This window comes from Athene noctua, chromosome 11 (genome assembly GCF_965140245.1).
Source record: "Athene noctua chromosome 11, bAthNoc1.hap1.1, whole genome shotgun sequence".
NCBI lineage: Eukaryota > Metazoa > Chordata > Aves > Strigiformes > Strigidae > Athene > Athene noctua.
Window position 1 is genome coordinate 1,646,096 of NC_134047.1, and position 135,713 is coordinate 1,781,808.

The 135,713-nt window shown below is 51.1% G+C and overlaps 9 protein-coding genes across 16 annotated transcripts; 7 read left to right on the forward strand and 2 right to left on the reverse strand.

Moving 5' to 3' along the window:
- Positions 1-6,371: 6,371 nt before the first annotated feature.
- On the reverse strand, positions 6,372-18,783 carry DNAAF6 (dynein axonemal assembly factor 6). 2 transcript variants are annotated; one of them, XM_074915299.1, is made up of 7 exons: positions 18,580-18,783; positions 18,000-18,111; positions 13,906-13,969; positions 12,341-12,446; positions 10,350-10,446; positions 9,478-9,563; positions 6,372-7,061 (listed from the first exon to the last, which is right to left on the reverse strand). In XM_074915299.1, the coding sequence occupies exons 2-7, from the start codon at positions 18,090-18,092 to the stop codon at positions 6,932-6,934; spliced, it is 576 nt and encodes a 191-aa protein (XP_074771400.1). In that variant the 5' UTR covers positions 18,093-18,111; positions 18,580-18,783; the 3' UTR covers positions 6,372-6,931. The 2 variants fall into 2 exon arrangements, with proteins under 2 accessions (XP_074771400.1, XP_074771399.1); XM_074915298.1 differs by having other exon boundaries at positions 18,477-18,783.
- A 175-nt stretch (positions 18,784-18,958) lies between these two features.
- Positions 18,959-29,663, forward strand: LOC141964717 (nuclear pore glycoprotein p62-like). The gene is made up of 12 exons (XM_074915403.1): positions 18,959-19,331; positions 19,864-20,255; positions 20,803-20,913; positions 22,211-22,339; positions 23,707-23,802; positions 24,834-24,945; positions 25,093-25,237; positions 25,604-25,653; positions 25,761-25,895; positions 26,516-26,627; positions 27,492-27,558; positions 29,443-29,663. Exons 1-12 carry the CDS (start codon positions 19,054-19,056, stop codon positions 29,532-29,534), a joined length of 1,719 nt encoding a protein of 572 aa, XP_074771504.1. The 5' UTR covers positions 18,959-19,053; the 3' UTR covers positions 29,535-29,663.
- A 9,307-nt stretch (positions 29,664-38,970) lies between these two features.
- On the forward strand, positions 38,971-49,540 carry LOC141964488 (nuclear pore glycoprotein p62-like). Of its 2 annotated transcripts, none has more exons than XM_074914954.1 (12): positions 38,971-39,329; positions 39,882-40,327; positions 40,824-40,934; positions 42,232-42,360; positions 43,728-43,823; positions 44,854-44,965; positions 45,113-45,257; positions 45,486-45,535; positions 45,643-45,777; positions 46,398-46,509; positions 47,375-47,441; positions 49,326-49,540. In XM_074914954.1, the coding sequence occupies exons 1-12, from the start codon at positions 39,052-39,054 to the stop codon at positions 49,415-49,417; spliced, it is 1,773 nt and encodes a 590-aa protein (XP_074771055.1). In that variant the 5' UTR covers positions 38,971-39,051; the 3' UTR covers positions 49,418-49,540. The 2 variants fall into 2 exon arrangements, with proteins under 2 accessions (XP_074771055.1, XP_074771056.1); XM_074914955.1 differs by having other exon boundaries at positions 38,974-39,329; positions 39,882-40,276.
- Positions 49,541-50,693: 1,153 nt separating this feature from the next.
- Positions 50,694-58,922, forward strand: RBM41 (RNA binding motif protein 41). Its single transcript, XM_074914957.1, has 7 exons — positions 50,694-50,758; positions 51,631-51,747; positions 52,299-52,491; positions 54,523-54,727; positions 56,082-56,458; positions 57,026-57,200; positions 58,481-58,922. The coding sequence occupies exons 1-7, from the start codon at positions 50,751-50,753 to the stop codon at positions 58,636-58,638; spliced, it is 1,233 nt and encodes a 410-aa protein (XP_074771058.1). The 5' UTR covers positions 50,694-50,750; the 3' UTR covers positions 58,639-58,922.
- Positions 58,923-95,569: 36,647 nt separating this feature from the next.
- CLDN2 (claudin 2) lies at positions 95,570-98,527 on the reverse strand. Of its 2 annotated transcripts, none has more exons than XM_074915342.1 (2): positions 98,058-98,527; positions 95,570-96,893 (listed from the first exon to the last, which is right to left on the reverse strand). In XM_074915342.1, the coding sequence occupies exon 2, from the start codon at positions 96,714-96,716 to the stop codon at positions 96,021-96,023; it is 696 nt and encodes a 231-aa protein (XP_074771443.1). In that variant the 5' UTR covers positions 96,717-96,893; positions 98,058-98,527; the 3' UTR covers positions 95,570-96,020. The 2 variants fall into 2 exon arrangements, with proteins under 2 accessions (XP_074771443.1, XP_074771444.1); XM_074915343.1 differs by having other exon boundaries at positions 95,570-96,915.
- Positions 98,528-99,575: 1,048 nt separating this feature from the next.
- On the forward strand, positions 99,576-101,126 carry RIPPLY1 (ripply transcriptional repressor 1). The gene is made up of 4 exons (XM_074915457.1): positions 99,576-99,667; positions 100,077-100,152; positions 100,688-100,758; positions 100,850-101,126. Exons 1-4 carry the CDS (start codon positions 99,576-99,578, stop codon positions 101,124-101,126), a joined length of 516 nt encoding a protein of 171 aa, XP_074771558.1.
- A 281-nt stretch (positions 101,127-101,407) lies between these two features.
- Positions 101,408-112,057, forward strand: PRRG3 (proline rich and Gla domain 3). Of its 3 annotated transcripts, none has more exons than XM_074915341.1 (4): positions 101,408-101,472; positions 104,423-104,464; positions 109,036-109,196; positions 109,721-112,057. In XM_074915341.1, exons 2-4 carry the CDS (start codon positions 104,458-104,460, stop codon positions 110,255-110,257), a joined length of 705 nt encoding a protein of 234 aa, XP_074771442.1. In that variant the 5' UTR covers positions 101,408-101,472; positions 104,423-104,457; the 3' UTR covers positions 110,258-112,057. The 3 variants fall into 3 exon arrangements, 1 of the variants encoding a protein (XP_074771442.1); XR_012634363.1 differs by lacking the exons at positions 109,036-109,196; positions 109,721-112,057 and adding exons at positions 105,095-105,272; positions 106,065-106,647 and having other exon boundaries at positions 101,413-101,472; XR_012634364.1 differs by lacking the exons at positions 109,036-109,196; positions 109,721-112,057 and adding exons at positions 105,095-105,272; positions 106,183-106,647 and having other exon boundaries at positions 101,413-101,472.
- Positions 112,058-112,535: 478 nt separating this feature from the next.
- Positions 112,536-122,973, forward strand: LOC141964669 (mitochondrial fission factor-like). 3 transcript variants are annotated; one of them, XM_074915340.1, is made up of 8 exons: positions 113,213-113,257; positions 113,458-113,525; positions 116,260-116,492; positions 117,053-117,219; positions 117,947-118,035; positions 119,006-119,149; positions 121,788-121,866; positions 122,734-122,973. In XM_074915340.1, the coding sequence occupies exons 3-8, from the start codon at positions 116,297-116,299 to the stop codon at positions 122,863-122,865; spliced, it is 807 nt and encodes a 268-aa protein (XP_074771441.1). In that variant the 5' UTR covers positions 113,213-113,257; positions 113,458-113,525; positions 116,260-116,296; the 3' UTR covers positions 122,866-122,973. The 3 variants fall into 3 exon arrangements, with proteins under 3 accessions (XP_074771439.1, XP_074771440.1, XP_074771441.1); XM_074915338.1 differs by lacking the exons at positions 113,213-113,257; positions 113,458-113,525 and adding an exon at positions 112,536-112,796; XM_074915339.1 differs by lacking the exons at positions 113,213-113,257; positions 113,458-113,525; positions 119,006-119,149 and adding an exon at positions 112,536-112,796.
- Positions 122,974-123,098: 125 nt separating this feature from the next.
- CNGA2 (cyclic nucleotide gated channel subunit alpha 2) lies at positions 123,099-135,175 on the forward strand. Its single transcript, XM_074915337.1, has 6 exons — positions 123,099-128,126; positions 128,282-128,389; positions 128,908-129,078; positions 131,452-131,559; positions 131,994-132,100; positions 132,789-135,175. Exons 1-6 carry the CDS (start codon positions 128,014-128,016, stop codon positions 134,210-134,212), a joined length of 2,031 nt encoding a protein of 676 aa, XP_074771438.1. The 5' UTR covers positions 123,099-128,013; the 3' UTR covers positions 134,213-135,175.
- The last annotated feature ends 538 nt before the right edge of the window (positions 135,176-135,713 follow it).

Below are 135,713 nucleotides of genomic sequence, written 5' to 3' on the forward strand. Positions count from 1 at the left end.
CCTGCTCTAAATAGCAAAAAGGATAGAGGCAAGAAGGCATATGTGTGTGGGCCTAAAAATAGATGCGACATCCACTGTTCCAGGCCAGGGCACAACGATATGTCACCCAGGCACTTCACACTCTAGCTCTGTTTACCCAGAAACAGGTGCAGCCAGGACAACGCAGAGTCAGGTTGTTGTAAGCGTTTGAGAGGGCTCGTGAACTGCAGCCACATTTCCCTCTCCTCCCACACCGATTCCCCTTTCATCCACTGTTGATAGAAGTAATCGCCATGCACCCCCTTGGGCTGACCCCAGAAGCAAGACAGGGTTCCCAGCTCAATAGATCTACATGACTTCAGCACTCTTGGAGGCCTCATAGCTATTTCAGACACAGTCCCTTTCCCACAGCTTCTTTTGGCACAGGATTTCCAGTGCTGGTGATGTTCTAACAAAGGTATCATCTGTCCAGAGCTCAGGGTGATCAACCATCTGCTCTGACCTTTCCCTTTGGCACAGTGGTTGTAAAGAAAAATTGGTAAGTTCTTTCTCCTCCCAGCTGTGCTTTTGCCCGATGCACATCACTCCCCCACTTTCACCATCTCACTCTGTCACCACACACACCATTTAGCTTGGTGCTCATTGCCTTACAACCCAGCTCCAGTCCTCTGTGACCCCCTACACCCCTGTATTCCCATATAGCTCTGCCTGCACCCTCCAGCCCCCTCCCCCCCCATACAAAGGCTCAGGGCCTTGCCCCGCTCTCCACCACACACATCAGCAACAGTCAACAACACCTTCACCCACATTAGTCATTGGCCTCCAAGCAGGCCCACAATACACCATCCCCAGGTCTGGCAGCAAGTTATCAAAGGCAAATGATGATGCAAGTTGTACTTGGGGCCAGGGTGGCATTTTCAGTGCTTTACTGTGACCTCCTGTAGCTCCTCTCAGCACCTCAGATTCCCCCCAAAGCTTGTTACAGTTCTAAGAGCTGCTGCTGGCCAAGAGCCATACACCCAGCTAAGTCACACTGACACTCCAGCCTTCACGCAGTGCCTGTAACCTAGAACAAAATCTGAAACATTTCTCACCTTGTGGGAGCTTCCCACATCCATCAATTGCCTCTTGAATGTCCCATACACTGCACAGATAGTCCCAAAGCCAAAACAAGTAACGCATCTTCCAGCTACATTACTGCTTTCTTGTACAGTGGTCATGCAACATTCCCTCCTCTCCAGAAACACTATGAACATAGCATATACCATCCCCACCAGCTCCCCTGCTTGCTTAGCTTCTCTCAGTGCTGCTCTGCAAGCATTTAACTCCTCCTGGGTGGCGCCCTCTGGCTCCCAGCTGGCTGGGACTGGCTCAGGTAAGACAAGGTAGAGCTGACTATCTCAGGTGAAGTCAACCTCTCATTCCCCTCTATACACTCACCAGCTTGCCACAGTGCCAGCCAAGGCTCTGTTCAGGGATATGGCTACAGGAATCTGAGTCCTCCAGAAAGAAAATGATTGGTCAGGAGGTCCCATCACCTGGGTCCCCAGCCAGAGAAAACCACGGGGGTGGTAGATGCTCATTACTTGGGCATATGTGACGGGTGGAACTCACCCAAAGCTCACAGCATCCTTAAGCTCAAGCACTGATGCTTACATCTGCTACAGTTCCTAGTCTGCTGCTGTCTGGCAAATGTCCGGCTTGTCCACATCATCTCCTTATGAGTTAACAAAATCAGCTGTGTCCATCTCTATCCCTGTCTTCTTCTTTTTTGTACAGCTTTCCAACGGGAAAAGAATTTTCCAGAAGAGATCTATGGCTCTTTTCTTCTCTACTGAACAGCTGCAGGAGAAAGGCTGCCAAACAGAATCATAGAATTGTTTAGGTAAATGCAACCTTGGCCGTTTTTGCTGGGTTGTGATACCACCAAGTTAAAATGGTGTGGATGAAAAAAATGTTGATCAGCATCAGAAGTCAGCTGCCAGGCTGCTGGGATACCCAAAGAAGGCTCACAATTAAAGAGAGATGGTCTCTAAGGATGGTCAGTGTACAGCATCTGTTGCCATGCTGGCAACTTCCTATGAGCTTCTCTTCAGAAACGAGTGTGTGAAGACAGAGAAAAGAGATGAAAGGGAGACCTTGAGATGAGTAAGTCCAAAGTGGTCGAAGAGTTCAATGGATTGAGAGAAATACTGCAGAACTAAAGGCATTCCTGTGTTGTCTGTATCACTGTTGCCCTGGACTGGATCTCAAAAACTTCTTTAGTACTCATCTGGGACACAGAGACACACATCAGGCAGCAGAAAGAGACATTTCAGGCCTTGGGAAAGGCTGAAATTTTGACTGATCCTGACTTTTTCTGAATTGGCTTATTTCTTCATAATCAGCCTGTTGCTACAGGGAGCTGTGGGACTGGCTACCTTTGAAGAATAGACTCCAGCAGGCTGTGCCCATGCCAAGAGGCCACTCCTCAGTTCTGTCAACGCACCTCACACAGCTCTGCCTCGACCTGCAGCAGCACCTGCTGCTTTTGCGCCGCTGTCCTTCGGTACAAGTGCCTTAACACAACCCAGGCCCTGCCTGGGGAGCTCCTCCTCGTGTCCCTTCCCCATGTACACAGCCCGGATTCAGCAAGGAGAGCGAAGTGCTTCACCCAGCACTGAGCTGAGCGAGGGGGGATGAATCACACGCTTCAACATTTTGCACATCCAGCAAGGGTCAGGTTATGTCAACTGCAACTTGTGCGGAGGCTCTGGTGAGAAATCTCCTAATGTGAGAATGACCAAGGGAAGTGAGATAAAGCACTTAGGAAAGGAAAGATCACAGTCCCCTGAAACAAGCACAGAACAAACAATCGTGAGGGAAAAGGAAAAACGGGAACTGAGTGTTCTGCATCTCAATCTGAAGGTAAAATCTATCTGAAGGAGAAGACAAACAGGGCAAAGAGACAAACTGTATCTTGTTCATGAAGATTATAGAAAAGAAATAACCCAAACCTCAGCAGAATCCAGTCACCTTCCCTGGAGCTAAGACCATAGGCACACAGCAGTGACTGACTGCCCATGGCAGCAGCGCTTGAAGAGGATCCCAGAGAATAAGGATGAATCCAGGCTGCAGGCGCTGCAAAGAGGGTAAAGGTCTGCCAACACCAGCGCCTTCAAAGGCTCCAGCCTGAGGAGGTGCACAAGCGATGGACATGTGGGAGTGCACTGAGCCTGCTGGATATACACAAGCACTGCCTGTGTGGCTTGGCACTGGGGCGGGCTCTTGCCCACATTTTGCTGTATATCTAGTAGCCCGTGCTGCCGCACACCCAGAGTAGATACTGCTGAAAGCGGTCACCTGCTACCCAAATGAGAAAATCTGGGAGGCCCTGAGGACAGAGGTTACTTCACGAGGGTTTCCTTTGCGTTCCTGTGTGCCAGTGCACAGCACAGCCTGCACGGGATGCTACACAGCTCTGTTTTGCCCGCAGGAGCACAGTCTCATGCACTAAGTGTCGGAGCCCAAGGTTAGATGAGAAAGCCAAAACCAATACCAGTCTTGTCTCCTTACTTACTCTGTAGGCTGTAGGGGAGACATCTTTCTGTACACATAGATACAGCTTAGTTATTTTAGGTAAACTTTATCTGGAGGGAAGCAGATACCAATAACGTGGTGTTTCACAAAATGAAAGTACATAGACATTTTGGGTACGAACTTTAACCTGAACAGCAGAAAAATGAAGTTGTATTTCTTTTAAAACAAATACAAGGGGTATATGATAGTACCTACAACAGACCTGAAGGAAATGGGAATGAGAGCAGCCCAGAAGCTAGACTGCAGATTTAAAGGAAAAATCAAAATTTAAGTTTTTGCTCTGTCTCAGGTGTTTATATGGAGCAACTCTGTTGGGTTTTCTCTTCCTCAGGCTGTAGAACGAGGAAAGTATCTTTGCCTCAGAAGGTCAGTATGTGGACAAAGGGGAATATGAAAGGAGGTGAAGCACCGAGCAAGCTGGGCTGCATACTTTAGCACAACGCCATAGTTCTGACAGAAAACAGGAACGAGTCAAAATGGGAACAGTGGCTCTGCTCCCACAACTGGAGGGCAGAATGCATGAACAAGGCAAGATGACAACCTGCAGTTTATTGGGATACTACTGTAAACAGCCTCTATCTCATTTCTACAGCTACAGAACCCTCTACTTAACTGCAATATGTTTAATCAAGATGTTTCTTAGGGAACCAAATAAAGCTTGATGATGCTTAATGGCTGAGGCTTAATGGCTGGGTTGTTTAACTGGGCTCATAATTTTGATTAATTAAGATGCCTGCAGGTGTTGGAGTGGTACTTAGGCAACAGCTTTGATATTCAGAGGCAAAGGGGGTTTTGTATCCCCTTCAAAAGGTTTTCTGCCAGTGCTAGTTCAGCAAAGCAAAACTGCCTTCAAGTCCTTGCAAAAAAGTTAACTCTCTTGTAACCAGCAGTACCCCCCAGATTTCCTGGAAGCTTGGCAGCCTGCATGTCTGTTTGACCAGTTTCCTCTTAAGGTGATCTATGGAAAAAAGCCCCAACATTTGCCTAGGGCAGTCTCTGTCTCTGCTAGAAGGTAACAATGTGAGAGGATCTCCAGGTAGTGATGGTGAATTCAAGGCAACAGACCTGATCAGAACAGCCAATTGTCTGTCACCGGACCAATGTTTCCGCTCTACTGAAAACAGCAGCAGAGCTTTGAGCAGTGGAAAACATGAAGCCTGGCTTCCTATGAGTTTGTCCCCTGTGTTCATAGACCTTAACACTGTGATTTCAGCTTCCCCCTGCCAGCATATCTCCCTTTCCCTATCCTGCTATGTCCCCAACTTGCCAGCTTCCCCTCACGGAGAGGTGTGGATGACCTACTGCAGCCTGGGGTGTGGGTGTACAGAGTGACTGGCCAGCAGGTGCAAGAAATCACACTACAACTTCCCTGTTAGGCAGCACTAATTTGTATTCCCTTTTTCTATTCAGCAGCCAACTTTCTTATAAAACATACTTACCTCAGATTTTTGTCTCTTGAATGCAGAACTAAAAAGTATTTGGGGAGAAAACAGGACACGGATACCTGTGTGGCATATGCTCATTTCCATAGGAAACTAAAACACCGGAGAGAGACTCAATGAGCAAAACTCATAGTTGTTATAATTATCAAACACTGACATTAAATTAAGCAGAACTTGATGATTTAAGGCTCAGTAAATCATCACTGCCAACTATAAAGGTAACATTACCTTGTGGATAGAGCACTGGAATAGGGCTCAAAAGAAGCTTTACCATAAATTTACTAAATGAATTTGGGCAAATGTTATCTTCACATTTGTATAAATACAGGTCAAACTTCCACTTTTCTTGTAATCTGTATAAGAAATGCAAAAATGAAGCAGCACATTGTCTAGGGACCACAAATACAACCTTTTTCCAAGAAACAGCCTTACTGTAACTTCTTGGCAAACGCAGGCAGTACAAACTGAGTCAGGAGGAATGATCTCAGACTTTTCATCCATCTGCATTGTTCCCCTCCACCACAGCTTTGTAGAGTAGGAGACATTCAAATGCAATTTATGGAAACTCAAGCACATACAAAATGGAGTAGCCCCTTAATGTTATCAACATATTCAACAGCTTGTGATGAATCATACATGAGGTTTCTGCTTTCCAGTGCAGAGGTTGGATAGTATTATTCTGACCCAAGTAATGGGTCCACTTTTAAGGGAAGTGGTTAAAATATCAACACACCAGCTTAATTTGTCCTAGTGTTATAATGCAGCATATTATAAACATACTGTGAATTCTGAAAATTCCTCACAAAACAAAAAAATATACCTGGAAACTCACTGTCAGTATCTTCAATCCAGCATGGAGAATTCGTCTTCTCATTACAGCCTAACACAAATTCAGTTGCGCGGGTACTGTCTGCAGCCTAGTGGGTCAATTATTTTCCTCTACTTCTACACCAGAAGAATGCAGGGCCCAAGCCATTTTGTTTTTAAAGTGCTTACAAGCTTTTGGCTAAGTGTACCTAATGTCCATGAACATGCAAGGCCCTGCTTGTGCTCCCCACTTTGATCATTGAGCAGATAACTTTGTTTCCTGCATGATTAATAATGTTAAATGAATAAATTTGCCCAGCAGCTAGTAAGAGGAACATCTTGGCTACCCATCTCTGTAGCTCTAGATTGGACAGGAAGGCCAAAGAAAACCTTTTGCTGCATTTCAGCCCTTTAAGTGATGCTTTGTTATGCAAAGTTCCTCTTAGCTCATCTTTAGAAAGTCTCTCAGGACAAAATATAGAGAAGAAAGAGTGAAAGGTAATTGGAACTGTTCATTAGAACACATTCTTTTAATAATCAAGAAAGATCAGAAAAACAGCTGGAGATACAGCAGGTGAATAGATGACACCACACATTGTCAGAAACTGTTCAAAAGAGCTGAGTTGTTCCACAATACAGCTATAGTTGGTTCCCTTATTCTGCCACAGATGTGGATCCCTGAAGAGCTTTGATCTTCTCATCAAGCAGTAGCTAAGAGAAGATTCTGAACTCACCCCAGTCCCAGCACTGAAGGCCAAGAAAGAATATTACCACTTGCAAGTCTTGCAACAGTAACTAAGCACCAGACTTGCTGGCCAGAACCTCATTGTGCTACTTATCAACCATGACCACAAAAAGACTTTCTCTGGCTTACAGAATTGTAAGCTCCTATTTTCTGATTCACAGAGCCTCTGTCAGACTGAAGGCAGCAGAACGTTAACCAGAGCAGCACAAGAGCTGGACCTATGGGGTGCTTTGTTCCTCCTGAGTGATCCCATTTCTCCAGGGACGTTCCCCCTGGACTGTTCAAGGGAAGCAATCTACTATTTCATGACCAGTTAGGTTCCAAGAAGACTTCAAACTAAGAGATTACTTTTTGCAAACTTCCTCTATTTCTCTATCCATCAGGCAAAATTTATGAAATCAAACATCCTTGATACTCTCAAGGTGACTTCCAAGGTCTCCTCTTCAGAGAGAAAACGAGCTTTACCATTCTTGCTGTCTACACGGTAAGGGAGGTGCAGCAGCAGCTTCCTGTAAGAGAGGACACAGTGAATTTCAGCATCTCAGACCGGGTGAGCAACTGAGATGGCATTGAAAGGGACTCTTGCAATTTGTCAATCAGTATGCCAAGGCACTGTCTTTCAGGGTATCTCGTTCTCACAGCAGGTTGGTGGCCTTCCTGTGATACCTGGTGCACAGCTACACAGGCCCTGAAATATTTCCAACACTATTCCCTTCCTTCGGCTGTGGCTATGACAACGGTTTCCAATGGTGGATTGTGGGCTCTCTCCACTGCTCTTGCTTTTGCACAGTGCTCCATTTTAAACGCAGAGGAAGGAGGAGCTGCATGGATAATGCTCTCCTGGTAATAAAAGTCTAACTAATGCCCAAAGCCTGAACATGCCTTGAGGAGTTGGTCTTCTCTATTAAAAAAAAACAAGAGGTGCAGCCTGATTAGAGATTCTGTCCAGTACAGTTTCAAAAAAAATATGTCTACACTGAAAAGCACAGTTTGGGTATGAGAATGGATTTACAGGTATGAAGTTGCTGGGATTTTAACCTACATTGAAGATTAATTCAGTGATCCCCTACCTGTGGCTCAGGCACATAATACACAAAGAAAGGCTGGATCTTGGACTCAGGAATGATTCCACAGTCCCTGGCTATGTTAGACATACCGTTTTTCCTGGAATGGCTAACAAGCCTTCCAGTTTATCTCCTCATGAGGATATCTCAGTCTGGACCATCTCACTGGTGACAGTTTAAACTTACTTGCTCAGGCAGAGTCTGGACTCTTTCCCCTCTTATCCCAGGCTTATATATTAACAATATAAATGATGGGACAGTCTCAGACCTCTACTCTATTCACAGTGCAAACAGAATCAAGGACACTTTAGAACCAAGAGATCTGTCCAGCCAAACTCTATAAAGCCCAACAAGACAACATGGTAGTATAGATGGGAGTTACTTTAAACTGGGGTTTAAGTCATGCTGATTCTTTTTCAGACCTTTACAGCTGTCTTGTAGAAGCCATGGCTGAAAGAGGTACAGTCAAAACACCTTTGCACCACACCTACCAAAGGCAGTCATCTGATATAATTTGAAGAAGCCATTAAAATCAGCTTGGCTTAGAATCCGCCCCAGGACTACAGAGTTGGAAACATTTCCTTTGAGCCCACCTACACATATGTGAGAATAGAGTGGTTTTCAGTATGTAGAACTTGAAATCTTGTTTGTTTCTTTCATACTGAGAAGACTAGCATTATATTTGTGAAAGAAGTACTGGCTCAGGCTGTACCCAAGCAACCATTAGATTTACAGCGAACTTTTTATTTGCTAGGCTTGTGACTAGAGACAGCTGGATCCTACAAAAATAATGGCAGTTCTGAGTCACCAAAAAGATAGAACTGCAAAAGAAAGAGGATGCTGAGGTTTTCCTACATCTGCAGTATTTCATTAAGCTACCTCTTTTACTACCTCTAGGTTCTGCAAGTCATTAGCTGAACAATTATTCCTCCTGATTTTCCAGTTTCAGAGCTAGCACTTCCATACACTCTTCCACTCCTGTTGCATCTTTGGGTTAAATACAAGCAGGGAGTAACTGACTCAGCCAGGTTTTGTCTGTGGGAAAGGTGGCTTTTTTATAGTTAGTCCACTAAGGACAGAATTTATCTGGCCTTAATCCATGGCCTGCACCTCGAATTTATTGGCAGGAAGCTATTCACATATGGATCTTCCCACATCTCATTCAATGAAGCAAGTCAGCCCAGAGAGGATTAAGCTTTCTTATGAAAATATTCTATTGTGAATAAGGACTTAAAGCAAAACAGACATGGGAATTATCTGGAAATCTCAGGCAAGGCAGTTGCCCACTGAGAGAAATATGGAGGAAGACTGAGAAGTCTGAGAGTACATCAGTCAGTTGATTACCTTTGTAGGTTTGAAATAGCCCTATAAAAAAAAAAAAAAGAACTCAAAGGAAATATTTTTAGGGAAACCTTGTAACATTTCCATCTCTGCATCCATGCCTGGATATGTCCACAATTTGGCTTTCAACTTCTGAAAATGTATCTGCACATTTTTGACCATCTTCAGTTATACACTTGTACAAATTAGTATTAAGAAAGTAAATTCCCAAGAAGTCCGTCAAGACTGTGGGCAGTTTTTTTGCCAGACAGTTTGGGCCCTTGAAGCCTTGCTGTTTAAGTAGCCAAAATCTGTCCTCAAGCTATTTTTGCTAGAACAGTATCACAGAATCAAAGCTGGCACACTCTCTATCTACGGATGGACTATGGTTGGTTTTGTCTATATCTATTTCTCATGTGCAATTAATAATCTGATATTCATCTTTAGCTTTGCTTTCCACACAGCATTCATTTGAAGGCTTGGTTAAATCTCTTTTCAAACACGGTATTAACTGTAGTTCCATCAATTATGCTTCACTTACTTTTTGGGAGTCCGAAGGTCAAGAACCTTGTCCTGGATATCTAATGTGATGTCTGAGTACTTTGCCCCTGGCAACTTGATTTTAATCTGAAATGATGGGCAGAGGTAAAGCTGTGATTAGATATGTAGCCCCACAAGCCATTAAAGATCTCATCTTCATGAAAATTTTGATGCCAGTGTCAAAGAGCAACATTCTGAGTAGGTAATTTGTATCACAGAAAATATGACAGTGATAATCATTGCTTTTAAGTAACTTAGTGACGTGTGTTGATATTCCATTTTCTTCAAAAGCCTGAGCTCATAGTGTACTTGACAGGTATTCTACATCCAGCAAAATCCCCTGGCTTTGTGTATTCCAAGGACAGCTTGCTTCTACTAGAAAAATTGCACAGCAGTTCTACCTGTCCTGAAGTTCAGAAAACAGGGAGGTCTTTGATCATACAGTAATGGGACAGGATCTGATACCTGTAACTTGAAAGACTGTCAGTATTGTAAACGTTCTGCTAACTCGCACACCTTGCATTAAATGCACGCAGATGAAAACCATCTCCTTCCCAGTCCCTCTCCCCTCCAAAATTGTGCCCAAGATGAAACTCCATCTTAGAAATGCTTTTTATTTCCCCCAAGTCTGTACATAGCATATGCATTTGCACAGATTGTCTTGAGTACTCTAGGTCCTTGAGGAGATATATGTGAGCTCCTCAGGTTAGCAAGTGTAAATACCATCTACAAATGCTTGAAGAACTACAAGAAAACCTTACAGGAGGCCAAAGGCAGCAATACAGCTTGGTGTTTACATTCTGTCCCTCAAGAAGGTAGCAAGATTAAAAAAGGGCAGAGAAAGCACAGGTGGGAAATACAGGTTCAGCTCACCACTATATCTTCACAGCAGGCTGTGGAGGGGTCTTTCCTGCTCATCCCAAAGAAGACGTCCTCTGTTCCCACACACTGTTTGAATAAAATCTGATACCTGAGAAAGAGAAGTCATTGCCTAATAATACTAGAGAAGGAGCAGGAGTCTAAAGGAGATGGTATTTCTCAGAGGACCATAAATATCCTCATCATGTTGTCCCTCCTCCTTTTCAGCCTCCCTTCAAGGCTTCAACCCCTCTGCACTGGGTTTCTGTTCAGAGCACTGAGTTGGCTGGGGGACAGGTGAAGGTCATTCACTCCACCTTCCAGGACACTCACTTTGCTGCCTCTACTTCACTAACCAGCCTTTGCAGGATCAGGAAATGCATCCTAAGTGAATATGATACTTGTCAACTAGTCAAACACCACAGACTCTTGGGAAATGGATTTGAAAAGGATGTGGTCACAATGACATATGTTCTGTTCTGCCATTCAACATACACTTGCACCCTGAGCATAACGCTCTTTTGTCAGACTGTAACTGGTTTGCATTTGGCCAACAGATTTTCTTCCCCTCCACATCTACAAAATGTCGAATCATGTGCTCTCTTGGCCTTGATACTTCATGAATGAGGAAATACAAACTAAATTTGTATTTAGAACATACATTACTCCTACTACACTGAGCAAAATAAGTGGAGTGAGTCACTTTTCTAAGATGTTGAAAGCGCATATGGAAAGTCTTTTTGACATCTCCAGTGTTCATGTGTGTGTATGTAATAATTCCTAAGTCAATGAGAAATCTGCCAAATAGCTCTGGATGCACCTCTCTAGCCATCTGTCTTCCTTTTGGGCCATTTTCCTTGATTCAATTTGCTGAACTGTTACAAAGATTTATACTCTCTTTTCATCTGTGCAACACAGGTTGTAATTGCTTGAGGCTAGAGGAGCACTGCATTTTACCCAGCATGGAGGGGAAGGGTCACAAGATAGCACAAGGAAAGCTTCTGCTGGGCCCACAATACAAAGAAAGTATGTTCTGTATCTCACAGGTGATGGTTTCAAGAATGAGTGTAAAACTACCTGTATGTGAGGCTATAGGGGAGTGTAAAATCATATTCAGAAATGCTGAGTCTTCATTCAGGTGGGTCCATTCAGGTGGGTCTCAGTCCCGTGTTTAGATCCAGAAATTGAACACGTAATGGCATGACTCATGTGCAGAGAAAAATGAGGATTCTGGACTACAAACTAGCATACAATGTGCAGCTTCCTAGGCTTCAGTCCATCTGCTCCAGCATGTAGCACTCCAGGATATGGCATCAGAACACAACGAGTAGAAATGCAAAGGCTGCTTTATGGATTGGCCCTGAAGGCTTTCTGACCTCTAAAAACCACAGCTAACATGCCTGATAGTGTCTGTTTCAAGAATGTTTTTGTTACTGTTTTTTATGAGCAAGGGAAAAGACCCTGGGTTTAGGCTGTAATGAGACAGGCTAAGATTGAATTACAAGATTTAGAAGTTCGAAACTGCCTGCATACAGCCTTCCTTCCTGTAGTACTGTTGTGTTTAAATAGCTTAATTCCTTGAAATGCAAATATAAGTTGGAGTACTCTATGAATTTATGAGTATGAAAAATGAATGTGTCTAAACTGCAGTTGGAAAAGACGTTTGCACACAAATGGCATTTCTGAAAGTTAGTAAATCATTTGGCTGGCCTACTTCCCCTCCAAATCCCACTTTATACGATCATCTGACACTGCAAGCAGTATCTGACAGTGCAAGAAATCTTATGATGGGAAAAACCAACCCAACGTTTCTGTCATGAGATCAGAAGGTTTCCAAGGGAGAGGTTAAAAACACGCCTCACGTGTTGCTTTAGACACAACACCAATCCCCTCCCTTTCTCCTTCTGTGACACAAGCTTTTCAGGTGGCTGTTTCACCCCAATGCCATAACTTCTCTGTCCATCAATGCTCTGTAAAGCCCACATGGGCAGTTTCAGCTCGCTTACTCTGGCTGTTCTCTAGTGTCCCAGGTATCATCAAATTCAGATCCTTCTGGGACCTCCTCTGTGTTCCAAATAGTTTTCCTGTTTTCAGATTTCACTTGGAAAGTACCTGTAAGTGATGAGAACAATCAACTGTCATACTTTGGAATGTCTCTGTTCCTTTAGGTTTGCTGAAAACTCACATTTTTCTAGGCTTTAGAAAAATCTTTGTATTAAAAGTATTCCGGTTGATGATTACAGTCTCCTTCATCTCAGTATCTTATGAATGAGAATTTGCAGAGGGAGGATGCTTTCCTTTCCCTTAAATCCCCTTGACCCAGCCTCTATGTCAAGAAAATCCTCCTGTCAGGCATGAAATATCTAGCACTTCAAAATGGGTAAAGTGTCAAAGGATGAAATATTAATCTTCCCCAAGCCCCCTGACAGGAGATTTTTAAGGGAGCACTCTGCTCATTTACGAAAGGACCTCCTCCTCACATAGAAATCCAGTTCTTCCCATTAATTACTGAGCACAGCCCAGATAGGGGACTGAAGACACACGGAAGTTCATGGGCAGAACACCATGGTTTACGCCTGTCCTACATGGAAAAATGTATTTTCTAGCAACTTGACAGTTTTTATAGTAGAATCTCTAGTCATTGTTAGAATTCCAAGCAAAAATATGTGTTCTGTTTGGCACAGTCTCTTTCTTGCTACACTCATGCTGGTCCTTGCTGATCTTTCCTACAGCTCATAACCAAGCTGCCCGATAACGTGTCAGCATTAGCTCCAGGGGGAGTTTTATGCTAAATTTGCCAGGACTAAGCTCACCTTCCTTTCTGTCCTGAGTACAGTCCAAGGTGCTGACACAAATTTAAGAACCCTGGAGACACGTGTTCTCACTGTCTGAGAGTCTGCTTTCTATATGATGCCAGAACACCTGGAGTCAGGTAAAGCAGATGATTGCCCTGGGGTTCCAGGCAAAGAATGGGGCGCAGGAAGGTGAGTAACTGAAACCTGTCTCGGTCTGTTTAGGGCAGCACTGAACAAAGCTTCTATTCCTCCCTCTGCGTGGTTTAAACAGGGTTGTGAAACTTTTGAGGGGAATATGGTATGACTGCCTTTCACAGCTTTGCTTTGTAGCTCTTCTTCCTCATTGGCATAGGCTCAGTTCCACACAGTTTACTCCATGAAGATCCTTTCAGGTGAGTACTTAGAAGCTCAGCTTCCCTGTTTACGCTAAGTGAGCATTAACAGTTCCATGAGAGTACTTCCATGGAGCTTTTTGCTGCTCAGCTATGAGTCCCCTCAGCCCGTGGCCAGGTTGTGCTCTGTACTGTTTATCGTCACCACTGGAGGCTGCTGTGCTCTGCAATTCCCCTTTCTGTTCCTCTGTATATTTTGGAGCCAAGCTCTCAGGAAAAGAAGCGCTTTACAATGTAATTGTAAAAATGTAATGCTATTTCTATCTCAAGAGGTCAGTGATCACTCTCTTATTGAAGCAAACCCCTTCAGTGGTAACTTAATACAGCTGTTACAGTCTGCTAACATGGGACTGAATGCTAAAACATACAAATACTTCTCCTTACCAGTGGTCTCTTTCTTTACTGGTCCAATACTACCAGGAGTCATGGCACTAATGGAACAGCATGGCTGCAAAAAAAAGGCAAACGGAACTTCAGTCAGTTTTCATACAGCTCAGCTCAGTAACTATGATAATGTCAACAAATACAAAATGTTACCTGAGGTCAAACAAATCCCTGCTAAAATCCAAAATATATTGTCCCACAATTTCATGACCGAATGACTGAACATTCTCTCTGCTTCACTCCCATCCAGCAGGAAGTGACCTTGGCGCACTGGGTTTAAGCAAGACTCCCAGAAGCACAGACAGATGTGCTTTTTGAGTATAAGTTTCCAAGGCATTTTGGCAAAATTTCCATGCTTTGCCTGCCATGAAAATATTGCAGGAAATCAAGGGTGCTATATGAAAACCCCACCATAGCATCTGGATTCCTTTTGACAGTAGAGGTCATATGAGGCAACGACATTTTCCTCTAATTATTATTCCATCTATTGATAATAGGCCAACGTGAGGCATTTCTCTATATATGAAGATTCCTTGGTTTAATAAAAGTGCCTCCCATGCACAGAACATTAAAATAAATCAAAATAAAGATTTCAATTTACCCAGATTGACTCAGACTTAATTGACATCCCTTATGGCAAGTTTCCATTCCTGTCTCTGAAGTGTCATTCATTTTATTAATAAGATGTAAACAAATTCTTTTAAAATCAGGGTGTTTACTGCAAAGTTGTACAGCAATAATGCTAGTTTTAAAAGGTGGGCATTAAATAGCTAAAGAGTAATTAGAGTGTGAAGGACAACTTCTACCACATACTGAAAGGAAATTTCAAGTTATGTATCCCGAATATCACTACCATTGCCATTACTAGTGCCCAACTAATGCTGGGTCAGCCAGTTGGCTTTGTTGAATGATTTGGATGAAAACTGAGGCATTTTCCATTTTTGTTATCCATGTCATAGCGTGATTTGTTCAAAATCCTAAGAGACATGGCAAAGTTTTGAGCCTTCACAGAGGCCTTCTACATTGTGACTGTTGCTACCCTCCTGGGATATTTCTCCCCAGAACACATGTATGCCTAAACAAAAGCAGCAGTTGCATATTGCAGGAACAATGTATGTTTTTCAAAAGCTGTGATTTTCATCTACTTTTGAGATGAACTGATCATAGAACCAAAGAATGGTTTGGGTTGGAAGGATCCATAAAGGTCATCTAGGTCCAACATCCTGCCACGGCCAACTTGGCCTTGAATGCTTCCAGAGAGGGGGCGGCCACACCTTCTCTGGGCAACCTGTGCCAGTGTCTCACCACTCTCACAGTAAAGAATGTCTTCTTATATCTAATCGAAATCTCCCCTCCTTCAATTTAAAACTATTACCCCTCATCCTATCCCTACCACCCTGATCACCCACTCCCCACCTTTCCTGTAGACCCTTTAAGTCCTGTGAGGCCGCTCTAAGCTCTCCCCGGAGCCTTCTCTTCTCCAGCTGAACCCCCCAACTCTCTCAGCCTGTCCTCACAGGGGGGTGCTCCAGCCCCCCCAGCATCTTTGTGGCCTCCTCTGGCCCCGCTTGAGCAGGTCCGTGTCCTTCTGCTGCTGGCGCCCCTGGAGCTGGACACAGCCCTGCAGGGGGGGTTTCAAGAGAGCGGAACAAAGGGGAGAATCCCCTCCCTGCACCTGTTGGCCACACTTCTCCTGATGCAGCCCAGGACACTGTTGGCTTTCTGGGCTGTGAGTGCACATTGCTGGCTCACAGTCAGTTTTCCATCCACTAATACCCCCAAGTCCCTCTCCCTGGGGCTGCTCTCAATCCACTCCTTGCCCAGCCTGTATCTGTGCTTGGGATTGGCCAGACCCATGGGCAGGACCTTGCCCTTGGCCTTGTTGAACTCCGTGAGGTTTGCACATCCCACCTCTCCGGCCTGTCCAGGTCCCCCTGGATGGCACATCCCTTCCCTCCAGCGTGTCACCGCACCACACAGCTCTGTGCTGTTGGTGCACTGGCTGAGGGTGCCTCGATCCCACTGTCCATGTCACCAACAAAGAGTTAAACAGCGCCGGTCCCAACACCCACCCCTGAGGATGCCACTCGTCACTGCTCTCCACTTGGACATGGAGCCGTTGACCCAGGTCTTTGAGTGAGACCATCCAGCCAGTTCCTTATCCACCGAGGGATCCATCCGTCAAATCACGTCTCTCCAGTTTAGAGACAAGGATGTCGTGTGGGACAGTGTCAGATGCTTCGCACAAGTCCAGGTAGATGACATCAGCTGCTCTCCCCTTATGCTGTAAGCCCATTGTAGAAATCCACCAAGTTCATCAGGCACGATTTTCCCTTAGTGAAGCCGTGTTTGGCTGTCACCCGCCACCTTATTCTCCATGTGCCCCAGCATATTTTCCAGGAGGATCTGCTCCAGGGTCTTGCTGGGCACAGAGGTGAGACTGACTGGCCTGTAGTTCCCTGAGTCTTCCTTTTTTCCCTTTTTAAGAATGGGGGTTATGTTTCCCCTTTTCCAACCACTGAACTGCCACGACTTCTCTAATATCATGGATAGTGGCTGAGCCATTTCATCTGCCAGTTCCCTCAGGACCTGTGGGCACATCTCATCACGTCACAAGGCTTTGTGCACCTTCAGGTTCCTGAGATGGTCTTGAACCCGATCTTCTCTTGCAGTGGGTGGTTCTTCATTCTCCCAGTCCCTGCCTTTGCCTTCTGTGACTTGGACGATAAGGCTGGAGCACTTGCTGGTGAAGACTGAGGCAAAATGTCATTGAGTGCTCAGCCTTCTCTATGTCATGGATGACCAGGTCTCCGGTTTCCTTCCAGAGGGGGTCCACATTTTCTCTAGTCTTCCTTTTATCACCGATGTACATATGGAAGCTTTTTTTGTTCCCCTTGGCATCCCTGGCAGTTCTAATTCTATCAGAGCTTTGGCCTCCTAGCCTGATCCCTGGATGCTTGGACAGTTTCTCTGTATTCCTCCCAGGCTGCCTGTCCTCGCTTCCACCCTCTGTAGGCTTTTTTTTTTTTTTTTGTGTTTGACTTTGTCCAGGAGCTCCTTGTACATCCATGCAGGTCTCTTTCCATTCTTACCTGACTTTCTCTTTGTTGGGACGCATCGCTCCTGTGCTTGGAGGAGGTGATCCTTGAATATTAACCAGCTTTCTCAGGCCCCTCTTCTTTCCAGGGCTTTATCCCATGCTACTCTGACAAGCAGATCCGTGAAGAGGCCAGTCTGCTCTCCTAAAGTCCAGGGTAGTGAGCTTGCTGTGCAGCCTCCTCACTGCCCTAAGGATCTTGAACTCCACCATTTCGTGGTCACTGCAGCCAAGGCTGCCCTTGAGCTTCACACTCACCACCAGCCCCTCCTTCTTGGTGAGAACAAGGTCCAGTGTAGCACCTCTCCTTGTTGGCTCCTCTATCATTCCAGGAATCTCCTGGATTACTTATCAATATTTTAATAGAGAAGAACTGATTTTTTGATTTTTTTTTTAAATGTAGAAGAATTGATGTGAAAAATGGAAAGATATTTCTCTCATTAATAATTCAGATCATTCGCCTTAGAATGATTATTCACCCTTCCCTATTCTACAGTCACCAACATATCTATTGTTCTTCAGTGATCAATAACCTCTACAGCTCTTCAATACTTGACACACAGAATTAGTACACTCAGTCACTTCTGGATATTTTAGTCCTTAATCAGAAGTTGAGCAGCAACTTTTTTCCCTTCATATGAAGTATTTAGTTGTAATTGCCTTAATCTATGGCAGACACTCAGGGGAAAGTAGGGGGAAGTCTGAAGTATCTAAAATTCTTTCAACTACATTATCTCGTTTCCTTCAGGGTGAAAAAATTAAATCTCCCTCCCATTTTGTGGTCAAAATCTCTCTTTGTTTCCTGGGGCATCTTCCTTATATTCTCTCTCGAAACCTTGTTACCCTAAAAATACCTTCTAGCTGTTTCAGTCAGTTCAAAACCTTTTAAGGTTTTCATTCTTTTTACTCACTCTGGGAAAAGAGGAATTTGCTTCTCAGTTAGGTCAAGCTATGGTACAACATGTAAAAGAAGCAGCATTGCTTATGAAAGACTCACCATGTGTACATCATCATCATCATCACCATCTTGACCATCACGAAGCAGTTTGGCAAGGCACTGCAGAGAAGAGCCTGAGGAAACACTATCCATGTCAATACCCACTGCTCACCTACACAAAAGAAACAAGCAGCAGGTGAAGAAAGAAAAAATGTGTTCTGTACTGTCCATAAAGCACCATTTTCCTGTTGTGTGTTCTGGGAGGATAAAGTTTAGCAAAACTCTGACATGCATGATGTCAAAACAGATATAAGGGAACATAAACAACCTTTCCACCCTGAGCTAAGATTATTGGCTCTCGCTGCACAGACAGGAGTTACAATCAGAGCTCAGTCCTTACAGTTACTATTAGCTGTGGTAGACCCCATGTCAACAGGGACTTGCAGCTACTGCAGCCAGGACGAGGGCAGCAGGTGGCCTTGGCTCAGGCCTGGCGCTGAGGGGCCAGGCAGAGCTCTTCACACAGGCTCTGCTCACCTGCCTTGCTCCAGGCAGGCTTAGGACAGCCCCAGCTCCAGGCCTAAGCTGAAGACGAACGGAAACACAGTGTCAGGGAAACCTGCCGGCACCACGGCCCCACCTCCGGCCCCCGCGGGACGGGCACGGCGGGGCAGTCCACCCTGCCACGGACACACCAGGCGCGGCCCAGCTCAGCGCAGCGGCCCAGCTCGGCGCAGCGGCTCGCCCCGAGGCGGCGGAGTCTCCAGCAGCAGCGAGCAGCCCCTCGGTGCCGCCTCAGGGCCTACCGCCCGCCGCCACCGGCCGCGTCCCCCATCACCACAGCGACGGCGCCACCGCCCCGCCCCGCCCCGCCGGGCCTCGCCAGCCAATCCGGACGGGTCGCCCACGAGCGGCGGCGGGGCCAGCCAATAGCAGGGCAGGGCGGGAAGAGGCGGCAGGGGGCGGGGCGGAGCGGCCGTCCCGTGCGTCATCGCGGCGCGCGGCGGCTGGGCCCGGGCGGGGCTGTCGGCGGCGCGGCGGGGCTGGGGGGCGGGCGCGGGCCGGGCGGTGGGAGCCGCCGCCGCCGGGAGCTGTGGGTCTGCCCGCAGGCGCCATGAACCAGTTCAACTTCGGGGCGGGCGCGGCGGGCGGCGGCTTCGGTCTGGGCACGCCGAGGACGGCCGCCACGACGTCCACGACCGGCTTCTCCTTCTCCACGCCGGCCGCCTCGGGGGGCTTCACCTTCGGGAGCGCGGCCCAGGCGCCCGCCACCAGCCAGCCCGCCGGGCCCTTCTCCTTCAGCAGGCCGGGCGCTGCCGCGCCTGCCACCTTCAGCTTCGGGACGCCGGCGCCGGCCCCCGCGGCGCCGGCAGCGAACGTGTTCCCGCTGGGGTGAGAGGCCCGGGGGGCGGCCGGGGCGGGGCTGGGGGCCCGGTGAGCGGCCCTGGGGGCCCGGTGAGCGGCCCTGGGGGCGCGGTGAGCGGGGGGGGGAAGCGTCGTCCTTGCCGCTTTGGAAGCCTCTGGCAGCCGTTCTCGGGGACGGGGGGGGACGAAGCGGGTGGTGTTGCGCCTTCGAACGGCACTGGAGCGCGTTCGGGAGCGCGTCCGGCGAGACCCGATGTGTGTCCGGGCCGGCTTTATCGCCTGGGGGTTGGGAACCAGCTGTTGGCTCGTCGGTCTGTGATCCTGTGGCTCTCAGTGCCTTCGGGTGCCTGGGTGGGTGGCGGGAGTTAAGGGGGAGTCAGTATGAAGAGACTTTACAGGGGGTTGCGGGTCACAGGTGGTGCCAGAATTGAAAGATGAAGCTGATCAAGCGCATATCTCTTGGAAAGGCGATTTCTGCTGTCAGCGCAGTCTGTAAGAAAGCCGACCCGGTACTTGGCTGGGTGTTGTCTCCAGCAGATTGTCTTCTTTTCTTCTCTAGGGCAAACGCACCAAAAATCAACTTTGGAGGCAGTACTGCAACTCCAGCTACTGGAACCACAGGGGGCTTTGGATTTGGTAGCTCGGTACCGACCAGCGCGCCCTCAAGTCAAGCAGCAGCCCCTTCTGGCCTTGTGTTTGGATCTGCTGGCACCACCACCACCGCCGCCGCCGCCATCTCCCAGTCTGGGACCACTGGAGGGTTCACGTTCTCCAGCGCTACCACAACTCAGGCCACAGCAACCGGCTTCAGCGTGGGCGCTGCAGCTCTGCCAGCTGTGCCCACAGGGTTGAGCTTCGGAACGGCCCCGGCAGCTGCTGCCACCACGGCTGCCACCTTAGGAGCTGCGACCCAGTCAGCAGCGCCCTTCAGCCTCGGGGGACAGCCTGCCGGTGGGTGCCGGGGCTCGACAGCGGCAGCTGGGAGGGCTGGTGGCATGGAGGGTGAGTGGGGCTGGGCTGGAGGTTCTGCAGCTGCCAGCTTCTGCTGGCGTGAAATGAAGCAAGTGGCTGGGATCGGTGGTTTCTCTCGTGTGCTTGTCCAGGGTCTCTAGTGACAAGTAGCAATTGCTAATTAGCCTTTGTGTTTGGAGGCTGAAATAATTTTGCCAGTGCGTGTGGGAGTGGAGAGTCCGGCACAAGTCCCGTTTGCAGCTTTTGACTTACTTGTTGGTGCCAGTGCAGGCCTGGGAGGGAAGGTGATCAGCTCCGGGGCGAGGGGGATGTCCATCTGTGTTAGTCATTCTAATGAAAGTGAAAATCTCTTTACCTAAGGAGCTTCTTAGCCCGACTTAATTTCCTGTGCAATGCAGAGCTTTTCTTAATTTGACTATTCATGATTTTCTTATACTGCTTCTGACCTGACAGTTGCTGGGGTCAGTGGAAGCTGCAGTGTCTCTGTAGTAAAAGTCTTGTCTCTTCCTTCTGCTACTTGTTCCAGGTCTCAGCTTTGGGTCCCTGACTTCCACGGCAGCCACTAGTGCGCCCATGGCAACCCTGACCACTAGTACCAGCCAGGGACCCACTCTGTCCTTTGGAACCAAACTGGGAGGTAGGAGGTGATTTGGGGAAATAATGACTTTGTGACTCCACCTGTGACTCTGTGACTCTTCTGTCCTTTTGGGATTAGTTTTCTAAACTGGAGTCTGGAAATGGGCAAGAAATGTTTGTCACTGTGAATTTGCCATGGCATTAGGATTCTGTGACAGTTTGTAGAGCCACTGAACTTAGTATCCTGTGGTTTTTATTGTGTCCCGTGTGCCAAATTCTGTTCTGTGCTTGTTGCTGGAGCGTACAGGAGGGTGCCACAAGTTTAAAGGCCGCCTTGGAAAAAAGGTACAATTGAGGTAGAATAAGAGGAAAAATAATTAAGAATTCTGACATCCTTAAAAAAGGGATGTAGGCAGGTGAAGTGCTAAGGCTTGAACAGCCAGCCCAAGCCAGAGTTGACCTATAGATGAATCCTGCATGTTTTATAACTGAAAACCATTGTGCTAGTAGGTATTGTACTAAGTTATAACAAACCACCTATTCCGATGTAAAAAGTGCTCAAGCATTGAAGCACTGCAGCCGGAACTACAGGCCCCACGCCAAAGCTGCTAACTTGTTATGTAACAATTAACAAAGTCTGTAAACTCGCTAGTGAAAGATGTGGCTTAGACACAATATAATCAGTAGTGAGGAGAGAATGCATCCAACTTGCCTTGTTTAGCCTTGTTCAAGGCTGAGAACCCAAGTATCCGGCCTTGTTAGAAACTCCCTTGGTTTCCCCCCCCCGAGCCCTGGCCAGGCTTTGGGTGGAATCCAACGGGAGAATGAAACCAGAAATTTCCCGCTCAAAACAAAGGTGCCAGCTGTTCTGGCCTGTCGATCTCTGGTAGATAAGGCTGGGCCCGTTTGCAGCGACTTTGGAAGGCTCACCTACGGGTGGAGGCACCACGTAGGATTTCCCACTGCCCGGGACAGGCTCCAAACCCTCGCTGTGACCGGGGCTGCCCAGCCACTGCGGGGCTGGGGGGTGGTAACATATGCAAGTAGGGATGTATTTTTCTTAATCTCTCTTCCTTCTCTTGTGTAGTAATGATTTGATGCGATACCCTGTTTGTTGCTTTAAGTGCACTATTCTGCTTTTTCTTACTTCATATTTTCTGTATTACACTGTTACATTATTTGGTTGTCACTGGTAGAATACGCCTACACTTTTCACTCTGGTGTCCGAGTTTAATTGGTATCCTTAATCAGCAAAAAACTAGGCAAACTTGTGTCGCATTCTCAGCATGATTCTTCTGAAACTGGTGAGAGCTCGATGTGGTTTGGTTGTACAAGACGGGCGCTTTCTCCCTCTGTAGTGACATCCACAGCTGCTACAACAGCCGCTACCACCACGACCTCCGTTCTGGGCTCAACGGGGCCAACGTTGTTCTCATCTGTAGTGAGTTCTTCAGCACCGACATCGTCTACGGGCACGGGCCTCTCGCGTAAGTCCCAGCGCACAGATTTTACCTGCCGGGGGAATGAAAGAGCTGCATAGTCAGTGCTGCCTGTCGGTAGTGGAGCTGCGGCTGCTGGGGTAATGGGAGAATTCAGCTTTTCCCGCAGTTTGCCACGTTCCTTCTTTGTGATTTCCGGCAAACTTTCTTCAGGTCTGAAGCACGTGGAGGGTTTTTCCCAAACCAAAGCGCGCTTTTGATTCATAGTGGGCAAGCAGCACGGGGCAGTTTTAGCTGTGTGAGAATTTTTTGTTTCCCTGTCTGGGTGGCATCGCCAGAGCTGAGCTTTCCAGTGCTGTTTCAGCTGCTGTCTGGCAGAGCCCAGTGCCTTGAGTCTGGTTACCTCTGCCTCTTGCATTAGGTGTCCACTCTTCTTTAAGAGCAGTGGCCTGTGACAGTGGAGATGCAGCGTGCTTAAAAAAAAAGGATTCACAGAGCTGTATGCTTGCAAGTTCCTCTGGTAAAAACTGACGGGTTTTCTCTTGCAAAATTACTTTCATGGCAGGAAGTAGTGTCTGTTTTCTGATGGCGTTAAGGCTGTAGTCCAGGTTTGAAGACAGTCCTAAGAGCATTCTTAGCCTGCAGTGAGATGTTAACACTTCAGCTTCCTTTGATTCTGGAGACCAGTGACAGTAAATGTCAACATTTACCAGAGCTAATACAACTATTCCCTACGTTATGTTGTCTTACACCTACCTCTGAAAGTCTGGGCAGCTGCTCCCTAGGGCCTTCCCAAGTTTTTATGTTAGAGCCACACTGATTCCTTTTAACTAATCAGCTGCAATGTGTAGATGCCATGTATAGCAGCTTAGCAGCTTGTATTTTTAGTGGCTCTGCAGTGCTTGCATTGCTGCTGTCGTTCCAAAGCTGACCTTAATCTTAGTGTTTGAGCTAAGGGGCATGCTTTGTTTATCAGGGTGGTTTTGGTTGAAAATTGGTGGGTTGTTTCCAGGCAACTGAGACGTGACAGTCCTGCAGTCTGTGCAGTTGTGTTGCTTTAGCAAGGAAGGCTGATGCAGAGGTTGCATTTCCTGCCTGCCAGTACCCAGTACCCTCTGCTTATTTTAGCATTTGATAGCAGTTAGAGAATGCAGAATAGGTGAAGAGAAGCGACGGTAGCTTGGCGCCTGGGTCAGCAAAGCTTCCTGGAAGAATCGCAGAGCATTCTGGCTACTTCATAGCTTCAGCCTGCCTTTTCTGTGTTGTGTCTGAATGATCCTTCACGTAAACAGTGATCCTGGCTGATGCAAATAAAGACTGGGTGGAGATGAGAGAGCAGGGAGGGTAGGCCTTTTCGTAGGGGCACAGTATTTGGTGGGTTACACAAACTCTTCAGTGCTGTCTTCCGTTTACAGTTGGTGCCCCTTCCACTGGAACAGCCAGTCTCGGAACACTTGGGTTTGGCCTAAAAGTTCCTGGAACAACAGCTGCCGCAACAAGCACTGCCGCTAGTAAGAACGACATGCTGGAATACCGCAGCATTCCTTTTTCTGCTCCTCTTTTCTGTCTCCCCAAATGCACAGTTCTTTATGACTTCTGAGAGCCTGTGCACAGCAAAGGGCCTCTGGCCTCTAGAACACCCGTGGGCTTTGATGTTCTAGTCAGGAGCAAGTCGAGTAAAGAGATGAGCTGCTCCTCCTCCAGCCTGCCTGTGTGGGTGCAGAATTGCTCCAAGAGATGAGGGAGAGATGTCTGGCGGGGGAGGGAGAGGCCAAAGACTTGTGGGGAGTGTTAGGGAGAGATGTTTTATGATCCAGTTCTGCCCCTTCATTCTGTTTCTTCCATATTGGACGTTTCAAAGGGTTGGATTTCATTAACTTCCCCAAAACCCAAATCCGAGATGGGTGCTGTATGTCCAAGTGGCAGCCCTCATGTGAAGGCCTGCAGTGGAATTTGCTGCTGCAGGGTGTTGGGATTCAGGCCTGAACATCCTTTTCTGGTTGCAGTTACTGGTCAGTTTTTAAGGTAATAACATGGATGGTGCTCAGCTCTCAGGGTCTTTCTAGAGCTTGTTTCTGGAGGGACTGTGAAGAATTTGAGCCCAGTGCCTGGCAGTACCGTTTGATGGCTGGCAGTGCCATCTGACAGATGCTTTTAGCTCCGTGAAAACAAGACATTTCATCTCCTGCAGAGATGGAGGAGAGGAACTGGGTGTGCTGATAGTTCTTAGGTCTAATATTAAAACCCGAGGAGATTGAGGGGTGTTTGGGCTAATGCTGTGTTTCTTTGAATAATGCCCAGTTAAGTGCAGGATGACATTTCCTTATTTTACTAGAGCTACTGGTCAGGGATTTGCAGTCCACTCCTCTGTCAAGGCGTGCTTCGTTCCCTTCCTGACAGACGTGGGATTTGCTTTTTTGTTTAAGGGACCTATTTGATCTCATAGAGCACTGTGCTTAAAAGTGTACACTGGACCTGTTCTTGATTTGCTAGGTAGCAGATGTGTCCCCTTCCATTGCTCGACTTGCATCTCTTCTTTCAGGCACTACTTCTGCTTCTGGCTTTGCTTTGAATCTTAAGCCGTTAACTACGACTGGTTCCACTGGAGCTGGGACCTCTACAGCTGCCATCACCACCACCACCACCGCCTCCAGGTGAGTGTTGTGTAGCAGCTATTTCCTGACTGGGGCAAGGGGCAGCGTTAATGCTGGTGTCTGGTGGAGGGAGGGGAAATGCATGTTGTCAGGTTGATGTTTTGTTTTTTGATCTTGTGTTCTGTACTGTCTCGTGCTTCCTCTCAGCATGCCTCCAGTCATGACTTATGCCCAGCTGGAGAGTTTGATAAACAAGTGGAGTCTGGAACTGGAAGACCAAGAGAAACACTTCCTACATCAAGCTACACAAGTTAATGCCTGGGATCAGATGCTGATAGAGAATGGAGAGAAGGTAAGGGGTCATCCGGTGTAACCTGATTTTGCCTGCTTAGATCCTTAAAGGCCTTTGGTATTACAGAGGCAGCAAACAGCTCCTGTGGATTACGTCTGGGGGCTTTTGAAAAACTCACTGGATGTCTGTTCTGGTCTGCAGGTACTGAAGCTTGGAAGTCTGTTCTGTGAGTTTACGCTATAATAAAATTTATCTTAGGGTGGTGCCTTGTAAGCTGACTGTCCATTATTCAATTTTTGGTGTGTAAATCTTTGTCTAACTGTTGATTTATTAGACATTTATATGGTGCTGGCTTTCTCATTTCCACCACTCATCTTTTATGAATTGACTTTTGAGTTTTGTAATGTAGTTGTTTTATGTTTCCAGATTACTTCATTACACAGAGAAGTAGAGAAAGTGAAGCTTGATCAGAAGAGGTACGGAACTGTGAACACTTGAGATGATTTTTCATCTTTCATTGTTGTATGGCAGATCTAGAACTACATAAGCTCTAGGTGGGGTAGATAACATTTTCTCTTTTCAGACTGGATCAGGAACTAGACTTCATTCTGTCGCAGCAGAAGGAGCTTGAAGACTTGCTGACCCCTCTGGAGGAGTCTGTGAAGGAGCAGAGCGGGACTATCTACTTGCAGCATGCCGATGAAGAACGGGAGAGGACGTAAGAGAGAAATCTGCTTTGGGCGTGTGATGAGCAGGCTAATGTGGTGATGGTCAGTCAGCAAGAAGTAGAGTTGGGGTGCCCGACAACATTGAACTGTCAGTGGCCTTTTTCAGATATTTCATCCTGATTTATGCGTGGCACCTTAATTTTATGCATTAGAAACAGGGGAATTGCCTTAAATGAGCATGAAAAGCACTTTGGCTGTTGGTGTAATCAGCTGTCTGGGAAAAGGTTACTAATTTTGGCATAATCTCTAAAAAGGAGTGATTATCCTGTGACAGAAGCAATGAGGGGAGAATGTGCTGTGTGTGGCTTAGGCATCCTTGTAAGCCTGAAGTGTTGGATGGTAGCAGGGACCTGGACTGGCTGGTTCCTTTGGTTGTGACAGAACTTCCAGAAAGGCCTCCACGGTATTGTTTGTCTGTCTCTGTGCATCCATCAAGAGAGAAAGATTCTGTGTGACAGAATGCCTTTTGTGCTGCTGCTCCCAGCTACCTGCCGGCCTTGGCTGAGCGGCGTGGCAGCTAATTCTGATCCCCCAGAGTGGGTGTGACTGGGAGCAGGTCTTCTGCTGTTCACTTTAAACATTCTGAGCTTCGTTTCCACGTGTGTTGCAGGTATAAACTGGCTGAAAACATAGATGCCCAGCTGAAGCGTATGGCACAAGACCTGAAGGACATCATTGAGCACCTGAATGCATCAGGAGGCCCAGCTGACACGAGTGACCCGGTAAATCAAAGGTTTATTTTTTGTGTGTTGATAAAGAGACAAAGATATTTAACCTCTTTGTCCACTCGTGGATACCCCACTGCCTGTGGTTTCAGCCTTGGAAGGGTGTTGTGTTTTGTCCTTGGGTTGTTTCTCTTCTGGTAAGACTTGCATTATAACAGCACAAGCCAGCCTGACTTGGGTCCTTACTCTGCAGTTGTGTTAATAGTTTTCAGAGTATCTCATTCTGGCATGAACTGTGCTTATTGGCTTGTTGTCTAATATTCGCCTAGATTACAACTTGTTTCTGAGGCATTTCTTAACTTTGATCTGGCTGTGTGCCCCACTGCCTGTGACTTTCTTGTGGCAAAACTCAATATTGTTCAGAATGCCCTCCGTAGGTGCTGAGTGTGGTATCTTGGACTACTTCTGTATCCCCATGAAAACAAGATCAGAATCACCAGCTCTTTCTGATATGTATTAAACTGAAATTGATACTCCTTAAGGCTTTACTGAGAAGCTTTTTTTTTTGCGTAAAAACTTCCCTTCATATTGCAGACGAATTATTTTCCCATTCCATCTTACTGTTGCCCCCTCAAGCCTCAGGCGATTCACGTGGTGGTGGTTCCTAGGTCTGAACTGGAATGAGCCGAAAGCACAGGCATGTACTCTAAAGCAGTCTGTTTCCTTGATGGTAAAGAGAGGCAAAGCAGCACAGGTGCTGCACAGACTTCCCTGGGGCACTGGCTGCTGGGTTAGTGGAGCTGTGCGTGCGAGAAATTTGATTGCATTGTGTTCCAAAGGCAGGGACAGGCAGGTTGTCTTTTACTGCTCTTAGTTTTTATGTCGCACAGTAAATGACTTGCACCTTCTCTTTCTGCTCAGCTGCAGCAGATCTGTAAAATTTTGAATGCGCACATGGATTCATTGCAGTGGATTGACCAGAACTCAGGTGAGAGTTGTCTTGGGGCTTTGGGGGAATGTAAACACAAAGCATGTAGCTTGTGTGCATGTGTTTCTCAAACATAAATGCATTCCTGAAGATTCCTGAGGAATCTTCTCCTCCTTGCTCTCCGTGACACTGTCCCTTGAATTCTCCTGATGTGCATCAAGGCCTCTCTTGAGAAGTAATTCCTGGCAACTGCGGATGCTTTGCAGAAAAACACTGCTTGGAATGCATCAGTGCAAAGCAAAAACCTTATGTCAAGCTAAGGTTAAATATTTCCACTTCTCAAATGTTGTGGGGTTTCCCTTTGGAATAGGAAAATTGGCAAAGTGTGTGTCCGTGTCTGTGGGTGTCCCACCCTCCTCCCCACAAGTGGAAGCGAAATCCAGGCAAGACCATGCCCGGTGTACTCGGGTGCAAGCAGGCTTACTGCTGTGCATGTGTAAGTAGTGTTACTGACTTAGGTCAGGATGGAATTTGGGTTTTTCTTCCAGAACATGTATGTTAACTTCTGCATTCCAAACGTGCCTTTATTGGGAAATGTGGTGCACCTCCTGTGGCATCAGAATTCTGACTTTATAGAATGTGTGTGAAAACAGCAACTGGATCCCTTTAAATTTTCCTAGAAAGGAGACCCATTTTTCCTCTGTCATTCAGAACCCAGGAAATTGTCGTATCAGTTAGTAAGGATTCATTCTCTGTGCTGGGAAGTGTAGATCTAAAGAAACAGTAGATCTTTAGTTCACCTTCAAACAAGAAAGACGCAATAAGCCTAAGAAATGGCAGGTTTTCAAAAAGGTTCATGTGTGTCTGTTTCTGTGGGGTTCTTGGCAAGGAGGAGAATTCCTGTTACTGTGCGCACTTAAGTGCTATGGTGGAAAAAGGATGCAATTTTGAAGTAAACCTCTGCATAGCCCTTGCCATTTGTAAATTGAGTAGGCCTGGGAAGGACATGTTCCTTAACAGTCTTTTTGTACATAAAAAACCCCCAACCCAACCCACAAACCAGAACTAGGACATCCGTGCTTAGGTAGCGTTGCCAGCTTTGCTCGTGTGGACGCATCCAGGAGGGTTTCACAACAGCCGGTGATCTTTTCTCGGCACACTCATACACGGTGGCTATTAACTTGTCTGACGTGTTGAGCGGTTCTGTGCAAGTGTGGCACTTCATGCGAGTTGCTGTTAACCCCACTGCCACAATTAAATGGCCTTGATGAACGAGGACGTGGGGTGGTGCTGCTTCCACAAGTGAAAGCAGTGTTTGGACACTTGTTCTGACCTTCTGCCTCTTCCTGAGAGAGCCAGCCAGTCTCCTCTGTCATAGTTACACCCGGATTCCAAGCTGAGCGTGAGAGATCTGGGAGGCAGTGAATCAGACTGCCGCTTTGTGCCATAATCGTTTTTGCATGGTGAAGTTTTGAAAAGTGGCAAACCGACACGTGTTGCTTAATTTGTTACTGGGAGTTGCTGGGTTTGGCACGATGCACGCAATGGAACTGAACCTGGGATATCTCTCTCCAAGCCACGGGCCGACCTAATCCGTAGCCCTGTTGCACAGCTTCTGACAAGCTTTCATGGAATTAGAAACAGCTTTAGTGTGTGCCCAGATCGTTTGCAAGTTGTGATGCCCGATGCGTTTAAAGCCGACGATCAGTATTTCCCTACGTATTTCCAATTCCGCCTGCCAGTCCCGGAGTGCCTCAGAATACTTCTTAGAGGGTCGTCTTTGCCTTGGAGGGTTAGCAGTGCTCTCTCTGGTTGGGTTGTCGTCCTCCTCTGTGCCCTGTCACATCTGAGCGACTGTCAGAATGTTTTTCTGTCTCCTGCAGGCGGGACTGTGCAGGGTTGTGTGTTCGGGTGACTGAGGTTAATGGCCTGTTTCTCCCACAGCTGTGTTGCAGAGGAAGGTGGAAGAGGTGACCAAGGTTTGCGAGAGCCGCCGCAAGGAGCAGGAGCGCAGTTTTCGGATCACGTTTGATTGAATGGCTCCAAGTGTAAAGGATTAACCTGAAATCTCCACAGGAAAGAGGTTTTTGGGGACCTAGGTCTCACATTCTGGCCCGGGCTTGTTTCTTTTCTTGCAATAAAGTTTGTTGTTTGTTCCAAAGGCAGTCTTTGCAGTGTCTGGCTGGCATTCACCCTGTCCAGTCTGAGAGAGGCATGACAAGTTTGTGCAGGAAGCGTGTGCTCTTTGTCTCTGCTGTTTGTAACTGCATGCAGACTGGTGAGATGCACAAATGCTGCCCTTGAGGGATGTGAGCAGCATGTGCCTCCACGGCTGAGCTCTCCAGTACTTCAGCGTAGCTTGAATACGTTCAGTCGGGACTTCCTAAGCTTCTCTGCAGGTCCGTACAGGGATGGTTTAATGAAGAGCTGTCCTCAGAAGGAGCTGCAGCAGTCTGAGAGACTCAAATTCCTCCTATCGCTAGCTGGAGTTTGTGTTTAAGTTAGTATGCTTCCACTTCTGAGAGCAGGCCTTGTTGTCTGTACTTTTGGCAAGAAACTGCTTGTGCTGGTACTTGTAAGCAGAATTTCTGCACAATTAAAACGATTCGATGCGCCAGTAGAAAAATGGTGCTTGTGTGCTGATTTGGTGTCATGTAGCTCGTTCAGTCGCAAGGGTGCAGGAAAGAACCTGGTCAGCCAGTCTGCTGCAGAGACTTTTTAAGAGGCGGAATCGTATCACTGCTTTTTGGTAAGTGTGATTATCAGGCACATTCCAATATATCTTTACTCGTAGGGGGAGGTGAAGGATCACTACTTAGAAAGCTGCCCTCATACTCGGTTCCCCTTTATGCTTCCATTCTGCAAAATGCTGAGGGGGCACAAACGATGTGTTGTGGGCTTTAGTTTACATTTACCTACCTCTGCCTGCACTCCCTTGGCTTTGTCTCTGTTGTCCCCTGGAGAAAGGGAAGGGCCCTCCTACCAGACTGATTGACTGACTTTAATGTGAGTTAAAACCGGTGAGTTGCTCGTTAGCTGTTTTCTTTCCCCAGGGAGTGGATTTCATGGTGGTTAGAGGAGAGGAAGGGGAGTCTCCCAGCTGCTCTAGTGGAGCCTGTTGTTGGCAGGACCTGTGGGAAACCCCTGTGGAGGGCTCCAACCATTCGCCACAGGTGTTCACTGGGGAGTGGGGCCATTTTACTGTCCTGATCACTTCTAGGAGTTAACTGCATTTTGACTTTGAGGCTTGCAGCTGCCTGAAAGAATCCTATACGAGAATCTTATAGGACAAAGCAGCAATACAGCTTGGTGTTTATATATATATATATATATATATATATATATATATATATATATATGTATATATGTATATATATATTTATATTCCCTCAAGAATGTGTCAAGATTAAAAAGGGCAGAGAAAGAGCACGAAGAACATGTGGGAGATACAGGTTCAATTCACCACTATACCTTCACAGCAGGCTGTGGGGAGGTCTCTCCTTTTCATCCTAAAGAAGATAAAACATTAAATTTGTATTTAGAACATATGTTACTCCTAGTAATTTGAGCAAAATAAGGGGACTCGCTTTTGTAAAGTATTGAAAGGGTGTATAGCAAGCAATCTTATGGGAAAAAACAATGCGACATTTTTGTCATGAGATCAGAAGGTTTCCAAGGGAGAGGTTGAAAACACTCCTCACATGTTGCTTTAGACACAACACCAATCCCCTCCCTTTCTCCTTCCGTGACACAAGCTTTTCAGGTGGCTGTTTCACCCCAATGCCATAACTTCTCTGTCCATCAATGCTCTGTAAAGCCCACATGGGCAGTTTCAGCTCGCTTACTCTGGCTGTTCTCTAGTGTCCCAGGTATCATCAAATTCAGATCCTTCTGGGACCTCCTCTGTGTTCCAAATAGTTTTCCTGTTTTCAGATTTCACTTGGAAAGTACCTGTAAGTGATGAGAACAATCAACTGTCATACTTTGGAATGTCTCTGTTCCTTTAGGTTTGCTGAATACTTGGGACTTGGGGGTTGGGTGATGGGTGATATGGGTATAATTGAGAGAACTAGGGGAGGGGTCTCTCTCCAGAGGCACCCAGCTCAAACTTACCTGAGAACTAATAAAACAATAATTAAAATCCTTCACTCAGGCTTCGCATAATCAGCAGGATCCTAGGGTCAGACCCTGTTGTAGTGGCCCGCGTGTGTAAATCCATAACAATAACCCAGGTGGGACCCTAGGCAACCACCAGCAGAAGCTCTTGTCTCCAAACATACAGGAGTTCACCTGGTATGTTTGATGGTGGGAGGCTGAACTGGTGAGTCTTAAATTCTTGCTTCAAAATTCTAAATTCTGGTAAAATAGTGCACTAAAGGAGAATATCATGGCTTGATCAGCATAAGATACAAAACTGGGAGAACTTCATGGCCTGATCAGCGTAAGGTTCGGAGTTTTAGAATGAGAAATACTTTCATCATAGAAAAGGAGACACCCTTAGCCAAATTTCTGGAAAAGTGGTGTAAAATTGATGGTACCAAAGGAATGAGGAAGAAGGGATTAGTAACATGCCAAGAGGGTTGGCCACCTCTTATACAAGAGGGCAATCTGGCAGAAATGTGGCCATCACAGGGAACCTTTGACCATCGGGAATTAACCTTCCTGTGTCCACATCTGGAGGACAGGTTCCCTGGACAAGTGGAGTGTTGTGGTTTAACCCCAGTTGGCAGCTAAGCACCACACAGCCACTTGCTTACTTCCCTCACAGTGGGATGTGGGAGAAAATCAGGAAAGTGAGAAAACTTGTGGGTTGAGATGAAAACAGTTTAATAGGTAAAGCAAAAGCCGCATATGCAAGCGAAGCAAAATAAGGAATTCATTCACCACTTCACCCATCAACAGGCAGGTGCTCAGCCACCTCTTGGAATGCAGGGCTCCATCACTGGTAAGAGTTACTTGGGAAGACAAATGCCATCACTTCAGATGTCTTCCCCGCCTCCTTCCCCCGGCTTTTGATTGCTGAGCATGATGTCATATGGTCTGGGATATTCCTTTGGTCAGCTGGGTCAGGTGCCTCTGCTGTGTCTCCTCCCAACCCCTTGTGCTGCACCGCCAACCTCCTCGCTGGTGGGGTATGTGAGAAGCCAAAGTCCTTGACTCTGTGTAAGCACTGCTCAGCAATAACAAAAACATCCCTATTTTCTGCACAAATCCAAAACACAGTCTCATACAAGATACTGTGGAAAAAATTAACTCTATCCCAGTCAAAATCAGCCCATGGAGTATTGGTATCTATGGGATAACTGGGCATTAGGAGAAAAGAAAAGCCTGGAAAAAGTGAAAAAAAAAAAATCCTTTAGAAATACTTTGAGTATATAATCTGCTAAACTGTTTGTGGCATCTGCTCCAGCCTGTGCTCCTCTGTCTGCTTTGGCCTCTATCCCCCTGGTCTCATCCACTCCTATTTTCCAGGCCCCCCTTCATGTGGTGCCAGTGCTGGGAACAGCTGTGCCTGGTCCAGGCAGGGTGCCCCAGGCAGCCAATACAGGGGTCCCCAGGATTCGATTGCTTGGGGTCAACAGACTCCTAGGCTTAGAGAGGACCCAGAGAAAGTTACAAGTCGTGCAGGGAATGGCTGTATGACCTTGCCCGGGGAGACGTGCAGATGCTCCTTGGAGCCCTCTTCACCCCACGCAATTCTTGATGCAGACCATTACTGGGCAGAACAACGGGGAGATGCAGCTGCCTGGACAGCTTGGCCGACTGCGCATGCCGGGTGGAATCATAATGTACATGGGGACTGTGGCCATTTGCAATTAGCCAGACAAAGCTTAGAAGAGGCTACATGTTTGGCAGGACAAAAAACTCCAAAGTGGTCTAAAATAAGAGAGTGTTAACAGAAGCCTGAGGAACACCCCTCAGCTTTTTCTCTCTAGATTGTCTAAAGGAGTCAGAATGTTTGGAGGAGGAAGAGACCCAGAAGCGGAACTTAATTGACCTCTACTGGTCTTTACTTTTGTGGATCAAGCAGCTCCAGATATTAAAAAATATTTTTCTAAACATGTACCTGACTGGCCAGGGAAGTCAACAGATGAGGTAAGTGCATTTGACCACGTCTATATATTATGAGGAGATGAGGAAAGGGTTAAAGAGACGTTAGAGGAGAGAGAAGGTGAGTTTTTGGCTGTGCCAGGGAAGGGATTGGAGTAAGTAGAGGGAGAGGCCCGGTAGAGCTAGAGAAGACCACATGGAAGTGACTGGGATTCCTCTCTGGGAGCTGCTGACTGTTGCGCTTATTGCAGGGAATGGGGCCACTGGAACCAGGAATGGCCCACGAGGGCCCCGAATTTGGAAGGAATGGGATGAATATCACCCAACAGTAGTGACAGGAGGGAGAGTAGGACAAATCTCGGACTATATATGGGTGTTGGAGTACTAAATCTAATCATAAGAATGAAACTGTGGGGAAAATAGTATTCCTGTAGCAGAAAACAGCCAGCATCTGTCTGCATTTATGTGGAAAGGCCAACAACTACCATGGACCCACTTGCCCCATGGGTTCACTGGGTCTCCTATGATATTCTCTTTTGCTTAAAGATGACTTGAAAGACATTAGATTACCTGGAGGTTCTATACTTGTACAATATGTAGATCATTTGTTAATTGCCAGCAAGATACATGAAGATTGCTTGAAAGATACCATTTCTCAATGTACTTTAGCAGGAAAACGTCACTGTGCATCTCTTGCTAAGCTTCAGCTGTGTCAGCAGGAAGTAAAATATTTAGGATTTATATTAAAAGAAGACAAAGATTAATAGACCCAGAACAGGTCCAGGCTATTGTAATGGTAACCAAGATGCAATTGTGAGAATTTTTAGATGCAGTAGGATACTGCAGACCCTGGCTACCGGGACTAGGGGAGTCAAGTAAACCATGGAGAGAAGCTACCAAGGCAGAGGAAGTGGAGCCTGTACGGTGGGGTCCAGAGAGAGAAAAGGCTTCCCAAGCTATAAAAGGAGCTTTAGCTTCTGCTCCAGCGTTAGGACTGGGAGATTAGCCCAAGTCCTTTGAACTATTGGTGCATGAGAACAAAGGAGTAGCCGGCAGAGTCCTTACTCAAAAACTAGGTCCGCACCGCCACCCTGTGGCTTCTCACTCGGCTCAGCTGGATCTTGTAGCGGCGGGGACTAATTCTGTGTTAGAGCAACAGCGGCCGTCATCGAGAGGAGCAGACCGTTAGTCCTGGGTCACCCAACAACCGTCTGTGTGCGGCATGAAGTAGGACCGATCCTTAACGTGCTACAAGCACTGTCCCCACAAAGAGCACGTGGTTGTGAATTATTGATTTTTAATGAAGACAATATCTCCAGTGTTCATGTGTGTATGTAATAATTCCTAAGTCAATGAGAAATCTGCTGAATAGCTCTGGATGCACCTCTCTAGCCATCTGTCTTCCTTTTGGGCCATTTTCCTTGATTCAATTTGCTGAACTGTTACAAAGATTTATACTCTCTTTTCGTCTGTGTAACACAGGTTGTAATTGCTTGAGGCTAGAGGAGCACTGCATTTTACCCAGCATGGAGGGGAAGGGTCACAAAATAGCATGAGGAAAGCTTCTGCTGGGCCAACAATACGAAGAAAATATGTTCTGTATCTCACGGGTGATGGTTTTGAGAACAAGTGTACAACTATATGTTACTTTAAAAAGTTTTGAATCCAGCAACTTTATTGCCTGTTCACTCCAGTGGTGAGCTGCACCATGTTTGTGCTAATGTATTGTTCTGCTCCAGCCACCTATGGGAAGATCTGCAAGATCAGCCTCTAGAGAACTTGGACCTAACCGTTTTCACCGATGGATCTCCATACTGTGTGAATGGACTATGCAGTGGTAAGAAACTTAGAGGTGCTTGAAGCAGAACCTCTACAACCCTTGGTGAGTGCCCAAGGGGCTGAGTTAACTGCATTAGCAAGAGCAGCTTGGGTGGGATGTAATCAGCGGGTAACTGTTCATACTGACTCCAAATATGCCTTTGGAGAATGAGGGTTCCTTGTCTTGGGGGAAAAAAATATTTCTAACAGGACTGAAATCCGAATGTTGTTGGGAGCTATTAAGCTTCCAAGGGAAATCACTGTAGTATGCTGGCCAGCTCATACCACAGGCTGCAGCATAATTGGAAGAAGTAACGAATTGTCAGATAAAGCAGCTAAAGCTGCTGCCTGCCAACCTATAGATGAGTGTACAGCCATAACAACTCCCTCTGCTGATGACTGGCCAGATATCAATAACCCAGTCCAAATGTATGCAGAGATTAATCAGGAAGAATGGGCTGGATGGAAAGTTGGGAGTCTGTGAAAGATGAAACTGGAATTTGGACTACTGGAGAAAGACCCATTTTACTGGGAAAATATTTAATGGCTTTGGCTGGATGGTTTCATGATGGAACACACGGAGGGATGACAGCAGTTGTTAAGCAGATGGAGAGAACGTGGGCAGCCCCCAGAATACATACGGCAGTAAAAAGGATTGTGAGTTCTTGTCCCACACGGTGGAAGTTTTCTGACGCCAAACCCAAGGGGAGGCTGGAGGACGACCGTGTTCCACAGACTGCCAAGGGATGACGCTGACCTGCCTCCTGCGAGCGGAGTTCAGCACCTGCCGGGAATCACGGACCAAGGCTCAGGATGGGCAGGAGCTTTTCCCGCCAGGAAAGCTGCTGCTGCGGGAGTGGCCAGAGCACTTTTGTGGGAAATCGTTCCCGGATGGGGAGTTCCCGGAGCCATCGAATCTGGCAGGGGTTCTCATTTTTCAGTGGGAATAACAAACAGCATCTACAAACCTCTGGGAATACAGCGACAACGAGATGTTGCACATGATCCACAGTTGTCGGGACACGTGGAAAAAAAAAATAGAACTCTCAGAACCACAGTTGCTCAAACTTGTAGTCAGGTAGGTTTGAAATGGCCCAAGTTTTTAAGAGTAGTGCTATGGAATATTAGAAATACACCTCGCCAATCTCTGGGGTTGTCACCAGCAGGAATAGTGTTTGGCAGGTACTTGGCTGTGCCTGGGACCTCTGTTCCTGCTAGGACCAGACTCTTCAATGGAGATGCACAAGTGACCAGGTTTGTAGTGGGGGTACAAAAACATCTGTGAGAAAATGGGGCACAGGCCCAGAGCTTTCAACGAGTACCAGCAGGAATGCAAGTACGTGATACCCGGTCTGGAGGTGCAGGAATGATGGAAGTCTGCTCCCACAAAACAAAGTTGGACCCTACATGGGAGGGTCTGTATAGTGTGTTATTAACTTCTTATTTTGCTGTAAAGTTAGCAGAAAAGGGTAACTGAATTCACCACTCTCATGTTAAATGACTGCAAAATGAACATGCGTGAGATGGCCACTGCCGACCCTACGGGACTCCGTCTGTCCTATTTTGGATGTTGGAACTGGGAGCATTTGAGCTTAAAAAGGCTGAAGGAATCCCAGAACCATGTAGTCGTTACCTTTTTTTTCTATAGCCACATGGACCAAGGAGTCACCTGCTGCTTGGCCAAGTGGACCATCAGAGACCGTAAATCTATATAAATGACAGTTCCCATGAGTTGTATCGAAAGGTGATTGAGGCAGAAACACAAAGGAGCCCAAAGTGCATAGAACCCCCCTGAAAGTCACTGGTTACAAAACCCGTTCTCTGGATGGGGATTATAGTCATGGTTTACTAGTTTATTTCTTTCATTACTAAAGAGTCTGGTAATAGACTTTCTGTGGTGGTTATGCTTCTGATAGCCTGCTGTGTTTGTACTTGGACTTGGACTTACAGAATATGTTTTTGAAATCTATACAAGGGTATCAAAGAGTCCTCATGCAAGACCAACTATAGACTAGACCAGCTAAAAACAGAGAGGACTATTCTGCAAGAAACGTGATTAAGTGTATTCTCTCTAGTCTCGTTTAGCATTAGCAGCTCAGCACTAGTGGCTAAAGTAGTTGAAGTCTTAGGGCACACAAGCTGACCAGGAGTAAACTTTTTGATAAAACTAATGCTGCTAACACAGAACTATCTGAATCTGGCAGATGCAAGCGTAATGAAGAAGGTAAGGACCAAGGAGACAATTCCCATGGAATGAATTAACTTCAGAGTACTTCTGGCCAGCCCAGAGACATTGAAAACCAGTAAGAAATCAAGAGACCACTGGCCAGAATTAAGTGATTGGACTTGGGGATCAGGTGATGGGTGATAAGGGTATAAGTGGGAGGTGTGAACTGGGTAGGGATCCCTCTCTAGAGGTACCCAGCTCAAGCTGTAACCTGGAACTAATAAGAAAGTAATTGCAAAATATGAGTGAAATTTTCCACAATCCAAGTGTCAGACCCTGTTATGATGGCCAGCATGTGTAAATCTGTAACAGTATGAAAAGTGTTTTTCACATCTCAAATCTTCATATGCATATGTAATAATTCCAAAGGTAATGAAAAATCTGTCTAATAGCTCTGGATGCACCACTCTGGCCATCTATTTTCCTTTTGGACTATTTTTAATTAAATTTGATGAACTATTACAAAGACTTACACAGTCAGATGTGCTTTTTGAGTATTAGTTTCCATGACATTTTGGTGAACTGGCTGAGCGTCCCTTGATCCCACTGTCCATGTCACCAACAAAGCTTTAAATAGCGGCAGTAACACCAGTCCCTGAGGATGCCACTCGTCACTGCTCTCCACTTGGACATGGGGCTGTTGACCCAGGTCTTTGAGTGAGACCATCCAGCCAGTTCCTTATCCACCGAGGGATCCATCCGTCAAATCACGTCTCTCCAGTTTAGAGACAAGGATGTCGTGTGGGACAGTGTCAGATGCTTCGCACAAGTCCAGGTAGATGACATCAGTTGATCTCCCCTTATGCTGTAAACCAATTGTAGAAATCCACCAAGTTCATCAGGCACGATTTTCCCTTAGTAAAGCCGTGTTGGCTGTCACCAGTCACCTTATTTTCCATGTGCCCCAGCATATTTTCCAGGATGGTCTGCTCCTGGCCTGATACTGCAGTGCGCATGGGTGAGGCTGACCTGCCAGTAGATCCCTGAGTCTTCCTTTTTTCCCTTTTTAAGAATGGGGGTTACGTTTCCCCTTTTCCAATCACCAGGAGCTTCACCGGACTGCCACGACTTCTTAAACATAATGGGCACTGGCTCAGACACTTCACCGCCCAGAGGCCGCGGTGCCGCCTCAGGGCCTACCGCCCGCCGCCACCGGCCGCGTCCCCCATCACCACAGCGACGGCGCCACCGCCCCGCCCCGCCCCGCCGGGCCTCGCCAGCCAATCCGGACGGGTCGCCCACGAGCGGCGGCGGGGCCAGCCAATAGCAGGGCAGGGCGGGAAGAGGCGGCAGGGGGCGGGGCGGAGCGGCCGTCCCGTGCGTCATCGCGGCGCGCGGCGGCTGGGCCCGGGCGGGGCTGTCGGCGGCGCGGCGGGGCTGGGGGGCGGGCGCGGGCGCGGGCCGGGCGGTGGGAGCCGCCGCCGCCGCCGGGAGCTGTGGGTCTGCCCGCAGGCGCCATGAACCAGTTCAACTTCGGGGCGGGCGCGGCGGGCGGCGGCTTCGGTCTGGGCACGCCGAGGACGGCCGCCACGACGTCCACGACCGGCTTCTCCTTCTCCACGCCGGCCGCCTCGGGGGGCTTCACCTTCGGGAGCGCGGCCCAGGCGCCCGCCACCAGCCAGCCCGCCGGGCCCTTCTCCTTCAGCAGGCCGGGCGCTGCCGCGCCTGCCACCTTCAGCTTCGGGACGCCGGCGCCGGCCCCCGCGGCGCCGGCAGCGAACGTGTTCCCGCTGGGGTGAGAGGCCCGGGGGGCGGCCGGGGCGGGGCTGGGGGCCCGGTGAGCGGCCCTGGGGGCCCGGTGAGCGGCCCTGGGGGCCCGGTGAGCGGCCCTGGGGGCGCGGTGAGCGGGGGCGGGAAGCGTCGTCCTTGCCGCTTTGGAAGCCTCTGGCAGCCGTTCTCGGGGGCGGGGGGGAACGAAGCGGGTGGTGTTCGCCTTCGAACGGCACTGGAGCGCGTTCGGGAGCGCGTCCGGCGAGACCCGATGTGTGTCCGGGCCGGCTTTATCGCCTGGGGGTTGGGAACCAGCTGTTGGCTCGTCGGTCTGTGATCCTGTGGCTCTCAGTGCCTTCGGGTGCCTGGGTGGGTGGCGGGAGTTAAGGGGGAGTCAGTATGAAGAGACTTTACAGGGGGTTGCGGGTCACAGGTGGTGCCAGAATTGAAAGATGAAGCTGATCAAGCGCATATCTCTTGGAAAGGCGATTTCTGCTGTCAGCGCAGTCTGTAAGAAAGCCGACTCGGTACTTGGCTGGGTGTTGTCTCCAGCAGATTGTCTTCTTTTCTTCTCTAGGGCAAACGCACCAAAAATCAACTTTGGAGGCAGTACTGCAACTCCAGCTACTGGAACCACAGGGGGCTTTGGATTTGGTAGCTCGGTACCGACCAGCGCGCCCTCAAGTCAAGCAGCAGCCCCTTCTGGCCTTGTGTTTGGATCTGCTGGCACCACCACCACCACCGCCGCCGCCGCCATCTCCCAGTCTGGGACCACTGGAGGGTTCACGTTCTCCAGCGCTACCACAACTCAGGCCACAGCAACCGGCTTCAGCGTGGGCGCTGCAGCTCTGCCAGCTGTGCCCACAGGGTTGAGCTTCGGAACGGCCCCGGCAGCTGCTGCCACCACGGCTGCCACCTTAGGAGCTGCGACCCAGTCAGCAGCGCCCTTCAGCCTCGGGGGACAGCCTGCCGGTGGGTGCCGGGGCTCGACAGCGGCAGCTGGGAGGGCTGGTGGCACGGAGGGTGAGTGGGGCTGGGCTGGAGGTTCTGCAGCTGCCAGCTTCTGCTGGCGTGAAATGAAGCGAGTGGCTGGGATCGGTGGTTTCTCTCGTGTGCTTGTCCAGGGTCTCTAGTGACAAGTAGCAATTGCTAATTAGCCTTTGTGTTTGGAGGCTGAAATAATTTTGCCAGTGCGTGTGGGAGTGGAGAGTCCGGCACAAGTCCCGTTTGCAGCTTTTGACTTACTTGTTGGTGCCAGTGCAGGCCTGGGAGGGAAGGTGATCAGCTCCGGGGCGAGGGGGATGTCCATCTGTGTTAGTCATTCTAATGAAAGTGAAAATCTCTTTACCTAAGGAGCTTCTTAGCCCGACTTAATTTCCTGTGCAATGCAGAGCTTTTCTTAATTTGACTATTCATGATTTTCTTATACTGCTTCTGACCTGACAGTTGCTGGGGTCAGTGGAAGCTGCAGTGTCTCTGTAGTAAAAGTCTTGTCTCTTCCTTCTGCTACTTGTTCCAGGTCTCAGCTTTGGGTCCCTGACTTCCACGGCAGCCACTAGTGCGCCCATGGCAACCCTGACCACTAGTACCAGCCAGGGACCCACTCTGTCCTTTGGAACCAAACTGGGAGGTAGGAGGTGATTTGGGGAAATAATGACTTTGTGACTCCACCTGTGACTCTGTGACTCTTCTGTCCTTTTGGGATTAGTTTTCTAAACTGGAGTCTGGAAATGGGCAAGAAATGTTTGTCACTGTGAATTTGCCATGGCATTAGGATTCTGTGACAGTTTGTAGAGCCACTGAACTTAGTATCCTGTGGTTTTTATCGTGTCCCGTGTGCCAAATTCTGTTCTGTGCTTGTTGCTGGAGCGTACGGGAGGGTGCCACAAGTTTAAAGGCCGCCTTGGAAAAAAGGTACAATTGAGGTAGAATAAGAGGAAAAATAATTAAGAATTCTGACATCCTTAAAAAAGGGATGTAGGCAGGTGAAGTGCTAAGGCTTGAACAGCCAGCCCAAGCCAGAGTTGACCTATAGATGAATCCTGCATGTTTTATAACTGAAAACCATTGTGCTAGTAGGTATTGTACTAAGTTATAACAAACCACCTATTCCGATGTAAAAAGTGCTCAAGCATTGAAGCACTGCAGCCGGAACTACAGGCCCCACGCCAAAGCTGCTAACTTGTTATGTAACAATTAACAAAGTCTGTAAACTCGCTAGTGAAAGATGTGGCTTAGACACAATATAATCAGTAGTGAGGAGAGAATGCATCCAACTTGCCTTGTTTAGCCTTGTTCAAGGCTGAGAACCCAAGTATCCGGCCTTGTCAGAAACTCCCTTGGTTTCCCCCCCCCGAGCCCTGGCCAGGCTTTGGGTGGAATCCAACGGGAGAATGAAACCAGAAATTTCCCGCTCAAAACAAAGGTGCCAGCTGTTCTGGCCTGTCGATCTCTGGTAGATAAGGCTGGGCCCGTTTGCAGCGACTTTGGAAGGCTCACCTACGGGTGGAGGCACCGCGTAGGATTTCCCACTGCCCGGGACAGGCTCCAAACCCTCGCTGTGACCGGGGCTGCCCAGCCACTGCGGGGCTGGGGGGTGGTAACATATGCAAGTAGGGATGTATTTTTCTTAATCTCTCTTCCTTCTCTTGTGTAGTAATGATTTGATGCGATACCCTGTTTGTTGCTTTAAGTGCACTATTCTGCTTTTTCTTACTTCATGTTTTCTGTATTACACTGTTACATTATTTGGTTGTCACTGGTAGAATACGCCTACACTTTTCACTCTGGTGTCCGAGTTTAATTGGTATCCTTAATCAGCAAAAAACTAGGCAAACTTGTGTCGCATTCTCAGCATGATTCTTCTGAAACTGGTGAGAGCTCGATGTGGTTTGGTTGTACAAGACGGGCGCTTTCTCCCTCTGTAGTGACATCCACAGCTGCTACAACAGCCGCTACCACCACGACCTCCGTTCTGGGCTCAACGGGGCCAACGTTGTTCTCATCTGTAGTGAGTTCTTCAGCACCGACATCGTCTACGGGCACGGGCCTCTCGCGTAAGTCCCAGCGCACAGATTTTACCTGCCGGGGGAATGAAAGAGCTGCATAGTCAGTGCTGCCTGTCGGTAGTGGAGCTGCGGCTGCTGGGGTAATGGGAGAATTCAGCTTTTCCCGCAGTTTGCCACGTTCCTTCTTTGTGATTTCCGGCAAACTTTCTTCAGGTCTGAAGCACGTGGAGGGTTTTTCCCAAACCAAAGCGCGCTTTTGATTCATAGTGGGCAAGCAGCACGGGGCAGTTTTAGCTGCGTGAGAATTTTTTGTTTCCCTGTCTGGGTGGCATCGCCAGAGCTGAGCTTTCCAGTGCTGTTTCAGCTGCTGTCTGGCAGAGCCCAGTGCCTTGAGTCTGGTTACCTCTGCCTCTTGCATTAGGTGTCCACTCTTCTTTAAGAGCAGTGGCCTGTGACAGTGGAGATGCAGCGTGCTTAAAAAAAAAGGATTCACAGAGCTGTATGCTTGCAAGTTCCTCTGGTAAAAACTGATGGGTTTTCTCTTGCAAAATTACTTTCATGGCAGGAAGTAGTGTCTGTTTTCTGATGGCGTTAAGGCTGTAGTCCAGGTTTGAAGACAGTCCTAAGAGCATTCTTAGCCTGCAGTGAGATGTTAACACTTCAGCTTCCTTTGATTCTGGAGACCAGTGACAGTAAATGTCAACATTTACCAGAGCTAATACAACTATTCCCTACGTTATGTTGTCTTACACCTACCTCTGAAAGTCTGGGCAGCTGCTCCCTAGGGCCTTCCCAAGTTTTTATGTTAGAGCCACACTGATTCCTTTTAACTAATCAGCTGCAATGTGTAGATGCCATGTATAGCAGCTTAGCAGCTTGTATTTTTAGTGGCTCTGCAGTGCTTGCATTGCTGCTGTCGTTCCAAAGCTGACCTTAATCTTAGTGTTTGAGCTAAGGGGCATGCTTTGTTTATCAGGGTGGTTTTGGTTGAAAATTGGTGGGTTGTTTCCAGGCAACTGAGACGTGACAGTCCTGCAGTCTGTGCAGTTGTGTTGCTTTAGCAAGGAAGGCTGATGCAGAGGTTGCATTTCCTGCCTGCCAGTACCCAGTACCCTCTGCTTATTTTAGCATTTGATAGCAGTTAGAGAATGCAGAATAGGTGAAGAGAAGCGACGGTAGCTTGGCGCCTGGGTCAGCAAAGCTTCCTGGAAGAATCGCAGAGCATTCTGGCTACTTCATAGCTTCAGCCTGCCTTTTCTGTGTTGTGTCTGAATGATCCTTCACGTAAACAGTGATCCTGGCTGATGCAAATAAAGACTGGGTGGAGATGAGAGAGCAGGGAGGGTAGGCCTTTTCGTAGGGGCACAGTATTTGGTGGGTTACACAAACTCTTCAGTGCTGTCTTCCGTTTACAGTTGGTGCCCCTTCCACTGGAACAGCCAGTCTCGGAACACTTGGGTTTGGCCTAAAAGTTCCTGGAACAACAGCTGCCGCAACAAGCACTGCCGCTAGTAAGAACGACATGCTGGAATACCGCAGCATTCCTTTTTCTGCTCCTCTTTTCTGTCTCCCCAAATGCACAGTTCTTTATGACTTCTGAGAGCCTGTGCACAGCAAAGGGCCTCTGGCCTCTAGAACACCCGTGGGCTTTGATGTTCTAGTCAGGAGCAAGTCGAGTAAAGAGATGAGCTGCTCCTCCTCCAGCCTGCCTGTGTGGGTGCAGAATTGCTCCAAGAGATGAGGGAGAGATGTCTGGCGGGGGAGGGAGAGGCCAAAGACTTGTGGGGAGTGTTAGGGAGAGATGTTTTATGATCCAGTTCTGCCCCTTCATTCTGTTTCTTCCATATTGGACGTTTCAAAGGGTTGGATTTCATTAACTTCCCCAAAACCCAAATCCGAGATGGGTGCTGTATGTCCAAGTGGCAGCCCTCATGTGAAGGCCTGCAGTGGAATTTGCTGCTGCAGGGTGTTGGGATTCAGGCCTGAACATCCTTTTCTGGTTGCAGTTACTGGTCAGTTTTTAAGGTAATAACATGGATGGTGCTCAGCTCTCAGGGTCTTTCTAGAGCTTGTTTCTGGAGGGACTGTGAAGAATTTGAGCCCAGTGCCTGGCAGTACCGTTTGATGGCTGGCAGTGCCATCTGACAGATGCTTTTAGCTCCGTGAAACCAGACATTTCATCTCCTGCAGAGATGGAGGAGAGGAACTGGGTGTGCTGATAGTTCTTAGGTCTAATATTAAAACCCGAGGAGATTGAGGGGTGTTTGGGCTAATGCTGTGTTTCTCTGAATAATGCCCAGTTAAGTGCAGGATGACATTTCCTTATTTTACTAGAGCTACTGGTCAGGGATTTGCAGTCCACTCCTCTGTCAAGGCGTGCTTCGTTCCCTTCCTGACAGACGTGGGATTTGCTTTTTTGTTTAAGGGACCTATTTGATCTCATAGAGCACTGTGCTTAAAAGTGTACACTGGACCTGTTCTTGATTTGCTAGGTAGCAGATGTGTCCCCTTCCATTGCTCGACTTGCATCTCTTCTTTCAGGCACTACTTCTGCTTCTGGCTTTGCTTTGAATCTTAAGCCGTTAACTACGACTGGTTCCACTGGAGCTGGGACCTCTACAGCTGCCATCACCACCACCACCACCGCCTCCAGGTGAGTGTTGTGTAGCAGCTATTTCCTGACTGGGGCAAGGGGCAGCGTTAATGCTGGTGTCTGGTGGAGGGAGGGGAAATGCATGTTGTCAGGTTGATGTTTTGTTTTTTGATCTTGTGTTCTGTACTGTCTCGTGCTTCCTCTCAGCATGCCTCCAGTCATGACTTATGCCCAGCTGGAGAGTTTGATAAACAAGTGGAGTCTGGAACTGGAAGACCAAGAGAAACACTTCCTACATCAAGCTACACAAGTTAATGCCTGGGATCGGACGCTGATAGAGAATGGAGAGAAGGTAAGGGGTCATCCAGTGTAACCTGATTTTGCCTGCTTAGATCCTTAAAGGCCTTTGGTATTACAAAGGCAGCAAACAGCTCCTGTGGATTACGTCTGGGGGCTTTTGAAAAACTCACTGGATGTCTGTTCTGGTCTGCAGGTACTGAAGCTTGGAAGTCTGTTCTGTGAGTTTACATGATGATAAAAACTTCTGAGTTTTTATAATGTAATCATCTTCTGTTTCCAGATTACTTCATTACACAGAGAAGTAGAGAAAGTGAAGCTTGATCAGAAGAGGTACGGAACTGTGAACACTTGAGATGATTTTTCATCTTTCATTGTTGTTTGGCAGATCTAGAACTACATAAGCTCTAGGTGGGGTAGATAACATTTTCTCTTTTCAGACTGGATCAGGAACTAGACTTCATTCTGTCGCAGCAGAAGGAGCTTGAAGACTTGCTGACCCCTCTGGAGGAGTCTGTGAAGGAGCAGAGCGGGACTATCTACTTGCAGCATGCCGATGAAGAACGGGAGAGGACGTAAGAGAGAAATCTGCTTTGGGCGTGTGATGAGCAGGCTAATGTGGTGATGGTCAGTCAGCAAGAAGTAGAGTTGGGGTGCCTGACAACATTGAACTGTCAGTGGCCTTTTTCAGATATTTCATCCTGATTTATGCGTGGCACCTTAATTTTATGCATTAGAAACAGGGGAATTGCCTTAAATGAGCATGAAAAGCACTTTGGCTGTTGGTGTAATCAGCTGTCTGGGAAAAGGTTACTAATTTTGGCATAATCTCTAAAAAGGAGTGATTATCCTGTGACAGAAGCAATGAGGGGAGAATGTGCTGTGTGTGGCTTAGGCATCCTTGTAAGCCTGAAGTGTTGGATGGTAGCAGGGACCTGGACTGGCTGGTTCCTTTGGTTGTGACAGAACTTCCAGAAAGGCCTCCACGGTATTGTTTGTCTGTCTCTGTGCATCCATCAAGAGAGAAAGATTCTGTGTGACAGAATGCCTTTTGTGCTGCTGCTCCCAGCTACCTGCCGGCCTTGGCTGAGCGGCGTGGCAGCTAATTCTGATCCCCTAGAGTGGGTGTGACTGGGAGCAGGTCTTCTGCTGTTCACTTTAAACATTCTGAGCTTCGTTTCCACGTGTGTTGCAGGTATAAACTGGCTGAAAACATAGATGCCCAGCTGAAGCGTATGGCACAAGACCTGAAGGACATCACAGAGCACTTGAATACATCAAGAGGCCCAGCTGACACGAGTGACCCGGTAAATCAAAGGTTTATTTTTTGTGTGTTGATAAAGAGACAAAGATATTTAAACTCTTTGTCCACTCGTGGATACCCCACTGCCTGTGGTTTCAGCCTTGGAAGGGTGTTGTGTTTTGTCCTTGGGTTGTTTCTCTTCTGGTAAGACTTGTATTATAACAGCACAAGCCAGCCTGACTTGGGTCCTTACTCTGCAGTTGTGTTAATAGTCTTCAGAGTATCTCATTCTGGCATGAACTGTGCTTATTGGCTTGTTGTCTAATATTCGCCTAGATTACAACTTGTTTCTGAGGCATTTCTTAACTTTGATCTGGCTGTGTGTCCCACTGCCTGTGACTTTCTTGTGGCAAAACTCAATATTGTTCAGAATGCCCTCCGTAGGTGCTGAGTGTGGTATCTTGGACTACTTCTGTATCCCCATGAAAACAAGATCAGAATCACCAGCTCTTTCTGATATGTATTAAACTGAAATTGATACTCCTTAAGGCTTTACTGAGAAGCTTTTTTTTTTGGCGTAAAAACTTCCCTTCATATTGCAGACGAATTATTTTCCCATTCCATCTTACTGTTGCCCCCTCAAGCCTCAGGCGATTCACGTGGTGGTGGTTCCTAGGTCTGAACTGGAATGAGCCGAAAGCACAGGCATGTACTCTAAAGCAGTCTGTTTCCTTGATGGTAAAGAGAGGCAAAGCAGCACAGGTGCTGCACAGACTTCCCTGGGGCACTGGCTGCTGGGTTAGTGGAGCTGTGCGTGCGAGAAATTTGATTGCATTGTGTTCCAAAGGCAGGGACAGGCAGGTTGTCTTTTACTGCTCTTAGTTTTTATGTCGCACAGTAAATGACTTGCACCTTCTCTTTCTGCTCAGCTGCAGCAGATCTGTAAAATTTTGAATGCGCACATGGATTCATTGCAGTGGATTGACCAGAACTCAGGTGAGAGTTGTCTTGGGGCTTTGGGGGAATGTAAACACAAAGCATGTAGCTTGTGTGCATGTGTTTCTCAAACATAAATGCATTCCTGAAGATTCCTGAGGAATCTTCTCCTCCTTGCTCTCCGTGACACTGTCCCTTGAATTCTCCTGATGTGCATCAAGGCCTCTCTTGAGAAGTAATTCCTGGCAACTGCGGATGCTTTGCAGAAAAACACTGCTTGGAATGCATCAGTGCAAAGCAAAAACCTTATGTCAAGCTAAGGTTAAATATTTCCACTTCTCAAATGTTGTGGGGTTTCCCTTTGGAATAGGAAAATTGGCAAAGTGTGTGTCCGTGTCTGTGGGTGTCCCACCCTCCTCCCCACAAGTGGAAGCGAAATCCAGGCAAGACCATGCCCGGTGTACTCGGGTGCAAGCAGGCTTACTGCTGTGCATGTGTAAGTAGTGTTACTGACTTAGGTCAGGATGGAATTTGGGTTTTTCTTCCAGAACATGTATGTTAACTTCTGCATTCCAAACGTGCCTTTATTGGGAAATGTGGTGCACCTCCTGTGGCATCAGAATTCTGACTTTATAGAATGTGTGTGAAAACAGCAACTGGATCCCTTTAAATTTTCCTAGAAAGGAGACCCATTTTTCCTCTGTCATTCAGAACCCAGGAAATTGTCGTATCAGTTAGTAAGGATTCATTCTCTGTGCTGGGAAGTGTAGATCTAAAGAAACAGTAGATCTTTAGTTCACCTTCAAACAAGAAAGATGCAATAAGCCTAAGAAATGGCAGGTTTTCAAAAAGGTTCATGTGTGTCTGTTTCTGTGGGGTTCTTGGCAAGGAGGAGAATTCCTGTTACTGTGCGCACTTAAGTGCTATGGTGGAAAAAGGATGCAATTTTGAAGTAAACCTCTGCATAGCCCTTGCCATTTGTAAATTGAGTAGGCCTGGGAAGGACATGTTCCTTAACAGTCTTTTTGTACATAAAAAACCCCCAACCCAACCCACAAACCAGAACTAGGACATCCGTGCTTAGGTAGCGTTGCCAGCTTTGCTCGTGTGGACGCATCCAGGAGGGTTTCACAACAGCCGGTGATCTTTTCTCGGCACACTCATACACGGTGGCTATTAACTTGTCTGACGTGTTGAGCGGTTCTGTGCAAGTGTGGCACTTCATGCGAGTTGCTGTTAACCCCACTGCCACAATTAAATGGCCTTGATGAACGAGGACGTGGGGTGGTGCTGCTTCCACAAGTGAAAGCAGTGTTTGGACACTTGTTCTGACCTTCTGCCTCTTCCTGAGAGAGCCAGCCAGTCTCCTCTGTCGTAGTTACACCCGGATTCCAAGCTGAGCGTGAGAGATCTGGGAGGCAGTGAATCAGACTGCCGCTTTGTGCCATAATCGTTTTTGCATGGTGAAGTTTTGAAAAGTGGCAAACCGACACGTGTTGCTTAATTTGTTACTGGGAGTTGCTGGGTTTGGCACGATGCACGCAATGGAACTGAACCTGGGATATCTCTCTCCAAGCCACGGGCCGACCTAATCCGTAGCCCTGTTGCACAGCTTCTGACAAGCTTTCATGGAATTAGAAACAGCTTTAGTGTGTGCCCAGATCGTTTGCAAGTTGTGATGCCCGATGCGTTTAAAGCCGACGATCAGTATTTCCCTACGTATTTCCAATTCCGCCTGCCAGTCCCGGAGTGCCTCAGAATACTTCTTAGAGGGTCGTCTTTGCCTTGGAGGGTTAGCAGTGCTCTCTCTGGTTGGGTTGTCGTCCTCCTCTGTGCCCTGTCACATCTGAGCGACTGTCAGAATGTTTTTCTGTCTCCTGCAGGCGGGACTGTGCAGGGTTGTGTGTTCGGGTGACTGAGGTTAATGGCCTGTTTCTCCCACAGCCGTGTTGCAGAGGAAGGTGGAAGAGGTGACCAAGGTTTGCGAGAGCCGCCGCAAGGAGCAGGAGCGCAGTTTTCGGATCACGTTTGATTGAATGGCTCCAAGTGTAAAGGATTAACCTGAAATCTCCACAGGAAAGAGGTTTTTGGGGACCTAGGTCTCACATTCTGGCCCGGGCTTGTTTCTTTTCTTGCAATAAAGTTTGTTGTTTGTTCCAGAGGCAGTCTTTGCAGTGTCTGGCTGGCATTCACCCTGTCCAGTCTGAGAGAGGCATGACAGGTTTGTGCAGGAAGCGTGTGCTCTTTGTCTCTGCTGTTTGTAACTGCATGCAGACTGGTGAGATGCACAAATGCTGCCCTTGAGGGATGTGAGCAGCATGTGCCTCCACGGCTGAGCTCTCCAGTACTTCAGCGTAGCTTGAATACGTTCAGTCGGGACTTCCTAAGCTTCTCTGCAGGTCCGTACAGGGATGGTTTAATGAAGAGCTGTCCTCAGAAGGAGCTGCAGCAGTCTGAGAGACTCAAATTCCTCCTATCGCTAGCTGGAGTTTGTGTTTAAGTTAGTATGCTTCCACTTCTGAGAGCGGGCCTTGTTGTCTGTACTTTTGGCAAGAAACTGCTTGTGCTGGTACTTGTAAGCAGAATTTCTGCACAATTAAAACGATTCGATGCGCCAGTAGAAAAATGGTGCTTGTGTGCTGATTTGGTGTCATGTAGCTCGTTCAGTCGCAAGGGTGCAGGAAAGAACCTGGTCAGCCAGTCTGCTGCAGAGACTTTTTAAGAGGCGGAATCGTATCACTGCTTTTTGGTAAGTGTGATTATCAGGCACATTCCAATATATCTTTACTCGTAGGGGGAGGTGAAGGATCACTACTTAGAAAGCTGCCCTCATACTCGGTTCCCCTTTATGCTTCCATTCTGCAAAATGCTGAGGGGGCACAAACGATGTGTTGTGGGCTTTAGTTTACATTTACCTACCTCTGCCTGCACTCCCTTGGCTTTGTCTCTGTTGTCCCCTGGAGAAAGGGAAGGGCCCTCCTACCAGACTGATTGACTGACTTTAATGTGAGTTAAAACCGGTGAGTTGCTCGTTAGCTGTTTTCTTTCCCCAGGGAGTGGATTTCATGGTGGTTAGAGGAGAGGAAGGGGAGTCTCCCAGCTGCTCTCGTGGAGCCTGTTGTTGGCAGGACCTGTGGGAAACCCCTGTGGAGGGCTCCAACCCTCGCCGCGGATGCTCACCGGGGAGCGGGGCCATTTTACAGCCATCAGCAGTTCCCGCCGTCGCTGCTCATTGACCCCGTGACCCGGAAGAGGCGGGACCCGGTGCCGGCCCCGCGCGGCACTTCCTGGCTCCGCTTCCCAGCGGCCCCCGCGCGGGGGCGGGCGGTGCGCGCGCTGCGGGGCTGCCGGGGCGGGCCGGGCGCGGCCATGCGGAGGTGAGCGGCGGCGGGAGCGGGGCCGAGACGGTCCCCGCCGGCTTCCTTCGCGTTCAGCCTTTGCGCGGGGTACTGTCGCTGCCCGGGGGTTCTCCGGTGCCTCACCGGCAGGGCGCGCCGTGCAGGCGGTGAGGCCTCGGAAAGCCGCTTCTTGAGCGCTTTGCCGGGGGCGTCAAACCCTCCTGGAGCTGCCGTCATCCCCAGAGCGGCAGCGAAAGCTTTCGCTTCAAAGTGGGCCACATGCCAGCCCTCGCCGGCGCAGAGTCGGCCCCAAAGGGCTTCCCGGGACAGGCGTGGGCTTCCCCTCGCAGCCGTGGGAAGGCCAAGCCGAGCTGGTGCCAGTGGCCTGATTCCGCAGCACCCACTGGCTCCTGTAGAAGCGCGGGCTGCAGGAGCACCATGTCCAAAAGAGGGGGCGGTGGGGCCCATGCTGGCTCGTAGTGATGTGGTGTGTGTCTGTCTGCCTGGAGGTGACCCCAGGAAGGGAAGAGGGAGTTTGCCATAAAGTGCTGCTCAAATTCACTGTTTCTTTTCACCCTCATTTTCTTTCTTGACTCATTTGAAACTAGCAATGTCTGTTTATTTATACAAAGCAACTTTCCAGCAATAAAAATAAGATTGTATGTGATTATTCCTTTTGCTTTTTTTAAAGAAAAAATCTCCCAGCGTTATTTTTAATGTTCTCAAAGTAGTCCCAAATTTTGGCTTTTCTAGTTAACGTTAGTCAAAACTTTAGTCAAGTAGTTTTGATTCCTTGCTGTACTTCAAATCCCAGGAAGAGTCAAGGACCTTAAGAGGCAGTAGTGCTGGTGTGTTTTGAGTAGTGTTTTCCTCATTGCCTTCCTGACCACTGTTGTGCTTGTGTGCCCCAGGGTCAACAGCAGCCTGTCTAGCGATGAGCTGCTCCTGGAGGACTTGGAGACAGAAGGAGAGAGGCAGCTGAAGAGCCTTCTTCACCACCAGCTCGATACCACTGTCTCCATCGAGCAGTAAGTGCTAATCTGGCCCTTGAGGGGCTGTCAGGGGCCTGCTGGCCCATGGGAGGGGCAGCAGCAGTGTCGCCTCCCTGGGGACGTTTGGTGCAGGCTGTTTTCTGCCAGAACAGCTGCACAAACCCTTCCTCCTTTGCTGAGTCTCCTGCAGGACACCCCAGCAGGAGATAAGCACTCCTTGTTTCCCGTACCAAACACTGATGGTAACTTATTTTGTGAAAATAACCAATTTGCCTGGGCCAGACACAGGGATAAGTTTCTAGGCTGGAGAGCTCATCCCCTCTAGGCTGGCCTGTGCTTGCACCTGTGGGGTGTTATGGTGTCACTAGGTGCCTCTTGCCTGTGTTGGGGCACCTTCCTGCCCTGTGGGATCTCGTGGGCTTGGACAAAGGTTGGGAAACTGTGGCTCAGTTGTGTTTTGGAAACACAGCACCTCTGTCTAGGCACAGCAGGACAAAGCATGGTTAGGGTGAGAAGCCAGCCCCCTCCTGTTCCTCCGGTTTCCCAGTACTAAGTTGTTTCTGCTATTCTATTGCTTTGGGTTACAGGTGCAAGTCAAAGCGGAGATGCTTTGCCCCTGCAGCTTTTTACAAGCCTTTTGGGGAGGAGGCTGCAGGAGCTTTGACCTTGTCGCAGTTCCAGGCCCTGCAGGAGAGCAACAAAGAAACTGCCTCTCTCCGGGAACTGGGACTCTCCGACTCGGAGATCCTGCTCTGGAAGAACCGGGCTTCGACAGGGAAGGTAGGCACGCTCTGCTCTGATGTGAATGTGGTCCCATCCCTCTGACCCCGTGGCCTGTGGCACCCTGGTAGAAAATCCAAGTTTGTAAACCCTCTGGTAAAGAATGGCTGCTCCATGTATCTCCTGTTTTTAGGCCAGCATGATCCCACATTTCTTCTGGCCTGTTTTCTTTGGTGGAATGGTTTATGCTAAAAACTATGGTGGAGAAAGGAGTTGGTCCTTTGGAACACAGCAGAACCTGACTGTATTCCTGCCTCTGCCTTGATGGTCTCAAGGAAATAATTTCACCTGATTATACCTGTGTAAGAAGGATTTAAAAGCTAGAGGAGGAAAAGGAGGGAACATTTCAAAGTGCCTCAACTTTCTCCTTCTGACACATCTGTGGGTGACATGGCTGGCTTGGGATAGCTGTCTGTAGGGAGGGTTTTGTTTGCTCTCCTCAGGGGCTCACAACAGCCATGTAAAAATAGTAGTGCAGAGCTGTTAGACCAAGTGTGTGATTGTGATGATGTACTCCTCTTTGGGTGCAGTTTGCAGCAGAGCAGTGCCAAAGCAGGTTTCTCCCCTTCCTCTATCTTCACCCCTTTTTTTCCACTTTCTAGAGACAAGGCGTGTTTGGGGTTGTCCTATGTCAGGTGCAGTGCAGAAAAGCAACAACTGTGTGCAGGAGGAAGTCGTCTGCAGTAATCATGGATTTGCCTCTCTTCAACTGAAGTAATTTCTTGCTTGGTGTTTATATGCAAACCCAGCCCTGGTGTAGCCTGCATTAATTAGAGTTTAGAGAGGGGTGGTGTTAAGACTGAAAATTAATGTCAACAGTGTACCAGCTGTTGTATTTGGTATGAAATCAGTTCTGGGATGTTTAGAAACAAAGATTAGCATGGAAAAGACTACTTTGGAAGAAAGAACCAGTGACCTAAGGGCACATCTTCTACAGCTTGGGCTTTCTCTCTAAATATCATTCTTCTCCCACAAGTCAGGTAGCTATGTGCAGCTTTGTATGTGGAGGTCTCGAGTGAAAGATTCCACGAAGGAGGAAACAGCTGAGATAGAGAGGACTTCAGACTGCTCGTGGAGCTTTCCTGCAAAGTACCAAGTGCAGACTTCTATTATTTTCAGCTGCTAAGTTGCAGGTTGTTTGAAAACAAGGTACCAGAAATGATTTCCTGGAAGTGCTTTTCCATATAAACAGCCTTTTGTGCCTCAGAGAAGCTGTGAAGTGGTGAATGGATGCTGTGCATGTGTGGGCCCATGCAGTCAGGTGGGAAGGATACCCATAGCAAAGTCTTAGTTGGATTGTGCTTAGTGCAGGGAGAAAGCCTTGTTTGCCTGAGGCAGAAGGATCTGCCACAGTGATTCTTGAACTGAATTTGAGAAAAGAAAATCCACCTACAGCCCCATAAAAGTGTTCTCTGGATTTCAGTAGGGGTGGATGGAGGAACAGAAATGCACCTCCACAGTTGGGGTATGTCTCTGTGCTTTGGCAGCACGAGTCTGGTGAATCTTAGCCCTGGCCCTGTGCAGTGAGGTTTATTTATACAGGAATGCTTGCTTGTAGCCAGCTTAGCTATGAGGTCTGTTGTGCAGTCGCTGGATGGTTTCTGGGAGCTGGCTCATGTGAAGCAGGTCAGGAGTTTAGTCTTCAGTGTGAACCTACCCTCGGGTGCCAAATGGCAGCTTGGGGTCCACGTTTCAGCAAATAAGGTTCTCTCAGTGATGCTAGGGCCATAGACCAAAAGCTTGGTGGAAGCTTTCCCTGTCAGACAGTAAGGCCAGGGAAAGGAAAGCAGCACAGAAAGGTCAGAAGAACAGGACTCTTTCTCCACTTATCTCAAGAACTGAGGCTTGCTGAGTGGTGCTATTTCTGTCCTACCCTTGCAGTAACAGGACCTCCTGGTGACCTGCTCTTTTTGCAGGATGATTCCTAGTTGCACCCACTCCAGGGCTGGAGGACGTGAGGTTTGACTGCTATTCAACTCTCTGAAAATGAGGCATGTGTCATAGCTGAGTAAATCCATGCCTGTCTTCCAGGGCTCTGGGCTGGGAGCTGCCCCAGAGGCCACACAGGACCGACTCCATGCCATCCAGGAGAAGATGGACGAGCACCAGCGCATACTCGCCCTGCCACAGAGGTTTGCTGGCAGCAAGCAGCTGAGCCGGCGGGAGATGGAGATTGAAAATGCCCTCTTTCAGGGAACAGACCGCCACTCCTTCCTCCGGGCACTCTACCACGAAGGTTTGTGGGCTCAAGGCTGTTCCTGTCTTTGCACGGAGAGCTGGGGTGCGTGGGAGTCCAACACATTTCTGTCTGGCCTTCTGTCCCTGAAGACATGGTTCCGTTTTGGCACTGTGGGAGGAGATATTTTCCTCTCTTACATGAGCAGACAGAGTGGGCTTTCGGAAGGGTTTCATATAGAAGTTTGTGGAGTCCATCTTTGACTGGCAAGCACGGATCTCGCTGAGGTGCCGCATGTACTGCAGAGCCCAGCTCGGTGTGCCAAGAGCAGCCAGGGTTGTGCTTTGGTAGAGCCCAGAGGTCCCCCCCCGAGGTGCCTGTGTGGGGCTGGAGACCGTCCCTTCTCTGATTTTGCTGCAGTCTAGCAGGGGTGGGAGGGAAGCAAAGACACAGGGTAGGAAAGAGTAGGAGTGACTTATTAAAGGCTCCCCCCAGTAGCCAAAGTGAAATTGGAGCCCAGTTACTGATTCCCAGTATCATGTCCACAGGGTGACAGCACTTCTCGCCCCAGTAGTGTTGTCCCCGAGCCTGTGGCTTAATGTGACTTTTCTGGATAGAGAGTCGAGGTGTTTTCCAGAGATGGCAAAAACTGCTCCAGTCTGCTTTAGCTGGAGAACATGTGGGCATGAAGCTCCATCCCAGACTGATTTTTGTGTGTAAAACAGTATTAAATAGAAGGTGAGGAGAAACTTCTAAACTCCAACTCCTAACTCGTAAAACACCCCTTTGCTCAGTGTTGATGCTGTTCAACCTGTAATGCAGTGTCCTCTGGCCCCTGCCCCCTCCTTTGGTATCAGCATTGTACCATTTATCAAAACCAAGAGGCAACAAGGTTGAGGCTTGTAGGGTGAGAGATGCCACTTCTGTCCTAATTTCCATCAAATAAAGGAGATACCATTGGTCAGTCCATGCCATGGACCTTCTTTAAAACTAAGAGCTTAATCTGGTGATGTCCCTGGAAGCAAAAAGTTTATATTCCACATAGCAGTGTGGAAAGCAGCGTGGCACATCCTGGCCATGCATCCAGGAGAAGGCGGGTGTGTTGAAGGAGTCACTAAATGTGCTGAGATGTGGCTGCAGATACCTTAGTGAGGACATCTCTGGAATAAATGAGCTCTCTACAAAGCTCATGGTGCAATTGCTGCTCTCTGCATGTTCATCCTGAGCTGGGACACCAGCACTTGCTGGCTGCTGGGACTGTTCTTGTTTTAAATAACCTGCAGGGCCTGGCTGGCAGATGCATGGAGCCTGGGTTGAAATGGGATTTCTCCTGTCTGTGTCTCTTCCCACAGTCTGTGCGTTTTCCAGGTTCTTGGTGGTAGTCACATTACCGTGTTTCTCCATTGTGGATTAGATGACACTCAGAAGAGGGTAACAGATGAAAAGGACCCCATGATTCATCTGGAGAGTGTTTACCAAGAGCTGCTGAGCAAGAAGGGGCCTGAAGAAGTTCAGCCTACCAAGAGTGACCCATGCTCGTGCCCTTCCTTGGCGCCGCAGGAGCTTGTGGCTGAGGAGTCATTGCTTCCAGACCAGAAAGAGCAGGCAGAACAGGCAAGAAGTGCCAGCCTTCCTGAAACAAGGTCCCACCAGTCCTCTCCAAGGCATGTGATTATCAAAGAGCCTGTAGAGTTTGTCCTGGAAGAGGAGATCTGCAAGAACCGTCTCTCAAAGGAAGAACTCCGGAATATACCCAGGTTCTCGTCCTACCATCCTGGGGAGCCCAACAAGGTATGTTGGGATGAGCCAGGATTTGTTCTTCTTGCTTGTTAGCATGCCCTGAAGCTGCTTCAGCAGGCAGAGGCTCCTCTTTGCTGTTGCCTGGAGGGTGCTTGGTTGATCCTCCCAGCCAAGGGAGAGCAGCCTCCACTCCAGGAGGGAAGGACATCTTTGGCTCAAGTGGGAAGTCACCTGGCCTGGCCAAGAGCTGTACTTCAGACCCCAGCCCCTCCTGGCTCTGGCAGGTCGCTAGTCAAGATGTGCTCTTCTTGTTTGGGCCTGACGGACCAGCTGTGGCTTTACTCAAACTGTGCTTAACCTATAGCTGGAGCTTGTTGAGTTTTATAAATAACAAGCTATCAGCACTTGGTGCAGGCAAGCATGATGATGCCTTTGGGTCTAGAGCTGCCTTTCTCTGTACACTCACCTGTCTTCCAAACTCCACTGTTGGCATGCGGGTGGAAGAAGGACTCTGGGAGGGCAGAGGGGCTGAACTAATTCATACCTTTGAGGTGTATGGACTTGGGAGCAGGTTGAAAGGTGTCTGTGTGGCACAGGCCAGCTGACTGTCTGGAACAGGTGTCTGTGTGGCTCTGTCTGGAACAGGTGCTGTATTTGAAGAACCTGGGCCCTCGAGTGACGATGAAGGACCTGGTGTCCTTATTTGCTCGGTTCCAGAAGGAGGACAGCCCGCCGATCCAGTTCCGCCTCCTGAGCGGCCGGATGAGGGGTCAGGCTTTCATCACCTTCCCTGGTGAGTCACTGCTTTGTGCCTCTTTGATCTTCCCTGAGCCAAGAAGGTGCCATGTCTCCCTGCAGGGCCCTGGGCTGACGCCAATCCTGCTCTCCACAGAAAAGGAGGAGAGTTCACTCCCTCTTCTTCCTATCACATGTTTTGCTGATTAAGGATACCAGTTAAACTCAGACACCAGAGTGAAAAGAGCAGGCGTATTTTACTGGGGATAACTAAATAATGTAACAGAGTAATACAGAAAACATACAGTAAGGAAAGACAGAATAATGCACTTAAAGCAAACAAATAGGAAAATACAGGGTAATGCACTTAAGCATTACTATGTGATGGGGAGAATAGTGATTAAGAAAGATCCATCACCACTTGCATACGTTACCAACACCCAGATCCACAGATGCTGGAGAGCCCCGGGTGCAGGGAGGATTTGAAGAACCTTTCCCTACAAGTGGGAAATCCTACGCAGTGCCTCCACCCATAGGTGAGGCTTCCAAAGTCGCTGTGAGCAGGTTCAGTCTTATATACCAAAAATCAGCAAGTCAGAAAGACTGGCACCTTTGTTTTGAGCGGAATGTCTAGTTTCACTCTCCAGTTAGATTCCCCTAGAGCCTGGCCAGGGCTCAAGGGGGAATCCAAGAGAGTTTCCCTGCTTATCTAATTTATGTCCCTTTTAGAACAAGGCCATATGTCTGGTCCCAGGGCCAGACAGCTGGCTCCCTGGCCTTGTTAACTTGCACCTACACAAAGAAGTATAAAAAATACATTCAGTATAGACACATCAGTAATGACTATATGATATCTAAGCTACATCTTTCATTAATGAGCATACATATTTTGCTAATGACTACATACTAAGTTAGCAGCTTTGGCTCAGGGCCTGTTGTTCAGGCTTCAATCTTCAACCTTCAGCACTTTCAACATCAGCATAGGTAGTTTTTTATAACCTAGTATGATACCTACTAGCACAATGGTTACCAGTTATAAAATATATAGGATTCATCTATAGGTCAACTCTGGTTTGGACCTGTTGTCCAAGGCTTAGCACTTTATCACAACATAGGCTTTTTCCTGAATTGGAAGAAGATTCATCAAAACAGAAGGGATGCAGCCTGCTAGATGCTGTGTTTATATTCGGCACCTCACTCTGGCTGGAGGATCCCAGCTCTGCAGTGTATCACAGTGCAGGCTGAGGGTCTGTGAGCCAGGAACATCTGTGTGAACACCACGTGTGTCTGTGCAGAACTTGCCTTGTAACCTGCGCCCATTTTGCGCTCTTGCTGCAGATACCCAGTCGGCCCAGGACGCCATGCTGTTGGTGAACGGGTACAATCTGCAGGGGAAGCCCCTGGTGATTGAATTTGGAAAAAGCAAGGGACATTTGCCAGAGGCTGACTCTGCCATCCCCTGCTCCTCTGCTGGAGGGAACCTCCCTGCCACGTAAAGGATGGATAACCAGGAACCTTGTGGATTTGCCTGGGCCGTGGGAACTCTGTGGTTGTAACTGGGATGGTGAAGGGCTGCTGGGAGTTAACATGCAGATCCATAATCTCAAAATGGGGAAGGGTGAGAGTGGGGACTAGGCTCTTCCTTGAGAGGGATGGGCACTGTCTTCACACTGCTGGGGTGTACTGGCTTTTTCCTTTTGTTATATGTGTGTGTCTGCCTTTGCAGCCCTTTGTGGCAACGGGGGAGGAAGCCATGTAAATAAATGTATTTATTGCAGTATTTTCTGAGTGTGTGTTTATTCACCTTTTGTCTGCACAAGTCTTCTAGAGCCAAGCGTGCTGCACTCTGCTGCAGGACTGTGTCAGCAGAGCTCAGTCCTGGCCTCTGTGCCAGGAGCTAGAGTACTGACTGGACTGGTATGGGGACTGGTGGGGCTGCTGCCCTGTCTCTGATGGCAGCAGATGTGTTGCTTTAGGACAAGAAAAAAGGCCATAGCCCCTTTTCCTCCAAACACTTTGGCTGCACAGGTATCTGATTACACAGGTGCTTTATGACTGCAAATGTCTTGGCTCCTCACCATGGATCACCATAAAGCCCTGTGGCAGGGAGGATGGTTGCTCTGATGGGGCACCGTTGTGGCAGATGTCATGATTTATCTGCTGACCTGTTCTAGCACTTTTTGTGAACAAGGCAAGCTAATGTCATACACTTCCCACAGTATCCCAGTGCTCCGGGAGAGCAACGTCCAAGCACCTGGTGAGAATGACTGAGGGAACCAGGCTTGCCCAGCGGAGCCAAGCTGCAGGTTTTCTCTGCCGGTTCTACCGAAATACAGGTGTGTCAAACAAAGACATTGGCTCAACAGTAAAGTTTCCTTGCTGTTAAGCAGTTATTCTTTATCAGCAGTGCTGGGGTCGCCCAGGGGATTCTCCACCATAAGGGATCCCAAGAATTAGTAAGGGACATCAGTTTACACACACACAAATCATACATATTCATGAGATTTCCTGGAAAGGGGTGTCTTATGATAATGAGTTCCCAGAATTCATTTACATAGTCCCAGCATGCATAGTAAAATAGAATGAGGGTCCTCCGTGGTCGAGGGAAGAAGTAAGCAGTCTTCTTCACAGTGTTCACCAGCTGACCCTCTTTCCAGAGTGTGTGCTGTGCAGTAAAGTCCAGGTGCCTCCCTCCTGAATCATCAGAATCATCCTCCCTAAACAGGGTCTCTGTATCTCTTTGTTCAAGCCCCCCCCCCTTATTTTAGTTTTCCCATTTGGGGAGTTGCCCAAGTGTCCACTGAAGGCCTTGAGTGTGCTACCAGTGATTTATGTCGGGAGCCTAATGAGTGTTTCAATCATACCTAAACAGACAAAGAGACCCAGGGAAACAGTTGAGGAGTCAGGAGTCCTTGAGAAACAAATGAAGCAAAACACAAGCAAAGCTTTCATACATCACATCACAGTTTAGTCTTAGTAATTGTCAGAAATTCGTTTGAGCCCTTTCATTCCCTTTCACATGTGGAGAAGAGGGATGTTCCCACCAGCCATTGTTTTTCTCCCTGCTGCCATTGTCCCCTCCAGGCTGTGTGATTCCCTTCACAACTGTCCTGGTAAATGCACTTGCAACAACTCACGGATACACTCATCTGGCCCAGGCTGCACCGCATCTACAAGGAGGTAACTCTGGTTCAGAGCAAACTGAAAAACTGAAAGAGAAAAGGGGCTGTGGTGGTGCGTTGCCCCGGTGCTGGGAGGCTCTGCCCTGTCCAAGCTCCAGAGGAGCTGGGGGGTGGTTCCAGGCCCCAGAGCTGTGAACAGGCGACACTCTGCCTGCCCTGTCCCGACAGGAGAGGGGGGCCATGGCAGAGGTCGGTCCCCGGGAGAGTCACCCAGGCCCGGGCCTGTCGGCACCCCTATCTCCCTGCAGGTCCGTGCCCTGGGCGGAGGCTGCTGCCAGGCACGTCCCCAGGCTGCGGTTTGCTGGCACAACCCCTGCCAGCCCGGCCTGAGCACTGTGACTGCCGCCAGCTTCTGTTTTCTGCCACCTTCATGCACTGAGGGGAGAGGAGGCTGGGGCCTCCCCACGCAGTTCTCCTGGTGCTGCTGGCTCGGCGCTGGGCTCCGCCACCTTCTTGTACGGCACCGGGCGCTGCCATCTTGGTTTACGGCAGTGGGTGCCGCCATGTTCCCGTGCCCGGCGGGGAAGTTACCGCCATCAGGCTGCGGCGGGAGCTGGTGTGGCGCCGTGGGGGGCAGCCCCGCTGTGGCGGGCGCGGGGAGCCCGGGCCGAGCTGCTGGGTGAGCACCGGGCACCGTGGGGAGAGGGGCCCCAGCAGGGCCCCACCGGCCTGGCCCCGGACATGGCTCGGTGCGCCCCGACAGAAAGGCTGTGACCTGTGCCCGCGCGTCAGCCCTGAGCCTGGGCTGGCTGAGGTGTCCGCGCCAGCTGTGGTGTTTTAAAAAAAAATCCACGCGGGTTTACTAAGCAGCTTCTCCGTAACGTGCATGATGCGCCAAGGGGATGTGGGGTCATGGAGATTTTATTAGTTGCTGGGGTGATTTCTGGGTGGGTCGGCACAGCTTGCTCGCGAGCCCCTCGGCCCCGGCGCAGCGCCCCCGTTTGACCTCGCCCAGCGGCCTGCAGCCTCCCTCCCCAGACACTGCTTAGAAGAGAAGTTTTAAGAAACTGCTTTTGCTCCTTGGAACTCACCTGAGAGTAAAGAGGGTTTGGGAGGGAACAAAGGTGAAATACCGTTAGTTCTTACTGCCCAGATTTCTTCTTCCCATAGACGGTGCACATCACAGCGTGACAGATAAGTTTTTCTGCACTGATGTTGTGGAGCTCAAGGGTCACCCGTATCTAACTTTTATGGACAATGGGGCAGGAATGACTCCTTGCAAACTCTATTGCATGCTCACGTAATGAGCTATGAGCCCTCCTGTATCCAGCTGCTGGGCTGAACTCTCCTTCAAGCATTGCCACTGGCCTTTGGCTTCCTATCGTAAGCATCCACCTCTCCCTGCTTCTTCTTTACCTTCCCAGTACGCAGAGGTGCAAAATAACTGCTCTTACACGTGTAGACAGTCTGCCTCAATGTGTAATGGGTGCTCTAGGGACTCACAGCAAAATTTTTACTTGTCATTAACTGCTCTAACATAAGCCATTTGACTCCTTGTGTGCAAACCGTGAAATAAGCAGAGGGGGTGCTTTTGTGCTGGGACATAGAGAAGATCTACATAAAGCTGAACATCTCTGAAGTCAAACCAGGAGTCCTTTTCTGTAGATTTGTGTTATGGAGGAGTTTCATCTCTTGTCTGCCTTACCCTGTGGATGCTGAAATAAGTCATGGCTTTAGAGGATGTGTTTATATCATGTTAATCTTTCTATATGAAATATTTTTCTATAGCAATAAGAGAGAATGAGACACACTAGTGGCAAGAGATTTAAGGCTTGATATTGTGATAAGGAATTTCAGTTCAATAGACCTTGTCTTTTAATTGCATAACTAACTTCATTGAAAATAGTTTTTAAGCTTTTACTTGAACAACCAGTGATGTGAGCCTTATAGAGAGGGTATACCTTTACTAGGGCATTTTGAGGCCAAACACAGAAAGGCCTTTGCAAGGATCAGGTTTTTTTACCAAATCAGCACTGCCTTCTCGATGCTCCTTTGATTGCTTCTTTAACTAGATGTTTTTAAGGCTGGAGGAGGGAGTCTTTCAATGCGAAACTCCTGTCCTTTATCTTTTGCTATAGCTTATCCATAGGGGTGAAGGGGCTGGGGCTTGGTTTTGTTTCTGTCTGACCATTTTGTTTGACAAAAGCAACATGTGGGGAAGCAAAGCTGAGAAAATTTTATCCTTAAATGCAGAAGACATGTAACCACAGCACTTCAGAAATGTGAGTGGGGTTCAGGAGATAAAAAACAGAGGCCCTGTTCCCTTCATTCATTGTGTGTAGTGGAGGAGGGCCACTCCCTTGCTGGTACAAACTGTCCCGGAGGGGACAGTGAGAAGTGAGCCTTGGTGCAGAATTATGAAGAACAGGCACATGGGGTTTCCCTGACTGGCTGTTGACTTGCGTGTGCAGTGCTGGAAACAGATTACCTTGTTCCTCTGCTTCTTGATTTCCCTGTCTGTAATGCAAAAAGTTGTGGAAGTGCTTAGGGTAAATTAGGGTTTAAAGTCCTTCCCTAGGTGCTAAAGAAATCATCCTTGTGAGTAACTCTTCCTGACCATTTGTGTGGTTCTTCTGTGGTGAAGGAAGTATAGGACTGGCAGGATTTGGCTTTTTTACCAGCACTGCAGCCATCCCAAGTCTTCCCTGTTGAACAGGAGCTCAGCTCCCTTTGCAAAAGTTAAGAGTGGTAATGTGGGGCTGTGCCTGGAGTGAGGCCAGCGCTCCCCATTTCCAGTCCCTTTCTGTTTTCTCCCAAAATGGGAAAACTAAAATAAGGGGGGGGGGCTTGAACAAAGAGATACAGAGACCCTGTATAGGGAGGATGATTCTGATGATTCAGGAGGGAGGCACCTGCACAGCACACGCTCTGGAAAGAGCGTCAGCTGGTGAACACTGTGAAGAAGACTGCTTACTTCTTCCTTCGACCACTGAGGACCCTCATCCTATTTTACTATGCATGTTGGGACTATGTAAATGAATTCTGGGAACTCATTATCATAAGACACCCCTTTCCAGGAAATCTCATGAATATGTATGACTTGTATGTGTGTAAACTGATGTCCCTTACTAATTCTTGGGATCCCTTATGGTGAAGAATCCCCTGGGTGACCTCAGCACTGCTGATAAAGAATAACTGCTTAGCAGTTATGTTGGATTCTGACTGTTAATTTCTTTGTTTCACTACGCTCTCTGCTGCTTTTCTTCATCTGTAATGGCCTTCGGTGCTGCCTTCCAGCCTGTGCTTCCTTCATGCCAAAGGGAGCTGAGAAGATGCAGCTCCCTGGCACTGCTTGTACATTATCAGCTGCGTGACACTGCTGCCCCCCACTCAGCTCGATACTCTTAAGTGTTTTTTGTCAAAGCATCCTACTGTCATGTTTGTCCTGGCTCAGTCTTTCTCTGAGCTCATCCTCCTGTAGTTTCTCCTGTGTCATACCTCTCTGGAGTGTCAGGCCTGTGGCCAGATCTTTGCACCTGGATTTTTTTGTTCCCCTGTGGCAAAAGCAGAGGTAGGCGGACTGGGCAGCCCTGTTTTCCTTGACTCTGTGGCTTCTAGGGAAAATGATTGCTACTGAAGACTCTGTGCCTAGCCTGGATGCCATCCTGGACCATACCTCCTCAACACCAGGGAGGAGCTACTGGCACAGTTTGATGACATTCCAGGCAAGAAGGGCACATGCATTCTCCCCTGGAACATTCTTGGGTATGGGGCTGGGGCGTGTGGTGAGGCAGTGGTGCCCTGAGGATGAGGAAGGGCTAAAAAGCAGAGACAGCTTTAGGACAGTGCTTGACATGGGTGGTCTAAGCCTGTTGTCATCCAGCCTGGCCACCGAAGGAACAAATACAGGGATTTCTGCCTCCTCCCTCTGTATGAAGGAGAGCTTGGGGTACCATGCTGGGTGTTAGGAGAAATGGGTCTAGTTCTGCCTGTCACAGGCATGCTTTTTTTTTTCAGAGGAAACCAATTAATACATTTACCTCCTTTTCCCATCTGTGCAATGGAACTTCCATATTTCTGTGTTATCAAGACTGTTCTGAAGTGTTCTGCTACTTTGGTGTTCCTCACAAAAATGCTTCTAATTAAATGACTGACTAATGAGATCCATGGAGTGTGTGAAATACGCTGTTTTATCTGCACCTCAGGAAGTTCCCTTGGGATCCTGATACAGAAGAGCAGACCAGGGTGCTGATGATTGGAGGAGACTGTCTTTATTTTTGTGTTTGGTATTTTTCAGAAATAAAGATGGGAAGCTGGAGCTGGATTTTGATACAGACAAGCATGATACTTGGATAGCAGAATTCCTTGCAGACCATGGGGACATTCCCAGCAGAAAAGTTCTGCACTCTCAGAAGATGGTTCCAGAGTTTCCTGGCCCAGAAATGGAGTACTCATTATGGGTAAGTTGGCAGGATCTGAAAGGGAGCAGGATGGTTCTTCCCCGGCTTTGTTCTGTGCATGACTCACAGGCAATGAAAAACATTAAATCCAAACTAGATTTTGGCTTCACCTGCAAAAGACTCCATGCAACTAGAATTCTCCTGCCTGTTCTGCTGTGCTGTCCCCTCTCCCAGGCACACTACAGTGTCTTGTACCTGAAGCCTCGCATGCAGATTGTCCTGCAGAAGAAGGTGAACACTCATCTGATCACCAAGAGCCTGGCCACTGTTGAATATGATTTTTGCAAGCCAAGATTCATCGTATCCTTCCTGCCACCTCTTGGCACTGTGCTTACAACAGCCTCAGCACTCTGGGGAGTTCCAGATCAACCTCACAGCTGGGCTCAGGCCTGTCTGATCTGATGCATAGAGAAACCCAGGATTTAAATGAATAGAGAGTCTGAACTGTCTTCTCCTCCCTGTCTTCTGGTCACCTTTGAGAAGCCACATCCTGATGGGAAGCTTAGAAGGGAGCCCTCAGAGCTGCTTCTGCTGGAGCTCATCATAGGGCTCATGGCTCACCTCGGACATGAACCAGTTCCTGATATACCCCAGGGCTGATGTGCTGTGTAGGTGGAGAAAGGCTTGAGTCTTTTGCTGACTGATCAGTTTTGCATGGGAAAATATCCACTGAAATGTGTTTTAAATGACAGCATTATTCAATTCAGTGGAAAAACACTTTATCAAGATGTATAACGAGACCAGGAAAGCCTTTCTTCCCCTCTGTCCTGTTCAGCAGCAGCTGGTTGCTGACTTTTCCTGTCTGACTAGAAGCTGGTCATTTGAGTTCTTGAAGCATGTTAATTCTCATTCCCCACACCCACTCCTAGGCCACTGCAGCTCTTCTGGGAGTAAGATGACTTTTTTGGCTTACCTGCTCATATGCTTTTAGAGACCAGTGTCCACAGAACAGAAACCAGTATCCCCAAGTAGAGCCAAGTGCCAAGAATAATTTACCCTTCAAATCTCTCCCAGAGAGAATTTTGCTTAAGCTGTTTTGAACTACACCTGAGCATCTTTTATCCCTTCTCCTGCTACATGCTTTAAAGGCCATTTTGTGTCACGAATTTCTGTGCTTATGCTAATATGAAAAGATTGACCAAAGATGAAGAGGTGTTACTTAATCTCTGCACCTACATACTTAGTGAGAAATTGGAGAACCAACAAAGCTGCTTTCCTGTTTTGTAGCTCCACATGTGTGTGCTAATGCTCTCTTTCAGAGATTACACAGCCACTGTGTTTTGAGATGGTTTGCAGAAATGCAGAAGGTTAGAAACCTGTACTGGTAGTACCCAAGCCATACTGGTTTTCCACTTGCTTTCAAAGGGTCTTTGGCTTTGCATAGCTGGTGTACATAAAATAATAGATCCTTGAGATCTGGAGTTCAGTACCTGCGGTGTACAGATAAAGTAGCATTGCATTGGCAGGCATGTGATGACTATGCAAATTGCAAATGCATGACCTCTGACTCTTAAGAAGTAAGGAAATTAAAATATATTCAGACAAAAAGTGGTTAATGCAATATTTTAACCCAAAACTCACAGTTCCCCATCTAATAGTGGTCTGTCTAGAACTGAATTTGTGAAACTGGAGTCTGCTGAAGGAGAGCTCACTCTTTGATGTACCGTAGTGTCATTGTTTGTTGTTAAGATTTCTTCAGCCCCGACTGGATGTGCTTGATTTCGTTTTGTAAATGTTGGTCATTTATCTTTTAAGCACAAGTAAAATTGTTAGTCATTAGTTATCTCATTTGTGATATACTCCAAGGCACTTTTCTTTGGTCAGATCTTGCCTGTTCCATTATCAGGGTAATATAAACACGTATCAGAGTTTTTATTAAAGTTATAACCAAGGCATATTTTGACTTGGCAGTGACAGACTGGCTCCGCTCTGTACAGCTGTTTCCAACTCCCCTCCAGTCAGTTATGCATGTTCTTATCTGTGATTGTTGGCTGCGTGCACGGGGTTGTTGTTAGCAGGCCAGAGCTGAGCGCTTTTCCCCTGCTGAAGAGGGAAGGTGTTGTGCTGGGGAAGGCAGCCTGGGCAGCTTGATGCTGCGGCCTCTGTGGAATGTTTCACTCCTACCTGAGGAACTCATGCATCTCCCCCGCTCCTCCTCTGGAGCTTGTTTATTTCTTCCTTGACACATTTTTCCTCAGAGCAAAAGGGTGAAGATCGTTTTTGGATTCACCTGCAAGAAGAAAAGCTACTATGGGATCATGATGTACCACAACAACTGACTCATCAGATCCTACGAGAAGGTGGGATGTCAAAGGAAGGTGAGGAGTTGGACTTGTTTTTACCTCTTATCTGGGAGAGGGGAGAATGGGGCTCTGCAAAAAGCAATCTTGTCTTAGATCCTTGCTTCTACATTGCACGGTGTCCAGAGTTGAACAAGGAGACCTGGCGTGTCCCTAGGATCACATCAGTGTGTGCACCTGCACAGTGACTGCCTGTCGGGGTTTTAGGTAGCTAGAGATGTCCAGCTACTCTTTAATACTGCTGTGGCTGGAGGTGCTACCAAAGGTGATTTCCAGAAGGGGATCTGCTCTGGCAGGACAGCCTGGACTCTGTTAGGAAGTGATTGCTGCAGCATTTGCTTCTAGTGTTATCTTGCAGCAGTATCTCAGAGCTATGGCATGCCTTGGAGGTAACCATCTTTGCCATAGATAATTTTGGTCACTTAGTTAAGCCAGTCTGTGCTCTGCTTTCTGGAAGAAAAAGATTCAGTATTATATGCCCATAATACCTTTTCAGGGAGTTTACAGGGTGTCTGAACCTCATATTGCTGTTGGCATGCAACGCACAGGCCATGGTGTTGCCATCAACCTTTGTATCAGGGCTTTGCGATCTCATTACTCTCCAAAGGACTACTTTTTTGTTGTTGTTGTTTTGGTTTGTTTTTTTTGTTGTTCTGAGCAGAATTGGCTAAGGCAGTTCTTTCCCTTAATTTCTGGCTCCTGGTGCAGGGAGGAGGTCTAAGTGTGATCGGTGTAACAATGCAACTTCCTGAATCAAGCACATAACAGAGGACTCTGAAGAAGGCAGAGTACTGTTAAGAGAGACCTGTGCAGAAGGCTGCTGCTAGGAGAAGGTTTTGCTGTGGTACAGCCTTTGTTCTGAGCACTGTACATGTTCTTAGGTCTGTTTATTGTGAAGTAGCCCCAGATTGGGCCATTTTTTCCTTATGTAGTGCCCCTAGAGAGCATGGAGAATTTTATCCTGAAAGTCTGGTGTGAACATATAGCCTTGGGCTGAGGAAAGGACACAGTCTCTGTGTTCCTCAAGCTCATTCCCTCACAAGACTCTGGCCCTGAGGAGACTTCTCTGAAATAAAATGGAACCTGTGTTCATGTACACTTTAGCAGAGCTGCCCAAACCAGGAACACACCTATAAAGCCAAAAGAAAAAAATGGATGCTCATGTGGAGCCTCCAGTTAAGGGGTGCAGAAGCAGGCACTAGCCCCTGCTCTCCTTAGGGTGCAGCACTCCACACTTCAGGAAAGGCTGCACTTGGGGAAAGGGACCTGTAGCCTGATTTTTTTAGGTGATGATGATATTGGCCCATTTTTTGCAGCTGTGAGGTGAGTGATACAGAAGGGCTGCTAAGGTGCCAACCTAAAAACAGCAATCACAAGTCTAGGTCAGATTCTTGGGGAAGGGGTTTGTGTTTGCCCTGGTTTTTCCTTGTGCTTCCTGTTGTGCCAGTGGGAGTTGCCCAGCTTCTTACAGAGTTCTTCCTTCCAGACAGATGATCGCTGTGTTGGGACAGAAACTCAACAGCTATTGGATGGCACAGATGAACTTGGGAAATGTGGATGCAGCTTGCCTGATAGCGTAGGAACCAGCTTGCCACTGCTCTGATCTTTGCCAGCGTTAAAGGCCTGGGGGTTTCCCTTGGCCAAGGTGGGGTGGGAATGTGCCACCAGGAGGAGCAGAGGCTGCTGAGGGGTGACCAGAGTCCTCTTTCCTGTAGGGAACTGAGATTGGAACCTGTGGAGTTTGTGCTGGTGGTTGCTGGGAGGGATGCCACACTGTCCCTGGGAGAGCAGAGACATGTTGGCTGCACTGGGCCATCCCATGTCCTGTGCCACATGGGCTGGGATTGCTTTGGGGGCTGGTGGCAGTGCTCATTCTGAACAGCCATTCCTGGTGTTTACTCCACACCTGACTGAGCACTATTTTTTGCAGAGAGGCCAGACTGGATTCGGGTACAATGTGAAATGTTTCTGAAGTGGGGGAAGATCCCTGACCAGGCTGACTCTACACTGTTACCAGAAAGCTGGTTTTGTCATCTCCATCGCCTCCCCAGATACAGGTAGACTTATGAATTGAGTCCTGGATGACTTTTTTCCATGCCATCTCACATCCTTGAAATACAGTTTCTGTCAAATGCCTGACTTCCTGCGTTCTTCCACATACCTGTGAATACAGATCTTCGTTAAAATAGATGATGTTAAAATAGGAACATGTTTCAGCACATGCTTGCTTTGGTCACTGACCCCTTTTTTTCCCGATGCCTTTGAAATAACAGCCTTTGATCTAGATTAATCTGGCCATTTAAATTATAATGCTTCTGAAGGATTGGATGGGTTTTAGTTAAATGTGCTGATTGAATTACAGTCAAATGTCAAAACTGCTAATAAGAAAATACAGTTTCTTGTTGAGATCTTCTGACCTGTTGGAGAATAAAAAAGCTTTACTTCCTTGCCAAGAATACCAGCTTAAATGCTAAGCAGAAAGAATTGACTGAGACCAACCGTCTGGATGTTACTGCAGGAAAATCCTTTTCTCTGATCCACAAATTCCAGGGTGCAACTAGTTTATACAGCTGAATTGCCATTATCTGTTGAAGCTCAGCATTCCACAAAGACAGCCTTCATGATAAACTGTTAAGGAAACCAGTTGGCTCTGGAGGCTGAGGAGTAAGTTTTTATTTTATAGTCTAGAAATTAGATAGTAAAGCCACTTTTCAACAGAGGAGGAAAGTAATGCCTCCATTTAAAGCTCTGATACATTAGAAGTCAGTGATCTGGAAGAGGAGGCAGCACAGATGACAGATGGGAGACAGTTCATTGTCAAGCCAGACAAACAGACTGTGGGATTCGTGAGTACTTTCAGACTGACCTGGTTCAACTGAGCAATCAACAAGGTGGTGGCAGACCAGAGCAAGCAAGGTAAGGTGCTGTGGAAGGAGTAATTAGGATTTCCTAGGTGTACAGATAATTTCTAAGTTGTCTGAGGATGGAGACCTAAGAATGTGTTGGACAGTTCAGTGAAAACACCTGTGCAGTACTTGTAGCTGCCAGAAAAGTAATAGTTACATTTCTGTTTTAAACCTGTATAAGCAGGATTTTTATCTTGTGCTTCAAGACTTCACTGCAAACGTACAGTGGTACATAGAGGGAACTTTTCTTATAGACCGTTTCTACAAAACTCCTGACCATGACAGTTCCTTTCCTTTGAGGCAGCTGGCATTAGTGGTCTGTGCTGCCCACATGGGTTATGATGCATTTCTCTGCCAACTCAAAACTGAAGTAGAAATGACTGGCTATGTGGTGTGCTGAACTCTGTCCCACAGTCTGTACTTCATTTCATATCTGTTATTTTGGGATTCAAGTGGCTTTTTCTCCCTTAAGCCCTTTAAGCACAGTGTTTGATTCTTCAGCTGTTCTCTTGATCTTCATAGAATCATAAACACAGAATCACAGAATGGTTTGAGTTGGAAGGGACTTTAAAGATCATCTGGTTCCACCCCCCTGCCACGGGCAGGGACACCCTCCACTAGCCCAGGTTGCCCAAAGCCCCGTCCAACCTGGCCTTGAACCCTTCCAGGGAGGGGGCAGCCACAGCTGCTCTGGGCAACCTGTGCCAGGGCCTCACCCCCCTCACAGGAAAGAATTTCTTCCTTATAACTAATCTAAATCTCCCCTCTTCCAATTTGAAAGTGTTACCCCTCATCCTATCCCTACACTCCCTGATCAAGAGTCCCTCCCCCCTTTCCTGTAGACCCTTTAAGTCCTGTGAGGCCGCTCTAAGCTCTCCCCGGAGCCTTCTCTTCTCCAGCTGAACCCCCCAACTCTCTCAGCCTGTCCTCACAGGGGGGTGCTCCAGCCCCCCCAGCATCTTTGTGGCCTCCTCTGGCCCCACTCAAGCAGGTCCGTGTCCTTCTGCTGCTGGTGCCCCCGGAGCTGGACACAGCCCTGCAGGGGGGGTTTCAAGAGAGCGGAACAAAGGGGAGAATCCCCTCCCTGTACCTGTTGGCCACACTTCTCCTGATGCAGCCCAGGACACTGTTGGCTTTCTGGGCTGTGAGTGCACATTGCTGGCTCACAGTCAGTTTTCCATCCACTAATACCCCCAAGTCCCTCTCCCTGGGGCTGCTCTCAATCCACTCCTTGCCCAGCCTGTATCTGTGCTTGGGATTGGCCAGACCCATGGGCAGGACCTTGCCCTTGGCCTTGTTGAACTCCGTGAGGTTTGCACATCCCACCTCTCCGGCCTGTCCAGGTCCCCCTGGATGGCACATCCCTTCCCTCCAGCGTGTCACCGCACCACACAGCTCTGTGCTGTTGGTGCACTGGCTGAGGGTGCCTCGATCCCACTGTCCATGTCACCAACAAAGAGTTAAACAGCGCCGGTCCCAACACCCACCCCTGAGGATGCCACTCGTCACTGCTCTCCACTTGGACATGGAGCCGTTGACCCAGGTCTTTGAGTGAGACCATCCAGCCAGTTCCTTATCCACCGAGGGATCCATCCGTCAAATCACGTCTCTCCAGTTTAGAGACAAGGATGTCGTGTGGGACAGTGTCAGATGCTTCGCACAAGTCCAGGTAGATGACATCAGCTGCTCTCCCCTTATGCTGTAAGCCCATTGTAGAAATCCACCAAGTTCATCAGGCACGATTTTCCCTTAGTGAAGCCGTGTTTGGCTGTCACCCGCCACCTTATTCTCCATGTGCCCCAGCATATTTTCCAGGAGGATCTGCTCCAGGGTCTTGCTGGGCACAGAGGTGAGACTGACTGGCCTGTAGTTCCCTGAGTCTTCCTTTTTTCCCTTTTTAAGAATGGGGGTTATGTTTCCCCTTTTCCAACCACTGAACTGCCACGACTTCTCTAATATCATGGATAGTGGCTGAGCCATTTCATCTGCCAGTTCCCTCAGGACCTGTGGGCACATCTCATCACGTCACAAGGCTTTGTGCACCTTCAGGTTCCTGAGATGGTCTTGAACCCGATCTTCTCTTGCAGTGGGTGGTTCTTCATTCTCCCAGTCCCTGCCTTTGCCTTCTGTGACTTGGACGATAAGGCTGGAGCACTTGCTGGTGAAGACTGAGGCAAAATGTCATTGAGTGCTCAGCCTTCTCTATGTCATGGATGACCAGGTCTCCGGTTTCCTTCCAGAGGGGGTCCACATTTTCTCTACTCTTTCTTTTATCACTGATGTACATGTAAAATCTTTTTTTTGTTGCTCTTGACATCCCTGGACAGACCTCTTTGCTACCTTAAGGATCTTGAACTCCACCATTTCATGGTCACTGCAGCCAAGGCTGCCCTTGAGCTTCATATTCCCCACCAGCCCCTCCTTCTTGGTGAGAACAAGGTCCAGTGTAGCACCTCTCCTTGTTGGCTCCTCTATCACTTGAAGAAGGAATTTATCACTAACACAGTCCAGGAACCTTGTGGATCACTTATGCACTGCAGTGTTTTTCCTCCAAAAGATACCAGGGTGTTTGAAGTCCCCCATGATGACCAGGGCTTGTAAATGTGAGGCTGTTCCTATCTGTCTATAGAGGGACTCATCTGCTCAGTCTTCCTGGTTGGGTGGCCTGTAGCAGACCCCCACTATAACATCACCAGTCCCTGCCCTCCCTTTAATCCTGACCCATCAGCTCATGCTCATCTCCTCACCTGTCCCCAGGCAGAGCTCCCTGCACTCCAGCTGGGCACTGACATAGGGGGTGACACCCCCTCCTTGTCTCCCCTGCCTGTCCTTCCTAAAGGCCTGTACCCTCCATTCCAACACTCCATGAAGGAGCCATCCCACGACATCCTCATGATGCCGATAAGATTGTAGCCCTGCAGGGGTGCGCTCATCTCTAGCTCCTCTTGTTTATTCCCCATGCTATGTGCATTTGCATAGAGGCATTTAAGTTGGGCCTGCAGTGAAGCCGACTTTCTGGCTGGAATTCCTCTGTGCTGCTCTTCTGGTGCTCTCCTGCTGAACCCTCTCTGGCCTCTGGGTATCTATTGCTGGCACTGGCATCACCCTGGCATCTTCTATTATCTGAAATCCTGAAAGATGAGAGACACTGCATAGATGTGCAAACCATGGAAATTTTTGGTGGGAGAAGGGAGTCAAACTGTTCTTTCACACACTCAGACTGGTCTTGTTGCAGAAGCTGTTTGGCACCCAGGGAGCAGGAATACGGTGATGAGGAGAAGAGACCCCAATACAGACAGAAATGCTGGAAGGAGTGAGTATATCCAGTTCCAGTTTGCAGCTCAGCTGCCTAGAGCAAGCATGGGGGAGAGGCATTGGGTGTCCTGCATCCAGGAGATGTCTGCTGCTTTTCTCTTGTTGTCCTGTTGTTCTCCAGGAGAAAGAATGCTTTACCCCTTGGTAAGACATCAAGGAGAAACTTGCTCTTTTTTTCCTCTTTTGTTGGTCTAGGGAGCTTGGAGGGAGGGAGGAAGAGGAGATTGTCATCATCATCATCCGAGGAGAGCACGGAACATCAAGTGAGGCAGGAGAGAGAGGTTTGCAGGAGCAAAGCCTTGATGCTTGTTGCTGCAGGCTTGGCAGGTTCTCAGCCCTCTCTCACTCATGTTCCCTCCTGCCGAGAGAGATGACAATGCTTAAAGATGTGGGAGCATCATACAAAATGAGGCTTTGATTCTTATTTGTGTACATCTTGGATGTGCTTAAAACTCTTAAGTTTAAGAGTTTAACTCTTAAGTTTCAGTCCCTGTGCTCAATCCTACCCTGTTCTGCCTAGCCCTAGTGTGTTCCTTCCTGCCTCTCCTGGCTAAAAGAAGATGCAGACAGTGCATGCCTCCTCTCTTGAGGTTGCAGCACTAATCCCATGTGGCCTCTTTCCCCATTTTCAGGTTAACTGATTATATTAAAGACTCTGATGTTTTGAATTTTCAGAAGTGTCTTTTGGACACGGCTGCCCAGGATGGGCTCTCCGGGCAGCTCTGTGACATTGCAGCGGGGACCCTCTGTGGCAGTTGCTGTTTCGAAGGCTGCTACAAATGGTGAAGCTCCTGTTCGGCTCTTCCCTTTTGGATTGAAGGTGAGATGAGGTGAGCGGCTCTGGTGCTGGCATGGCCTGCAGTGGAGTGCTCTGGCGTGGTGTACCAGGGGGTTTCCTGAACTGGGGAAACCTCAGGGAGGTGGAGAGACCCACCAGAAGCTGGCAGTTTGGGCAAGAGCAGCTGACGAGACCAGGGTAGTGGCAAGAGCTGCCATGGCCGAGCCCCCACAGCTATAAAATGGGAGCGTCAGCCAGGTCATGGTGCAGCAGGGCACATGGGAAGGTGCTGTAACTGCTGGGTGTATCAGGGAGCAGTGGTTTCTGCTGGGCAGGCTCTGTCCCCGACGGCTGCAGCTTCCCAAATTGCTCCAGTGGCAATGTGCTGCTTCCCAGGTGCCGGGCTGCAGCGTGTGCCCCGCACTTATGGCAGTAGTGAGCACACGCATGGGAGCTGCACCTGCCAGAGGAACTCTTCTGCTTAGCGGCAGAGTTCTTGGAGGAAGTGATTAGGTCCAGGAGTCTCAGGGAGTCCAAGAGAGAGAGATTGCTGGAATCGCACCCTACCTCCCCTGGGACAAGCCTGTCAGGTGGACAGGACACATAATACAGGGGATTGCAGGGACAGGGAAGTGATCTTACCCCTGTAGTCAGCACTGGTGAGGCCTGCATCTTGATGACTGTGTTCAGTTCTGGGCCCCTCACCCCAAAAAGGCCATTGAATGACTCGAGCGTGGCCAGAGAAGGGCAACGGAGCTGGGGCAGGGTCTGGAGCACAGGTCTGCTGGGGAGCGGCTGGGGGAACTGCGGGGGTTCAGTCTGGAGAAGAGGAGGCTGAGGGGAGAACTCCTGGCCCTCTGCAACTCCCTGCCAGGAGGGGGCAGAGAGGGGGGATGAGTCTCTGGAGCCAAGGCCCCAGCACCAGGCCCCGAGGGAATGGCCTCAAGCTGCCCAGGGCAGGGTCAGGCTGGCTCTGAGGAAGGATTTCTGTGCAGAAGGGGCTGTTGGGCGTTGGAATGGGCTGCCCAGGGCAGGGAGGGAGTCCCCATCCCTGGAGGGGTTGAAGAGTCGGGTTGACCCAGCACTGAGGGATCTGGTGGAGTTGGGAACGGTCAGGGTGAGGGTCATGGTTGGGCTGGAGGAGCTTCAAGGGCTTTTCCAACCGAGATGATTCTGGGATTCTGGATTCCCTATCCTCCTTCCACCTGGCAGAATGTAGTGACTTCAGGGATAGGGGGAAGTGGCAACAAGTTCCTGCCCAAGGGAGCAAGTGCATCTCTTCCATGACTACCCCACCTTCCCAGGTGCCCCTGTGTGATAGGTACAAGGCTCTGCAAGTGGAACGAAACAGTAATGAGGACAATGATCCTTCTAGGCTGGAGGTGTTGCCAAGGTCAAGTCAACCTGCACCCCACATCAAAACCACTTCCGTTAAGTAAAAAAGACAGTTTATTGTCATAGGAGACTTTCTTGTGAGGGGAACAGAAGGCTCAATATGCTGACCAGTTAGTAAGGCCCCATGGGAATCTGCTTTTGAAGCTGTTGTGGTCCATGAATGCTGGTCACTTTTTAAGAGCCATCACTTAAAAGCACAGAAGCAGGCAATTCCAGTGTCAGAAGTCAAGCAAGTGGGGCAGAAATCTGGCTTGGATGAGCAAGGATCTTCTAGAACTTAGGTGGAAAAGGAAAGTGTATGGACATTGCAAGTAAGGACAGGTGACACAGGAGGACTACAGAGATGGTGCTCACCATTGTAGGGAGAAAATTCATGTGACCAAAGCTCGGTTGGAGTTCAAACTGGCCTGTACTGTGAAGGACAACAAAAAGGGCTTTTTATAATACATTGACAGCAAAAGGAGGATCAGAGCTAACATTGGTTCATCACCTCACAAATAGGGATGTAGACAAATTGGAGACATTTAATACCTTCTTTTGCTCTTTCTTCAACACCGATGATGGGCTCTGGGACCCCAGAGCCCTGTGTTGGAAGACCATGACTGGGGGATGATAAACTTGCAGCCAAACCTGAACTTGTTTGAGACTTGCTGCTCCAGGTGGATGCTCATAAGTCTATGGGGCCCAACGGGATTCATGTCAGGGTACTGAAAGAGCTGGCCAATGTCATCATGGGACCTCTCTCCATTATTTTTCAATAGTCTTGGGAGTCTGGAGAGGTCCCAGTTGACTGGAAGCTGGCAAATGTTGTCCTAATTTTCAAGAAAGGTAAGAAGGAAGACCCTGGTAATTACAGGTCTGTCAGTCTCCCTTCAGTGCCTGGTAAAATTATGGAGAGTTATTATTCTGGGAGTTACAGAAAAACACTTGAGAGGTAATGCAGTCATTGGTTGTAGCCAGCACAGTTTCACGAGAGAACTTAATTTCCTTTTATGACAAGATCACCCCTTTAGTTGAGCAAGAGAAGCCAGTAGATGTGGGGATTTTTTTGATTTTATCAAAACTTTTGATACTGTCTCTCACAGTAACTTTCTGAACAAAATGTCCAGCACACAGCTAGACAAGTCCATAATACAACAGGTGAACAATTGGCTGATGGGTCAGGCTCACAGGGTAGCCGTCAAGCTGTTGGCCAGTCACCAGTGGGGTTCCCCAAGGTGTGCCAGTGCTCTTTAATGTTTTTATAAATGTTCTGGACAAAGGAATTGAATGTACATTAAGTAAGTTCGGTGATGATACTAAACTAGGAGGAGCTGTGGACCCCCTTGTGGGTAGAGAAGCCTTGCAGAGAGATCTAGATAGACTAGAGAGCTGGTCAATCACCAGCTATACGAGGTTTAACAAGAGCAAGTGTTGGATTTTGCACCTGGGAAGGAGTAATCCTGGTTATACCTACAAACTGGGGGTCAAGGGGCTGGAGAGCATCCCTGTGGAAAGAGATCTGTGGATTTGGGTTGATGACAAGTTGAATATGAGTCAACACTGTAACCTGGCAGCCAAAAGGGCCAAGAGTGTCCTGGGGTGCATCAAGCACAGCATGGCCAGCTGGCCAGGGGAGGTGATTGTCCTACTCTACACTGCACTGGTGTGGTCCCACCTTAAGTACTGGGTGCAGTTTTGGGCACCTTAACATAAGGACATCAAACTATTAGAGTGTGTCCAGAGGAGGGTGACCAAAATGGTGAAAGGCCTCCAGGGCAAGACTTAGGACGTGTGGCTGAGGTCACTTGGTTTGTTCAGCTTGGAGAAGAGAAGGCTGAGGTGTGCACTCATCACAGTCTATAACTTCCTCAAGGTGGGCAGTGGAGAGGGAGCTGCTGATCTCTGTTGACCAGTGGCAGGACGCGAGTAAATGGAATGAAGCTGCATCAGGGGAAATTCAGACTGGACATTAGGAAAAGGTTCTTCACTGAGAGGATGGTTGGTCACTGGAACGGGCTCCCTAAGGAAAGTGGTTATGGCACCAAGCCTGTCAGAGTTCAAGCAGCATCTGGATGATGCTCTTAGTCATATGGTTTAGCTTTAGCTAGTCCTGCCAGAAGCAGGGTGTTGGACTTGATGATCCTCTTGGGTCTGTTCCAACTTGAAATATTTTATGATTTTGTGATTCTACTTGACACATCAAAGGTGGAGAAAGCCCCATGCCTCAGCAGTGGAGACAGAGGAGAAAATGTGTTGCAGGTCTTTAACACACAGGAGCAGGAGGATATAATGGAGTGGGAGAATGTGGGAAGACCAGTGGAGAATATCTTTGTGGAATTGAAGGCTATTTCAGTGGAGTGGGATGTGCTGCAGTACAAGGTAACATATTTGTGGCTGTGCTTTCCTGCTGGTTTGTGGTGTTTTGGAGAGGGCAGGTCAAAGTGGGTTGAGGAGTGACTTATCCATAAAGAACATAGTGGGCTTCTTCCTTGATCTGCTGCCCTTTAACTTCTTCAGTCCTGGCAAAGCTCTTTCTGTCTTGATGATTGATATAATTCCTGTGCATGCACCCTCCTCCCATTTCAGGAGGAGAAAATTGAGCATGAGAAATGTTGCCTGAAAACAGAGTTCTTGAAATGCCAACAGGAACTGGTGCTGCTCCGAGCTCAGAAGATGGAAAGCTTGCCCTGCAGCAAGGAATACATGTTACTGCCAAGCTGTGCGGCAGAAGCTGAAAGCAAAGCTGGCAAAGTCCACAGAGGAGACCAGATGCGCAGAGAAGACAGGGATGCACTTTGAGGTGCTGAGGGAGGCACAGGTTTCCTGCAGGGGCCCAGAGGAAGAAGCTGTGAGGAGGTCAGAGCTGTGGGCTGACTGGTTGGCAGCCCCTGTCATCCCTGCAGTGGGGCGAGAGGGCAGGAGTGACTGTGGGCTGCTGTTGCCATAGGACGCTGCTTCCCTGGTATCCAGCACCCTGCTGTAGAGGTGACAGGGTTGTAAGCGAGGATCCTGTTGCTGGGAGGGGGTGGAATCACCAGATGAGTCCAAATAACTGGTCCAGCTTCAGAGGTGCCCTAGAGAAAGGTGCTTTGTCCACACTGTGTCTGTCCTGTACTGTGTCACCTTGTTGCTGGATCCCCTGCGCTGTGTTGGGTCTCTAATGGTGACAATGTCCCTGGTAGCCAAACGGGTGTTAGAGGGACTGGGAGCTGATCTCTGCTGGTTGAGCCCCAAGGACAGTTATTGCTGGGGGTCATGATTTAATACCTGGAAGGTGGAACCTGCGCAGAAGAGGCTTGGTTGTCTTACTGTGCCTCTTTCCTCTTGGCTAAGGCTGGGTTTCCTGTGCTGCAGCGGACAGATCAAGGGCTGTCATTCACCCTTTTTAAAGCTCACTTTGTCCTCAGACATCATCCCCTGCTTCAGTGCCCTGGCCTGCTTGGACCAGCAGTTTCACCTGTACTGTGAAGGTGGAGGATGAAGAAAAAGGTGTTTATGGGTCTGCTGCATTTCCCCCTTTTCTCAAAAAGATGGTTGCAGTCCAGGGAGGAGACAGACCTCAGGGGAAAACCAGACCCTTAACAGAAAGGTAAGTGGTAGATTGCAGGCTACTGCCCCACACCGTGTTCTGTCTTCTGTCCCTTGTTTGGAGTCTGTACTGAGGCCATGTGGAAGGTCTTGATGAGGTGCAGTTTTCTGGAAGAAGCCCTGGCCAGACCTGGTGGATCTGCCCTGGGTAGTCTTCTCTTCCCTCCCTTTTTGAGAGAGGGGTCTGCACAACTCAAATGCTCCATCCTCCTGTATCCAGACAGCGAAGGGGAGCAGGGTGGAACAGAGGGAGGAACAGAAATCCTTGCCAAGTTGTTTTTTTTAAATCCTGGTTTCTGTGTATCAGTATTAACACCTTCACACCCTGTCAGCTAAATTAACCTCCAAATGTACAGTTCTCCAGTCCTGTGGTCGGTCTGGATGGCAGCTGATGTGGTTGCCTCTCCAGGGCTGGAGCATTCAGCTCTGTCTGGCTGTGAATTGCTCTGTACAGAGACATCTTTACCCAAGAGGACATTTTTACCCAAAAGAAAAGAGATACCTTTTGGCTTCCAGCAAGGAAACAGGTTCCTGGCTGAGATAATTTCTCCGGATATGTCTCACATTAACTTGGTTGTGTGTGTGCTGAGATATGATTTATTGGTTGGTTTGTTTGTTTATTTTCAAGTTCTCTCCTCCACGCCCTCCTGAAGCCCTTGCTGCCCATGTCACGAGGGAGCAATGTGGGCTGCTCCCACACGGTGGCACTCCTTGCCCGGCTGAGGGGCTGCCTGCCTGTCCCGCCGCTTGTCCCTCCTGACTGGCCACTGGACCTGCCCACCGGTTGCCCAAGGAAAGGCCTGCGATGGGGATGCTGAGTTGCCATGACAGCAGGCAAGTGGACCTCGGCATCTCGCTCCCCGTGGCCCTCTGCACATGGTGCCGCTGGATCACAGAGCCACCGGTTGACCTCCTGTGCCTGGCAGGATCTCGGGGAGGGAGAAGGCCGCTGGGTTACACCACCACTGAAATCACTGTGTGATAAGAACAGTACTGCTCATCCCTAGATGGCTTAGAACAGCAGTTCTCAAAGCTGCTTCTCTCATCGTGATGGTGGGGCCAAACACCTCCTGTTGCCACTGTTTTCCCTGCCTCAGCTCTTCCCCAGGCCCCTTGTTTCTCTTCACTGCTGCTACACTGAACTGCTTTTTCCAAACACGAGCTCTCCACAGCACCTCCAACAAGCTCCATCAACACCTTTGTCCTCCAACCTTGCTCATCTCTCCTGATATCCCCATAACTCCCCCACACTTTTCTTTCTCCTGTGCTCCTCGTGTGCTCATGATTCTTGTCCTGTTTGCCCAGTGCTGTTGGGAATCCATCCGAGGGCCTGGGTCACAACAGCTTTGCAGCTGGGCTGGCCTTTCTCCTCCTGAAGTCAGGCTTTTGGTTGTGTTACCAACAGGTCAGGTATCCAGGGCTCTGGCAAGCACCATATCTGCTTGGGTTTGTGGACAACACGCTCCAAATGATTTTATAGCTGCAGAAGCTTGGCATGGCAGCCTGTCAGAAACACACCTGCTTGCATGCTTAGTGAACTGCGTCAGGAAGATGTATTTCAGCAAGGACATTTCTGTGGGTTTTTTTCTTCAGGAACTGCCATTCAATCTCAGCGCTATCTCAGATGGAGATGGGCAGTGGGGCTGGGTATGTGGGGAGCCATGGGCTTTGGGGTCTGTAGCTCTCCTACTGACATGTCCCCTGCATGAAATGAGCGTGGCAGTTGCTCGTCCTGGAGCAGAGCGAGTGTCAGGAACATTGTGCTGTAGGTAGGCTCATGCCATGAGATTCCCTCAGCAGCAGCCCTCTGCACTGAGGCAGCAAAGGCCTGGCCAGGAGGAGGGTTGATCCGCACAGCCAAGGGGGGCGTAGTTTGCTACAGCTGCAGCAGTTACTGAGGTGTGAGGTCAGCTGTACTGTGAGCTTGGGCACTCCAGCCTACTCACCCTCTTTTCTTTTTCTTTTTCTTTTTCTTTTTCTTTTTCTTTTTCTTTTTCTTTTTCTTTTTCTTTTTCTTTTTCTTTTTCTTTTTCTTTTTCTTTTTCTTTTTCTTTTTCTTTTTCTTTTTCTTTTTCTTTTTCTTTTTCTTTTTCTTTTTCTTTTTCTTTTTCTTTTTCTTTTTCTTTTTTTTTTTTTTTCCCCAGCAAGACCAAGTTGACCATAAAAGAAGAAATACTGGAAAAGCAAGGAGACCTAATGGAGGTTTCACCCCCAGACCTGACCTGTCCCGGTGCCCCTACTTCATCTCTTCAGAAGAGCTTTGCAGTACCTTACCAAGAAAGGGAAAAACTTCTGCACATAAAACAGGAGGATGTGACTGTAGGTGACAGCTTGCACACCTGTCTGCCCAAAGAGCAGCTGGGCACTCTGAGCAGCACCAGCCCTGCTAATGGGGCATCACACTGCCTCAAGGCAGAGACTCCCGTAGCTCAGCAGGAGATCAGACAGACTCATGTTGTCCAGGGTAAGCTGGAATAGCAAATGCCAAACTTAATATCAAAAAGACAGGCTGGAGTGTGTGTCTAAATTCATACAGGGCCACAAAAGACATAGACAAGGCATTCTTTGTGGCAGTTGGTGGTTCGAAGACTGCTGCAAGTGGTGAAGCTATTTGGCTCTTTCCTCGTGGATGGTAGTCATGAATTGACAGATCAAAGGTGGAGAAAGCCTCATGCCTCAGCAGTGGAGACAGAGGAGAAAGTCCCTAATGCACATGATATAATGGAGTGGGAGAATGTGGTAAGACCAGTGGAAAATACCTTTGTGGAACTGAAGGCTATCTCAGCAGAGTGGGATGTGCTGCAGTGCAAGGTAACGTATTTGTGGCTGTGCTTCCCTGCTGGTTTTGGAGACAGCAGGTCAAAGTGGGTTGAGAAGGGGCGACTTCTCCATAAAGAATGCAGGGGGGCTTCTTCCTTGATCTGCTGCCTTTTAACTTCTTCAGGCCTGGAAAAGCTTTTTATCTTGCTGGTTGTTCTGGTTTTGCCTGGCATAGAGTTCATTTTGTTCATTGTAGCTTGTATGGTACTATGTTTTAGTGTTGTGACTAAAACAGCCTTGATAACACACCCACGGTTTTATCTATTTCTGAGTGGGGCTTACACAGATTCAAGGCCGTTTCTGCTCCTTACAATGCCCCACCAGCAAGCAGGCTGGGGGTGGAGCACAAGAGGTTGGGAGGGGACCCAGCCAGGACAGCTGACCCCAACTGACCAAAGGGATATCCCAGACCGTATGGCATCATGCTCAGCTATAAAAGCTGAGGAAAGAAGGAGGATTGGGGGGGGACACGATGACCCGACATTCAGAGTTATGACATTTGTCTTCCCAAGTCAGTGTTACACGTGATGGAGCTCTGCTCTCCTGAGGATGGCTGAGCACCTGCCCGCTGATGGGAAGTGTTGGATGAATTCCTTGTTTTGCTTTGCTTGCGTGTGCAGCCTTTGCTTCACCTATTGAACTGTCTTTATCTCAACCTATGAGTTTTCTCATTTTTACTCTTCTGACTGTCTCTCCCATCCCATGGTGAGGGGAGTGAACAAGTAGCTGTGTGGGGCTTAGTTGCCAGCTGGGGTTAAACCACAGCCATTCTTTTTGGCACCCAATGTGGGGCATGGAAGGTTTGAGATAATTACAGATTTGATTGGAATGTGCTAGATCAAATTAATAGCTGTTATTGCTGTTTAGCTATTAACTGAGAGGCTCCTGTGCTTGCCATGGGTCTTGCTCACCTCACTGTATATTAGTCTAGTGCTCGTTAGTGGCTGCTTTTTGCTTTTGTTGCTGGCTGTACTGCTTATCATCCTACTCTGCTGTGCCTGGGAACATTCTGATACCAGCCATGGCGATGCGCCTGGGCTGGCCGGTGGCCAGGGCATCGCTGCTGTTCCCGTGCTGCTGCGCCGGACAGGCTGCAGCTCCAGCGAGGACTCGAGCGAAGGGGCCGTGACCTGTGGGCGAGTCCACGCGGGAGCAGGACACCCCGAAGGGTCTGTGGCCGTGGGTAAGCCCATGCCCGAGCAGGTACACCCTGAGGCGCCTGTGGCCGTGGTTATGTCCATGACACAGCAGGTACCTCTGAAGGGACCGTGGCGCAGGGGTAAGTCAGCCCTGGAGAAGGGACACCCTGAAGGATCTGTGGCTCTGCACGAGGTGGTGCTGGAGCATGTGGCTGTGGACAAGCCCATGAGGAGGGACTGTGGCCATGGGTAAGGCCACGCTGGGACAGGAGCACCTCAAAGCAACTGTGGCTGTGGCTGAGTCTGTGCCGCAGCAGGTACAGCCCTGGAGAGACTGTGGCACATAGATAAGGCTCCACCTGAAGCAGGTACAACCCCGAGGGACTGTGATCCATGGAAAAGTCTGAGCCAGAGCAGGAGCAAGGGCAGGAGTTCACGGCAATGTTAAACCCGATGGTCTGGTCCAAAGGGATCAGGGGTGGAGACTGTAATGGAAAGAGCTTTAAGTTGTCACCCATGATCTGAGTAGCATGTTACAGGAGTTTCTATAGCAGGAACTGCCTGAACCAGTGGAGGATGAGCCTCACAAGAAGCAGTGCAAGTGCAGCAGTGACCCGACCTGAGCTGGCTTTGGTGCCCAATAACTCCCTGTGGGCTCTAAACACCTGCCTGCCAATGGGAAGTATTGAATTAATTCTTTACTTTGCTTTGCTTGTGCTCATGGCATTTGCTTTACCTTCTAAACTGTCTTTATCTCAAACTGTGAGTTTTCTTACTTTTACCCTTCCAATTTCTCTCCCCCATTTCACTTAGGGGAGAGTAAGTGAGCAGCTGTGTGGCTCTTAGATGCTGGCCAGGGTTAAACCATGACACCAATTGATATAATTCCTGTGCATGCACCCTCCTCCCATTTCAGGAGGAGAAAATTGAGCATGAGAAATGTTGCCTGAAAACAGAGTTCTTGAAATGCCAACAGGAACTGGTGCTGCTCCGAGCTCAGAAGATGGAAAGCTTGCCCTGCAGCAAGGAATACATGTTACTGCCAAGCTGTGCGGCAGAAGCTGAAAGCAAAGCTGGCAAAGTCCACAGAGGAGACCAGATGCGCAGAGAAGACAGGGATGCACTTTGGGGTGCTGAGGGAGGCCCAGGTTTCCTGCAGGGGCCCAGAGGAAGAAGCTGTGAGGAGGTCAGAGCTGTGGGCTGACTGGTTGGCAGCCCCTGTCATCCCTGCAGTGGGGCGAGAGGGCAGGAGTGACTGTGGGCTGCTGTTGCCATAGGACGCTGCTTCCCTGGTATCCAGCACCCTGCTGTAGAGGTGACAGGGTTGTAAGCGAGGATCCTGTTGCTGGGAGGGGGTGGAATCACCAGATGAGTCCAAATAACTGGTCCAGCTTCAGAGGTGCCCTAGAGAAAGGTGCTTTGTCCACACTGTGTCTGTCCTGTACTGTGTCACCTTGTTGCTGGATCCCCTGCGCTGTGTTGGGTCTCTAATGGAGAAAAGGAGCAGGGAACCCCAGTGGTCCTGGTAGGAAGGGGGATAGCAGCTGGATGTGTGATGGGAGGTATCAGATCAGATGGCAGGCTCTTGCCACTGACTCTCCTCTTGGCTTTTGCCCTCTTGCTCACAGTGTTATGGAGAAACTTAAGAACCTGTGTATGAATGTGAGGTGGCTTCTCTCATTCATCCTCCCCTACTTGGAGCTCCAGAATACTAACTTTGAGTTGGAGGTCTTGCAGACCATACTGGAGGAGACAAGCTTCATGTTGGAGTGTCCCCTCTCTCCTCTCACTGTGCCTTTTGCAGAAGATCATTAATAAGACCTTGGTTTCTTGTGCTCTAGGTCATCGTTCTGGTTGGGCAGAGGGTTCTTTCTCCTTACCCTCCTCTGGTCTTGCAGGATCAGCATGGCCTCTCTGCTCCCCACTGTTGGGAATTGGGCTTCCTCAGGTGGTGGAAACCCAGAGGCAGTGTGAGCAGAGGGGACTGCAGTATGGGCACGGCTCCGAGCACAGCCAGGCTGGGTCATGCCTCACCAGCAGACACTTCCAACAGCTTCTTTGCTGTGCTCCTTAGCACTCTGAGTAGCAGAGAGGCAGGGAGACCTTGGCCATGGCTGCCTGACTACTGGTCTGAGTAGCCCAGGAGAGTGTAGCCCAGGCATGCCATGGCCATGCTGGAGTCTTCTTGTGACTAACACAGCTGACTGGCTCGGACTAGAGCAGCGTGGTGCTGAGGTTCAGAATTTGGGCCTTTTCACTCTGAGAAGCAGTCTCGAGTCCATAGATCTGATCAGCCCACGCAGCAGCTAAACTGGGTCCCTGCCTGTGTTTTCCTCTTAAGTGCGTCTGTTTGTTTGTTAAATAATGTAGCAACACAAGGTTCCTTGAACTAAATTTATCTTCCTGTGTAGCTGTGGGAACAGTTGGTGGTATAGTGATGCTGGGGCTTTCAGTCAGATCTGCTGAAAGGCTCCAAGCTCGTGTGGCTGAGCAGATGCTGTTCTGCGTGGGAGCTTCGCCTTTAAACTTTCTTTTTAGGCTTATTTTCTTAGACTCTTGTTTAGCCAGTAGCATGACCATCCTGTTAACCTGAGAAATGTCAAGAATGATGGGGTGTTTGGAGGAAGATGTGAGGTTCAAGAGTAGCCAGACATGACATAGGGGAATGATTGCACCCAAAGGATGCTGCAGCTCCCTGTCCTGCCTCCAGCATGGTTCGTGGGAAGAAACTAAGGGCAAGGGCAAGTGCATGTAGGTTAATATTGTTCAAGCCTGTACTTATTTCTAGCTCAGAAACTTCCTGAATCAAACATGGTTTCCTACAGTTATAGAAGGACTGGCTTAAAGGTGCTGAGGAGAAACCCCACCTTAGAGTAATGCATTCACTGTCCTTCCTGAAGCACATTCTCTTGGCCAGATGGTGCGTATGGAGGAGAGGGTACGTGGGTGGCCAGCACAGCATTGCTCCCTTGACTCAAACACTTCATTTATCCTGGAAGGGCATGAAACCATGTGACAGAAACCAGCGGCTTAGGTGGTATCACCAAACATGTGTAGTATGTGTTGCCTGAAAGTCAGAGTTGAGCAACAGTTATGTGGACAGAGAGTGCCCTAGCCTGCGTGGTAAGGACTTTGCCACGTCCTTTCCCCCATGGCTGGACTTACATTACCACATAGGTTACTTTCACTGTTGCTAGTGGAGATAGAAAGGACGTGTCTATACAACTGTGTTTTTTCTGTGGTCTGTAGGTAGTCTCTGGCTTTACCGTTCCTGATTTCCTGTCTGGCTGAATCCTGTTTTTGTTTTCAGCTCGTACTTCTAGATCTCAGACCTGTTTATGTGACCCCTCTTGACATTTTCAGATTGTGCTGTGTTTTCAGCTGTGTTTTCAGGTCAGTACTGCGGGTGGTAACACTTCAGCTTGAAGGTAGCTCCCTTATCTCCCTCCATTCATGTTTTGAAGGTAGTATTTCTTATCTCCATTCATGCTTTGTTTTTTGCTTTTGACATCTCACCAGCTGGTCCTCAAGCCACAGGACTACAGCCCCATCGCATTTAATTTTCAGTAGAGCTGTTGAGGAGATTGACTCTGCACCAGGATTCAATGAGTTGAAGTTTTACTTTAACAATGTTTGGGAGACTTGCATTAGTTTTTATAGTTGCATGAAACATGGTTTCTGAGGGCAAAATAGTCAGTGATCTTGGGGATCTGTCATACTTCTGATCATGCTAGAAAGCTCTATCCTGAAGGTCAGTCATCCTTTGAAGCATCTGCCCTGGGCAGGGGAAGAGACAGACCTTTATTTTCTTCTCCAAAGCTGCTTCTAAAGCAGGAAATGTCCACACCTCCTTCAGGGTTGATCTCAATGCTCTTCACAGCACATATGTGTTGAGCTAGTAATCTTAGCTGCTGCTGCTCCTCTTTGTGTCTTGTTTATTCCAGCCCATTAGAACTAGCTCTGGGAGCTGAATTTTATCCCTAATACTACTTGACCTTATTTATTTAGAAGGTTATTCACAGACATCCTCGATGTTTGTCATGTCATGTGCAGAGCCCTGGGGCTAGACCCTGTCTCTGGGAGGGAGCTGTGGCACAGCCTGCGCTGCTCAGAGCCCCTCCTAGTTAATTCCTGCCATCCCGGGGAAGGAGAACATATTTGTGTGATGTACAGAAAACAGACGCTCAGGCGTTAGTGATAGGAATGGGCTTTGCTGAACGAGAAGGTGGTGAGAAAAGGGCAGCTTTGATGCAAGCATCAACTGGCAGAGATCCGTGAGCCTACGGAAGCATTTAACGGCTTGTGAACAGTTAGCAGGCTTCATACTCTCACCTCTCTGTGTCTTGCATTGCCAGCAAGGCAAAATACATGCTCCTTACAGCAGTACGTGGGTCTTTTGACGTTTCTTGAGCTGATTTGTTTTCCTTCGTGTAAAGAAATAACACACAAAGCGGTTCTGTGATGGAGTGTTTCCTAAATGGATGTAACTTGGCAAAGAGTACAGCTATTAATTTTCCTTAGATAAGCTGGTATCAAGGTACCTGGTTTTGAAACTTGGCACTTCTCTCCTGCATCTTTCAAAGCTCACTCAACAGTTCCTGTGCCAGAAGCTTGATGCCATAGTTGTTTGGGGGGATTAAGTTGTGTAGTGGAGATAAATACTTATTGCAGGTGAGGAGGTCAGAAAAGCTTCTAAAGATAAGGCTGTTTGGCAAAGCTTTCTCCTCCCAGAGCTCTCTCCATCCTCCCTGTCAGTACTGTGCTGTCCCCATGAAGTCCTGGGGCTGTAGCCAGCAGCCCTAGCAAAGCTGGGGGCTGGGGAAAACCAGCCTGTCCTGCCCTTGCTTCCCAGTGCTCAGTGAGAGGTTGTTGTGGTTTAGGCCCAGCCAACAACTTAAGCACCATGTGGCCACTTGCTTTCTCCTTCCCCCATCCCCTGGCGGTGGGATGGGGAGTAGGATCAGAAGACAAAGGTAAAAACTCATGGACTAAGATAAGGAGAGTTTAATAGGACAACAAAAGGAGAGAAGAAATAATAATTTTAGCCAGTCAGAGAGGGACCTGGGGGGGTTGATTGACAGCCGGCTGAACAGGAGCCAGCAGTGTGCCCAGGGGGCCAAGAAGGCCAATGGCATCCTGGCTTGTGTCAGCAATAGCGTGGCCAGCAGGGACAGGGAAGGGATCTCACCCCTGTACTCGGCACTGGTGAGGCCAAACCTCGATTCCTGTGTTCAGTTTTGGGCCCCTCACCCCAAAAAGGCCATTGAATGACTCGAGCGTGGCCAGAGAAGGGCAACGGAGCTGGGGCAGGGTCTGGAGCACAGGTCTGCTGGGGAGCAGCTGGGGGAACTGGGGGGGTTCAGTCTGGAGAAGAGGAGGCTGAGGGGAGACCTCCTGGCCCTCTGCAACTACCTGAAAGGAGGGTGCAGAGAGCTGGGTATGAGTCTCTTTAACCAGGAACAAGCAACAGGACGCGAGAATGGCCTCAAGCTGCCCAGGGCAGGGTCAGGCTGGCTCTGAGGAAGGATTTCTCTTCAGAAGGGTTTGTTGGGTGTTGGAATGTACTGCCCAGGGCAGGGGGGGAGTCCCTATCCCTGGAGGGGTTGAAGAGTCGGGTTGACTTAGTGCTTAGGTATATGCTGTAGTTGGGAACTGTCAGTGGTTGGACTGGATGATCTTTGAGGTCTTTTCCAACCTAGACGATTCTGTGATTCTGTGATAATAATAACAACAATAATACCAATAAAAGAGTATAAAAGTGAGTGATGCCCAATGCAGTTGCTCACTACCTGGCACCAGATACCCAGCCTGTTCCCAAGCCACGATCCCTCCACCCCACGGCCAGCTCCCCCGGTTATATACTGGGCGTGACGTCATTTGGTATTGAACGCCCCCTGGGCGGTTTTGGGCCAGCTGTCCTGGCCATGCACCCTCCCAGCTTCTGGTGAACACTAGCTCTGCCCCAGCTGACCCAGGACAGAGGTGTGTGGGAGCAGGCGGGCAGTGCGCGGAGCCGGGGCAGAACAGTGCTGTGTTTCCCCTGGGCTCGTGCTGCCACGGGAGTGCAGCTCTTCATCCCACTGGTGAGCTGGGAGCCTTAGTGCTGTATTCTGTGAGCAGCCTCCCTCTGCTTTGCAAAGACCTCCCATGGGAAAGGGCAGCTGCACTCAGGGACAACTGAGGATAAACCTGTCTCTTTGTATAAGACTGGGCTGCCTTTGCAGTGTGTTTTGCCCTAGATATTTATTTTTTTTCCCCCGAGGCTTTTACTCAGCCAGAAGTACTGAAGTTGGATGGATTAGCTGCATCTGCCTGTGACCTGTGTGGTAAAATTTAGCTATTTTCTCTTGTGGACTTACAAGCCAGAAATCAGCCCCTGGGGCTTACATGGGCTGCCAGTCCCCTAGCACATCTGGGAGAGGGGATGTTCAGTTTTGGGAAGGAGGCCCTGACTCACAGCAAGACCCTTGTTTGTGAGTAGGCCTTAGGATGTCAGCTACAGGGACAGGTCTGCTGTAGCCAGCTCTGCCCGGGGAGGTGGGAATTTAATGTGTGTTAACAGGCGCCTGGCAGCAGCAGTTCTTCATGTCTTGCTCTCTGGGGATGAGCTCCGGGGACTTTGTGCTGGGAGCTGCTTTCTCCTTCCAGGGGCTTTGCTTTGCAGCAGAAATACCCTTCCCCTTTCTGAGGAACATCCCCATCCTAAAGTGCGGGTTCTCCTGACCTTGAAACAAGGAGCTAATCATTTTTTCCCTCTGCTGTCTCTTACCTGCCATCCTCCCCGGGTGCAGGCAGCCTGTGCCTCCTCTGCCTGCACGGAGATGGAGCGAGCAGCCTCGCACAGGCCAGTGGCCAGGCCTGGGGTGAAATGACCTGCCTGCTTGCAATCTGGAAACACCATTAAAATAAAGGTGGGTTGGGAAAAGCAGAAGGCCAATGAGGAAGCATTCAGTTGCAGGGGAGATCAGAGGTTAATTGCCCCCTCGCCTACCCAAGCTCTGTGAGATGTGGCCTCCCCTGCAGCTGGGGGAAAATCCAAAGGCAAAGGGCAGTGTCCTCATTCCTGTAAAACTGTAGTGGAATAGCTCAAAGGGCACAGGAGCATCACGGTCGCGGAGCCAGCGATGGCTGTGGTCTGTCCTTGGCTCTGTACTGCCTGCAGGCTCCCTGGGCTTCTCCACACCTTGGAAAATACCGACGGCTGGAATTCCTCCTACCCCTGCAAAAGGAAAGAGCTAAGAATTTGGATAATGAAAATACATCTGTCAGAACGATCTTGGGAGTACCTGCCAGGTATAACTGGTCGTGTGGGACTTTGCTCCAGTGACCTGAGAAATCTCGAGAGACAGCTTTTCTAGGAAAGTGAGTTCAAGGCAATCACGCTGTTTGTGACGTGGGTCTTGTCCTGCTTTTAGCCTTTTTTAACAGGCTGGACATCCCAGAAACAGAGGTGTTGTAAGTTCTGTGAAAAAAGGCACCTGCCTTGAGGAAAGATTAGTTCTCTGGTGCGGGAAAAGCTTCATCAAAACACACCCTGCCTCTGAAATCCTGAGAAGAGATAAGAGGCAACCCCAGAGCCGGTGAAACCTCCCTGGTTTCTCTTCTTATGGGGTGACTTGTTTCTTCCAGACTCCCAGCACACAGCAGAGAGCTTGGAAGGGCTTGGCTGTGCCTGGGGTCTGAGCATCTTCTAGGTATGAACCCAGGTTAGCAGCAGCCAAAGTATTGGTGCAGCTGGGTTGACCCAGCGCTGAGGGATCTGGTGGAGTTGGGAACCGTCAGGGTGAGGTTCATGGTTGGACTGGAGGAGCTTCAAGGGCTTTTCCAACCGAGATGATTCTGCGATTCTGGGATTCTGTGCCCTCAAGTTGTACTCCAAGCATGGAGATGACAGGCTGGTAGACTGAATTGTTTGGGATGTCTCTGTGGACTGGCTGATGTGCTTGCAACTCAGTTTATCCATGTAAAGGCGTTTGGGATCCTCCAGTCTCTATCTCTTCCGTGCAGCGCGGAGCTGTTCAACCATCACCTGTCAGAGGAGCTGCCGAGGGTGCAGGACAATGTCTCTTCAATTCTCTAGGCCAGGTCTATAGAGCAGATTTTAGCTAGAGATGAAGTCTGTTTTCACCAATACTTCTGTAAGATCCTGGGAAGAGCTATAAACATAGCTCTTCCATATATACCACTATAAAAGTGTGTCTTGCTGATAAAGCTTGTTTTGCTTGCTGAATTGGTGTAGGTTCTACTGATAAAACCTGCGCTCCCTGCTACAGATTGCATATTATGCTGGGTTTGCTGAGATCACTAACCTGAAGCTCCTCTAGCATAGATTAGACTCAAGTTACTGAGAAATCTGATTGTGATGTTAATGTAATGCCTGGAAGATCAAACCTCTGTGTCCTCCCCACCACGTATCAATGGTTTTCCGAGATAAAACACTTTTTATAACTCTCATGATAGATTTCTGAGCTACTATTCAAACCCAGCCAGGAAGGTGCTTTCTAGCAATCTCCTCTGGTGCACCCAAAGGTCTCTGTTCCCTGCACTGCCATGGAGTTCATTCTGCCCTGTTTCCTTCATGCCTTTCTTTAAAGACCAAAAGATCCTTTAAAGCACCTTTAAATAGGTGTCTTCCAGGAAAGCTATGGAAAGCCATGAGTTTGTGGACAGGGTTTTCCTTTGACTGAAGGTGGTTTTGGAAGAGGAGCTGGTTTCTCATTACCCCTCACCTTCAACGTCTTCCACTAAAACCAGGCACCAACAGGCTCGTAGCCGTGTCCCGCTGTGTGGATCCCCAAGGCTTCAGGAGGGCAGGAAACCTTTGGAGATAAAATGTGAGTGCAGTTGTCAGCTGAGCATCATAGATGCCCTGAGGTGAAACCATTTGAGGCTGTTTCCTGGGCTAGAGGATGACCACCAGCAGGGCCATCCAGTGCGGCCTGGGGCATGGCTGGGGCGGGGAGCGCATTGCCAATTCCCACCAGCACAGTCCGTGACTTGAGCTGTTGCTTAGCTCAGCCCAGGAGTCATGATTTGAAGTGCTCGAGAGCAGCCCCTCTCCATAGTGCATCCTCTGCTGCTCCTGAGAAGGCTGCTGTAATGCCACGGATAGGAAGAGTTTGTCTTCTTGCACACCAGCCCTGGCTTGCTGAGGGGCTGGGAGGCTCCAGCACGGTGCAGGAGGCAGCTGGGAGTGTGCTGTTACTGGGAGGAGGGTGGAGGAATGTGGAGGCTCTTTCCAAGTGCCTTGGCTCATCAGGAATTTGGCCTGAATTTTCTTCCCCCTCCTGCCTCTCCTATCTGAGCATTTCCCAGGGGCTGTGGGCAGAGACAGGTTCTCCCAGCACCTGGCCTGATACTCCTCAGAGAGCCTGCATGGATTATTTGCTGCTGCTTCAGATCAGCTGTGCTAGGCAGGAATGAGAGGCAGGTCGGGGATGCGAGAAGGAGCTAAGCTCTGCTTGCCTGGAGGGCTCCAGGGAGGCAGGAGACCTGGGATCTGGCTGGGTCTAGGACAAACCTGTGCCCTTTTGTGCCCTTTTGTGCCCTTTTGTGCCCTGGGCATCCCTACCCAGTGCTCTGCAGGAAAAGAGGCTCAGCTTGCACGGGGCAGTGGCTGGGCGCTTCTGGGCCAGGGAAACAGGAGGGTGCTTTGGTCAGGGCATCACCAGGGGTGCTGTGGGTGCTGGGTGGGGGTGCCCAGTGTGTAAGGGCTGGCTGCAAAGGCCTTGGTGATGACCATGTGTTGTTTCCTCTTTGGAATAAGTCGGGACTTTTTGCATGTGTATCACGACCATCCGATGAGGCTGCAGCCCCTGGCCCAGGTGCAGCTGTGGGTTTGGTTGTGTTGGGTGTTTATAGTGCCTCTATTGCTTTTGAAGATAAGGACAATCTTAGTATTTTATTGCCCCCTTTTCTTCATCCGAGGCGCCATCCAGAGCAAGAAGAAGAGAGGGGAAGGACCCATTTCCTTATGACGGGGGATTAGTTATTGCAGCCTGACCCTCCAGCGAGAGACTCTGCAAGGCCCCCTGCTCCACCGCGCCATCCTGTGAGCTCAGCGAGGGCTCCAGCCCGGGGCTCAGAGGAGGGAGCTGCTCCCCACCCAGCCCTCTTCCCACCCTTCCTCTGCTTTCACCCTGGCTGCCTGTCCCCCTCACATCCCGCTCCTGTCTGGAGCAGGGGCTCTGACTTTCCTGTGGGAAAACCCAGAACACCTTCAGCTTTTCCCGCTGAGCCGGTGAGGGGCAAGAGGAGACCCGCGGGGTGGCTCTGTGCCGCGCTGGCTGGCTCAGCTCCATCGCCTTGCTCGCGCTCGCTGTCGCGGAGCTCGCTTCCGGGGCAGTCTGGGCTCTGTCCTCTCTGGCCCTGGGCTGGGCTGCATCCAGCCTGCCCTTAAGGACCCGGCTTATCGATAATGGGGAGTGGGACTATTGCATGAGGCAGAGATAACCACCGCTACCACCTTCATGCACCCGTTGTCCTTCCCTTCCCCGTCCTCCACTCCTGCTGGTAGAGAAGTAGAAAATCCTTTTCAACCTGCCTTGCCCTGTGGCCAAGTTTCACATCTTTGGGTGTGTTCAAACTAAAGGCCAGAAAAGCTCGAGGGGAGAAACCTTCCCCTCCCTGAGCCCACCCACACTTAATGCAGGGGCTGGAGGCATGGGGGGCTGGGGAAAGCCTTGTCCGCTTTGCAGTGTGATGCTTGCCAGCTCCTCCTTTGCAGTGCCGCAGGTGAAGCTGTCATGCTGCACCCACCGAACAGGGGTCTGGCACTGCAAGGGGCCCCAGCGGGGTTTCTTCCTCACCCCTGCAATGCCAGACCCGAGCTCCTCACTCTGCCTGCCCCTGCCTGTTCCAGCTGCCTCTCCTCTGGGGGGAAGCTGTGCAAAAGCTGACTCTAAAGCCAGAAATCTTCCCTTCGGCTGCTTGAATTAAAGTGTTAATAAACCCAGAAGCAATCAAACTCCGAACAAAGCGTTTTGAATGCCCCCTTGTTTAATTAGCGGAGCCTCTGCCCGCAGACACAGGCAGTGCTACCCAGCCCCGGAGCCCAGGGTGGGAGGCAAGGGGTGAGAATGCAGCGCCCCGGAATTCCTTCTCTTTGGAGGCGTGACTTCTTGTACCAACTATTTTCTCACCTTCTCTCTGTGTCACCAGCCCAGAAACAAAACATTTACAGCTGAAGGACTTAAGTGAACTTTCAGCATCTCCTGGGGGGCTGGAGCTGCCAGGCTAAGCCCCTTGCACGTTTACCATCCTCTGCACTCAGAGCTCTCTGCCCCAAGGTAGCACTAAGTAACTCAGCCGTCTCAGGGCTGAGACAGTGCTTTGTCCCTTGGCCATGGAAAGGGGGTGACTGGCCTTTGCCTTGAAATCCACTCTGGTCCCCTCCACCGAGCATCACCCTGGGGATGGGTCCCCGGGTGGCCCCTTGCTTGGTGAGGAGGCGAGAAAGGTGATTTTCTGTTATCAGGAGTGTGTTAACCCCACAGCAAACATGATTTCACTGGTGCAAGGGTAACGGTGGTGACATTTGAGCAGGGAACATGGTCCCCTCCTTTCTGGGACTTAATCTAAATTGCTTTATGAAGGGCCAGCATGTAGACCAAACCCTCCTGCTCCCCGGGGTATGAGGAGCCAGGGTAAGGGGGTCCCCAGGTGTCTGTGCTGTGGCATGGCAGCGCAGGGGTTATCTCGCCCACAGTGGTGGGATGTCAGAAGGGGCACAGTGCTTAAAATGTACTTGTGGGGCTGGGCTGCCTGCACCTCCTCTCCTCCTGCCATGCCCTGACACAGGCAGTGCATCCCCCGGTGCCCCAGGCAGCCGGTGGGAGCTGTCACGCTGCTGCTCCTGTGCAGGGCTGCAACCATGCAGCACATCCCACCGCTGCCGAAGGGTCGCGTGGAGCAGGCTTAGCCCCTGCCTGCCCATCCCTTGCGGCTCACCAGTGTCTTGCTGGTGGTGCTTTTCCTCCCAAAACAGTCCCTGCAAGGACCCCTGGGCTATGGACCTGCCTGTGAGACCCCTCTGTGTTGGGGTGCGCAGCCTCTGCCCTGGCCAGTGGTTGCCTTGGGTTCTTGGGCCCATGTTGCCTCCTGGGTGCTCCCAGCACCCTGGGATGGAGACGGGATCATGCCAGGGCTCTCCCCACTGCCTGGGGACTTTGATGTACCACATGCACCCAGGGGCAGCGAATTCTGCTGTGTGCACTCCAGTCCCTGTGATACTTGCACCTTTAGAATCGAGCAGGGGTGGGGTGGGGTGGGGTGTGGGGTGGTGATGGGTGTGTTGCCTGCTGTTAACCCCCCGGGGAGCTGCACTTGCTCTGGCTGGCACCCTTGCCGTGGTGGCACATGGCAACCTCCCAGCGTGGTGCCCAGGGACAAACCGTGCAGGGGAGTGACCCCCCCTCCACCCTCTAGACTGGGCTTCTGGGTGGAAAAGACATGGCGGGGGGGGGGACACGATAGGCCAGAGCAAGAGTGGGGGGCACTCTCTGCATTATGGACCTGCTGTGCAGGCGAGCACAGTCCCCACCACAGCCCACCCTGCCGGGGAGCTGCCAGGGCCCTTCGGTGTCGGAGGAAAGCTCAGCCACAGCCTGGCTAGAAACACAGATTTATTGCGACATCACTTTGCAGCCAGCACTCACCCCCCCCTGGCAGTGACTCCAGACCCATGCGGGCCCCCTGACCCCACTGTGCTGCCTCCATGGCCAGCAGGCTAGTCCCTGGGGCCACAAGTGCACCCAGGTCCATCCAGAGGAGCTCACTGGGGCTGCAGGCTGGGGTCCGGCTGTGTCAGGGGCTGCCTGCAAGAAAACAGCGCAGAGGAGGGAGGAGAAACCAGGTTCAGGGTCCTTCACTGATGTAAGCCACCAGCTGGGATCTCCGAGCAGTCACTGGGCTCTTGGGATCCCTGAGGAAAGAGCGGGGTCACATCCCCCAAGTGTGTGAGTGAGAGGGCTGAGCACGGGAGATGTCCTCTCCTCTCACCACACTCCCTTGGTGCCAGCTCAGATGCTTTGGGGAGCCAGGAGAGGTGCCAGCCCAGCTCCCACCTGCAGCCGTTACACGTATCCCGTCAGGTTGTAGGAGTTGAGCTCACTCTTGGTCTTCTGTGTCTGGCTGACAGAGGGCTGGTGACTCTTGCCTGCCAGCAGCCCAGGCTGGTAGGTGCTTCCGTAGGTGGCCGTTGCATCCCGGGCAGGGCAGGAGGTGCAGAGGATGAAGCCACCGACAAGGGAGAGGAGGGAGGAGATGATGCCCAGGTAAAGTGCCTCCCCAAGCTCAAACTTCATGCTGTCGGGAAGGACAGGGTTGTGGAAATCCCGCAGCACCACATGGATGTTCCAGACCAGCGGGATGAAGCAGAGCAGCCCCCCGAGGATGAAGACCGCGCCACCCGCCACCGCTACCCGGTCCTTGCCCGGCGAGCCCTGGCTGAAAACAGTGCACCTCATGCCCACGACGGTGAGGAGACAGGCGAGGGAGGAGATGGCGCAGGAGCTCACCATCAGGGCCTGGGCCGCCTGGATGTCGGCAGGCAGGTTGAGCAGGGAGCTGTAGATGTCACACTGGGTGATGCCCGTGCTGTATGTGGCACATTCCATCCACAGCCCCTTGGTGAAGCTCACGGCTGTCACGATGCTGGAGCCGATGTAGGAGCTGGTCTTCCAGCTGGGCAGCAGTGTGGCCGTCAGCGTGCCGATGTAGCCCAGGAAGGCCACGGCATAGCCCAGCAGCTGCAGCCCCATGGAGACCATGGTGGGGGCTGGCTGTCACCTCCCTGGGGCTCACCGCCTCTCTCCCGGCTTGCTGGCAGCTGGCTCCCACACGCTTACCTTCCCATGGCCCTGCCAGCGGCTCCGCTCCCTGCGCCGCAGCTCCACCCCGCTCCTGGGGATGCTGGTTTTGTGAGGGCACCGGCGTGTGGGTGGGAGCTGGGGGGGGAGGAGAGGTTACCTACAAGAGGGGAAAGCAATCCCTCCCCGATTAACGATTGACCCAAGCCTGTGGAGGAACGCCAAGCGCCCTTTCACCTCCGCTATCTCCCCAGCCAGGCTTCAGAGGCAGAGCAGCGCTGCCTGGGAAGGACGCCAAAGCCCTCCCTTGTGCTGGGGCTGCGGGCAGGGATGGAGAGCTGGCTGCTGGTGGGGGGAAAGTGCCTGCTACCCTCCTGTCCTGGGGATCCCTTGTGTTCTGTGGTGTCCCAAGACAGGGAAGCCAAAAAGCTACGGCTGTGCCGTGTTATTTGGGAACTGCTGGAGGTGATTTCAGGTGGTGGCCCTGAGGCTCCCCCAGGAGAGGAAGGGGGATTGTACCTCATCCCCATCTGCACAGGGCTCACCCAAGGCATCTGCAGCCACCTGCCACCCACCCCGAGCTGCTGAGGCTACGGTGGGACAACGGGATGTGCCCACCTGCGGCTGAATCATGACTGTCAGCCTTTCTGTGCCACTGAGGACAAGGATGGAGAGGGATACATGTGACAGTGACGCCTGCAACCCCAGGAGAGCCTGGAGTTCCATGGAGGGCAGAATTACAACCAGGGCAAAGCACCCTGGCAGTGCTTAGGGGATGCCTCCTGGAAGCACCCCGAAAGAGCGGGGTGACCTGTCCCTCGGTGGGGTGAGCACACTGGGGTGCAGCTTGTGCTTGCTGCCGCTGGCGGGGGGTTTTCTGCTGGTGCTATCCCCTGCCTGCAGCCCTGGGCACAGGCGGGGGGGGTTGGCAGAGGCAGTGAAGTGGGGTGGTTTGTTTTCCCTCTGCCTTGTTTCAAAATTCCCCCTCCCGCAGCATCTTGCGAAACTGGACCGAGCCCACACCACAGCACACTGACACCGCAGCCGGCGGCCTCTCGCCCTGCGAATGCTCCTGGCTGGGAGTGCAACCACCACCCAGTGCCTCCGCTCCTCTCTCTGTCCTCCCACTGGCACCTCAAACACTTGGTATCAAAGCTGCCCAACTTTCTGTCTCCTTTCCCGTGCACTAACCAAGACCCCTTGCTCTGTCTCAGGGGTGTTGCTGCAAAAGAAACACCTGGGGTGCTTGGGGTGCCAGCAAAAAGGCAGGGGAGGGTCATGCCAGAGCTCTGCGGTACTTACGGAGGCAGCTGGAGACGCGGGACCGAAGGTGGCCGTGGCTGGGGGTCACCCAAGACTGGAGGTGGCTCGTTGGGGCAGGGCAGGGGGATCAGGAGCTGCAAATTGTTTAGTTGCAGCTTTGCAAAATCCACCTGCAAATCTCAGCCTGGATCAGGGGCTTATTGCAAATCAGAATTAAACCCTTTCAGCGTCGGGAAGGACTGGGGAGCTGCGATGCCTTGTTTTGCTTGTTGTCTATTAATTATTGGGGCAGGTTTGACTCAGTGGCTCAGGTCTGTAGCTTGTTGTCAGCTTCTCGGCCAGCCTTGGGGGCTGGTGGGTGACTGTGTGCCACTTAGGCTGCATCGCCCATGCTGGGGTTAGAGTTGCAGTGAAATGACAGCAGGTTGAACTCCCTGTGTCCACTTGGTGAGCTTGAGCTTTCAGTTCACTCCTCCTGGCCCTGCTGGTCCTTCCCGGGGTTTGTTGTTGTAAGACTCCTGGCCCAAATGAGGAGCAAATGGAGACGGTAATGAGGGCTGCGCTGGCCCCGTGCCCCCTCCCGCTCACCGGCTGCCACAGATGGAGAGGGGCAGGGAGGGCCTCTGGTGACAAATTGTGCTCAGAGCTGAGCAGGGTCCTGCTGGCATTTGGACGAGGGTGTTTGGATGCTGATAGCAGAGCTACAGCAGGGACCATTTGCTATTTTCTTTCCCTGTCCCAAATTGAAACCCTCTTGGGAGTGGAAGGTGACCTGTCTGTCAGCAGCACTTTGCCTGGTGCGCTTGGGCAGGAGCAGTGGGCAGGGGCAGGACGTGTGGCAGTGCTGAGAGCAGGGAGAGAGCCTGGCACCCGTGTATCAAGAAGTTTTCTGTACCTCCTGCTATGGTCCACATCTCAAAAAGCCAAGGAGGGCAGGGAGCACAGGCGAGTGTGTGTTCTCCGTGGGCAGTGTGGGAACAGGCCTGGCAGCTCCCTGGGGTGATCTGAGCATTGCCCTGCCTGTGCCTGCCACTGCCATCCCTCTGCCCTCCCTGCCCTCTCTTCAGTGGATGCCTATCATCACCTGTCTGTCTCCTGGTTGCTCTGTGCTTGCCACCACTGCAGCCCATGGCCGCTGCACTGTCCCCCTCTCATGCCCATCGTGCTGCCCCAGCACTCCCTGGCCCTTCCCCATCTCCCCTCTCCCTTATGCAAATGGCTATAAAGAGCACTTAATCATCCTCGTTAATTGCCTCTGCCCTCCCCTGTTCCCCCCTGGGGTTTTTCTCACAAATGGTGTCTAACTTTTCCCTTCTGTGTTTTGCTTTTCCACCAGAGATCACAGCCCCTCCGCCCCCAGCCTCCCCCTGACCCTCTGTTTACACAACTGGGACAAATTTCACACCCCAGGGACTGCTGTCCCTGCCCCCCCAGTCCCTTGCTTCCCTGCCCTTGCCCCTGCCCAGAAGAATTTGTGAGCCACTGGCCGGGCCAGGGCTATAAAAGTGTCCTTGCCAAGGGTCTGCAGCGTCAGAGGGGACACGGTTGCCTACCACCATGGAAGCTGCTGCCTGTTGCCTGCCTGCCTGTGCGCTCCGGGTGCCTGTGGCCAATGCTTGCCCAGCCCTGGGGCTGGAGCAAGGGGGAAGGTACCTGGGTGCTGCACAGCTAGGGGGGTCTGGGGAGGGTGGGGAGGGCAGAGGGTGCACGGGAGGTGGGATGGGGAAGGCTCCAGCTAGATATGGGTGAAGGCTGCGTGGGTCCCTGCACTGATGGGGACCCTTCTCATCCTGGCAGCTGCTGGTGGGAGAGAGGGTGCAGAGCCCGGGGGCAATGCCAGTGGCTCCCAGGGGTGCTGGGGGGCTGAAGCAGGGTGAGGAGCACTGAGGTGGTATGAGTGCACCCACATATGCCTGGCGCCCCAGCCATGCACCCAGACAGGGGCTGAGCCAGGCAGGCGAGACTGTGAGGCTGGGTGGCTGCGGTGGAGAGAGCACGGCAAGGGGGGAGCGGGCCAGGGTGGGCAGCTGTTGCGCTGAACCTGCTCTCCGCACTTAGATCCCTGCCTCTATGGAGACCGTGGCTGCTACGAGCAGAGGAAGAAACCGGGCGTCAGAGGGAGCAGATGGACACTGTGAGTTTTACACTCCCTGCCACATCCCTCCCAGTTTCCTGCTGGCAGGGCTGGGGCAGGAAACCAGCCTCTCGCCCCAGACTCCTTCACCCCCGGCCCTGTTGCATGGCAGCACAGTGCCCACCTCCCCTGGTGCTGTTACCCCTCTGCCCCACAAGCCCCACAGCCTCGCCGGGGCAGGACAGGGCCAGGCAGACCTCCCCGGGGCAGCTACAGCCAGCACAGCCACGCCACGGGGGCCTGAAAGAGCTGCCTGTTCCCAGGCCTGGCGGGCATTCCTCAGGGGGTTAGCGGAGCCTGGGCACGAGCTTTTGAGCACGGGGGGCAGATTACGCTGGCAAAAAGCCCACTGGTGGGGAGTCGCTGCTGTAGCTTCCTCTGTGGGGGCACGAGGACCGAAACCGAGGGGCAGAGGGAGATGCTGGCTGCAGCCTGTGGGAATCAGCCCTGCCAACAGGGCAGAGAGATTGCTGCGCCCGGGAGAGGGGGCAGCGGGAGCCCCGGGGCACGGCCCACTCTGACTCTGTCTCCTCAGGCTTGTGCTCGGGAGGCGGCAGGGGACGGCGGCCCCAACAAAGCGCTGGCGGCTTTCCACCACCCGGTCAGGTACGTCCGTCCCCCCTGCCGCCAGCGCCCCGGCGGGGAGCGAGGGCAGTGGGCAGGCGGGGGCTCTCACCCCGCATTGCCCCCCACACAGGCTACTCTGGCCCAAGTCCAAGTGCTTTGACTATCTGTACGGCGTCGGGGAGAAGCTGCTGGAGAACTTCCCGGTGCAGGCAACCCTCTGCCTCTATGAGGACTCGGGCAGCGAGGAGGAGGAGGAGGAGGAGGAGGAGGAGGAGGAAGAAGAGGAGGAAGAAGAGGGGGAAGAAGAGGGGGAAGAAGAGGGGGAAGAAGAGGGGGAAGAAGAGGAGGCAGGGGCCATGGCGGCAGGCCCCGTCCCTCAGGCAGGCAGCCCTGGCCCGCCGCTGTGAGGCCGCGGCGGGGGGCGCAGGCAGGTGCCTGCCCGCGGGCAGCGTGTGGGCAGGCGGCAGGCGGGGACTACAGCTCCCGGCAGCCACTGCGGCACCGCCCGGCAGCCGCGGCCCTCTCTCATTGGCTGCCAGGCTCCCCGCCGTTGGGGGTGGAGCGCGTAGCCCCACCTACTCTCGCCGCTCCGCGTTTCTATTGGAGAGGAGGGAGGAGGAAGGCGGTGCGCGCCGGATTCGGGGCGCGCGATTGGTCGAGAGGCCGGAGGAGGCGGGGAGAAGGTGGGGCCTTGCCCTCCCCTCCCCGTCGGCGGGAGGGAGAGGCTGCGGCGGGGCGCGGGGCCGCCATGAGGTACGGGCGGGGCCGCGGGGCCGGGAGCGGGCAGGGGGCTTCCGGGCGCTCGGGGGGCAGCGGGTGAGAGCGGGGCGTGGGCTGTGGCGGGGGGCTCCTCTGGGGCGAGGAAGCTCCTGGGTGGGCGAGTTGACGGGGCAGGGGAGGGCTGGGGCGTGTGGGGGGACATGAGGAGCTGAGCGCGAGGGAAACAATTCGGAGTCCGGCTTGGGCAAGGCAGGGCCGGCGCTGGGCCGGAGGGGCCAGGGCAGGGGCTGGCCGGGGGCAGCGGGAGGACGGGCCGAGTGGGCTCGGCGAGGACCCGAGAGCTGCTCAGGGAGGACGAGGCTTCCCGGCAGCCTGCGGGGACCCCCACAGGTCAGCGCAGCCCCTTCCCCGCGCTGTGGATCTTGGCGTGGAAAAGCCCAAACAGCGCTCGGGTCCTGCTGAGGGCCGCCAGCCGCGGCTACGTGTTGCCAGGAGAGCCGGCAGCCTCCCGGCACGTCACTGCCGGCTGCGGAGCCCCCCCCCTCCCCCGACCCGTCCCTGTGCCCCCCAGCCTGGCGAGGAGGTGCCACCTCCCAGTGTGCCCCCCGGGGCCCCCCCTCAGCCCCGCTCCGGGTCTGCGGGGGCCAGCACCGCGCACGCATCAGATTTTACCAGCACGATTTCCAACTTTGGCATCGGTGACGGGAGCGGGGGCGGAGATGAGGGGAGCCCGGGGGAGACACAAATGTGCGACTGCAGCATCCTCACTCTCACGGCTGCATCCCTCGCGCCTCCTCACGGTTGCCTTAGCAACCTCCTATCGATGGGTATTTATAGAGGAGGCGAACGCGTGTTGGGAAGCCGGAGAGAGGCGGGGGGGAGTGGGGGGGGACGGGACTGGGTCTGGGTGGGCGTCTGCTAGGTCAGCCTCCAGCTTCAGGCTTCTGTCAGCTTGCGTGGCTCTGTGGAGGCAGGAGGGATGCTGCTTGCCTTGGCGTCAGCACGTGTGGTGGTCCAGCCTTTCCTGCTCCTCGGGGCCTCGGGAGGTGGTTAGGAATTTGCGTGTGGAAATAAAAATAGGTGTCTGGGATGCTCGCAGGCATTGCTTGTGCTTGTAGGCTTCTGTAGACCTGGCTTGTTGCTGTGCTGGAATCAACCGTCTCTGAGCTCTGACGCTGGGTGCATTGGCCCAGATCCTTGGAAAAAAGTTAAAGATAAAATCTTCCTGATGCATTAAATGTGTTGCCCAATGTATGACGTGGGTTATGGAGCTGGAGGTCCTGACAAATCTGATTTTGAATATCCTTATTTCTGCATCTCTGTTCTGCTGGCTGTCAAAGGGGGAGAATGCCTGTAACAATGAGCAGTACAGAGGTTTTATGTGGAAACTGGCAAGTTTTGCACACTGTGTGTTCTTTTGTCCTGTGGGTTTGGATCTCTGTAAAAACTGATGACAACAAAAGCAGGTCAGGTGGTCCCTGCTCAGAGCTGACACAGCCTGTTGGGGAATGCATGGATCCGGAAGCCTCTCCGCTGCTCTCTCATCCCCCAGGACAGCTCAGAGAAGTGGGGTTGGGTGTGCAGTTTCTGGAGAAAAGGCCTCCTGGGGTGGGCTGTGGGGTGCAGGAGGTGGCAGACCCCTCCTGTGTAATTCTGGTGCTCTCTGCTTTCCCTCACTCCTGCTTAAACTCCACACTGAGGTTTGCAATCTGAGTTTTGCAAACTGTTGAAAAGCAGCAGCTTTCTGCCTCTGGAGACAGCTCCAGGTTTGCTTGGCCTCTTCCCGCTTTTGGTGCAGGAAGCTCCGAAACCACAGGAAACCTGATGTTGACAGGTAGAGGTGCCAGATTTACCGAGAAGGTGGCTGTTGGTGAGGTGTGGTAGTGCCTGCTGCGGTGGTGTGTGTCAGCCCTTCTGTGGTTCTGGATTCCTGCCTTTTACGTGAAATGAGAAATGTGTTTCTAGCCCCGCTGACACCGTGAACAGCTCTTTGCTGTCCCTCACCTCCCTCCAGCTGAGCGGATTCAAGTGCTTTTGGGATAACTCTGCATATCCAAAGTCTTGGACCTAAGATCAGCACGTGGTTTAGTTGCTGCTGTTTCTAACTGCATTTGCTCCTTCATCCACAGTGAATCACTGTAGGAGCTGGTTAGTTCTATCCCCTCTGTCTCCTGACAGAATTGTGGCAGAAAGTTTGCCCAGGATGGCTTGATCAGTGGGGCATCGAGCACAGGGAGAAGGCAAAGCCTGAAAAATGAGTGAAACTCCTCCCGTGGGCAGAGAGGGATATACTCTGCTTCTGCAGGACTTTGTTTCACTCTTGTGGGGTTTCGTTTAGTTTTGCTTCTGAAGCACAGAAATTTGCTTTTCCGGCTGGAGAGCTGTTGTCCGGAGCACACAGGGAGCTCTGTCACTCTAGCTGCTGCCCTTAGCTTGGCCCAGCAGCCTATAGGAGATCCATATCCTTTTCTTTCCCGCTGTGTAGTCAGCTTTATGGCAGTGGTGAAAACAGTATGGCCCTGTTTATTGCAGACTGTGGGTAGGAGTTGCAGAAGTGAGAGCTGGCGTGGCTATGAAGTACATTTAAAGCAGGATGACTGCTTTACCTGTATCCGTCATCAATCTCTTGTGGAAGGGAGGAGTATCAGGCTGCTCCCAGCAGCTTCTGAGATGCAGATCTTCTGTCTACTGATGAGATCTGGGGACTCCCCTTCATCCAGTTCTTCCCTTCCTACTTCACTTGTCTGTAGGGCCCTGGTGCAGCTCAAGTATGGCAGAGCCTGCCCCAGGCTCTCCGAGGGTGCCCTGAGCCCCTCCAGTCCCTCCAGCCATGCCACAAGTGGGGAGGCAGCATGAGTCCTTGGCTGTCTGAAGAGGCAGCACCCTTCTTTCTGCGTGAATCTGACCCTGGGTGATGGAGGTCTTGGGGCTTCAGGGGGTGAAATTTAAGCTGTCGGTGACTCTCCTGTTTTCTTCCCTCCAGGTAGGCAGGAGTCCCCCACAGCCGAGTGAGGCAGCATGGCAAGTAAGTATTCCCCAGTCAAGACGGAGAGGTGGTGGTGGTGCTGGAGGAGAGAAGGGGGATGTTTGGCAGCCCTGTCTCAAGGAAGGGCTATGCTTTTTGGGGGATGTTATTCTCTGTGGGGAGCCATTGGCTGTTATCCCTGGATGAGGCCTGACTTGTGCTTCTCTCTCCCCAGTGCAAAGTGGGAGTCAAGAGGAGGTGCTGAAGGGTTGCCCTCCCCCGGGCTCCCCGTTCACTGCATCATTTCTTTACTGGTGTGATGCTCGCTGTTGCAGGACAGGCCTCTCTGTCGCTTTGGACTGACTGGCCCCTCCGCAGGGGTTGCTGGTCTGTGCTGACATCTGCTAGCCACTGGCATCCCACCAGCTGCCCATCCTGGGGGCCACGCTGCCTTGTAGCCTGGGTGGCTGGTGGCACTGGGGCTCTGTGTTGCCAGTGGATGGGCAGCTGCCTAACTCTGCCCCGCTGGGAGCTCGCTGCGTCTTGGCGTCTGAAGGAGAGCCTGGCAGGTGGGGCCGCTCGGGGCCAGCAGCTGAAGCTGGGCTGAGACTGGCGAGGGTGCAGGGTGGAGGATGGCATGTGATCTGTAAAGAGCTGGACTCAACCCTCCCTCCTCGCTCTTCTGGGCAGCCTGCATGGAGGCTGCGTGCAGCGATGTGATGGGAGCTCAAGGAGGACAGCAGATGTGAACTGGGAGATGTAGAGATCTGGCTGGGATCTCAGGATTTGCCTGGAGTGTCGCTGGAGCTGGCTACAGAGGTGGAGGCTGTAGCCACGCTGGGCAGGAGGAGGACCCCAGGGATGACAGGTATGTCTGGGCTTTCATTATCTGTGCTGTGCTAGGTGGGGGAGGGAGCAGAGATCTTCAGGCAGTGTTTTTAAAAGGCAGTTTTAATCTTCTGGTAATGACCCAGCTGGGTCTCTGCCTTCCTCCACTGTGGCCTTTTCTCCCTCCCAGAGCCGCAGTGCTGGCTCCCCAGCGCACACTGGTTGTGGAGGTGTCCAGTCCCCTTTTGTGGTGACCCTGACGTGCGGGGGGGGCGGGATGTGGTGGTCACTTTCACCATCATGTGCTTTCCAGCAGCATGCAGCCCTGCCTGTCCCTCTGCAGACACAGCTGCCTGTCATTCTGCTGAGAAGCAGCCCCTTGGGTGTGTTCCCCCTGCTCCCTTGGGCAGCAGAGCTGTGGGGTAGCAGTGTGGCCAAGCCTGCCTGCTACCGGGGGCCAGCAGCACCTCAGGAAACTCAGCAGGGATGTGGGAAACCCAGCCCTGGCTTCTGCTCCCCTCGCCTAAAGCTCTGGTCTTTCCTGAGCACCGGTTCTCCAGCTGGTGTGGGAAGACTTAGAGAGGCACAAGGGGTCAGTTCAGAGGCTGCTGGGCCTTGGGAAGTGCCCTCTGCCCCGCGGTTTGGGGACAGCACCTGCTCAGCTGTTTGCTCTTTGTCTCAGTTGGCCATCCAGGCTGGAGCTGAGAGTTGGCAAGGCTCTTGTTTCCTGAAGGCCGTTGGGTTTCCTCCTTTGGTCCGCAGGCATGTGGGAGCTCTTTGCAAGGGAGGGGAGGGAACAGTGACTTAGTTTCTCCTCTTCTGCCATTTCTAGGTTCCTGAGGGAAATTGGATGTGGGGAGAAGCACACACCTCCATAGCAGCATGCTTTCAGTCGGGACATTACTTGTGATACCTGCCTCCTGCCTGTGTGTCTTTATTTCCCACCGTAGTGGCCAGTTCAGCACGGCAAAGCAGCGGAAGGGTCAAGTGACTGGTATCTGCAGGGATGGAAAACCCTGACCGCGAGATCTGCGGCCAAGCTTGTTGCTCCAGGGTGTGCTGAGGAAGTTGGAAAGAGGCTCAGACCCAAGTGCTGAGGAGGTGTGAGTTGATATCGCAGCCTGATCAAGACGGGAGGGAAAGGAGGTGAGGCCAGACTTCTCCAGCAAAGGATGGGACATTTGCGGAATGGATGGTGTTTTTGTAGAATTTCTTCTCATTTTGGAAAGGCTCAAGAGAAGGTCGGCCTGCCAACCTGCTCCCTCTCCAGCCAGGATAGCCCTCCTCAACTGCAGAAGTCAAGGCAAGCTGATCCCTGCCCTCCTGCAAGATGCCTTCTGTGCCTCTTGGAAACACTTTTCGGTGTTCTTGTTAAAAAAAAAAAAAAAAAAGGTTTGCTTAATAAAGTTGATTCTGAGAAAGGTCTCTGACTCACATCATTCATGCTGCTCTTCATTCACACCTCAGTGGTTCAGCCCTCTGCAAACCCTCTCACTGAACCAAGCCATTAATAAATCACGGGGGAAAATGCACCTACACAGCACAAAAAGAGTGCAGTGCCTCCAAGCACGGGATGGTGTAGCGCAGTAGTAGTTACTTACGCCATGATCTTGTTCCTGCCTTGATATTTATAAATGCTCTCACAAATCCCTTGCTGTATGGTCTTAGGAGCAGAATGCGTGGAAGGTAAAGCAGGAGGGAACCTGCCAGTCTCTCTGGTAAAAGGAAGATGGTAGTTTTTCACTGTTATGTTTGATCCCCACCAGGCTCCTTATGTATTTGTTACAGCCAAGCTGGCCTCGTGGAGATTCCGGTTTCCCCCTTCCCTCCTTGTCCTGCAGCTGCTGGTGTTGCTGCAGTGTGGGTTGATTCATCTGGATGATCCCATGGAAGGCTGAGCCTGAGGGTGAAGGAGGTAAATAGGTTTCTGTGGGTCAGCCAGCAGAACCGATTGATCCTCCTCAAGGGAAGCAGCTCGATTACGTGACTTGGTGGGAAGAGATGGTGCCAGCCCACAGCTGAGTATGTTGAGCCCCATTACAGAAGCACTCTCATCAAATGCGTGCATGGGATGTTTGGATCCTGGAAGGGCCATGGTCTGTGTGGAGTTTCTGTTTTCTGGGCAACAACTTGTTTGCCTCTCCCTTGCTGTTTGCGCTACAGGCTTGGGGAGGAGTAGCTGGAGAGCTGCCAGTCAGAGAGGGACCTGGGGGAGTTGATTGCCAGCTGGCTGAACAGGAGCCAGCAGTGTGCCCAGGTGGCCAAGAAGGCCAATGGCATCCTGGCTTGTGTCAGCACTGGCGTGGCCAGCAGGGACAGGGAAGGGATCTCACCCCTGTACTCGGCACTGGTGAGGCCGCACCTCGACTACTGTGTTCAGTTTTGGGCCCCTCACCCCAAAAAGGCCATTGAATGACTCGAGCGTGGCCAGAGACGGGCAACGGAGCTGGGGCAGGGTCTGGAGCACAGGTCTGCTGGGGAGCGGCTGGGGGAACTGGGGGGGTTCAGTCTGGAGGAGGCTGAGGGGAGACCTCCTGGCCCTCTGCAACTCCCTGACAGGAGGGTGCAGAGAGGGGGGATGAGTCTCTTGAACCAGGAACCAGCGATAGGACAAGAGGGAATGGCCTCAAGCTGCCCAGGGCAGGGTCAGGCTGGCTCTGAGGAAGGATTTCTGTGCAGAAGGGGCTGTTGGGCGTTGGAATGGGCTGCCCAGGGAGGTGGTGGAGTCCCCATCCCTGGAGGGGTTTAAGAGTAGGGTCGACATAGCACTGAGGGATCTGGTGTGGATGGGAACAGTCGGTGCTGGGTTAACGGTTGGACTGGATGATTTTCAAGGTCCTTTCCAACCTAGTTGATTCTGTGATTCTGTGCTGCTGCAGGTCCTGGTAGGTCCTTGCTCCCTGCACCCCGTGGCGGTCTCCCTCCTTCAGAACAGGAGGGGAGAGGCTTTGACAGGGCTGTGTCCCTTGCAGGCAGGAGAGTGATGTTCCAGCTCAGTCTGGCTGGCGTGCTCTGTGGGAAGGTCTGATGTGGGCAACAATAGAGTCTCCCAGGCTGTGGGAGCAGGGGAAGGTTGGTGAGGCCTCTGCACCAAAACACAGTAGGGATGAGAATGTGATGCCATGTGGGGAGAGGTTGCTTCTGCCCTTTTCACTATCTGGGACCTGAACAGAGTCCCTGAAGTCACCTGAGCTTTCATGACCCCACAGCAGCTGGCAGCAGGTACACCAGCAGGCAGGCTGCCTCCCTCCTGAGGGGCTGTGGGGGTGTGAAGCAAGAGAGGGGGCTCTGGGATGATGCGCAGCGGGACTGTGGAATGATGCGCAGTGTGTTGTGATCCTGCCTTGGTGCTGGTCTTGTGTCTGGGCAGAGAGGCCTGGCTCTGCATCTCAGCCCTGTGGGGTCTTGCTCACCTGGTGGGATCTCCCTTGCCTGAAAGCACAATGAAAGCCCATCAAGGGCAGGAGGTTGGAAACGAGTCTTTTTGGAGCCTTCTGTCTCTTCTGCAGCTGCCCTGTGTGGTCTGCAGCTGCCACTTCCAATGTCTCCAGCACCTCAACCCTGCTGGAAGGATGCTCCTGGTGCTGCATGTCTCCGGGCAGACCCCAGGGGCCCTGTGCCTCTCTGGATGTGCTGTCCCTCCACGGGCACTCTGCTGTGCCAACTAATAAATTGTATTCCTGGGCTTTTGGTGTTTGGGGTGCCTGTGGGAAGCCGTGTGGGAAAGCCTGTATCATCAAAATCCTGCGGGGAGCCAGGTGGGGTTGTTCCTGCTCAGCATGTCTCTGCCTTGTGTGTTGCAGTGTTCTTGGGGGCCAGGAATGCTCACTCAGTCCTGAAGCGCTTTCCCCGAGCCAACGGCTTCCTGGAGGAGATCCGGCAGGGCACCATCGAGCGGGAGTGCATCGAGGAGGTCTGCAGCTATGAGGAGGTCAAGGAAGTGTTTGAGAACAAGGAGAAGACGGTGCGTTTGTCCTGCCCTGGCCCCCAGTGGATCTCTGAGGGCTTACGCCTTAGCAAATTGGAGGCAGAGAAGGAAAGCACAGGGGGACAGCCTCTCCTGTTCCCTTTGTCCTCTTCTGTCTGCAGGCAGCATGTTGTGGCCTCGCATTCCAGCATGACTTTCCCTTCCCCGGCGCTGCCCTCACCTCGCTATTGCCAGGACAGCCTGCCCACGGCTGCAGGTGGAGCTGGCACTCCCATGGCATGGGTGGGAAATTTGTGCTGCTGTCCCCGACACTCCAGGCTGGGGTTGGTGTTGGCCAGATTTCTCCCTGCTTGGTGTGGGGTCTGTTAGCCACTGTTGAGGAGTGTCCCTGTCATATTTTGTGTCGGTTCCCACAGCGCCTCAGGTGAGAGTGGTGGGGGACGGCCCAAAACCTGCCTCTTTTGTGGGCCTAGGCAGGGCAGTGATTATTGCTGGCGGTGGTCAGGGGGTGCTTGTCCTGCCTGCAGCACATGTCGGTTGCTTCTGTGTTCCTGCCACAGATGGAGTTTTGGAAAGGCTACACCAACTCTGTCTACTCTGTCAAGGACCCCGGGCACAGCACGGAGCGCTCAGACGCTATGTACGTGGTGGTGCCCCTCTTGGGAGTGGCTCTTCTGATAGTCATCGCCCTCTTCATCATCTGGAGGTGCCAGCTGCAGAAGGCCACCCGCCACCGCCCTTCCTATGCCCAGAACCGTTACCTGGCCAGCCGAACGGGACGCAGCCTCCCCAGGGTCATGGTGTACCGGGAGCGGTCGCAAAGCCAAGGGGAAACCCAGTATCAGCGAGAAGCCAGCAACCGGGGGGCTGGAGATGGCAGAGCTGGGGGCACGCCCCAGCAAGATGGCACCCTCTGCCCACCAGAGCATTCGGTCTCCGTCCTCTCCAGACTGTCCAGTGCCACCCCTCCACCTTCCTACGAGGAGGTGACGGGCCACCCGGAGAGCAGCAGTGGCGAAGAGACCAGTGTCTCCTACAGTGACCCGCCACCCAAATACGAAGAGATCGTGGCCACTGCCCCCGCCGCGGGGAAATAGTGGGTCTGCCTCCCTCCTGCCTCTTCACACACTCACGCTCACCCACCCACCCTCCCTTCGCCGTGCCCGGGACCCCCTGCAAGTGCCAGGTGGCACCCCGTCTCACCTGTACAAGCTGGTGCCATCACACAATAGCCTTACCCTCCGAACCAAAAATAGCTGTCCCCAAGCGGGGTGAGGCTGGGTGGCAGGGGTGGCTCTGGAGCCAGCCAGCTGTCTCCTGCCCCTCAACTCCCCGCTCACATAAGTGCTGTAGCAGCCAGAGCAGAGCAGCAGCTTGTTCCTGGCTCATCACAGGGGTCTCCCCATGGTGCATTCGATTTCCTCACCCCCCCCTCGAATAGACATAACATTTCCCATGATTAAAACAGCCCCGCTGCCTCCCTGGGGCACTGCTCAGCCTTACCCCATGTCCTCACCGGGCCCTGTTTTGCTGCTCAGGGCTCTGATTAGGAGTTGGGGATGCAGGAGGGGTGTGGCAAATTCCTGTCCATCCCCACAGTGGGCATCCACACTCTGTGTTTGGGGAGAAAGTGCCTCCCTTGTGTGGATTTTCTGCCAGGTAGGAGTGGGAAGCCTGGTCCATCCTGCAGCACCTGTAGTGCTACTCACTGTCTGGAGATCAGGGAGGAGCAGCCAAGGAGGTGCTCTCGGATATCCTAGGCCCCCCTGGAAAGGGTGAAAGGCTTGTGGTAGTCTTGTACGTGAGGTAAGTAACTTTGGTGGAGCAGGTCCTTTTCCTGATAGCTCTTCACTTTTCCCTTGCAGGGTGCTGGGCAGCTGGGGGTCTGGCTGCGGCCGAGCTGGTGGATGGGGTCATCTCTGACCTTGAGCCAAAGGTGATCCCATGATTTTAAGCAGTGAGGATGCTCTTTCCTGGGGTGTGGCCTGTCTGGTGGTTGCCCCGGAGGTGGGATGCCGGCACAGGGAGCCTGCAGATGGGCCAGACCTCCCCTGTCCCTAGCCCAAACTTCTCCGTTCTGCCTGGCTTCTCTCTTTGGGGCTCTTTGTCCTCCAGAACAGGTAGAGGGGAACATGAGACCCCACTCTCCCCCAGGCCCCTCTGATGGGCAGATTGCTTGGTGGCCATGGCTGCGGCTGTGGCGCAGAGGGGCTGCTGATGGAGGCGAGAGCTGACTGATGATGCCGCAACCCAGCGATGCCAGGGGGTTGGCAGTAGGGCCAAACCCTGACCGAGTGGTTGTGGTGCCAGGACGAGGCAGAGCCTGGTGGTTTCTTGTGGGGCCAGAGTGTCCATTTTGCCTGGGCAGCTGCTTTTGGGGTCCAGGCAACGGGACTTGTCCTTTCCTAGTCACGTCTGATGGGTTAAAAAGGGGGTTGTGCTCAGCAACACCCCCAGGAGTAGCCCAGAAACTCCCAGCACTGCCACCCCTCGGTGTTCACCCCAGCACCAGTCTCTCCACCAGCACCAAAAGGCTATTGTGCATCCCTCGGCTGTCTGCACCCCGCTCGGGCCCAGGGTGCTCCCACAGCAGCTGCCCTTGGCCCACACTGAGCCTTGCCCAGCGTGGCCGTTCCTGGGGCGGGACACAGGGGAGGTTTGTGGCTGCTGGCACCCTGCCTGTCCCCTCCCAGGCCTTTACTCTGCCTTTCGGCCTTAGCAAGTCAGGCTTATGGGAAGGCCTGACAGTGAGCGTCGGGGTCAGAGCCTGGAAGAGACTGGAGGGAGATAGAAGGGTGCTCTGCATCCTCTGTCTTTGATTCTCGGTCAGTATCCTTGCAGTTTGTATTCTGTAAAACTTGGTATATTTCTGTGAAAAAAGAAAAAGGTATTTATTAAAAAACCCTCACTGTCTGGAGTGGTACAGGGTGGCTTTTTCCCATGGCGGGGATGTCTCACTGGATTTCTATCTCATGGGGGTGCTGGGGCTCAGCTCTGTGGCACCAGTCCTCCCCCTGGGCACCCCCTCAGCACAGTCCTCGGTGGGGAAGGGACCATCACTGGAGACCGGGTGCGTGCTGTGGGGCTGGGAACAAACCCCACACATCTGAGAGGAGCCTTTGACCTCCCTGGGCATGGGGTGCAAACCTCGGTGAGAACTGGAAGGTGTCCTGTGAGCCCTGACTGGTGGCGTAGGGATTTCCAAAGGTCTTGGAGGGGATTTAGGTGCACAAGTTGTCTTGTTCCTCTGTGTGCTCATAAACCTCTTAGATAATCCCCTTTAAATAACAAGACTAGGGCAGCGTGGGATTTATTTTAAGCTCTTTCAAACCGAGATTTTATGGTCAAGTCTCGGACCCTGTCCCCATTCAGAAGTGTTTAAAACTGCCGGTTCATCCCAAACGGAGCATTTCACCTCTCTGGACTCCACGGAGCGGCAGGACAGATGGGCTCTGGGCGGGCTCCCCCCCTGCCCGTGCTGTGGGGGGCATTGCCCCCCCCGGGGAGGCGTCGCACCGATGAGTCCCAGCTCGCTAATTACCCGGCGGCGGCTTTAAGCGGGGGGCGGGTTGTCCCGGCTGGCGGCGGGCGGGGCTCCGGGGAGCTCCGGCGGTGGCTTCGGACTGCAAAAAATAAGTAAGTGCCCCCCCCAGTCCCCCCGCTTTGCGGCGCCGGGGGCGGGACGGGGCTCTGCGGGTCGCGGCGGGGGGGCGGGAGGCTCGGAGCCGCCCCCCAGCCCCGCTCCTGTCCCGCCTCCTCTCCCGAGTGTCCCGTGGGCTGAGCTTCTCAGACCCCCGCGTCCCGCAGCCATTTGCTCCCCAGCTCGTCCTTAAGCCGAGACACGGCGGGGGGGGGCAGAGGGGTGACCCCGGCTCTGCGCTCAGCGGCTTGGCTGTGGCAGGCGGCAGGCCCGGGCGGCTCCCGGGAGCCCCCCCGCAGTCCCCCCGCCGTGTCGGGGCAGGGCTCGCTCCTGCACCGGGGGGCTGCGCCGGGCGGGGGCCCCGCCGGCCCTGGGCTGCGGAGGGAGGGGGGTTAGTTGTGGGGCTTCCCTCCCCAGGGCAGGCTTTCCCGGCTTGCAGGATTTAAACCAGTGAGCCGTGAGTTCCCTGTGGGGGCACATGCAGGGAGCCAGGGCAGCGTCTGGGGAGCACTCGGCTTCTGCTGACGGGGGGTGGGGGGTGTTGCTTGGCAAGAGCTAGAAAAAGCCCTAAAGAAAGTGGAAGGAGGAAATCCAGCCACTTAAGCATTTTGTTCTTATGTGTTTTGACAGCTGGGTTGTTCTTTTTTTCCTTAATAGCTTATTCTCTCAGAGCCTGCTCCCCCCCCCCATTCCTCTGCTCTTGGGGAGCTGCAGCAGTTTCACAGGTGATTAGAAAATGAACCGATCTGCCCTCTCCACAGATTTACTGTTATTAATATATGCTGGTTTCCCAGAGCACAGGCCGAGGAAACGACACAAGGTGTTCGTTCGCTCCTCCAAAGCACCAAAAATGTGAAGGAGAAACCTGGTTTTCTCCGGTTCTGGACCGTGGGCTGGGTCTCGGGTGCAGGTTTCTCCTGTGGCACTGACGCACTTTGGGGCTGTCCCAGGGCTTGTCCCACTCCCGAGAGGGGGTTCCTGCAAAAATCCACCTTCTTTGAGGTTCTGGGGAGAAGCAGGGTGCGTGTGTGTTGTGACACCCGTGGGTTGGTGTCACCCCTGCCAGTGTTGGGTCTGGGCAGGGTGGTGGAGAGGGTGTGGGGCAGCAGGGGGGGTGCTGAGCCCCCCGACAGCCCCTCTCCGGCAGCGCCTCTGTGGCAGACCCAGTTGCAGAGTCGGGGATCTCATCTCTGCGCGTCTGGAAGCGGCACATCGCCGCCGCAGATTCTGTCTAATTAAAAGGTTTTTAATGACGGAGGAGTAGAGAGCAGCATGAGGCAGGTGGTACTGGAAGCGTTGGTTATTGCAGACCAGTTCTGCAAGTTCTGCCGCCCTCGTGTACCCGTGTTACAGGGCCCAGCTGCTGCAGGGGATGGAATCGGGATGGGATGGGGGGCTCAGGGGCTGTGTCCCCCCTGGTCCTTTGGCCTTCGGGAGATGGAGCTGCTTCCCTCTGCTCCTCTCACCTGGGTGATATCCCAGGGGGTGGCAGGGGGCTGGGGCAGGCGAGAGGGCCAAGAGCACCCTGGAAAGCAGCAGTGAGGGTGGCGGTGGGCAGCCCTGGCCTGGTGTGGGCTGGAAAGGCAGCGTCACAGACCTCGCTGCTAAATATAGTCCCCAGGCACGATCACAGAAGGCAGGGCCCCTGCATGCTCTCGCTCGCTTGCCTCCTCCCATTTTGCCCCCTTGAGCTTTGAAGAGGAAAACCTCTCCGTCCTCTGGCTGTTTGTGCTGTGCTGGAGCAGGTGGGGGCACCTTAGGGTGGAGACTTTGACCTGGAAGCAAAAAGGGACCATTTTGGGCATGGTGAGCTCAGTGTGTTGTCTGAAAAGCAGATTCATCACCCGGTGTGCAATAGGTCAATAATCACACACTCGGGAGAGACATTGCTTATTTATTTCAGGGTTGCCCAAGCCTCGGTGCTTGGTCATTTCCCACAAATCAAGCACACTAACGGGACTTTTCATGCTGTATTTATACACAAAACTTGCTGAGTTAGTGATTTTCCAAGCCCATCCTCTCTAGGATGATTGGTTAGTAATTTACATACAATTATATTACTGCTGATACAATACTTCTACTACTATACATGCTCAGGGGAAGGGTCTTCACCCAGGCAAGGGTCTTCTTGACCCATAGGCATGATTTTTAGTATTATAATGCGGGTAGTTCAGCCAAGGATAGGTGGACCTTGAATTTGTTTGCCAAGTTGGCAAAGTACCCTCTGCAAGGTCTCATGGCTCGGGCTGTCTTTGCTTGGAGGAGGCTATCTCCTTGTTCTGTTGATTTGGGATGCCTGTCGCTTCAACATACACAAAGAACATCTGTCTTGACCTAAGCATAATGTTGCTGCATTTGTTTTAAAGGTTTAACCTTCAAGAAAAGGGCGGCAGCAAGGAGTGTGCAGGGGGGCTGTGCATGCACGTGGCGTGTCTGGGATGTTGGGGCAGCACTGGGGTCTGGCTGGGGTCCGCCAGCCTTGGCAGCCCTGGGGTTTTCTTCTTGACTGTAGCTTTTTGAGAAAGAACAGAGTGCATATGCTGGGAGCCAGGAAGGTGTTTTGGGCAGCTCCTCTCCCAAAAAATGTAGGTTGTTTGCCCTCTGCTCACATCACTCAGTGAAAGCGTTGGGACATTGGACCCCAGAGCACTTCTGAAAGCCCTGGGACTTGGCCAAGGGGAAACTGAGGCACGGGGCAGTTGTGCGTCCTGAGCAGCTGCAAAGCCCCAGACAGCACCTATGTCCTATGTTCTGCTCCTACTGTTGGCTGCCCCAGGAGCAGTGAGAGCTGGAGCCTTTGTCCCTCCTCAGTGCTGGTCCCCCCGGTGGAGCTGCTGTGTGCTTTTCCTTCCCCTCCCGGAGGATGCTTCAACATCTGGCAGCTCTGCTCAGGGAAAAATCCATCTTGTTCAGTGTGGTGTGGGTCCCTGGAGGAGATGGGTGCTGGGTTGGGTGAGGAGAGTGTGCAGAGAGTCTAGTGCTCGTTTTTTCCTGTGGCAACCTGGAATCTTGTCACAAAACATGTGCTTTGTTTTTAGAAAACCTAATTTTTCCTGGAAGGCGTATGAACGTGAAAATGTGCTCCCAGCCCTCCTGCCTTTACTTTTGGATGGAAAATAATATTTTTTTCACTATTTTTTAGGGTATGCTGAACTCCTCCCACAGTTGGGCTGAACTATTGCCCTTTTCTTGCTATCAATGGAAGCAATAGGTGCTTTGCTCCCAGGACATGTAGCTTTCTTCTTTCTCACCCTGCCAGACAGGAGCTCCCACCTGCAGTGGCCCTGTGGGATAGCCCGTTCTCTGGGACAACTCTGTGTCTGTCTTTTGGGTTGTTTCTGCCTTATTTTAGCTCTCTTATAGAACACGTGTTGACCCTGTGCAGGTGCCAGTTTGGAAGAGCTGCTTGCTACCACTTTTGCTCAGCATTTTTATTTTTTTTTTTTCCTCTGTGTGAAGCCCAGAGTGCTCAAGCAATCTGAGGAAATCAAAAAAGATGTGGCCATTTTGGGGACTGGACTTGAACCGAGCCCGCTGTGACCTGCTCTTCACAGAAGCCATCAATCAGAGGATGCAGGTTCCCAACAGGCTGAAGGTAGCAGATAGCTCCAGTCCTGGGGATGAGGAGCCAGTGATAGAGGATGTCCCTCCTTCCTTTCGGATGCACATCCCTGATAGGATTTCTTTTGCAGGTAATGTCCTGGGTTGTCTTTTGGGGTGGCTGAAGGTTGGTGGGACTCTACAACATCCTAGGGACTAGGATCCCTTTATAAAATCCCCAGTGGTTTGCCTTGCAAGAGGAGAGGACAGGGGCAGGTATTGCAGTCAGCTTTCTTCTTGAAGGCAGGACAGGATGGTGTGGAGATGCTTGGGAAGAGGTGGGAAAAGGTAACTAACAGAAGGCAGGATGGGCCTTAGTTCCAAAAGGAGAGGAGCAAAATGTGGAGGTGTCTCCCTTCACATTACTTACCTCATGGCTTTGGTAGGCTCCCTGCTTTGGGATGCACAGACATATGGCCCTGTCTCTTTGAAAAACAGCTCTGAAATCTGCTTTCCTGGAGCGGTGTGTCCAGTTGCTTTCCAGTCCATGCCCCTCCAGGCTCTCCTGCCTCTCACACCTGTGGGACATGGTTTTTTGATATATGGCTGGTACTAGACATAGGGTTGACTTTCCTACATGGGTGGATCTTTCTTCTCTCCTGTACTGAGGGCATTCAGGTTGGTTTAATTCTTCCCTCTCTCTTCTCTGTAGAAATATCAGATGCCAGTTTGAGGCCCATCCTGTTGAACCAGCAAAGGAAGGTCCCCTCTGTCATGGTGCACGTATCCCCAGACTCCTCTGCACAGTCCACCTGCCTTGGGGAGCTCCCTTTTCTGCATGTAGCCAGCAGACCAAGCTCCCAGAAACGCAAACGATCGGTACTGTACTGAGAGCGGACGGGGTTGCCTGTGATGGGAAGGGGGAGCAATCCCACCGTTGGGTTTCTCCAGAGGTCTGTTACCAGCCCAAGCCAAAGTTCATCTTCCAGAGCACTACCTCCTCCTAGGAGGTGGTGGGATCTCTTTCTGTCCCATAACCAGTACACACCTGTGTGCTGGGACATTGATTCAGCCAGACCTCTTACTGCATTTTGTGAGCTGGAGGTAGGCTGAAGTAGGTGCAGTCCCCACCCAACCTCCTTCTGCTACTTTTGAAGTCCCTTTTCAACCACTGCTTCTCTTGGATGAAGTACGAGATGGAGCTGTTTCATCACTGTAGCATAAAGAGTTTTGGTGTCAGAGCTGAAAGCAGATTTTAACCTTGTGTGAAACTAATTCAAAGAGAGGCCTGGGCAGGCAAAGGCTTGAGTTTGGCTGCTGGAGCTGCTGATCTGCATTCTCAAGTGTTTTCACCTCCCTGATATTCGAGAGCTGTTCCCGGATACTTTGTGTGGAGGATTTTTGATCTGAATAGAGATCAGATCAGCAGGCTCCTTGCTGATCTTGCAGGGTCACCCTGCTCTGAGCATGTCTCTCCACCCTCCCTAGTGTCAGATCCTGCCACTGACCTTCCGCACGCTGATGGGCTCCTGGCACTGCAGACCACGGGCTGGGCTCGGCCCGTACAGGGTCTCTGCGCTCACACGGTTGTGTTTGATGCCAACAGGGCCATCACAGTAGCAGGTCACGGCGGGAGAGAACTCCAAGTGACTGTGTCCAGCTGGCCTTGCAGAGCCCAGGCCAGCACCATGAGCGGTGAGCATGAACCCGGGGCTGCCTGGGGTGGGGGGATCAGCATCTCCAGTTGTCTGTGCTGCTTTGATATTCTCTGGTGTCGGTGCCTCGAGGTGGGAGGGTATCCAGGTCGGGTCAAGGCAATGCCTTGCAAGTCCTGTTCTTGCACAAGAGGAATGTGGCTCCTGGTGTCAGAGAAGCTTGTGCCTGGCAGCGTTGAAGGCAGCTGCACTGGTCCCCAGGGCGATGAGCTCTCTGCGGGGATGCACGTGGGAGACCACGTCCCCTCTCGGAGCGGGCTGGGCATGCTGTTGCCTGGCCATTGGGCCAAGAGGACCTCACAGCCTCTTCTGGCTTGTCCCAGCCTCTCCGACTCTGTCCGTCCTCCTCTCAGTGCTTTGCGACATGGTCTCGTGCTCCAGCACCAGCATGGCAGAGTGTTGGGGCCTACGGGCAGGTGACCACTGGCAAATGAGGCACCAGGGCTTCACTGGGTTTCTTACCAGGGTTGTTGAAACTTGCAGTGCCTTGCAGACAGGGTGGGCTAAGAGCATGCAGCTTTTCAGCTCTGTGAGCATAGCTTGTGAGCAGTAGCATGGTGATAATGATCCTGGGCTCTGGATTCTCTCCAGTGGAAAAATTATCTCGTTTTTTAATTTAATCCCAGAACAGAGCCACCTTCCCCCTGAGAAGTCCAGGGTTGTCCTGTGTGGCAGGAGAGCTGCCTTCTGCAACCCCTGTGAGAGCAGCTGGTGAAGGTCTAGTTATTTCACAGCCACAATTAGCTTCAGAGGAGTCAGGCAACTGTCCTTGAGCCTGGGGGCTGCTGGAGGGGGTTCCCCCACCCGATGACATGGGTGTCTGGGTGCCGATGGCATTGCCCGGAGATGCTTGGAGCCGCTGAAGCAATGAGGGGTGCTCCCAAACGCCAGGTTGTGCCTGTGCTGTATGAGGCCAGGAAATAACAGGCGTGATTCTGTGTACACCCCAGGCCCGTGCGCAGTGCCCCGCTCCCCCCGCTCCCGGAGACGGGCAGGATCTACTCCATGCAGAACATCTTCCAGACCATGTACCTCCTGGGCCAGGTGCTCTTCCACCGTGTCCAGGACTCTCTGCAAGACCCAGCACCATCCAGGTGACTTTGGCTTGTCTTGAGCCACCTCCCTGCCATTCTGCAAGGACTTGCCTTTGCCTTGCTGAGGCACGAGCTCTGATAACCACAGGCTGCACGGTGCAGGGGCAGGATGGTCCTGCATGGCCGCCCCAGGCTCTCCTCCTTGCCTGTCCTGTCCGCCAGCTCTGGGTGCCTGGCCCAGGAGTGCCCGGTGCAGGCAGTCTGGCTGCACCCTGCTAACCCAGCCCAGCTCGTGTCTCCTGCTTAGCTTAACACCAGGCCCCCAGGCACCCTGGGTGCTTTAACGCCACCTGTGACATTGTTGGGACTTCAGCTGCTCTTCACTGCTAAGCAAGTGCTAATTTTTATGTGTGCCTTGGTGGCTTGATGGGGAGAAATGTGTGAAGGAATCAAAATCCAGAACAGATGGCTTGACCCAGGTCCTGCCCCTGAGACACCCTCTCCTTCAGGCTTCCAGCACCCTTGGCTGTATCTTGGGCACTCTTAATTAACCTTTTCCAACTGGCTGCTCCAAGTTACTCATCCCGTAGCCAGTGCCTCTGGCCTGGGTGCAGTGTGCCTGCATGCTCGCTGGAGCAGGTATGCAGTGACCTCAATCTCTCTGGATGTGCTGGAGCAACTGTCTCCACCGTGCTCTTATCTGTGCAAGTGTAGTAAATTCAACATGTTCAAAGACATCACTGCAGCCTTAAGGTGTCCCCACTGCTCTAAGACTGCTGAGCACCCAGAGGTACATCTAAATACTTCTAATTCTCCTTGAGCAAAGCCTCCAGGCAGAAAGGGAGGAGAGTGAGCATCCATCATCCCTGCCATCGGTGGCATATCCTGCCCTCCCTCCCCAGCTGGCGCGGAGGTGCAGGCAGCAGAGCTGGCTTCTGTCTGCGGACGATGCAAAGTGATGTCCCTGCTTTTAACCACAGTAGGCTGACTGTCTTCAAATGTCACTTTGTTTTTTTTGAAAGCAAAATCTGGGTGTGCCAACAGACCTGATTAGTGGCTATGTAAGACCATCTCCCTCCTCCCTTCAGGAGCAGAGGAGGTTTTGGCCGTGGTACCACGAGAGGTGGTAGCTTGTGGAGCTGCTGCACTGCAGGGGGATGAGTCTGGGGCCTCTGCCCAGGGCTCGGGCTCCCTTTGAAGCCAGCCACCTTGAAACACCTTTTCTTGGTACTTTGCATCACTTCAGATGCATACGGTAGCTCTTCAGCATGACAGCTTTGTACACCTATGCAACAATAAAAATTTAAAAATGAATGAGCTGACTTGTTTATCCTGAAATTTTGGTAAAGAAAAGTCTGGGCTCGCACAGAGATGAGTATTTGCCTGACAGTGACCTCTTGAAGAGTATGAGTTACTGGAAAGTAATTTCTAGTCTCTAAAGGGTGTCCCACCTGTATCAACTGGGATTTTTCAGTCAAAAGCTGCAGGATGTGTCCTTTTTTAATGGCTCTGTGCTGGGGGAAATTGGATTTTCTTTCTGTTGTGACTTTCATTTTACAGCCCGGCTACATTACATAGAGGTATTATCTCACAAATGTGTTTTCAGACAGAGATTCAGTGAATCTCCATGTGCTGCTCTGGCTTGTCTTCAGTGAGATCAACATCATGTTGCAAGCAGGAATAAATACCCTCTCCTCCCCAAGGTCTCTGAAGGAGCTGTGTTAGACACTCGTTAGCCCGTATGGTATCCACGAGTGCCCATGCGAGTTACTGGTGTGCCTAGGGGAGTTTTGGTTATAGAAGAACTGATGTAGAGCCAGCCTATGTTGATGGGAGTAACAGACCGAATGCGGCAATTTTGTTTTTTCTCATGTGGACCTACTTTGTTTTGTGGGTCGGTGCTGTGGGCCCTGCAGCATGGCTCCAGGGGATGCCCTGCAGATCCGTGGTCTGTGTGTTGCCTCTGCCAGTGCGGCAGCTAATCCCAGTGGTGGCCCTCTTGTTTCCAGGGATGGAAGAAAGTGGTGCGTGCTTGGGTTGCTTATGTTTCCAGTTGCAGGTAAAATTTGCTTTAAGAGCAAAAAGTGATACTTTTTTTGTCAGGGGGAACAGGGAAAGTGAGCTTGTGGTTTCTGGAGATACTGGAGAGGAACAACTCCTTGTCTCAGCAAACACAGGACCCTTTTCTGCTGGCTGATGCACTTGCTTAGATGATGGTTCCCCCCAGTTGATGGCCACTTCCCACCAGCGGGATCCTCACCTGCTGATGTAAATGAGATCATCCCTCCATTTCAGCATTGGCCCTGTGATACTTATTTACCTGACTGGCTCTAAAGAAGGTTTATCCAACCCTCAATGAATTCCTCTGACTATAGAGAATGGATGCTTGGTAAATATATTTTCTCTCTGTTGGACCTCTAAAGAAATACAAGCATGTGTTTTCCCTGTTGTCTGTCATGGCATGTTTTGTTGTGATCACTGTGGGTGGACGGGTATAAATAGGCATGATGGGGGTTAAGAAGAGATGCTGTGCAGGTGCTGTTTCCTCTCTCCTGGTGCTGCACCCAGCCAGCATGTCCTGGGCACACACACGTTACCTGCATGGCTTGGCTCCCTGTGACAATGCTGTGTGTACAGGATGGCAGTTGCACCTCTTGAGCAGTGTTTGTCTGTCTGCATCTTTGTTTTTCTTCCCCAGCTCCCAGGAGGCTGGCCCAGCTCCAGAGAGTGCCTTGGAGGAGGTCGAGGCGGCTGAGATGGCAACAATGAGAAAGCAGGTGAGATGGGGTGAAGGGCTGCAAACGTTTCCTGGGAAAGCCATAGGAGGGGGGATGAGGAGGCTCCAGGGATATGTTGCTCAGTCCTGATGGGCTGGTGCTGCCAAGCTGGTCCTGGCTGATGCTCCTAATAGAGAACTAGGGGGGGACTTACATGTGTGTTGACCCATCAAGCCTCTACCCTGAGGGGCTGTAGGGCTACAGGAGACAGCCAGACCCCTCCATCTGCTGGCAGTAAAGGGCTCAGATGCTGTTCTGATGGGAAGGAGCTTTTCTTAAAGCATCTGCTCAGGAGCTCAGTTACTGCTGCTAATTCTCCCACACAAAGATAGCTGCTGGGGGCTGGAGCACCCCCCTGTGAGGACAGGCTGAGAGGGTTGGGGGGGTTCAGCTGGAGAAGAGAAGGCTCCGGGGAGACTTAGAGCGGCCTCTCGGGACTGAAAGGGCTACAGGAAAGGTGGGGAGGGCGTGATCAGGATGGTAGGGATAAACTGACAGAGGGGAGATTCACATCAGATATACAGAAGAAATGCTCTACTGTGAGGGTGGTGAGGCCCTGGCACAGGTTTCCCAGAGCAGCTGTGGCTGCCCCCTCCCTGGCAGGGTTCAAGGCCAGGTTGGACGGGGCTTTGGGCAGCCTGGGCTAGTGGAAGGTGGCCCTGCCCATGGCAGAGGGGTTGGAACTAGATGATCTTTAAGGTCCCTTCCAACCCAAACCGTTCTAGGATTCTATGCTGCTCTAGAAAAGGACCTGAAGGAGACAGCAGATCCCATCCTTCCATCCCTTGCTGTCCCATGGCTCTGGGATGAGCCAGTGTCCTGCACTTTGCTGCAGGGCTGACAGCAGCCCCACTGCTTCCCTTGCAGTTGATGAGGATCTCGGGGAGGCTTCGCGTGCTGGAGGAGCAGTGCAACGCCTGGCGACAGAAGGAGGCCCTGGTCTACTCTGTGCTGATCTCTGCCTGTCTCATCAACACGTGGCTCTGGCTGAGGAGATGATTTCTCATGCCCCGACCTCCCCTGCCCAACCCTGGCAGGGTGGCAGAGGGAAGGAGAGGATCCTTGCTTGTGAACTTGCAAACAGTAAAACTGTGTGTTTCTTCTTAACTTGACCTGCTTTTTGCACTGTAGGCCCTTGAGGATCTGTGTCCTTTAGGCCCCGATTACAATGAAGGTGCCATCTCTCTCCCATGCTCTAACAGCAGAGGGGGGTGAGGGAAACGACAAAGCTGGACCTGGAGATGGGTGTCAGGGAGGGGTGGGGTGCAAGGAGTATGACCCAGCAGGTGTAATCCCTGGGCTGGGCTGTGGTTGCAAATGCTCTGTGTACACTAGCAACCACCTTGTACGTTTGATGGGGTCAGCGCCTGTGTGGGAAGCTGCTGTGACGAGCCCAGGTCTCATAAGAAACTGGAGGTCTCCATCCTGCACAAAGCAATGGGAGACCCTCTGGACCTGCCTGCCAGAGGAGATGCAAAACCAAGGCGTCGGGTGTCTGCAGACATGGGGTCCTGTTCGTCTTAGACTGTGATGGGCCCAGTTCCTTGATCACTTTCCAGTTAGGATAACTCAATTCTGACCCCATAAAGGTCCTCAGCCAACTGCTGTTGCGTCTGTTCCTCATCTTCCACCCCAAAAGCTTGTGTAGAGTGATTGAGCATTTTTAAACTGCTGGTGGGTTTTCTCTTCTTCCTTGTGCCACTGCTCTTTGGTGGAAGTAGTACTGCCAGTTCTCATGTGCCACAGCCCCTGCACTAGAGGATACGGAGCTGGAGGAGCCGGGAGCTCCCACCCCTGCAGCTGCTGCTAAGCCACCATCTCCTTGGCTCCCACCCTGCTCGAGGCACTTCAGCAGCGGCTTCGCAAATGTTCAGATCCAAAGTGACTGTAAGAGTGTTTCTGAGGTCTGGGTTTATCTGGGAGCTTGGCTCTTTCCCAGAGAGATTTAAATGGGAAACCTCCTCGTGGTGAGTCTCTGGATTATAAAACCTTGTACCAACAGTGACAGCACCAGACAGGCCGTGGGAAATTGCCCATTCGGGCAGCAGTAGGTACTTGTTAGGTTGCCAGTGCCAGAGGGCAGGATCGCTCCCAGGTTTGCTGCCAAACTGTAACTTCAGTGACAGTGCAAGAACACAGGTGAGGGGAATTCTTGGCCCAGATGCTCTTCAGCTAAAAACAAGCCCAGTTCAACAGCTTTGCTGTTTCTTTCCTTCTGTGGAGTTTAGTAACACTTAGCTTTGAGGTGATGTTGAGATGCTCTTGGTGGTTCATCCAGCACATCTGCTGGAGTTGTGCTTGCAGGCTCTGGGGTTTTGGCAGGGCTTAACAGGACCTCTCTATTCCACTTATAAGTAATTGTAGCTGGATCTGCAGGTCATCCAGATGTCCCAACAGATTATTTACAGACAGGGATGCTTAGGTGTTTTCTGCCTGCAACTGCATCAAGCATCTGTGACTGTAAATCTGGCAGCTGGACATTGACTAATAAATAACTGTCCCACAAGTAATTGCAGGTCTGAACCTGTGCCCGATAGCTGAGCAGAGGAGAGCACTGAGATTTATTGCAGATGAGAGCCAGGACGGTGAGGTGGGCTTGCCGTGCCGTGGCAGGGTGTCTCTGAGGGATGGGAGCCCTGGTGCAGAGGTGGTTCCTGTGGCTGGTGGCTTAGGGACATGGTCAGGATTACCAGGAGACCTTACACAACGGGTCTGTATAAGGAGGCTGCTGCTGTGTGACTTGTGCCAGGTGAGTAGGTAAATTGTTTGGCTGATTATCTCTGAGAGGTACAAATGCATTTTGGAGGAAGTTTGTGGTTTGGGTTTTTTGTTTTTTTTTTTTTAGCTGTATTTAGGGTGAGAAGGGTTGACTGGATGATCTTCAAGGTCTTTTCCAACCTAGATAATTCTGTGATTCTGTGCCCCTCTGGGGGGACACATCATGTTCAAAGTGTGGATTGAAGATGTTTGAAGGAGAGGTGATCAAACTGTATGTGTTCTCAAAGCCTAATTATTGGCAGGTTGTGAGGGATACAATGTGACTTTTACGTAAGGCATAAATCCTGGTGTGAATCTGGAAACACTGACCCATAAAATGCATATTTTAATAAACCGTGTGTGTTCTGGACGTGTTTCTTCTACCAGCTGTGGAGTCTGATCCTGGCATCCCAGTGGATGGGAACAGGTAAGGTTTATTTCCTCGGCAGCAGGACCCTGACCTGGTGCTGGATGTCTCAGCCACACGTGTTTATTTAATCAAATGCTGGATTTCTGCCCTCTATAGCTACCAGGCCATTTGGCCCACTGGTGTAAAACACACATGCCAGCTGCCATGCCCGGGGGAGGACCTGGAGGAGGAGAGTTTCTGGTTAATTCTGTCCCTGTTAGGGTGTGATAACTTTTATTTATTTCCTTTCTCTCTCCCTGCCACCTCTTCTTGGCTTTTCTTTGTCCCAGGCCAGCACATGTGGCAGGGCTGGATGTCTCCTAGGTCACTGCCACAATGACATGCACAGAAAATAAAGTGTCTTGTGCAATATGGTGCTTGAGCAAGCTGTGAGGGAGCCGCTCCTGGGGTTCCCATGTTGCTTTTGAAGGCAGCTGCAGGCAGGGAGCAAAAGGAGAGGTGGAAGGGGGACGTGCTGCTGCAGTGCTGCTGCTCTGTGATCTGTCCCCAGTGTTGGGGTCTGTGCCGCAGAGACAAAAGCAGGGTGATGTGTCCCTTGCTGCTGGGTGCTCACCCAGGAGGTACCCAATGCTGCCAGCAGCCCTGGCCAAGGCTGCAGATTTCCCATTTCTTCCTTCAGGCTCCCTGCTGTCCTGGTTTTCAGCAAGATCAGAACAGGTGGAATTTAAGACTTTGAAGGAAAAAAAAAAAAAAAAAAAAGGTAAACCTTTGATAACGAAGGGACTCCCAGTGCTGGTGCTTCCAGATCAGCCCTGCACACGGGGCAGGGCTCCATGCGCATGGCAGGGGCTGATCCAGCCTCAGCCACTGCAAGGGGAGGAAGGGGGTAAAAATTACCCTCTTCCCTATTGCCTTGGGGATGCAAATTCTTTGTTAACCCGTTATTAGAATGGCTTTGTGAGTAAAATATGAGGGCAGAAACTGGTGAAAGATGCATTTTGTGATCATCTTCAAACTCTAAGCTCTCTTCACTGGGACTCCAGAGCAGCACATCTGATCTTGTGCTCCCTAAGTGTGAGAAGAGGTATCTGGATGGGAGGATGTTAAAATGTGGCTACTTCTGCAAATTCTCCATCGTGGCAGTAGTTGTGGCACAGCCTATGAAGCAGGGAAAAAGTCATCAGCTTTGTTTTTCCCTAGGGCAGAGGGCTGGGAGGGGAGCAGAAGCAGGCAGCCTGGGCGACAATCCCAGTATGTGACCAGGTGTGGCAGGACCTGAGCCTGGCTGGGGTCTGCTGGTTGTGCCTGTCCCTGGGTGGGCAGTGACCCTTCCCCAGGGTTTGCTGGGGACTCGGGAGCCGCCGGACCCAGAGCTGCTCGGGACAGCCACTGAGGAGGTGGAGTGTGAGTAGGAAAATGGATCATCTCTGAGCAGCACATTCCCCTCCTCCCCTTTCATCCCCCAGACACAAAGCTGGCTGCTATGAACTCCTCTGAAGTGCGCCCTGCTGCTCGGGGCATCGAGGATGCTCAGGGGATGGGCTGCTGGAGTGACGAGGACAGACGCACGCGTGTGCATCCTCCCTGCGCGCCGCGGGGGCCCCTCTGCCGCTGCCAGGCTGCTGCCCGGCCACCTTACCTGCTTCTCTGCTTGGGCAGGGGAGAAAGGCGGGAGTGCTGGCTTTGCTTTGCAGCTCAACGCGTGCTTTAAAAGCCTGAGTGCTCTGGAGACAGCCCAGAAGGCTCCTGGGGGAGGGATGCTCCCCAGCCACCCCTGCTAGCCCGCGTTAGGCAGCAGCCAGGTGTTGAAGGCTTCGGGGGACACCAGGCTCGTAAGTGGACAGTGGTGGCTTCTCAGCAGCAGCTCTGCTGCCCTGGGGAGGTGGCTTGCCTGGGCGTGGACAGCTGTTGCAGTGTGGACGTGGTCTTTGGTGTGTGTTGGTGGAGGTGTACAAGGCATCGCCTTTCTGCGAGCGGAGCCTCGGCCATGGGCTGCACCATGTGAGAGCACAAGCATGTCACCTCCAGGAACCTGCCTCACCTGTGCGCTCTGGGTATGGAGGGTGCACTGTGCCCCGGGGGGTGGCCAGGGTGGGAATATGTGATCTAGGTAGAGCTGGGTGATATGCCCGGGTGCTTTTGTGTCCATGCAGGTGCAAGTCTGTGTTTCCAAGAGGTGCATTTGCACGGTGTGGCCTGTTTTGGGGCGGAACAGAATACTGAGGGCTGCACATCTGGGGCTGGGCAAGCCCCATGGGCATCTCTTGCTTTTTAGATAAACAAAATCCAGTGAAATCACAGACTTAACAGCTCAGCAGCCTCTATGTGTTAATGTAAGGTCTTGTCTTCTGCTCTCTGAAACCAGATGGTCGCTCCTGCCAGCAGGAACTTCAGCAAGGCTCTTTTTAAATAGCAAACCTTAATTTCCAATGCAGTGGCAATTTTTGCAGTGATGAGATGTGGGCTTGCTGGGCAGGTCACCAGTAGGTTGCTGTGCCCTAAGGAAGAAGGGTGGTTGCTTGGGTGCAAACACCCTTCTACGTGCAAAGTCTACCTTGTGCTGCTGCACAACAGCATCTCCCTGCCAGGGCTGGCCTTGCACTCACATCCCTTACAAGTGTATTTTCTTGTCCCTGGGCAGGCAGTGGTGCTGAGAGTGCCGTGGACTTGTTATGGGACTCGTTGTTATGGCGCGGCTCGCTGGGGATGCTGTTGCCCCAGCAATGGCTGAGGAGCCTGAACAGCAAGGAGAGCATCTTTCGTGGGCCACGGACAGATGTGGGATTTCTTGGGGAGGGTGAAATGCTCTGCAGGACTCTTAAGGCAGCATCAGCGATGGCTGGTGGTAGAAAACGTGGGATGGGCACATCCCATGAGGTTTGACCCTCTCTTCCCGTGCTGTGCTGTATCTCTGCGTTCAAACAGTGGGATGTGCCCTGCATGGCTTTTCTTGTGGTGTTTTTCTGCTCTTTGCAGGTCTCTGGGGCAGGGTGTGTGCCTGTGGTCTCCTCACAGAGAGGATGACAGCCAAGAGTAATGGTCTGCACAGCTCACCGGCCAACCGCCACCCCAGCCCACCCGCCCAAGCCAGAGCGGAGGGTGACGTGGAGGGGACGGGGCTCAGCACGGGCAGGTCAGGCTGGCCCCTGGTTTGGTGGAGGGAGGCAGTGGTGGGGCAGGGAAGGGGGGTGTCTGCCAAGACCTGGCAGCTGCCCACATCTTCCAGTTCGCCTGGCAGGTGTCACGATGGCATGGCGTGGCAGTGACCTCACCTTTTCCCCACTGCAGGACCTGTTCAACCCAGGATGACCCCTCCTCAGAGCTGCAGAGAAGAGGTCCCCCGGATGGGGGTGAGCCGGCTGCCTCCGCTTTCCGAGGCAGGCAAGCCTTGGCCAGGTACCTGAGTGTTCTGTCTGCCCAGAGTGAGCCTGAGCCTTCTGTGCCTGGCTTTGACACTGGACACTTGCGTGGGGTCAGGATCCTCTCCTGCTGTATGGCATCCAAGGGCTGCAGGGACCAGTGTCTGTGGATGCTGTTCTGCATGACCCAGTGCCCATGGAGGGGGCTGCAGGAGGGGATGACTCCATCACCTCTGGGCCCCAGGAGGGCTCGGGGGCTCCTCTCCCTTGAAGGCAGCCTCACACTGCCCCAGTCATCCACACATTCCTTATGTCCCTGTGGGAATGGCAGCAGGACTGAGGAAGGAGCTGTGGGACTCTGCCAGGGTGGGCTCTCTTGCTCACATACTCTTGGTCCTACACCATCGTTACAAGGGTGTGGGGTAAAGGAAGTATTTGGGCTTGAGAAGGAGCTGTAAGTTTTTTCTCAGCTGTAGCCCTTCTTCTTGCTCTCCAGGTTTTGCTTTCTCCTTGCTCCACAGACACCTCCTGACTCTGCCTCTTTCCCCTGTCCAGGATAGCCCGGCTGGTGCTGGTGCTGAGGGACTGGGCCAGCAAGAGCTTGCACGAGGAGCAGCAAAGGCCAGACCCCTTCCTTGAGCGTTTCCAGGGCCCCGAGCTCCAGACAGTGGCTGCAGGTGCTGACAATGATTTAGAGGATGTGGAGACCGAGGAGGAAACCGAAAAGTAGGGTCCCTTTCCTGTGGCCCCAGCTGTCTTTGGCTGTGCATGGTGCTTGGGGGCTCCCAGCAGTGATGGCTAACGGAGGCGGGTGGGAAAGGGAAAGGGGGAGGTAGGATGCAGTGGTGGGAAGGGTCCTCCCTGCCCTCTCCAGCCTCTGTCCTGGCAGCCAGCCTGGCTTTGCTGGGCTGTTATGCAGGCACACAGGACCTGGGAGTCCATCCCGGTGTAAAAGACCTGGCCTGTCCCTTACCTGTGGGGTCTTCTCCCCCCTGCTGCATGCCCTGGGAGCAAACACACATTGCATGGCTCGTGACAGCTAGCAGGCCTCCCCATTTTCAGAGCAGTTCAACACTAGGGTTGGCATTTGGAGCCAGCCCTGAGTCTGTAAGGAAATGCACCTCCAGCTTGTGCATATGAGGAGCTGGGGACAAGCTGAGTGGTGCGGGGGTTCCACCCAGGAGACCACAGCAAGCACAGATGCTTGGGATTTGCCAGTCTCATTCATCATCAGCAGTATGAAGGCAGATGAAGGGAATGCGTTTTCTGCCCATTATCCCCCCCCCAGCCCAAGAGCAGACACTGTGACGGCAGCTTTCTGAAAAGGCTCTTTCAAATCCAGCCCTTTCATCTGCTCAGCTCATACTTCTCCTGGTGAAAAGCAATAACCTGGTTTTTCTTCTGCTGGCTAATTAAAGGGCAAAGCTCATGGACTACTCTGGACCCTAACATTATACATGGTAATTAAAACGCCACGAAATAATTGTTTTCAGTAGGAGAAAAATATTGGAGCCTTGTATCTGGGTCTTTACTAGACATGGAAGAAAACGTTCTGCCCTGTGAGGTTAAGGGGAGCTTGTTAATTATCAGAGGGAGCTGAAGCGTGCCGTGAAAGGGCTGCTCAGTGCCAGTGGACTCCTGGGGAGACGGTGGTAACTTCTGCTGGTTTCCAGGTCCTCAGCTTCACAAGTAAGAAGAGACCCAAGTCTGGTAACTCCGACCGTGAGCTGCTCTTCATGGCCTTGGGAGCCTCCATGGTTGGAGGTTTGGGTGCAAACCCTTTGGGAGGAGGCGGATGATTATAATCTCTTCCTGGGTTAACACAGAACCCTGGTTTTCCAGCCCTGGCCCCACAGTCAGTGTAATGTCCGTGGCTCTGGCCACCTGCCGTGGGCAGTACTAGTGATCCAAAGCTGAAATTACAAATGTAATTAACACCGTTATTGCCATTATTAGTGCTTGTGGGTGTTACAACAGCACCAGCTGGCTGCAGGTCAGTCAGTACTCCCTGTATGTTGATGCTGTATGTTCCAGGGAGCAGAGGGTCCTTTTCTCAAAAAACATTTAAGTTGCAGTTTCCATGCACTTTTAATGGGCAAGTTGGACCACCTGCTTGTCTGTGGCTGTACCCAGAGCAAACATGAAGGAGTGCTGCTGGCTTTGCCCTGAGTGCTGGTCCCCACGCTCCGGGCACCGCAGGTGCTGCTGCCTGTGCCGTGGGGAAGGAGCCTTCAAGGCAGAGGTTTTGCTTTTGAAGCTGTCAGAAGCAGGGAGGTAGGCATGGGGAATCTGTTGGCAAGGGGGTTGTTTTTTTCCTATTACTGGAGGGAGTTTTGCATGTTCAAAAGCTGGAAGGGAGGGAAGAAAAGAGAGGGAGTTTTGCCCCACCGGGCTGCAGCAGCTAAGCCTATCAGCCCAGCCGCAGAGTTTCTCTTCCTTGCCTTCTCCAGTGAGATCTGGCAACTGGAGCACACACATCTTATCTCAGAGTCCCAAGATGAGCAGGATCAAACACTTGGGAGCAGTTCAAAGGCTGGACCCAGGACTAAGCAGACTGCAGGCAGGCAGCTGAGAGCAGTGCGGTGATGGCAGCCTTGCAGTGCCAACTGCCACCCCCCGGCTCGCTGCTCTGGGGTTTAGGCATCCCCTCCTGGTGCTCCCACTGATCTGCATCACACTTTCCTTCCTGCTCTAATTAATCTTCTCTTAAAATATGTCTGGCACCAACCCATACCTCATCTGGGAGAGGCAGTGTCACGTAAAGAGAAGTTTTTTGATCACCTTCCATGTATCTGTTTCTGGCCCTGCACTGGGGGTGCTGTGTGCATCTGCTTTGCCTCACCATCTTACAGTTTCCTCTTCTGGAACATTACAGAGCCCCGTTTTGGGGATAAAGGAGTTTAAACAGTGCTGGACATTTTTGCTCAGCACTGCTGAGATTTGGTTTAGGATACAGACTGGCATTCAAGCTGCAGCTATGTTTGAGCCAGTCTAGTGCAAGGGATGAAGGATGTGGCTCGGATGGTTCCTTCCAACGCTATTTTCTATGTTTAGCCCTTTATTCATGAGTTTCTAGCTCTGTTTTCTCTCTGCTTCCAGGAAAAAATGGAAGATCTTTGTGGTGGACCCTGCAGGAGACTGGTATTACCGTTGGCTGGCTGTCATCGCAGTTCCTGTCCTCTATAACTGGTGCTTGCTTGTAGCCAGGTGAGCTGGGAGGCTGTAGGGTCCCTGTCTCCTCTAATCCTCCTGTTCAGCTGGTTGTCATGGCTCAGTCAGGATCAGACAACTGGCACTGGTGGTACTGGGGCTGGTAGGAACCTAAAGGGAAGGGATTCCCCACTATCACTGTGACTTCTGCAGAGCATCTGTCCCCTGGCACCAGTTGGAAAGGACCATGAGTTTGGGGTAAAGCTGCAAGGTGAATTTGGGAGGTGGTTTCAAGATGTTGCTTTACCTAGGTCAGAGGAGGGCAGATTTTTCAGAGAAGGGGATTTTAATTTCTAGGAGAAGAGGTGCAAGTGACCAAGCTTGGTTGTAGAGGTAAGGACCCTCAGAATCAGCCTATATTCATCTGTAATAGTTGGAGATGATAAAGAGATTTGTTGGTCTCACCACCCTATTTTATGACCTTCCTCCAGGGCTTGCTTCAGTGACCTGCAGAAGACCTACCTTGTCCTCTGGCTCGTGTTAGACTACATCTCGGACTCTATCTATGTTGGGGACATAGTGATCCACCTGCACACAGGTAAGCAGAAGCAGTATCCTTACTTGTCAGTGCTTTTTTTTTCCCCCTAAAAGTGGACATGAGCTACAAGGGAGAGTTCTACTCTACCACTGCATTAGGAAGGATTTTGTCTACCTTGGCAGTCACTAGTATGAAGCAGTCTCCAGAGAAAGAATCTAATTAAAAGATCTGAGAAACGGAGTAAGTTTCAGAATGAAAGATTAATCATCCCAGCTTTCAGCTTCACCTTTGAATAATTGTACAAAATTACGTGCATTACTATTAGTATTCGGGCATAGTTGCAGGTCTGTATCTCTGATTTTGCATCAGTTCAGCTAATGAATTATCTACACTGAAAAATGGTAGAATTTAATGTTCTCGGAACACAGCAGGTGGCTGTACGTTTTCTGTCGGAACGGCAATAATTCATGTTCTGGAGGATGGAAACCTCTGTGTCCCCATTTCTTTGTAGCAACAGACTGAATCCCTAAGTGATATCTTTAGGTGGCTTTTGCCAGATGAAGGGCTTGAGTGGTAACAAAAGCTTGTAAACTGAGTAGATCAGGTGGAACTGGTAAGATTTGGATGACTCTGTGTATATATGCACGTATGTGCATGACATACCCTAAAATGTTTCTCAGAAGGGCATACAAAGCCTGCAGGAGTTGAACATAAGCCAAGATAATTCTATCATTTGCTTCTCTGTTAGGATTCTTGGAACAGGGCCTCCTGGTTAAGGACCTGAAGAAGTTACGGGATAACTACATCCACACCTTACAGTTCAAGCTGGATGTTCTCTCCATCATGCCCACAGACCTGGCATACTTTGCTGTGGGATTGCACTGCCCTGAATTGCGTTTCAACAGGCTGCTGCGCTTCTCCCGCATGTTTGAATTCTTTGATAGCACCGAGACCAGAACCAGCCACCCCAACATCTTCCGCATCAGCAACTTGGTTCTTTACATCCTGGTCATCATCCACTGGAATGCGTGCATTTATTATGCCATCTCCAAAGCCATAGGCTTTGGAGAGGACACCTGGGTCTATCCAAACATCACAGACCCTGAATATGGGTATCTGACCCGGGAGTACGTCTACTGCCTCTACTGGTCTACGCTGACTTTGACTACCATTGGAGAGACCCCTCCCCCTGTGCGTGATGAAGAGTACCTCTTTGTGATCTTTGATTTCCTCATTGGTGTCCTCATCTTTGCCACCATTGTGGGGAATGTGGGATCCATGATATCCAACATGAATGCCACCAGGGCAGAGTTCCAGGCAAAAGTTGATGCCATCAAACACTACATGCAGTTTCGCAAGGTGAGCAAAGACATGGAAACCAAAGTCATCAAGTGGTTTGACTACCTGTGGACCAACAAGAAGGCAGTAGATGAACGGGAAATCCTCAAGAATCTCCCTGATAAATTAAGGGCAGAGATTGCCATCAATGTTCACCTGGAGACACTGAAGAAAGTGAGGATTTTCCAGGACTGTGAGGCAGGTCTACTGGTGGAGCTGGTGCTGAAGCTTCGCCTTCAGGTGTTCAGCCCAGGGGATTACATTTGCCGGAAAGGAGACATTGGGAAAGAGATGTATATCATCAAGGAGGGGAAGCTGGCTGTGGTGGGAGATGATGGAATGACACAGTATGCTTTGCTCACTGCAGGAGGCTGCTTTGGTGAGATAAGCATCCTCAACATTAAAGGGAGCAAAATGGGCAACAGGCGCACAGCCAACATCCGTAGCTTGGGCTACTCTGATCTCTTCTGCCTGTCAAAGGAAGATCTTATGGAAGCAGTCACAGAGTATCCTGATGCTAGAAGGGTCTTGGAGGAGCGTGGCCGGGAGATTCTGATCAAGGAGGGGCTGCTGGATGAGTCAGCAGCAGAGGAAAGCAGGGAAGGGGAGAGCACGGAGGAGAAGCTGGACAGGCTGTCCCTGAGCCTGGACACACTGCACACCCACTTTGGCCGGCTCCTGGCGGAGTACAGCGATGCTCAAATGAAGCTCAAGCAGCGCATCACTGCTCTGGAGTTCAAGATGAGGCAGCAGGATCTGGAGGACTTCCTGTCCGATAGCTCAGACAGTCTGCTTGAGGATGAGGAGAAAGGTTTAACTGGTGGGACACAATGAGGGGATGCAGAGGTCAGATAGATGATGTCTGGCTGTGTGCTGGGACAGCATTTGCTATTTCACAAGGCATATCCTGTGGCTGCCTTGCCAGGGACTTCTCTTAGGTCCTTAACATTGCTGCTGCCACTGTCCTAATGGCAGCTCCTGACATGGCTCCAAATCAGGTGATTGTCTGTGCTTGTTTGTGTGGTGGGGTTTGGTAGCAGGGGAGGGGACCACAGCAGTGGCCACTGTGAGAAGCTTCTCTAAGCTTTCCCGGCTCCAAGTCAGACCTGCCTTTGCACCAAGGCCAGGGCAATTAGTGCCAGTGGCTGCGCCTCTGTGATAATGTATTTAAGAAGGGGAAGCTGGGAGGAGAAGGTGGTGTTGTGAGATGTTATGAGAAGGACACCGCTGCAAACACTGAGGTTGGTGGAAAGAAGGAGGAGGAGGAAGGGGGGGAGTTGCACCAGAGAAGAGGCCCCCCCTGTATCCCGGTGGAGCAGAGGCCAACATGTGGCCTGTGGAGGACCCCACATCAGAGCAGGTGACTGCCCCTGAAGAAGACAGGGACTTTATGGGAAGAAGCCCCCAGTGTTGTAGTTTGGCACTGGGAGGACTGCTACACATGGGGGTGACCCACTTTGGAGCATCTTGGGAAGAGCTGCAGCCTATGGGGAGGACTCATGCCAGAGAAAGTTCATGCAGGACTGTCTTCTGTGAGAGGAACCCCATGCTGGAGCAGGGGAGAATGAGAAGTCTTCACTCGGAGGGGGATGAAGTGGTGGGACTGACTGCAACCCCCATTCTCTGCCCCCTGCTCTGCTGGAGGGGAGGAGGTAGAGAGAGCAGAAATAAAACTGAGCCTGGAAAGAAGGAAGGGATGGGGGGAAAGTGTTTTTAAGATGTGGTTATACTTCTCACTGTCCTACTCTATCTATTAAGTGTTGTTGGTTTTAGTGTTTGAATTAAAGCAATGTTCTTTTTCTTCCCCTGAAGAGTCTGCCTTTTGCCCATGACTATAATGGATGAACCACTCCTCTCTGTCCTTATCTCGGTTCCTGAGCCTTTTGCTTTATTTTCTCCTTGCCATTCCTGAGGGGAAAGGGGTGAGTAAATGGCTGCCTGGTGCTCAGTTGCCCTCTGGGCTCGAACGACGTTGTCCTAACCCCTCCACAGGCCTGTCCCATTTTTCATTGCCCTGATCTGAGACCCCTTGGACTTGGATCACTAAAAAGAGGAGAATGGCTAATGCCACTGCTAACATTTCCTTCCAATTTCTGCAAAAGGTCTGTGCCCATCACACCTCCTCCTCTTATTTGCCTTAATAGAAGGTGGGACGTGACCCTTGCATGGAGGGGTGCCTGGCCGTGCTGACCTCCCTGCCATGTGCCACCTACCCATCCACACAGGGGCCAATGAGGAGACGGGCTTTGGGAAACACTGCATTCCTTGCAGATAACAAAACCATCCCAATGAGAGACCAAAACGCAAGCCACATATTTACAACCACATTTTGGAT

Bases quoted from the DNA above. Each gene is read 5' to 3' on its own strand.
- PRRG3 (XM_074915341.1), top strand. The intron at 109,197-109,720 runs GTGCGTTTGTCC...TTCCTGCCACAG, and splicing joins TTGAGAACAAGGAGAAGACG to ATGGAGTTTTGGAAAGGCTA.
- RIPPLY1 (XM_074915457.1), top strand. From the start codon at position 99,576: ATGGAAGCTGCTGCCTGTTGCCTGCCTGCCTGTGCGCTCCGGGTGCCT. The intron at 99,668-100,076 runs GTACCTGGGTGC...CTCCGCACTTAG, and splicing joins GGGCTGGAGCAAGGGGGAAG to ATCCCTGCCTCTATGGAGAC. The intron at 100,759-100,849 runs GTACGTCCGTCC...CCCCCCACACAG, and splicing joins GCTTTCCACCACCCGGTCAG to GCTACTCTGGCCCAAGTCCA.
- LOC141964488 (XM_074914954.1), top strand. From the start codon at position 39,052: ATGAACCAGTTCAACTTCGGGGCGGGCGCGGCGGGCGGCGGCTTCGGT. The intron at 39,330-39,881 runs GTGAGAGGCCCG...TTTCTTCTCTAG, and splicing joins GCGAACGTGTTCCCGCTGGG to GGCAAACGCACCAAAAATCA. The intron at 45,258-45,485 runs GTAAGGGGTCAT...TTCTGTTTCCAG, and splicing joins TGATAGAGAATGGAGAGAAG to ATTACTTCATTACACAGAGA.
- LOC141964717 (XM_074915403.1), top strand. From the start codon at position 19,054: ATGAACCAGTTCAACTTCGGGGCGGGCGCGGCGGGCGGCGGCTTCGGT. The intron at 20,914-22,210 runs GTAGGAGGTGAT...CTCCCTCTGTAG, and splicing joins CTTTGGAACCAAACTGGGAG to TGACATCCACAGCTGCTACA. The intron at 25,896-26,515 runs GTAAGAGAGAAA...CGTGTGTTGCAG, and splicing joins GATGAAGAACGGGAGAGGAC to GTATAAACTGGCTGAAAACA.
- LOC141964669 (XM_074915338.1), top strand. From the start codon at position 112,606: ATGGGCTCTGGGCGGGCTCCCCCCCTGCCCGTGCTGTGGGGGGCATTG. The intron at 112,797-116,259 runs GTAAGTGCCCCC...CTCTGTGTGAAG, and splicing joins CTTCGGACTGCAAAAAATAA to CCCAGAGTGCTCAAGCAATC. The intron at 117,220-117,946 runs GTACTGTACTGA...TGATGCCAACAG, and splicing joins CCCAGAAACGCAAACGATCG to GGCCATCACAGTAGCAGGTC.
- CLDN2 (XM_074915342.1), bottom strand. From the start codon at position 96,716: ATGGTCTCCATGGGGCTGCAGCTGCTGGGCTATGCCGTGGCCTTCCTG.
- CNGA2 (XM_074915337.1), top strand. From the start codon at position 128,014: ATGACAGCCAAGAGTAATGGTCTGCACAGCTCACCGGCCAACCGCCAC. The intron at 129,079-131,451 runs GTAGGGTCCCTT...CTCTGCTTCCAG, and splicing joins ACCGAGGAGGAAACCGAAAA to GAAAAAATGGAAGATCTTTG. The intron at 131,560-131,993 runs GTGAGCTGGGAG...ACCTTCCTCCAG, and splicing joins TGGTGCTTGCTTGTAGCCAG to GGCTTGCTTCAGTGACCTGC.
- DNAAF6 (XM_074915299.1), bottom strand. From the start codon at position 18,092: ATGGATAGTGTTTCCTCAGGCTCTTCTCTGCAGTGCCTTGCCAAACTG. The intron at 13,970-17,999 runs GTGAGTCTTTCA...TTTTTTTTGCAG, and splicing joins ATGATGATGATGTACACATG to CCATGCTGTTCCATTAGTGC. The intron at 7,062-9,477 runs GTAAGTGAAGCA...CCTCTCTTACAG, and splicing joins GACCTTCGGACTCCCAAAAA to GAAGCTGCTGCTGCACCTCC.
- RBM41 (XM_074914957.1), top strand. The intron at 51,748-52,298 runs GTAAGTGCTAAT...TTTGGGTTACAG, and splicing joins ACCACTGTCTCCATCGAGCA to GTGCAAGTCAAAGCGGAGAT. The intron at 52,492-54,522 runs GTAGGCACGCTC...CCTGTCTTCCAG, and splicing joins ACCGGGCTTCGACAGGGAAG to GGCTCTGGGCTGGGAGCTGC.